This window comes from Pan paniscus, chromosome 20 (assembly GCF_029289425.2).
Source record: "Pan paniscus chromosome 20, NHGRI_mPanPan1-v2.0_pri, whole genome shotgun sequence".
Lineage (NCBI taxonomy): Eukaryota > Metazoa > Chordata > Mammalia > Primates > Hominidae > Pan > Pan paniscus.
The window spans coordinates 24914730-25022770 of record NC_073269.2 but is presented as its reverse complement, the minus strand read 5'-3'; the positions used below and the strand labels follow the sequence as shown (position 1 = coordinate 25022770).

Genomic DNA, 108041 nt, shown 5'->3' with positions numbered 1-108041 from the left:
AGTGGCTCACGCCTCTAATTCCAGCACTTTGGGAGGCCAAGGTGGGCAGATAACTTGAGTCAGGAGTTCAAGACCAGCCTGGCCAACGTGGTGAAACCCCATTTCTACTAAAAATACAAAAAATTAGCTGGGTGTGCTGGTGTGCACTTGTAGTCCCAGCTACTCCGGAGGCTGAGGCAAGAGAATCGCTTGAACCCAGGAAGCAGAGGTTGTGTAACAGCCCAAGGGGTTTACCTTGCCTTTTGTCTAGACAGAGCTGATTCATAAAGACAGGCCTTTTGCCTAGACAGAGCCCGTTCATCAAGACGGGAATTTGTGGAGGAAAAGTTAAATATTAATTTTGAAATAAATTGAACACGGACACAAACAATGGTCACCAAGTCTCAGAACCGGTTGTGTGACCCCCTTGAGGCATTCATTGAGGCACTCATGTAGTGTCATTTCAGAGAAATCTCTGTTTCAATCTATTCCTATATGTTAGTTATTGAAAAACAAGATAACGTTTTTGTGTTCCTTGAGCCCAGTCGCAAAGGGCCCTAGTGACTGGGCCTCATGCCAAAATTTCAGCTCCATCAGGTCATTTATGTTCTTCTCCAAACTGTTTATTCTAGTTAGCAGTTCCTCTAACCTTTTATCAAGGTTCTTAGCTTCTTCAAATTGGGTTCGAACATGTTTCTTTAGCTCAGCAGAGTTTGTTATTAACCGTCTTCTGAAGCCTACTTCTGTGAATTCATGCATCTCATCCTCTTATGTTCCTCTCCAAACTGGTTATTCTAGTTAGCAGTTCCTCTAACCTTTTATCGAGGTTCTTAGCTTCTTCAAATTGGGTTTGAACATGTTTCTTTAGCTCAGCAGAGTTTGTTATTAACCATCTTCTGAAGCCTACTTCTGTCAATTCATGCATCTCATCTTCTGTCCAGTTCTGCACCTTGCTGAAGAGACATTTTGATCATTTGGAAGAGAAGAGGCACTCTGGCCTTTCAGCTGTTTTTTGTTGATTCTTTCTCATCTTCATGAGTTTGTCTAGTTTCGATCTTTGAGGCTGCTGACACTTGGATTTTTTTTTTTTTAACAGTCTCTCTCTCTGTCACTCAGGCTGGAGTGCAGTGGCACAATCGCAGCTCACTGCAAATTCTGCCTCCCAGGTTCAAGTGATTCTCATGTCTCAGACTACCTAGTAGCTGGGACTACAGGCATGCACCACCACGCCTGGCTATTTTTTTGTATTTTTTAGTAGAGACAAGGTTTCACCATGTTGGCCAGGCTAGTCTCGAACTCCTGACCTCAAGTGCTCTGCCCACTGCCTCGGCCTCCCAAAGTATTGGGTTACAGGTGTGAGCCACCATGTGCGGCTTTGGATGAGGTTTTTGTGGGTACATTTTTTTCTTGTTGATGCATTGTTGCTTTCTGTTTGTTTTTCTTTCAATTGTCAGGTCCATCTTCTGTAGCGCTGCTGCAGTTTGCTAGGGGTTCACTTCAGGACCTATTCATCTGGTTCACCGCCGTGCCTGGAGATGTCACTCAAGGAAGTTGGAGAACAGCAAAGAAGAGTGCCCGCTCCTTCCTCTGGGATCTCTGACCTCAAGAGGCACAAACCTGATGCCAGTAGAATCGCTCCTCTATAGGGTGTCTGACAATCCCTGTTGAAGGGTCTCATCCAGTTGGGTGGCACAGGAAGCAGAACTCATTTAATGAAGCACTTTGACTGTCCTTTGGTGGAGGGGGGTGTTTCGCTGGGGGAAAATCCACTCATCTGGGCTGCTCAAATTCTTCAAAACTAGCAGGAGGAAAGGCTAAGTCTGCTGGTCCACAGAGACTGCAGCCACCCCTCCCCCTAGGGTTCTGCTCTGATCTTTGTTATTTCTTTTTTTCTACTGGATTTGGGTTTGGCTTGTTCTTGTTTCTCTAGTTCCTTGAGGTGTTATCTTAGATTGTCTACTTATGCCCTTTCAGACTTTTTAGTAGGCACTTGCTGCTATGAACTTTCCTTTTAGCACCACTTTTGCTGTATCCCAGACATTTTAATAGATTGTCATTATTATCGTTCAGCTCAAAGAATTTTTAAATTTCCATCTTGATTTCATACAACAATCATTCAGAAACAAGTTGATCCTAAATTTTATTTTTATTTAATTTCCATGTATTTATTTAATTTCCATGTATTTGCATGGTTTTGAGGGTTCATTTGGAGTTTTCACTTTTATTCCACTGTAGTCTGACATAGTTGATATAATAGTTGATATAGTAGTTGATATAGTTGATATAGTAGTTGATATAATTTTGATTGTCTTAAATTTATTGAGACTTGTTTTGTGGACCATCATATGTCTGTCTTAGGGAATGATTCATATGCTGATGAATGAAATGTATATTCTGCAGTTGTTGGGTAGAATGTTCTGTAAATATTTGTCAAGTCCATTTGTTCTACAGTATAGTTTAAGTCCATTGTTTTTGTTGTTGTTGTTGTTGTTGACTTTCTGTCTTGATGACTTGTCTAGTGCTGTCAGTAGAGTATTGAAGTTCCCCATTATTATTGTGTTGCCATTTATCTCATTTCTTAGGTCTAGTAGTAATTGTTTAATAAACTGGGAGCTCCAGTGTTAGGTGCATATATATTTAGAATTGTGATATTTTCCTGTTGGACTAGTCCTTTTATCATTATATAATGTCCCTCTTTGTCTTTTTGTATTTTTAACTGTTTTTGCTTTAATGTCTGTTTTGTCTGATGTAAGAATGGCTACTACTGCTTGCTTTTGGGGTACATTTGCATGACTATCTTTTCCCAGCCCTTTACCTTAACTTTATGTGAGTTTTTATGTGTTGGGTGAGTCTCTTAAAGACCGCAGGTATTTGGTTGGTAAACTCTTATCCATTCTACCATTCTGTATCTTTTAAGTGGAACATTTAGGCCACTAATCACTATCAATTATACCAGCACACATTATAATGCCAGTCATTGCAAGGCTTGAACAGGTAATCAATTCATCCGCATTCAAGTTTTCAGTTATAATAAAAATTTTGGCCTGTTGATCTTCCTGGTGATTAAATAGTCTGTCAAGAGAAAGCAGAGATGGATGAGCATCAACATGGAAAACAGCAATAATGGTAGTGTGCACCAGGATTCAGATATCTTCTCAGTATTTTTTTCCCCAAACGTCTTTATTCCCAATTAACCATTTGTTTTGTCACTATTGGAGCATCCAGGTAGTAAGACCATTTGCTACTGACCAAGAGTTGGTATACAAGTGACAAATCCCTCTGGCTTCCTCCTGAATAGCTTGGAGGTTGGCTACTAGTTCAGCTAACTGGCTGCTCCCACCCCTTCCTTCATCAGAAATGCTTACGTTTTTAACAGGATTATAAGCCATGCCCTTCCAGCATTGGGTCCCACTAATATGTTTGCTGGATTGATCAGTAAACCAAGCATGTTTCTGATCCTCTGGGCTTAGTTCTTTAAAGGAACTGCACCACTGAGCGGGGGGAGGGGTGGTTTCCTTCCCTATGTGCAGCACTTCCTCAGTGGTTTCCTGAGCTGGCAAGTTTTGTACATCCTCATGTAAAAATGATACCCCCTTTGGTTTTGGCTTAGCCTGGTCTTCTATGTTGTATTTCCATTTTATGATGTTACTTTCTTGGGCATGCCCTATTTGGTGAGTTTTGGGGGAACTCATGACTCAAGTCATAAAAGGAATTTCAGACCTTATAAAGACATCATGGTTGAAGCAGAGGTGTTCCATTTCCAGCAAAGCCCAATAGCAAGCTAACAATTGCTTCTTGAAAGGGGTATAAGCTTTGCTGGCCTCTGGCAATTTCTGGGTTCAAAACCCAAAGTGTGCCCTCTTCCCATCTTGTTTCTGCCTAAGGCTCCAATTAGCATGTTGATTTAGGACAGTTATTTGCAGTTCCACTGGCCCATCCCATATGGGCCATAGATCCAGGGCCAGTTGCACTGCTTGTTTAGCTTGTTCAAAAGCCATGTTCTCTTTCTCTCCCCAGTGAAAGTCATAGCATTTTCTAGTGACTGCATGTCGAGGTTGTAAAATGTTACCCAAGTGGTGAATATAATGTCTCCCGAATCCAAACAAGCCAATAAATTTCTAGTCCTCCTTTTTAGTGGTAAGGGTTGCAATTTTTAGTATTTTAGCCTTAGTCTTTGGTAAAATGGACTATTTCCCTGCATTTCATAGGATGCCAAGGAATTTTATAGTTTGTGCAGGATGCCAAGGAATTTTACAATTTGTCCTTGAATTTTACTAAGGTTAATTTCCCATCCTTGAGACAGGACCTGTGTTTTTACCTGCTCCAAGCCCTGACTGACTAGTTCTTCAATTTTACCCTGATGGGGCCATTGGGACAGCCACTTTTTTCATCAATAGGCTGATATCTTTGAGTCTGAACAGTTAAGACATAGGCCTGGCATTGGGCCAGGGTCAGTCTGGAAGTCGGATTGGCATTTTTCTTTTCCAGCTCTTATTTCTTTTGTAGCAACTATCCCCTATCCTGATACATCAACTTATAAAGAGTAAGCAAACACCATTCACTCGGGGAGATCCCTCAGCATCTCCTTTGCTGACTGGAATCCCCTGCTGCACTTCACATGTAGCAGGATGAGCTGCAGACAAAATCTCTCAGACACCGAGTTGTAGAAGGAAGGGCTTTATTCAGCTGGGAGCATTGGCCAGGTACTGTCTCAAAATCTGAGCTCCCCAAGTGCACAATTTCTGCCCTTTTAAGGGCTCACAACACTAAAGATTTCACATGAAAGGGTCGTGATTGATGTGAGCAAGCAAGGGGTACATGACAGGGGCTGCATGCACCAGTGGTCAGGGAGGAACAGAACAGCGCAGGGAGTTTCACCGTGTTCTTCTATACAATGTAAGGAATCTATGAATAACATCAGCTTCTAAATCATAAGTTGATTTTTAACTACTGGGTTTAGGCCAGGCGGGCCCAGGCCTGGTTTCGGGCCTGGCGCTGGGCTGCCTGTCTTTGGTTTTACTTCCTTGTTGTTTTTACTGAATATAAAACAATATAAAACAACATGAGAGGGTTTTTCTCTCCTCTCACATACACAGTCAATGGTTTAAATTGCATTAATTTAGATTCTCAATTCTTACAAAGGCCAGTTTCCCTGAACTATTCAATCACCAAAGAGGAGAACTGGGGGTGTTGGACGCAGAGAAAATGGGGGTCCTGACCAACTCAGTATACCACTGGAGGCTTTCATGCATGTCCGTGTGAAGAGACCACCAAACAGGCTTTGTGTGAGCAACATGGCTGTTTATTTCACCTGGGTGCAGGTGGGCTGAGTCCGAAAAGAGAGTCAGCGAAGGGAGATAAGGGTGGGGCCGTTTTATAGGATTTGGGTAGGTAAAGGAAAATTCCAGTCAAAGGGGGTTTGTTCTCTGGTGGGCAGGAGTGGGGGTCGCAAGGTGCTCAGTGGGGGTGCTTTTTGAGCCAGGATGAGCCAGGAAAAGGACTTTCACAAGGTAATGTCATCACTTAAAGCAAGGACCGGCCATTTACACTTTTTTGTGGTGGAATGTCATCAGTTAAGGTGGGGCAGGGCATATTCACTTCTTTTGTGATTTTTCAGTTACTTCAGGCCATCTGGGCATATACGTGCAAGTCACAGGGAATGCGATGGCTTGGCTTGGGCTCAGAGGCCTGACATTCCTGCCTTCTTATATTAATAAGAAAAATAAAACAAAATGGTGTTGAAGTGTTGGGGCGGTGAAAATTTTTGGGGGGTGATATGGAGAGAGAATAGAATGGGTGATGTTTCTCAGGGCTGCTTGAAGCAGGATTAGGGGCGGCGTGGGAACCTAGAGTGGGAGAGATTAAGCTGAAGGGAGGTCTTGTGGTAAGGGGTGATATTGTGGGGATGTTAGAAGAAACATTTGTCGTATAGAATGATTGGTGATGGCCTGGATATGGTTTTGGATGAATTGAGAAACTAAATGGAATAACAGAAGAAGAAAAACAGGTATAAAAGGTCTAAGAATTGGGATGACTCAGGATATCTGATTAGAGAGTGCCTAAGGAGATTCAGCATAGTCCTGCCAGCAAAGATTATTTATTTACTTCAAGAGTTAAGAGTGGCAGTCTGGGGATAGCACCAGGAGATATCAGCTGTGATGGCTTGGAAAAACAGTGTAAACCGGCAGTGTAAACAAGAGCAGGGCATGTATGAGTAGTTGCGAAAGGTGAATAGAAGTATGACTAGACAGAAGCTAGTAGGGATGACAAGTTTTTTGGGGGCACAGTCTAAGTTGGTCTGGTGTCTGGAATGAGACTGGGGCCTAATAAAAAGGAGCGTCTATACAGGAGCTTAAATGGGCTGTACCCTGTAGCATTCTGAGGACAGGCCTGAATTCTGAGAAGGGAAAGTGGTAAAAGTATTGTCCAGTCCTTTTTAAGTTGGTGGCTGAGCTTGGTGAGGTGTGTTTTTAAAAGACCTTTAGTCCATTCTACTTTTCTTGAAGATGGAGGACCATAAGGGATATAAAGGTTTCACTGAATACTAAGAGCCTGAAAAACTGCTTGGCTGATTTGACTAATAAAGGCTCATCTGTTATCAGCCTGTATAGAGGCGGGAAGGCTAAACTGAGGAATTACATCTAACAGAATGGAAGAAATGACTGTGGTAGCCTTCTCAGACCCTGTAGGAAAGGCCTGTACCTATCCAGTGAAAGTGTCTACCTAGACTGAGAGGTATTTTAGTTACCTGACTCAGGGCATGTTGAGTAAAGCTAATTTGCCAGTCCTGGGTGGGGCAAATCCTCGAGCTTGATGTGTAGGGAAGGGAGGGGGCCTGAATAATCCCTGAGGAGTAGTAGAATAGCAGATGGAACACTGAGAAGTTATTTCCTTGAGGATAGATTTCCACGATGGAAAGGAAATGAGAGGTTCTAAGAGGCAAGCTAGTGGCTTGTACTATAGCATCACCTGCCTTTGCTGGTGTGTGGCGATTAGGCCTGATGTAACCGCCATCAATAAATCAAGCGTGATCAGGGTGAGGAACAGGAAAGAAGGAAATTTGAGGAAATGTGAATGTCAGGTGGATCAGAGAGATACAGTCATGGGGGTCAGGTGTGGTATCAGGAATAATGTGGGAGGCTGGATTGAAGCCTGGGCCAGGAACAATGGTAATTGTGGGAGATGCAACAAAGAGTGAGTATAGCTGAAGGAGCCGGAAAGCAGAAAGTATATACATCAGGTATGAGGAAGAAAATAGATTTTGGAAGTTATGAGAACTGTAGAGAGAGAGTTGAGCACAGTTTGTGATTTTGAGGGCCTCTAAAAGTATTAAAGCAGCAGCAGCTGCTGCACACAGACATGAGGGCTAGGCTAAAACAGTAAGGTCAAGTTGTTTGGACAGAAAGGCTACAAGTTGTGGTCCTGGCTCTTGTGTAAGAATTCTGACCATGCTAACCATACCTAGGAAGGAAAGGAGTTGTTGTTTTGTAGAAGGTGCTTGGGTTTGAGAGATCAGTTGGACACGATTGGCAGGGAGAGCATGTGGGTTTTTATGAGAATTATGCCGAGATAGGTAACAGATGAGGAAGAAATTTGGGCTTGATTGAAGTAATGGGGGCTGTCTGTGAAGCTTTGCGGCAGTACAGCCTAGGTAATTTGCTGAGCTTGATGGGTGTCAGGGTCAGTCCAAGTGAAAGCGAAGAGAGGCTGGGATTAAGGGTGCAAAGGAATAGTAAAGAAAGCATGTTTGAGATCTAGAACAGAATAATGGGTTGTAGAGGCAGGTATTGAGGATAGGAGAGTATATGGGTTTGGCACCACGGGGTGGATAGGCAAAACAATTTGGTTGATAAGGCGCAGATCCTGAACTAAATTGTAAGTCTTGTCTGGTTTTAGGACAGGTAAAATGGAATTGTAAGAAGAGTTTATAGGCTTTAAAAGGCCATGCTGTAGCAGGCGAGTGATAACAGGCTTTAATCTTTTTAAAGCATGCTGCGGGATGGGATATTGGCATTGAGTGGGGTAAGGGTGATTAGGTTTTAATGAGATGGTAAGGGGTACATGATCGGTCACCAAGGAGGGAGTAGAGGTATCTTATATTTGTGGGTTAAGGTGGGGGGATACAAGAGGAGGACGCAAAGAAGGCTTTGGATTGGGAAGAAGGGCAGCAATGAGATATAACTGTAGTCCAGGAATAGTCAGGGAAGCAGATAATTTAGTTAACATGTCTCAGCCTAATAAGGGAACTGGGCAGGTGGGGATAACTAAAAAGGAGTACTTAAAAGAGTATTGTCTAAGTTGGCACCAGAGTTGGGGAGGTTTAAGAGGTTTAGAAGCCTGGCCATCAATACCCGCAACAGTTATGGAGGCAAGGGAAACAGGCCCTTGAAAAGAAGGTAATGTGGAGTGAGTAGCCTCCATATTGATTAAGAAGGGGATGGGTTTACCTTCCACTGTGAAAGTTACCGGAAGCTCAGCATCCGTGATGGTCTAGGGGGCTTCCGAGGCGTTCGGGCAGTGTCAGTCTTCAGCCGCTAAGCTGAGAAGATCTGGGAAGGAGTCAGTCAGAGAGTCTTGGGCCAGAGTTCCAGGGGCTCTGGGAGTGGCTGCCAGGTGAGTTGAACAGTCCGATTTTCAGTGGGGTCCCACACAGATGGGACGCAGCTTAGGAGGAATCCCGGGCAGCGGGCATTCCTTGGCCCAGTGGCCAGATTTCCGGCATGTGTAGCAAGCACCTGTGGGAGGAGGTTCTGGAGGAACGCCTGGCCGCTGAGGTTCAGGTGTTTGGAAGTTCTTGTGTGGTGGAGATGTGGCTGGGGTTTGTCTCACAGTGGAGGCAAGGAATTGCAATTTTTTTCTATTATTGTACACCTTCAAGGCGAGGTTAATTAAATCCTGTTGTGGGGTTTGAGGGCCGGAATTTAATTTTTGGAGTTTTATTTAATGTCGGGAGCAGATTGGGTAATAAAATGTATTTTGAGAATAAGATGGCCTTTTGACCTTTTAGGGTCTAGGGCTGTAAAGCGTCTCAGGGTTGCTGCCAAACAAGTCATGAACTGGGCTGGATTTTTATATTTGATGAAAAAGAGCCTAAACGCTGTCTGATTTGGGATAAAGAAAAAGGAGCATTAATCTTGACTATGCCTTTGGCTGCAGCCACCTTTTTAAGAGTAAATTGCTGGGCAGGTGGGGGACAGAATGAAACTGTAAGCCGGACCAGGTGTGAGGAGGGGATGTGGGGAAAAGCAAGAGAGATCAGATTGTCACTGTGTCTGTGTAGAAAGAAATAGACATGGGAGACTCCATTTTGTTATGTACTAAGAAAAATTCTTCTGCCTTGAGATTCTGTCACCTTACCCCCAACCCCGTGCTCTCTGAAACATGTGCTGTGTCAAACTCAGGGTTAAATGGATTAAGGGCGGTGCAAGATGTGCTTTGTTAAACAGATGCTTGAAGGCAGCATGCTCCTTAAGAGTTATCACCACTCCCTAATCTCAAGTACCCAGGGACACAAAAACTGCGGAAGGCCGCAGGGACCTCTGCCTAGGAAAGCCAGGTATTGTCCAAGGTTTCTCCCCATGTGATAGTCTGAAATATGGCCTAGTGGGAAGGGAAAGACCTGACCATCCCCCAGCCCGACACCCGTAAAGGGTCTGTGCTGAGGAGGATTAGTATAAGAGGAAGGAATGCCTCTTGCAGTTGAGACAAGAGGAAGGCATCTGTCTCCTGCCCGTCCCTGGGCAATGGAATGTCTCAGTATAAAACCCGATTGTACGTTCCATCTACTGAGATAGGGAAAAACCGCCTTAGGGCTGGAGGTGGGATGTGCAGGCAGCAATGCTGCTTTGTAAAGCATTGAGATGTTTATGTGTATGCATATCTCAAAGCACAGCACTTAATCCTTTACCTTGTCTATGATGCAAAGACCTTTGTTCACGTGTTTGTCTGCTGACCCTCTCCCCACAATTGTCTTGTGACCCTGACACATCCCCCTCTGGGAGAAACACCCACGAATGATCAATAAATACTAAGGGAACTCAGAGGCTGGCGGGATCCTCCATATGCTGAACACTGGTTCCCCGGGTCCCCTTATTTCTTTCTCTATACTTTGTCTCTGTGTCTTTTTCTTTCCTAAGTCTCTCATTCCACCTTATGAGAAACACCCACAGGTGTGGAGGGGCAACCCACCCCTACAGGGGAGGTGATAAAAAGATTATAGGGTGGAGGAGCGGAGGCTGAGGAAGAATTGGGACCTAGCTCGGCCTGGTGAGGAGCAGCCTGGGGAGGAAGAGAGAGGTCAGATGTGTCTGTAGGAAAGGAAGATTAGAAAGAATCAGTGATGCTTGGGGTTGGTACTGAGAGGATAGGTGGGAGAGAAAGAAGGAAGATTTGGGATGAGTTGCACTGGGCACAGAGACTAGGAAGGGATTGATGTGTAAAAGAATGCCTGGACATCAGGCACCTCAGACCATTTGCCTATTTTACGACAAGAATTATTTAGATTTTGCAGGATGAAAAAATTCAAAGTGCCATTTTCTGGCTATTGGGAACTACTGTCGAGTTTGTATTGGGGTCAAGTGGCATTGCAGAAGAAAAGGCATTTAGGTTTTAGGTCAGGTGTGAGTTGAAGAGGTTTTAAGTTTTTGAGAACACAGGCTAAGGGAGAACAAGGAGGAATGGAAGGTGGAAGCTTACCCATAGTGAAGGAGGCAAGCCCAGAGAAAAGAGTAGAGACACGGAGAAGGGGCGGAGGGTTCTTGCCCTCCAGAAAAGCAGAGAAGGGGTTGGAGCACAGAAATAAGGGATTGGGGCACAGAGATAAGAGGTCAGGGTGCGGAAATAAGGGATTGGGGCACAGAGATAAGAGGTTAGGGTATGGAAATAAGCGATTGGGGGGGTTCTTGCCCCCTAGGAAAGCAGGACTTGCCACTAAGGGTGAAGGAGAAGGGGTTGAGGGGTACTTGCCCCAGCCCCAGGAAAGCGGGACTTGCCGCTAAGGGTGAAGGAGAAAGGGTCGAGGGGTTCTTGCCCCTGCCCCATAAAAGCAGAGAAGGGGTAGAGACAAGGAGAGAAGGGGTTGAGGGGTACTTGTCCCTTCCTCAGAAAAGCGGGACTTGCCGCTAAGGGTGAAGGACCAAGGCAGGTGTCCCTGTGTGGTCTGACACCCTTGAAACGTGAGTGTATAATCAGAGAGGCGTCCCTGCAATGATTAAACACCAAGGGAAGGCTGCCTTCCCAGTCCGTGACCGGCGCCGGAGTTTGGGTCCACGGATAAAACGTGTCTCCTTTGTCTCTACCAGGAAATGAAAGGAATTGAAATTAAGAGAAGGGAGAGATTGAAGTGTGGCACCAAGATTGGAAGGAGAAAGAGGTTGAGGGATAGTGAGGGAGGTTGGAGAAGAGAGTAAAAAGAGGCCGCTTATCGGATTTGAAATTGGTGAGATGTTTCTTGGGCTGGTCGGTCTGAGGACCTGAGGTCACAGGTGGATCATTCTCACGGAGCAAAGAACAGGAGGACAGGGGATTGATCTCCCAAGGGAGGTCCCCCGATCCGAGTCATGGCACCAAATTTCATTTGGCTTGGGCTCAGAGGCCTGACAGAGGCTATATGGGAAAACTCTTCTCGTGAAAGCAGGATGTTGGAAAACTGACAAACTGCATCTGCTGCCAGAACGGGTGCTGAGGGCAGTTACACCCCAGGCGCAGTGTTCCTTGTGGTTATCTATAGGAACATCTGAAGCCTGTTGTACAAAGAAAGCAATTATATGTACCTGTGATAAATCAAGCAGCTGACCAACCATTACCTCTCCCTCCCTATTGAGTCTACCTAATAAATACTAAGGCCTGTAGAAACTCAGGGCTGCCTTCTGCTCACTAGAAGCAAGGACCCCTGATACCTTCTTTTTTTTTTTTTTTCTGAGACCGAATCTCGCTCTGTCACCCAGGCTGGAGTGCAGTGGCATGATCTCGGCTTACTGCAAGCTCTGCCTCCTGGGTTCATGCCATTCTCCTGCCTCAGCCCCACTCCCCCACCCCCCCAGGTAGCTGGGACTACAGGTGTCTGCCACCACACCTGGCTAAATTTTTTTGTATTTTTAGTAGAGACGGGGTTTCACCGTGTTAGCCAAGATGGTTTCGCTCTCCTGACCTCGCGATCCGCCCACCTCGGCCTCTCAAAGTGCTGGGATTACAGGCCTGAGCCACCGCGCCCTGCCTGACCCCTTCTTTTAAAACAAATCTTTTGTCTTTGTCTTCATTTCTGCATTCGTCCCCTTCGTTCAATCCTGTAGGAATTGACAGTGATATTGGGGAGTTCCCATCCCTGGATTTGGCATTTCCTCGAGTTTCCAGCCCTGTCCTTGTGGCCAAAAAGTGGCACAGTTTGGTTTTTGAATCCTGTTCGTGACGCCAAAAATATTCTGTGTGGGAAACATTCAAGGGGAGAAGAAAAGACACACACTCAATACCTTTAAGGGTAAATAAGCTTTGTGCCATGTAAATGGAAATGCAGATATAATTAGCAAATTATATAATAAGCAAATCAATGTAATAACCAGATTGATATAATAAGCATGTTGATATAATAAGCAAATTGCAATGGGAAGAGGAGAAAGGAAAAGAGATATATATATTTACACTCACCAGACTATGGAGGATTCACCACCAGACTGGGAAGCAACAGCTTGGGCTCCAGAGTCAGCTACTCATTCCTGCACAGATGAGGAGGGTCTAATGAAGTTTCAGCACAATCTGATACCCTAGCTCTTTTGTAACGAGTTGTTTGGCATAAGGCCCAGTCATGAGGGCCATTTGCAACTGGGGTCAAGGAACACAAAACTGTCAACTTGTTTTTGTGATTGTCTATTGTTTTTCAACAACTAATGTATAGAAATAGATTGAAATAGAGATTTCTCTGAAACAGCGCTGAATGAATGCCTCAAGGGCCTCATACAACCTGTTTGAGAACTTGGTGACTACTGAGTTTGTCCACGTTCAATTAAGTTCACATTTAATATTTAACTTTTCCTCCACAAATTACCCAGTCTTGATGAATCAGCTCTGTCTAGACATAGGGCAAGGTGAACCCCTTGGGCAGTTACACAACCTCCGCCTTCTGGGTTTAAGCAATTCTCCTGCCTCAGCCTCCGGACTAGCTGGGTCTACAGGTGTGCAGCACCACACCCAGCTAGTTATTTGTATTTTTAGTAGAAATGGGGTTTCACCATGTTGGCCAGGCTGGTCTTGAACTCCTGACCTCAAGTGATCCACCCACCTTGGCCTCTCAAAGTGTTGTGATTACAGGCACTTGCCAGTGAACCTGGCCCTAAATGACTTCTTTCTATCTCCTATAACAATTTGAAATTACTTGAAGTTTGTTTCAAATTGAAAAAATAAAAAGAATTTGGATAAAAGTAAAATGTAAACAGTTTTTAAAAATTACAAGAGATTACAAAATATATATGTAAAACTGGAGTGGTCAAAAATGACAAATTTGATCTATTTATAAGGTTTATTAAAATTAACTTTAGTATTGATAATACACTATTACCAAAGTAAAAGCTGATTTTCTCTTGAAAAAAAATTTTATGTATTATTAATATGACAGCAAAATACTTCTGTTCACCTTTTGAATATATTCAAAAAGAGAGAGAGTAAAAAAAAGATAGAATTTTCCCATGATCTGGGTTGGGCCTGGCTCAGCTCAGAGAGGAAGCCCTGCCTCAGCTCAGAGAGGAAGCCCTGCCTGAAAAGGCTGCAGCTTAGGCTGTGACTTTTTCTTCACTCAGTCCTGATCACATTTTCTGTTACTCAGGGCCTGAGGGGGCGGGGGCCTTAAGCATTATCCAATCAGAAACGCTGGGCTGAAAACCGCCCAATCAGGCACACAGCTGGAGTGAACAGGACGTCTTCAGTGTTTGGCTGCGGCCTTTGTCTCTAGCTGCAGCCTGAGCTCTGGGTCTCGTTTTCACTAGTCTGTGTCCTCTGCTCCTAGAGGCCCAACCTCTGTAGCCCCGTGACCTGCAGGTATTGGGAGATCCATAGCTAAGACACCAGGACCTCCTGGAAGCCTAGAAATAGTGAGAGTGCCGGTCCGACATCCCGAGTGAGCGGGAGGGGCTGGTTGGAACCCGTGAGAAGTGGCTGTGGCAGGACTCAGGCCTCCCCTCAGTCAGCTCCACAATCTGTGCCACAAGTTCTCCTTGCCCAGCTCGGCCTCAGTCCCCTTCAGCCCTAAGATGGCAGCTGCGCTGACAGGCGGTCCAGGGGTGTCCTGTCTCTTCCCTGCGTAGTGACTGTGCCCTGGCCTGAAACCCTCTCAGGGCAGCCCTGCACCCACAGCGCCGCGTCTCTCCTAGATTGTGTGGGGACCCCAGGAGGATCTTTGGGGGGAATCCTGACTCGGGGTGTAGGTTCATGAATGGGAAGAGCTTTGGTCCGTGGGGTTCACAGTTTCTGTTTTCTCTTATTGAAAATTTATGGGGACGGGTGGCCAGGTGTGGTGGCTCATGCCTGTAATCCTAGCACTTTGGGAGGCCGAGGCGGGTGGATCACGAAGTCAAGAGATCGAGACCATCCTGGCCAACATGGTGAAACCCTGTCTCTACTAAAACACAAAAATTAGCCAGACACAGCGGCGGGGGCCTGTAGTCCCAGCTACTTAGGAGGCTGAGGCAGGAGAATTCGCTTGAACCTGGGAGGCGGAAGTTGCAGTAAGACAAGATCGTGCTACTGCATTCCAGCCTGGCAACGGAGCAAGACTCTGTCTCAAAAAAAAAAGAAAGAAAGAAAAGAAAAAATTTATGGGGCCTGGCGCGGTGGCTCACGTCTGTAATCCCAGCACTTTGGGAGGCCGAGGCGGGTGGATCACTTGAGGTCAGGAGTTCAAGATAAGCCTGGCCAAAATGGGGAAACCCCATCTCTACTAAAAATACATAAATTGGCTGGGCGTGATGGTGAACGTCTGTAGTCCCAGCTACTCCAAAGGCAGAGGTGAGAATCGCTTGAACCCGGAAGGAGTAGGTTTCACTGAGCTGAGGTCGTGCCACTTCACTCCAGCCTGGGCGACAGAGCAAGACTCTGTCTACAAAAAGTAAATTATGGGAGTCACTGCAAAAAATCAAATAATTTAATCAAAGAGTGATTCAAGAATTGTAGAGCACCCAGTTGTAGTTTGTAGTTTGTGGTCCATGGGAGGGGCTTGAAGGAAAGACATTTGTAAAATCAGTGATGAAGAAAACCAAATTCAACAATTGGTTAGGTGTACTTATGTAACTTCTTAATTTGTATAATCAAGGTGGAAATTTCCTGGTTATGTAATCAGAGCTTATTTAGCAGTTTATAGTTGTTTAAGCCTGAAATTTGTTTCCCCAAATGTAGTAATTTATTAACAAATCCACTTGAGTTTACATTTTTTTACAAGTAGGAATCCGAGGACTAGAGCCTTCTCAGTCTAATTGCCTGTCGCTTAATTATTTTCACAACCCACAAGGGACTGATTTTCTCTGGCATTTTTCACATGTGTCCCCAGCAGGGCCTCCTGTACCCCATGTTCCTCAATCACTGTTTAAAGCATTGCATAGCACTATTGAAAAGATTTGTTTTCTGTTTTTAAATATTTCCCATGAGAAGAAAGCAAAGAATAATCCCCTGACACTGTATTGTAAAAAATATCTGTACCTTTTTTTCTTTTATTTTTCCAGAGAACTTGCCAGAATGTTTTTAGGTTAACATTACCCTCTGGAAACATTATAGGGTGATGTGACCTCTGCTAACCTTCAGTTTTATTCTGGGCCTGGGTTTTAGTACTTTCTGGAGATAAACCAAGATACCCACTATGGCTATGTCTGCTAAAATGTCTAATGGATGTTAGCTCTTGGGTCACTTTCTCCCTTAGGACTACCTGAAGTATAGAGTGTAGCCTCTCAAGGGAGCAGGTGGCAGCCTTGGGGCTGAAAGGCATCTCCTGATATACTTTTTTTTTTTTTTTGAAAAGCTAGCCCCTTGAGACATGAAGATTGTCTTCACCCAACCAAACTTCCATTTCTTGGAGACACATTGTTGGTGAGCCAATCAGATGCTGGTATTGAGGGGAAAACAAATAATTTCTGCCTCCTGGATGCTCTTGGGGGGAGTGAAAGAAAAATAGTAAAAAGTTTGTGAAAAAACCTTCAAAATACAAAAGAAAATGACCCCAGTGAGATGGGGTAAAAACTTACATAGTAAAATGCAGCTGGGGCAGTCACGGGGGCATAGCGCTGTGTCTCCTGGGAGGGTGGTTATTGAGCATGTGAACAGGATGGGGTGGGTGATTGGATATGTACCTTGAAAGATTTGTTCACTTATTTTGACCTCAGGTGTTTTTGTTGTTGTTGTTGATTCTGCCTTTTTTTTTTTTTTTTTTTAAGACAGTCTGACTCTGTTGCACAGATTGGAACGCAGTGACTTGATCTTGGCACACTGCAACCTCTGCCTTCTGGGTTCAAGTGATTCTCATGCCTCAGCCTCCCGAGTAGCTAGGACTACACGTGTGCACCACTGTATTTGGCTAGTTTTTGTATTTTTAGTAGAGATGGACCAGGCTGGTCCCAAACTTTTAGTCATTTTTTTTTTTTTTTTTTGAGATGGAGTTTTGCTCTTGTTGCCCAGGCTGGAGTGCGATGACGTGATCTCGGCTCACCGCAACCTCTGCCTCCCAGGTTCAGCCTCCCAGATTCTCCTGCCTCAGCCTTGGGCATGTGCCACCATGCCCAGCTAATTTTTATATTTTCAGTAGATATGGGGTTTCTCCATGTTGGTCAGGCTGGCCTCGAACTCCCAACCTCAGGTGATCTGCCCACCTAGGCCTCCCAAAGTGCTAGGATTACAGGCGTGAGCCACCGTGCCCCACTCAAACTTTTAATCTTAATTGATCTGCCTGCCTTGGCCTCCCAAAGTGCTGGCATTAAAGTGAGCCACAGCACCCACCTGAATCAGTTTTTTAACTGTAATTTGCATTTTATTAGTAGGGCTTGAAAGGTAAGAAAATATTTACAAAGAAAATAAAAGAGATGAGTTTCAAAAAATTAATATTTAATCATATATTCCATTTGTTAATAACTCTCATTTACATTTTTCTTTCCAAGAGTGAGTTTAGGAATTTTCTTGGGTGTGGTTTTTATGTCTTAGTGATTTCAAACAGAATTCTAAGCCTTAGCTTTATTTTTTTTTATTATTATTTTTTTTTTTTGAGACAGCGTCTGGCTCTGTCGCCCAGGCTGGAGTGCAGTGGCGCGATCTCGGCTCACTGCAAGCTCCGCCTCCTGGGTTCACGCCATTCTCCTGCCTCAGCCTCTCAAGTAGCTGGGACTACAGGAGCCCGCCACCGCTCCCGGCTAATTTTTTGTATTTTTAGTAGAGACGGGGTTTCACTGTGTTAGCCAGGATGGTCTCGATCTCCTGACCTCATGATCCACCCGCCTCGGCCTCCCAAAGTGCTGGGATTATAGGCGTGAGCCACCACGCCCGGCCTTAAGCCTTACCTTTATAATGCTAGCTACCAAGGGAAAAAATAGGGAAAATCTCTCTTCCATTTTGGCTCTAGACAATGAATATATTTTCATAGGAAAATGTGGTAGATAATTGATGAGTTACACAGATTCATCAAAACATCAGTTCCTCTTTTTGCAGGGTAAATTTGTGACAGTGAATATCTCCATTCTATATCCTGTTGTCTTGATTTCTGAGTTTAGTGCTAAATTGCATGTGATGAAATGTGGTAACTTCTAGAAGCATTCCCATATGACTAATTTTTTACTACATTATTTTTTAATATAAATAATAAAATAATACATATATTGTCTGAAAGAAGTAGATATATTTGTTTTTCTTATGGAGGCATAAAATGCAAGCACCTTAGCCAGGTGCAGTAGCTCACGCCTGTAATTTCAGCACATTGGGAGGCCAATGCGGGTTGATTCCTTGAGGTCAGGAGTTTGAGACCCGCCTGCCCAACATGGTGAAACCCTGTCTCTACTAAAAATACAAAAATTAGCTGGGTGTGGTGGAGCATGCCTGTAGTCCCACCTACTTGGGAGGGTGAGGCAGAAGAATAGCTTTTACCCAGGAGGTGGAGGTTGCAGTGAGCTGAGATCCAGCCATTGCATTCCAGTGTGGGTGACAGAGCGAGATTCCATCTCAAAAAAAAAAAAAAAAAAGTAAGCACCTTAAAATTTCCTTTTCTTACGTAAACGCTGTGAGTAATTTCACTGGATTTTTCAAACACTTAGTTTTGAAAACCAAGTGAATAACTCTGACATGGAAATTAAAGCTTGAACCTAGTGACTCCAAGCTAAGGCTAATGTTAAGCATGCAAGAGGAAGTTATTAAAGGCCCAGTTAGTTCTTTCTGAGGAGCCACCCCTGCAGATGTCTCAGCCTGCTCACCCCAGCCATAGAAGAAGCCTTTATCCTGAGAGAAGCTACAGAGCCCTGGAAAGCTGGGATCCCACAGGCAGATGCAGTTGAGGTTAAGATGAAAGGAAACTGGGGAGGTCTTGCTGATGATGAAGTTTTTATTGTTTTGAGGCAATTTCTAAACTTTGTAAAATAAAAACATTAGATTTATGTTTAAAAAAAAAATGAATTCCAGGCCCGGCGCGGTGGCTCACGCCTGTAATCCCCGCACTTTGGGAGGCCGAGGCGGGCGGATCAGGAGGTCAGCAGATCGAGACCATCCTGGCTAACACGGTGAAACCCCGTCTCTACTAAAGAAAATACAAAAATGTAGCCGGGCATGGTGGCGGGCGCCTGTAGTCCCAGCTACTCGGGAAGCTGAGGCAGGAGAATGGCATGAACCCGGGAGGCGGAGCTTGCAGTGAGCCAAGATCGCGCCACTGCACTCCAGCCTGGGCAACAGACAGGGACTCCGTCTCAAAAAAAAAAAAAAAAAAAAAAAAAAAAAAAAAAAAAATTGAATTCCAAAAAAGTATTGCAATAGGAGGAAATACCAACGAACTATAAAATCTTTATGGCTTGAAAAGATGTAGGCATAAAAGACCTTTCTTTCCCAGAAAGGAGCAAACAAGACTAGAAACGAGGTGGGAAGGGAATGGCAAATGGAGGGTGAAAAAGTCAGATTTTAGATCAGAGGATGTCTTACCCTGAAATCAGCATGTTCTTATGAGGGACGTAAAATGGGGTTGTATGTTGACTCAGACTGAGGGTAGCTCAAAGTTCAGGAGCTTGAGCGGGGAGACAAACTTAAGTAAAGTTTAATTTAAAAATATTTAATTTTAAGCCAGGCTGGTGGCTCATGCCTGTAATCTCAGCACTTTGAGAGGCCAAGGCAGGCAGATCATCTGACGTCAGAAGTTTGAGACCAGCCTGGTCAACATGGTGAAACCCTGTATCTATTAAAAATACAAAAATTACTGGGAGCCTGAGGCGGGAGGATCACCTGAGGTCGGGAGTCGAGACCAGCCTAACCAACATGGAGAAACCCCATCTATACTAAAAAAAAAAACCCAAAGAATTAGCCAGGCGTGGTGGTGCATGCCTGTAATCCCAGGTACTTGGGAGGCTGAGGCAGGAGTGAGGTGGAGGTTGCCGTGAGCTGAGATTGCACCATTGCACTCCAGCCTGGGCAACAAGAGCAAAACTCTGTCTCAGAAAAAGCCCAGAAAACAAAAAGCCGGGTGTGGTTTTGGGCTCCTGTAATCCTAGCTACTCGGGAGGCTGAGGCAGGAGAATTACTTGTACCTGGGAGGCGGAGGTTGCAGTAAGCCGCGATCACGCCACTGCACTCCAACCTGGGCGACAGAGTGAGACTCCATCATAAAAAAAAAAAAAAAAAAAAAAAAAAAAAAAAAAAAAAATCTTTTATTTCGACCACAGAAGACAAATTCAGCTGATTTTTTTTTAATAACAAAAAGGAGAAACGGCCGGGCGCGGTGGCTCACGCCTGTAATCCCAGCACTTTAGGAGGCCGAGGCGGGCGGATCACGAGGTCAGGAGATCGAGACCATCGTGGCTAACAGGGTGAAACCCCGTCTTCACTAAAAATACAAAAAAAACAAAGTTAGCTGGGTGTGGTGTTGGGCGCCTGTAGTCCCAGCTTCTCCGGAGGCTGAGGCAGCAGAACGGCGTGAACCTGGGAGGCAGCGCTTGCAGAAAACCGAGATCGCGCCTCTGCACGACTCCAGCCTCGGAGACAGAGCGAGACTCCATCTCAAAAAAAAAAAAAAAAAAGGAGAAAATGTGCAGAGTTTGTGTCAGCCTGTGTTTTAGGTAAGAAAAGAGAGCACCACTTAAGTCATAATGGGAAGGGTGTTTCCTTCCATAGACTGTTCCTGGAGCACACAAAGGATGGAGACTTTTTAAATTATTTATTTATTTATTTATTTTTTTGAGACAGAGTCTCGCTCTGTCGCCCAGGCTGGAGTGCAGTGGCACCATCTCGGCTCGCTGCAAGCTCCGCCTCCTGGGTTCACGCCATTCTCCTGCCTCAGCCTCCTGAGTAGCTGGGACTACAGGCGCCTGCCACCATGCCCCGCTAATTTTTTGTATTTTTAGTAGAGACAGGGTTTCACCGTGTTAGCCAGGATGGTCTCAATCTCCTGACCTTGTGATCCGCCCGCCTCGGCCCCCCAAAGTGCTGGGATTACAAGCGTGAGCCACCGCTCCCGGCCTAGGATGGATAATTTTATTAATCACAAATATTTTTTAGGATTATGTGTTTCATCTTTTTCCATCTCTTTTATTTGTTCTATGCATTTTTTCCATTTGACTTTTCCTGGCCTTCATCTTATATATTAAACCGGTAAAGATAACTACAGTTTCTTGCTGAGTTCTGTGAGTAGCTCTATGAAATTATTGAACTTCAGGGACGTTATGGGAGTCTCCCATTTTAAACAGTAGCTCAGACACATACATGGGCCCATGGGGTTTATGACTGGCATCTGCATTGAGGACAATATTGTGGGACCGAGCCCTGAATCAGGGTCTGTACTGACTGTGGGTGGTGTCAGAATTCAAATGTTAGACTGTAAGTTGGTGTTGGAGAATTGTTTGATGTTCAGCAAACGCTACAGATTTGGTGCCAGAAAAAAAGATATCATGGAGGCCTGGCCTGGAATAAAACTCTGGGTGTCTGGGAATGGGAGGCTCTGCTCTCCTGTACACAGGCTGTCACACTGCCCATTGTCCTGTGATTCCAGGTCTTCTCCCAGGGCAACTGTGGACTGAAAACTTAGCGGAAAGAAACTCCCATGACAGACGCCCTTTTCCCACAGGTGCCACCATAGTATTCCCACCCACTCACAAACACACACACTAGACATTGACATGTCCACACTCGACATTGACATGTCCACACTCCTCCCAGGACTCAGCACCACCCTCAGGAACTTCACCATGGCATTTTTGAACCCAGTGTTTCTTGAAACGGACCCACAGTATCTACAAGTCTCCTGGCATATCCCCACCCCCAGACACTGAATCTGCAGCAGCAACCTGTTTTCTCCACCATCCTAGGGTCTGGACCATTTGTTCATAATCTCATCTACCTGTATTCACACAGAAATAAATCAGAGTACAGCCCTACCTGGGCCATTATCTGTAGCAAAAATAAGTTCTTCCACCTACATTGCACTCTTTCCCACTCGGGGAGATTTTTTTTTCTTTTAGCTTTTATTTTTGGTTCGATGTACACATGTGGGTTTGTTATACAGCTGAAATTATGTCATGGGGATTTGGTGTGCAGATTATTTTGTCACTGAGGTACTACCCATAGCACCAAACAGGTATGTTTTCTGATCCTCTTACTCCTCCCACCCTCCACCCTCTACTAGGCCTCAGTGCCTGTTTTTCTCCTCTTTGTGTTCATGTGTTCTTATTATTTAGCTCTTACTTATAAATAATGACATGCATTTGATTTTCTGTTCCTGTATTATTTTCTTTTTTTGTTTTGTTTCTTTGTTTTTGAGATATTTTTGCTTGTTTGTTTTTGCTCTTGTTGCCCAAGCTGGAATGCAATGGTGTGTTCTCAGCTCACCTCTGCCTCCCAGGTTCAAGCTGTTCTCCTGCCTCAGCCTCCCGAGTAGCTGGGATTACAGGCACGCGTCTCCATGCTCTGCTAATTTTGTATTTTTAGTATAGATGGGGTTTCTCCATGTTGGTTAGGCTGGTCTCAAACTCCTGACTTCAGGTGATCCACTCACCTTGGTTTCCCAAAGTGTTGGGATTACACACGTGAGCCACTACACCCAGCCTCTGCATTTGTTTTGTAAGAATAATGGTCTCCAGCTTCATCAATGTTATTGCAAAGGACGTGGTTATTTGTTTTTAATGGCCACAGAGTAGTCCAGGATGCTTATGTACCATATTTTGTTTTTACTAAATCTTTTGTTTTTGGAGTCAGGGTCTCACTTATTGCCCAGGCTAGAGTGCTGTGGTGTGATATTGGCTTACCTTATCCTCAACTTCCCAGGCTCAAACAATTCTCTCCTACCTCATCCTCCCAAGTAGCTGGGACTACATGCGGGTGTTACCAAGCCTGGCCATTTTTTTTTTTTTTGTATCTTCTGTGGAGACAAAATTTTGCCATGTTGCCCAGAGTGGTCTCAAACTTCTAAGCTCAGGCAATCCACCTGCCTCAGCCTCCCAAAGGGCTGGAATTACAGGCATGAGCCACTGCATCTGACCATATCATATTTTCTTGATCCAGTCTGCCATTGATAGGCATTTACGGTCTGTCCGTGTCTTTGCTATTGTGAATAGTGCTGCAGTGAACATGCATGTGGATGTGTCTTTATAATATTTCATATTTCTTTGGGTATATACTCACTTATGAGGTTTCCCAGTCGAATGATAATTCTGTTTTTCGTTCTGTGAGGAATTGTCACACTGATTTTTACAGTTGTTGAAATAATTTACACTCCCACCAGAGGAGTATAAGCATTCCCTTTTCTCTGCAACTTTGTCAGCATCTGTTATCTTTTGACTTTTTAAAAATAGCCATTCTGACTGGTATGAGGTGGTATCTCATTGTGGTTTCTCTGCGTGTGTGTGTGTGTGTGTGTGTGTGTGTGTGTGTGTGTGTGTGTGTGTTTGAGACGGAGTCTTGCTCTGTTGCCCAGGCAGGAGTGCAGTGGTGTGATCTCAGCTCACTGCAACCTCTGCCTACCAGATTCAAGCAATTCTCCTGCCTCAGCCTCCTGAGTAGCTGGGACTACAGGTGCACACTGCCACACCTGGCTAATTTTTGTATTTTTAGTAGAGACGGGGTTTCACCATGTTAGCCAGGATGATCTTGATCTCCTGACCTTGTAATCTGCCTGCCTTGGCCTCCCAAAGTGCTGGGATTACAGGCGTGAGCCACCGCACCCAGCCTGTGGTTTCTCTTCTAATTTCTCTAATGATTAGCAATGAGCATTTTTTTTTCATATGCTTGTTAGCCCTATGTGTATCTTCTATTGAAAGGCATCTTTTCATGTTTTTTGCATACTTTTTAATGAGTGTGTTTTTTTCTTGTAAACTTGTTTAAGTTCCTAATAAATTCTGTATATTAGACCTTTTTCAGAGGCAAAATTTGCAAATATTTTCTCTTATTCTCTAGCTTGTCTGTTTACTCTGTTGATAGTTTCCTTTGCTGTGAAGAAGCTCATAAGTTCAAATACATCCCATTTGTCAATTTTTGCTTCTGTTGCAGTTGCTTTTGGTAGCTTCATCATGAAGTCTTTACCTGTTTCTGTGTCTAGAATGGTATTTCCTAGGTTATCTTGCAGGGTTTCTTATAATTTTAAGTTTTACATTTAAGTCCTTAATTTATCTTCAGTTGATTTTTTTATATGGTGTAATGAAGGGGTCCACTTCAGTCTTCTACATAGTGGTAGATAGTTATTCCAGCACCATTTATGAAAGAGAGAATTCTTCCCACATTCCTCTTGTCAGCTTTGTCAGAAATCTGATGGTTGTAGGTGAATGGCATTATTTCTGGGCTCTCTATTCTGTTTCATAGGTGTTGTACACTCATGGATTTTTTTATAACGTCTTTTTCTCTTCTGCTTTTTCCCCATTAACATTCTTTCAAGTGCATATAGTGTGCAAAATTCAGATGTCCAAGAGTTCAAAACTCTTTAAAAAGTTCCAAAAATTTTTTTACTATTCTCTTTTCTTAAGGGATTTAGATTATATGTAGATATTTTTCTCTGCTTTTTTGAAATATATGTAAATCATATTAAGAGCTAAATAAGGGCAGGGTGCGGTTTTGCATGCCTGTAATCCCAGCACTTTGGGAGGCCGAGGCAGGCAGATCACGAGGTCAGGAGATCAAGACCATCCTGGCTAACACGGTGAAACCCTGTCTCTACTAAAAATACAAAAAAATTAGCTGGGCGTGGTGGCAGTCGCCTGTAGTCCCAGCTACTTGGGAGGCTGAGACAGGAGAATGGCATGAAGCTGGGAGGCAGAGCTTTTGCAGTGAGCCGAGTTCGTGCCACTGCACTCCAGCCTGGGCGACAGAGCAAGACTCCATCTCAAAAAAAAAAAAAAAAAAAAAGAGCTAAATAAATCTCACTCCAGACTATCTTTATCTAGTACTTCAGATTTATTGCTTTGTTTTTGGTTCTGAAAAGTTTAGTTTTTTCATGTTTAGTCTTTTAAAGTAGACACAGGTTTGTTTAGATAAAACCTCATTTTAAGAGCACACAGAAGCTTAACACACAGATAAATTTAGCAATACAAAATAAAGACTAAAAGATACTAAATTTCTTTGATAGAAATCTGATGATCCAAGGTAATTATCCAGTATTTGCAGGCAGAAATACTTACACTGCAAAAGCAAGAACAGTTCAGTGCATAAACTGAACAGTGGAGTCTGTAGTTGTACCTTGCTTTCTATTTATTACTTCAGAACAATTAGCATAGTTATGTGTAGTGTTTGCAGAAAACCTGCATTCATAAAAATTAAACAATTTTTTTTTTTTTTTTTTGAGACAGAGTCTCACTCTCTTGCCCAGGCTGGGGTTCAGTGGCATGATCACGGCTCACTGCAACCATTTCCTCCCTTGTTCAAGCAATTCTCCTGCCTCAGCCTCCGAAGTAGCTGGGATTACAAGCGTGCACAACCACCCTGCGTAAGTTTTGTATTTTTAGTAAAGATGGGGTCAGGAACTCCTGACCTCAGGTGATCTACCCACCTCAGCCTCCCAATGTGCTGGGATTACAGGCATGAGCCATAAGCAGTATTTTCTACAATAGTATGAATATAAAGCCCCAATACTTACTTTGAATGAATCACCTAAATTATTTCAATATTGTTATTTATGCTTTTGAAATATAAAGTGTTTTAACTGAAGTATAGTTACAATTTTTAAAAATGCCACATACATTATGACTAGTTCATTAAAATTATTCATACTTACATATTTATATCTAATATAATATCCAAACAAAATTTATTGTTACGATAGATATCAGTCTGACATGCTTATTACTTTATTCAATAGGAATAATTAAAAGTAAACACAATTTTGGTATCTTTTATTTCTCTAAGTTGGAATGCTGCTATTACAGGAAAAATAAAGACAGGTGATGTGGCCACCCAAACACCATAATAGCTATTCAGTTAGCTATGTTGCAAGTTCTAATATATTCCACTATATGAACATAGTCAAATTATATTTCTTCATCAAAAAGTGTTGTTGGAAGTTGTCAGATGTATTTCAATATAGAACCCCCATTCAATGGCTAGGACATGAGAGAGCAGCAGAGATGGAAAAGAAACTTTTATAAAATTCTTCTGAAAATCTGCCACCTTTCTTCATAAAGCTCATGTTTCTCATGCTGAGAGTAACTGTGCACATTGGGTGTTTAGAGAGAAATTTCTTTTAGGGGAGTATTTTCTGGCTGACTTAGTCAATCTTATATGTATTCTGAGCTTTTTCTTAAGATCGTTTTAACTTCTGTCAAAATCATCTTGCCCAGATGGAGATCTGTTTTTCTCTCCAATGCTTTGTCTGTTTCAGAAGCCCTGTTAGTATTCCATGGTGTCTCAATGAGGTGGGCTGTCACAGAAAGAACTTTTGGAGCTATCTCTATTTGGACTCATGCTGGAAATTTAGCAGTATTATTTCCTTGTCACCATTATAAGTAGAACCTGAGACTGAAACACTGGTCTTATTTTGATTATTGTGAAGGTGTAATTCTACCCAGGAGGCCTGCAGGCTCTCCTCCTGCAGCTCAGGCTTCCCTCTCTGATGTGACACTAGAGTGCTGCTGTGGCAAATGGGGTTCATATAAAATGGGAGCTGTGCTCTGGGCTGTGCCTCAGTGGCATAGAGGTCAAGAGAAGACACTAGCAACCAGGAGAAAGCGAGCAGGAGTGCTGTAGCCCAGTGCCAGGGAGTACAGAGCCACAGCTCTAAAATGTAAATAGCCAAAAAGATAGAACACTATTCAACCATTTTTGTAGCAGAGTGAAAGCCTAGCTTCAGCAGACACCTGGCTTCAAGCTACTAAACTACCTCCTGTTATGAGGATGTGAAAAGTTTATCAGCATTGAATATAAGCAATCAGCATACACAGATGGCCTCTTCAATCTCCAGGTGAATTTAGGATGAACTATGTATGACATGGTGCTGGAAATTCTTCTACTTGTGAACTAATTATGGTAACCATCTTTCTGTCTTTGCAGTCTCTTAAGCAGATTGAGTATATGGACATCACATTCAAGTTTAATTGTGTAATAAAAGCATTTTCTTTCTGTTCTATTATTGTGGAGTTTCTCTGGGACTGGAGAAAAATTTTCTTTTAATTATTGTTTCCAAACACTGTCTAGAATTACCAGACATGATATAAACACATAAGGTGCCATCCAGAATTTACTCTAGAGGGGACTTTTTCTCTCAGGCTTCCAGTTAACAGACACTTGCACAGCACAGTGCATGCTGTCCCCTAAATATGCAGGCAGAATTGTGTCTCAACCTATTTGTTATCTGTAGTCCTCTACAGTCATTTCTAGAGAAGCTAGACCAAATTTCTACAAACTTCACGGGCAGCAATCAATCATTTTACCTTTTTCAATGACTCTTTTATCTTCAAACCTGAAAGCAATTCAGTGACTATGGAGCCCAGAAACCCAATCAGAGTAACGTGTGTGCATTGAGTAGACATAGAGACATGAGAATCTCCACTTTCCCCTTCCTCCTCTTGCCAAAATGCCCACAAATGTGCAGCTAACACCTGCTGCAACTCCAGCCATTCAGGCCCTAAATCTGTAGCTCCCAATTTTGAATCCAGGTCTTGAGATTTGGGAAATAAAAAACTTTTATCTGAAAAATGCAAGTCTTTCTGGTTATCAAACTCAGAGAGACATTAAAGTGAAAGTGCATTTGTCTTTCTCCCACTTTGAACTATTTATTCATTTCTTGAAAATGTTTGCTATTGCCACAAGTAGCTATAAATTAAAATAATAATGCCATATTGGACATTATATTTCATACCCTAAACCATAATGATATATATCTAATCAATAATCAAAGTTATTTCTTTAAATAAATAAAAATTTCTGACAGACAACTTTGTATCAGCCCACTCTCTGTCCCTCTCTTGTTGTCTTTACAAATCCTTTTGTAATTGCTGCTAATTGAAGTGTAGATTCCAGGTCGCTGTTTCATCTGTAAACTTTAAAGAGCCAGCAAATAATATAAAATTTTAGGATGGAGATGGGTTGTCCTTATTTGCGCCAGAAGTATTTGGTTGTGACAAAAGTGCTAAGGGTAAGGGACCCTGAGCTGTGCCTGCTTCTCTGACTAATGCTAATAATGAGCCCAGGGGGAGCAACATCAGCATTGACAGGGGACTTGTTTAAAACACCCATTCCTGGACCCTTTTCAAGCCTCCAGAATCACATTACATAAAGTGGAGCCAAAATTACCAAGTGACTTATAAGCTCATTAAAGCTTGAGAGGCAATGCTTAGCTTAGTGATTATCAGCCCAGGCTTCTCATTAGGATCACACGGCCAATTTGCAGAAATCTCTTATGCCCTCTCCACAGCTTGATTATTTTTCTGGGTGGAAGCATCCATGTTGTTTAATGAAGGGCCTCATATGGCTCTAACGTGAGACCAGAATCAAGTATGATTGCTTCAAAACACATTCATGAGAGTTAAGTTCCACCTTTGCACTAAAGGGTGGGTGGTCACAGGGCCTGTTCTGTTTGAATTTGGTAGGGACAGGTCAGTTTGGTGCATATTTCCATTACTGTAGGAGAAATTACTGGTGTCTGTGGTAGGGGAGGGCACCTGAGGCCAGCAAAAGACATACATTTTTATTTTCATGGAGCAGCTCACTGTTTCTGAGTCTCATTGTTTTAAAGGACAGAAATGGGTGGACTTTTTCTGTCTTTGTTTTTCTGCCAGTTGATGTCATGCTAGCAGGTAAACATGCGGCACTGACACTTTTAAAGGCATATTCTCAAGCTGGGGGTGTAATTCGTTCAGAGAATCTCAGAAAAAATTCCAGAGAAAAATAAGAAAGAAAAAAAAGGCTTTTCTTTAGGTAAACAGGTGTCAGATGAAGAACTGTGTCCACTCTGCCTCCTGGACTGCCATGAATTTACTACTCACAAACCTTTCCTTCTCTGCTTGTGTTTTTGCTCCCTAATGAGTTTGGTTTAACTACTTGTTAAAATTATGATAGTCAAGGGTCTCTGAAAAATGTTTCTTTCCTATATCCCAGAGCCTTCTCTACATTCTCAACGTGATAGCTTCTTATATGCCATGCAAAATTCCCAGCAAGAATTTATGACCCATAACATTAAAAATGTTCCCTTTGTGGCTGTTGAACATGGAAAGATGTGGATACTCAAGATTTCTATTGGGAAAAACTGTGGTCCTTAGTAAGGATGGTGGACATGTAATGTTTAGGCTCCATCTGTGTGTTCAATTAGCTCTATGCAGAACAGGATTAAGAAAATGTTTATTTAGGCTGGATGCAGTGGCTCACACCTGTAGTCCTAGCACTTTGGGAGGCTGAGGCAGGTGGATCACCTGAGGTCAGGAGTTCGAGACCAGCCGGACCAACATGGTGAAACCCCATCTCTACTAAAAATACAAAAAACAAAACAAAACAAAAACATAGCCTGGCATTGTGGCGCGTGACTGTAATCCCAGCTACTTGAGAGGCTGAGGCAGGAGAATCGCTTGAACCCGGGAGGTGGAGGTTGCAGTGAGCCGAGATTGCATCATTGCACTCCAGCCTGGGTGACAAGAGCGAAACTCTGTCTAAAAAAAAAAAAAAAAAAAATGCCTATTTAAATGGGATGGCATTTATTACCCAGAAAGTTCTGAAAAAAATTATTAGGAGATACCTGCTCTCTAGGGTGTTAAATGAAGCCTACTTAAAATTACTACTAAAAATTACAGAACATAGGAGTTATCTGTGTTTTGAAGTTTGCATAAATTCAGACTATAATTTACTTTTTGGGGAGGAATATTTCAAGAGTGATGCTGTGTTCTTCTGTGTGCATTAGCACATAATAAAAATTTGTCCTAGTGCAGTTAATAGTTAATGATTCAATTGGTGAAATAGCTCTCTGATTTTTCACTATAGAGTTAATTATTTTTCTCTGTATTATTAAGTATGTTTATGCTGCTGGCGTGCATAAACCATCACATTCAATCTGGCAGCTGCCCTTTTTTCTTATTTTTTTCTACATATTTCTCTTTGGAAAATGAAGACTCTTATCTTTGTTTACAGGCTAGAAAAAGTGGGAAAAACACCGACACTTCCACTTCCTGGATGTTTGACAACATATCCTTCTTGGGCCAAAAACATTGGCATTACTGATGAGCCTGTTAGAAATTCAAAAAATCGGCCGGGTGTGGTGGCCCACGCCTATATTCCCAGCACTTTGGGAGGCCGAGGTGGGCAGATCACCTGAGGTCAGGAGTTTGAGACCAGCCTGACAAACATGGAAAAACCCCATCTCTACTAAAAATACAAAAACAAACAAACAAACAAACAAACAAAAATTTGGCCAGGCATAGTGACACATTCCTGCAATCCCAGCTACTCAGGAGGTTGAGGCAAGACAATTGCTTGAATCTGGGAGGTGGAGGTTGCAGTTAACCAAGATTGCACCATTGCACTCCAGCCTGGGCAACAAGCATGAAACTCCATCTCAAAAAAACTAAAAATAAATAAATAAATCAGACTTTATTCCAGCTCTTCTGGGGAAAAATATAAAAAAAACCTGCATGAGAAGGTCTTCAGCTTATTGTACATATTAAAATTTGAGGTGCCTTCTAACTCAACTTGTCTTTTCCTTTTGAAAAATATTCACAACTCATTTCATATGATGTAAATATAGCACTCAAAAATGTACATGTTCATGCCTTTAATTTCATACTTTATTATCTACAAAAATATCACATATGAACTGATGTTGTGTATCTTATGCTGCTGTTTTTTCTCAGAGTTAGAGAATACATTATATTTCTGTGATGAAAATTATTTTATTGGATAATTTTAGTGAGTCTTATAAGTCAGAACCATTTGTCTTTACTCTTTCATTTCACCTTAAGTCAAATTAAAAATTCCACCTATGGCCACTTGGTAAAAATGTGTGTGTATGTGTGTGTGTTTTCCAGAGACCATTGCAATTTAAAGATGTGGCCATAGAATTCTCTCTGGAGGAGTGGCAGTGCCTGGACACTGCACAGCGGAATTTATATAGGGATGTGAAGTTTCAGAACTACAGAAACTTGGTCTTCCTTTGTGAGTATAACTTTAATACATAATTCATAATATACCCTAAAAGTTTTATTTCCCTTTTTTGTGGAATGTTTTTTAGTACTTTGTTCTTTGGATAATAGAGTTTCAGATGCCCTTTTTCCAGAAAATCTTCAGGATTCTTTCATTTAGAAGATAATTTCTTCGAGATGTTTCATCTTAATCCAAACTTTCCACATTCCTCAGTTGAGTGTATTCTCCACTCTAAATTAGTGGCAATTCCAAAATTTACTGGCATGAAGTATTGTTGCCCCCACCTGAAAATCTAATTGCCACCACCAATTTTTGATTCAGTAGTACCAGGTAGTAAAATTAAGAAACCTAAAAAGTGGAAGTATTTTCTAAATATTTAGAAAATTCTATTATGAATTAGTATTTTGGTATTAATTTACTAGACTATTTTATTACATCCTCTCTGCTTAGCACATTACTAGCTTCTAATTGAAGAATATGAGCAAGATTCATGGTATTTATTTTTAATAAACAGGTATTGTTGTCAAGGAAAAAAAACCTTTGACTATGAAGAGACATGAGATGATTGCCAAACCCCCAGATAGGTAGAGTGAAAATGAATACAACAGGCTGGGTTCAGTGGCTCACACTTGTAATCCCAGCAATTTGGGAGGCCTAGGCAGGTGAATTACAAGGTCAGTAGTTTGAAACCAGCCTAACCAACAAAGTGAAGCCACGTCTCTACTAAAAATACAATAATTAGCCAAGCATAGTGTCATGCACCTGTAACCTCAGCTACACAGGGGGCTGATGCAGGAGAATCGCTTGAACCCAGAAGGTAGAGGTTGCAGTGAGCCAAGATTATGCCACTGCACTCCATTTTGGGTGACAGAGTAAGACTCCATCTCAAAAAAAACAAAAAAAAAAAAAAAAAGAAGAAGAAAATGAATACAACAGACAACACAGATAATAAGTCCCAAGGTAAAAGAGAAAGTCAGTCCTTAAATGTGATTTGGGAAGCTGTGTTCCAAAGGAAATCATTCGTGGAAAGCTGCTTTTGTTTGTTTATTTTTTTGTTTTTAATTTGCTCTCACAAAGGGGCATCTTCTGTCTGATGCTTTTAAATAAGGATTCTACTTTTCTTTCACTGAGCTTCTTTCAGCTTCACAGGGAGAGCCAAATTCGTCTTCATGACATATAACAGACTGCATAGGCTGGGCGTGGTGGCTCACGCCTGTAATCCCAGCAATTTGGGAGGCCGAGGCAGGTGGATCACCTGAGGTCAGGAGTTTGAGACTAGCCTGGCCAATATGGTGAAACCTTGTTTCTACTAAAAATACAAAAATTAGCCAGGCATGGTGGTGGGTGCCTGTAATCCCAGCTACTAGGCAGGCTGAGGCATGAGAATCACTTGAACCCTGGAGGCAGATGTTGCAGTGAGCAGAGATTATGCCACTGCACTCCAGCCTGGGTGACAGAGTGAGACTCCGTCTCAAAAAAAAAAAAGAAAAAAAGAAAATTATGCATTAGATCTCTTTTTGCATCAAGTCTGAAATGTGTGAGAGTAGTAGTTTCTGTTGCATTTTTTTGATTCATTTCTCTGCACAGTACATTCTGTTTTTATTACTATATAGTCTTGAAATGTATAGTTTGAAATTTTAAGTATGATATCCTCCTGCTCTGTTCTTTTTCCTCATGATTGCTTTGGCTATTCAAAGTTTATTTTAGTTTCATGTAAATTTTAGAATTGTATTTTCCATTACTGTGAAAAAAAATCACTGCAATTTTGATAGGAAGTTTATTGAATCTATAGATTACTTTGGATAATGTGGTACTTTAATAATATTATGTCAATCCATAGACAAAGTATTTTAAAATTTATTTGTATCTTCTCTAATTTTTTTATTTTTTCTTTATTGTAAAGATTTTTTCCCTCCTTGGTTAATTTTTTCCTCAGAAATTTATGATTTAATGCTTTAGAAAATAAAATTTTTGCAGTGGCTCATGCCTGTAATCCTAACACTTTGGGAGGCTGAGGCAGGCAAATCATGAGGTCTGGAGATCGAGACCATCCTGGCTAACACAGTGAAATCCCGTCTCTACTAAAAATACAAACAATTAGCTGGGCATGGTGGCATGTGCCTGTAGTCCCAACTACTTGGGAGGATGAGGCAGGGGAATCACTTGAACCTGGAATGGCAAGACCTCTGCCAGACTGTACCTGGGAGGAATTTGGGATGGTTACAGAGTAAGTTCTGAATTCTTACTGGGACCAAGTTGGGTGAACCCGATCCTGGTCTGTAGCCAGGAAGAGGGGTCCTGTAGTTTCCCACATAAATGAGGACCTGCCTTCTGAATAGAACACTTCTCAATCTTAAGCTTTAACAGTGTTTCACAACTGCATCCCTGGATCTCAAATAACTCTTAGAGACATTATTTTGGAGATGGCGTCTTGCTACATAACCCAGGCTGGTCTCCATATCCTGGCCTGAAGCAGTTCCATAACCTTAATGTACCATGTAGCTGTCATTACAGGTGTGAGCCATAATGTCTCGTTCTCTAATAAAGGCATGTCAGGGAAGGCTGACATTGTTTTGCTGTAAGGGGAGATGAAAATGAGCACTTTTAGTCTTTTCATCTTACTGATGGTCACTCTCCCTATACATTTTTACTTTCTATTTTCTATATCAAATTTGTCTATAATTTTAGATTTATACAGTTAGGACAATATGCTAGAATTTGCATGGTATGCCTGAAATAAATTAGATAATTAGTAGGCACTCCATATTTACTAAAATAATTACTTATAAATTTAAATTTGCTGCAGGCAAAAAGGAATTATAGAATTTTCATCTACTTACTTCAGCCTATATCAAATAATACCATAGTTTTTTTCCTAATATTTGTTTTACATATCAGAGGTTCTAACCCTATTCTTAAAATAGTTATATATTTTCCATATTTAACAATGTAAGACTATTCTTTGCTTCTAAAGTTGGATTGCAGCAGTTTCATTTTGTGTAAGAATAGCATACATTTAAAACATAAAAAGTAACTCAAGTTTCTTTTAAAGGCTTACTTATGGAAAGTTTCTTATTAGAATCTTCTATTTATAAATATACTGCATATTCTCTGAAATTTTACTGCCACACAGTGCATGCCAATGATTCAAAAGATCTGCATTTGGTGAGTACACCGTAACAGTTACATATTACAGTTACCTAGACTATATATATATATATATATATATTTTTTTTTTTTTTTGACAGAGACATGATCTGTCACCCAGGCTGGAGTGCAGTGGTGTGATCTTGGCTTATTGCTGCCTCCATTTCCCAGGTTCAAGCAATTCTCATGCCTCAGCCTGCCAAGTAGCTAGGATTACAGTCATGTGCCACCATGCCCAGCTAATTTTTGTATTTTTACTAGAGAAGGGGTTTCACCACATTGGCCAGGCTGGTCTTGAACTCATGACCTGAGGTGATACACCTGCATTGGCCTCCCAAAGTGATGAGATTACAGACGTGAGACACCGTGCCCAAACTGACAAACTTTTTTAATGATACATCGATGTTGCATACCAGAGTTTATGAGTAAACATTTTTCTTTTTTTTTTTTTTTTCCTTTTTTATTGATCATTCTTGGGTGTTTCTCGCAGAGGGGGATTTGGCAGGGTCACAGGACAATAGTGGAGGGAAGGTCAGCAGATAAACAAGTGAACAAAGTTCTCTGGTTTTCCTAGGCAGAGGACCCTGCGGCCTTCCGCAGTGTTTGTGTCCCTGGGTACTTGAGATTAAGGAGTGGTGATGACTCTTAACGAACATGCTGCCTTCAAGCATCTGTTTAACAAAGCACATCTTGCACCGCCCTTAATCCATTCAACCCTGAGTGGATACAGCACATGTTTCAGAGAGCACAGGGTTGGGGGTAAGGTCACAGATCAACAGGATCCCAAGGCAGAAGAATTTTTCTTAATACAGAACAAAATGAAAAGTCTCCCATGTCTACCTCTTTCTACACAGACACAGCAACCATCCGATTTCTCAATCTTTTCCCCACCTTTCCCCCCTTTCTATTCCACAAAACCGCCATTGTCATCCTGGCCCGTTCTCAATGAGCTGTTGAGTACACCTCCCAGATGGGGTGGTGGCCGGGCAGAGGAGCTCCTCACTTCCCAGTAGGGGCGGCCGGGCAGAAGCGCCCCTCACCTCCCGGACGGGGCGGCTGGCCGGGCGGGGGGCTGACCCCCCCCACCTCCCTCCCGGACGGGGCGGCTGGCCGGGCAGAGGGGCTCCTCACTTCCCAGTAGGGGCGGCCGGGCAGAGGCGCCCCTCACCTCCCGGACAGGGTGGCTGGCCGGGCGGGGGGCTGATCCCCCCACCTCCCTCCCGGATGGGCAGCTGGCCGGGCGGGGGGCTGACCCCCCACCTCCCTCCCGGACGGGGCGGCTGGCCGGGCGGGGGGCTGACCCCCCCACCTCCCTCCCGGACGGGGCGGCTGGCCGGGCGGGGGGCTGACCCCCCCACCTCCCTCCCGGACGGGGCGGCTGGCCGGGCGGGGGGCTGACCCCCCCACCTCCCTCCCGGATGGGGCGGCTGGCCGGGCAGAGGGGCTCCTCACTTCCCGGAAGGGGCGGCCGGGCAGAGGCGCCCCTCACCTCCCGGATGGGGCGGCTGGCCCCCCCACCTCCCTCCCAGACAGAGCGGCTGGCCGGGCAGAGGGGCTCCTCACTTCCCGGTAGGGGCGGCCGGGCAGAGGCGCCCCCCCCCACCTCCTGGACAGGGCGGCTGGCCGGGCAGGGGGCTGATCCCCCCACCTCCCTCCCGGACGGGGCGGCTGGCCGGGCAGAGGGGCTCCTCACTTCCCAGTAGGGGCGGCCGGGCAGAGGCACCCCTCGCCTCCCGGACGGGGCGGCTGGCCAGGCAGGGGGCTGACCCCCCCACCTCCCTCCTGGACGAGGCGGCTGGCCGGGCAGAGGGGCTCCTCACTTCCCGGTAGGGGCGGCCGGGCAGAGGTGCCCCTCACCTCCCGGACGGGGCAGCTGGCCGGGCGGGGGGCTGACCCCCCCACCTCCCTCCCATACGAGGAGGGAGGACGCTCCTCACTTCTCAGACGGGGTGGCTGCCGGGCGGAGGGGCTCCTCACTTCTCAGACGGGGTGGCCAGGCAGAGACACTCCTCACATCCCGGACGGGGCGGCAGGGCAGAGGTGCTCCCCACATCTCAGACGATGGGCGGCCGGGCAGAGACGCTCCTCACTTCCCAGATGTGATGGCGGCCGGGAAGAGGCGCTCCTCACTTCCTAGATGGGATGGCGGCCGGGCAGAGACGCTCCTCACTTTCCAGACTGGGCAGCCAGGCAGAGGGGCTCCTCACATCCCAGACGATGGGCAGTCAGGCGGAGACGCTCCTCACTTCCCAGACGGGGTGGCTGCCAGGCAGAGGCTGCAATCTCGGCACTTAGGGAGGCCAAGGCAGGCGGCTGGGAGGTGGTTGTAGCGAGCCGAGATCACGCCACTGCACTCCAGCCTGGGCGCCATTGAGCACTGAGTTAACGAGACTCCGTCTGCAATCCCGGCACCTCGGGAGGCCGAGGCTGGCGGATCACTCGCGGTTAGGAGCTGGAGACCAGCCCAGCCGACACATCGAAACCCCGTCTCCACCAAAAAAATACAAAAACCAGTCAGGCGTGGCGGCGCACGCCTGCAATCGCAGGCACTCGGCAGGCTGAGGCAGGAGAATCGGGCAGGGAGGTTGCAGTGAGCTGAGATGGCAGCAGTACCGTCCAGCTTCGGCTTGGCATCAGAGGGAGACCGTGGAAAGAGGGGAGAGGGGAGAGGGGAGAGGGGAGAGGGGAGGGGGGAGGGGGGGAGGGGAGAGGGGAGAGGGGAGAGGCGATACACCTGCATTGGCCTCCCAAAGTGATGAGATTACAGACGTGAGACACCGTGCCCAAACTGACAAACTTTTTTAATGATACATCGATGTTGCATACCAGAGTTTATGAGTAAACGTTTTTCTTAATCACTGTCTTGCAGTTCCATGTGTGTTTTTTCAGTGTAGGTTTTTTCTTTTTTCTTTTTTTTCCCTTCAGGTTAGGTAAATTCAATCAGCTACTTAGCTCAGTGAAGACGTATTCAAACCAAGCCACACACCACATCACATTTTTTTTCCATAAATGTAAAAATGTAAAAATGTTTTTAATAACCTGGCACCTGGGTGTTTTTAATTCTGCTCTCAGTAAACCAGCCTAGTGAGGTTTTGTTCATGTATCTAGGAACCGCCAGAAATGCTTGACAACAGTTGGCTGAGACTTTCTCGCAAAGAAGATTTGACCTGGCAAATAAGAGCCATCTATGACACTTCAGTGAATGTTCACTATCACCCATTTGAAATGTGGCCAAATACCATGTACTATTAATATTTGCTTCCAGCATCACCTGTCTACTAAAAGGAGACCTAGACTTTTTTTTCATAACCATAAATACCCAACTTCTGCCACAAAAACAAAAAGATAAGAGTGTGATTTTACATCACACATTCTTGGAAAAAAAATAGAGTTCTTGTCTTGGTGGAAGTTCTAAAGAGCGGGTGAGAGACTAAATGACTACCAGGAGCTAGATAATTGCTGTTTTACTATCAAATGTTCATTTTCATTTCTACATTGTCTCAAGTTATGTTAATACAAAGTAATAACTTTTATCCAGGAAATTTCAAAAAAGCTTATTTTTTCATCAGCCATAATAGTAATCAAAGACAGAGAAATGAAGGCTTTTACATGTCATAATTTATATTTTAAAATTAAAATGCTTCTAGAAATAAAAAAGGAAAGGAAGAAAGAAATATACAAATAAATCAGCCTGGTCAACATGGTGAAAGCCTGCCTCTACTAAAAATACAAAAATTAGCCGGGTTTGGTGGTGCACACCTGTAATCTCAGCTACTTGGAATGCTGAGGCACTAGAATTGCTTGAACCTTGGAGGCGGAGGTTGCAGTGGGTCAAGATCATGGCACTGCCCTTCAGCTTGAGCGACAGAATGAGACTCCATCTGAAACAAAACAAAAACAAAACAAAATAGAAGGAAAGAAGCAGATTACTCACAATACCTAAGGTATGGAATCAACGTAGATGTCCATCAATAGGTAAATGGAAAAAGAAAATGTGGTGTATGTACACAATGCAATGCTATTCAGTCCTTAAAAATAAGTCTTGTTATTTGCAACAACATTCATGAACCTGAACGATATTATGCTAAGTAAAATAAGCCAGCACAGGAAAACACACACACAAAATTTTTTTGTTTTGTTTTTGAAATGGAGTTTTACCTAGGCTCCATCTCGGCTCACTGCAACATCTGCCTCCTGGTTTCAAGCGATTTTCCTGCCTCAGCCTCCCCCATACCTGGGATTACAGGCGCGCACCACCACTCCTGGCTAATTTTTATATTTTTAGTAGAGACAGTGTTTTGCCGTGTTGGCCAGGCTGGCCTCAAACTCCTAACCTCAAGTGGTCCACCCACCTCAGCCTCTGAAAGTGCTGATTACAGACCACCGTGCCCAGTCCACATAATCCTATTTCTATGTAAAGTGTAAAAACTCACCAGGTGCAGGGGCTCATGCACGTAATCCCAGCACTTTGGAAGGCCAAGGTGAACAAATCACGAGGTTAGGAGCTCGAGACCAGCCTCACCAACATGAGGAAAACGCACCACAACTAAAAATGCAAAAATTAGTCAGGCGTGGTGGCACACACCTGTAATCCCAGCTACTCAGAAGGCTGAGGCAGAATCGCTTGAACCCAGGAGGTGGAGGTAGCAGTTAGTCGAGATCATGCCGCTGCACTCTGGCCTGGTCAACAGAGCGAGACTGTCTCAAAAAAAAAAAAAAAATTTAAACGCATAGAAGCAGAGAGTAAAATGAGAAAAAAAAATCCCCTATGAGGTTTTTGTCTATTTAGGAGAGCTTCTTCATTATCTTTCAGAGATTATATTTTCTTCCATCTTCCGCATCCTCCTGTTCTTCAGCCAATAAATGAAAAAAGATACAGAGAAGACACATTTGCTTTTTATCCACTGCACTTCCACTCACTATTAGTCAATGTGGTTACAGCTGAGAATAGCAGTTTTCTGGCAGGGCAGCCACTTCTCAGCAATAAACTGCACACTGAAAAAAAAGGATAAATCCTTCATAAAAAGCTAATGAACTTTTTTTTTCCTGGAAACTTTAAAATCCCTCAAAAACTGTTTATTATACAGGTGAATTTTGATAGTCATGATGGGCTTATCGGTAGGATTTCTGGTAGCGAGCACGGGCACCAGGGCCTCCAAACTTTTTGGACTTGCAGCGACGGAGATCAGCTACCAGCAGGGTCCGGTCATACTGGATGAGGATGTCTTTGATCTCCTTCTTGGAAGCCTCATCCACATATTTCTGGTAATAGGCCACCAGGGCTTTGGAGATGGACTGACGGATAGCATAAATCTGGGCCACATGAGCACCACCCTTCACACGGACACGGATGTCCACACCAGCAAATCGCTCCTTGCCAAGAAGCAGAACTGGCTCCAGCAGCTCGTATTGCAGCATGCGCGGCTCAATCATCTCCAGGGGGGCTGCCCGTTCACCTCGATGAGACCATTGCCGCGTTTGCAGTGCGCCACAGCTGTGGCTGTATTCTTGCGTCCGAAGACTTGCACCGATTGCAGTGGGCCCTTGGACGGCATGGCTGCGAGCGTGGACTAGAGAACCTCACCGCGCGGCGCTGCAACTGTAAAGGCAAAAAGCTAATGAACTTTATGAAAAACAGGCATATGCATCACTAATGCTTGCGGTAAAATAAAGATTCATTTTGTTGATTGCTATTGAGCTCCGGTACTATTTAACCAAAAGCTAGCAAATATACAGCCGACAAAACATGTTATTTTAAATAAGAATACTGTGAATGGTTATTTTGTCAATATAATTAAGAATATGACATCACACTAATAGTCTCACTTATAGTTGTATAACATCAAATGCTATTTTTAATTAAAATTTTATTTCATATAAGTATTCAATTTATGTCACCCTCCTTTGCTATTTCAAAGCCTTCTCCACTTTGTATCAGTGGAAAACAGGCCAGCAGTTCCCAGGAAAGCACGTGGCGCTATTGCTACTTTAACAATTATCGTGAAGAGCATTTGTTTGGGTGCGACTCGTGTCAAACACTGTTCAAATATGTTTTATGGGATTTCATTAAGTGCCTAAATTATCTGGAATATTAACATTTTTCATGAACCTAAATTGAATAATCTTTTACTAAAAGCTTTTCTGAGGCAGAGAAAGATTTATAACATTTTATTATCATATGGAAGAAGTGTATTAACCATGTTTTCAGTAATCACTCTGAACACAGCATTCTCAGTTCCCAGTATGCATCCTGAGTCACTCAGGGGAAACTGGTTTCTCTGTGAAGAGGCAGAAGAAAATGCTGAGTGGAGGCACCACACTGCACAGCAATGCTTTCCACATGCACCTATGAGGGTCTTCATTTAATTGGGCTGTTATTTGTATGGCTAGATATTTACTGAATTTAGTTATACTAGTTTTTAGCAGCTAATGGCATCTGTTACCCATTAATTTTATACATTTGCTTTTTGAAAAACAAATCTTTTGTTAATTTACTCTAATTGAGACTACATTTACAATCTTCAATTTTTCAATGTTAAAGCAAATCAGAGAAGAGCAATGTGTGTATACAGTGTGCATTTTCCTGCCTATCAAAGTTTTCCCTTCATTGCATTGGAAACCCAAGGAAGCCACCTATAAAATACTCCCATTCAACACTTGGCCTGGATTTTAGATTTCAGAAGGTCGAAAACAATGACTGAGCAAAGCCAAAATCTTGTTTTTGTTTCTTGTTAGTCATCTGGCCATTTCCAAAAGCATGGCAATTACGCCAAGCCATTGAAAAGATGTGGTTTTGATTAATTTTATCCATTTCCAATGTTTTATCTATTTGTTACTTTTATCATGTTAAAAGAAACTACATAACCAATCATGCATTCAAGAAATCTTCATATTAAGGTGTTTACACTTTAATCTTGTATTACAGTATAGTAGAATCCTCTATAATTAGAAGTTAATTATTTATGAATTCATTGTTTTTAAGGTTTTTCAAATGTGAAAAACAATTAGGTATGATTTGAAATAAGTTCAATTCTAGGACATTACCCACTGGTCTTCATGGTATTTCTGTAATGGATAGTGTAAATGCAGACATGCTGATTGAATTAGAATGAGTTCAGCCTTGTTGGTAGACTATTGGTATCCCAGAGGCTGACCATTCGCTACAGCTTACTAAATACTGTTCCATAATGCCAGAGAGCACTTTTACCCAGGTTACCATTTTCCTCCCATTTATGTGGTTCTGTTGTGGTCTCCTGCTTCTCTTAAGCTATCCCAGGTGAGAGGTGATTATTTCTTGCATGAATGAGATTCCCTTTTTTTCCCTGTCATAGGATGCTTAGATTTTCCCTACTGGAAGCAACATGCAGAAGGGCAGGAATGATAACAATGTACAAATATGTTTTCTGCCATGTGGTCACCATAAGCAGCTTGCAACATGGCCCACCTAGAAGTCACTTACTTTCAGGCAAGCAGGGGTGTTTTTCTATGATGTGTCTTTCTCATAAAAACACCTCTGATTAAGTTTAGCACAGTCAGGATAATCTCCATTTTGATAAACACAAAGTCAACACATGAGTAACCTAATTTCTTGAGGGATTTCCCACCAGTTACACATTTTTTTACACTCAAGGAAAAAGTATTACACAGCAGGTGTGCAACAGACTGGGAATCCAGCGTATTATCTTAGAATGTTACCCACCCACTTGAATAAAATTTTAAAATAGTCTTTCTGCTGTTTTGTTATCTACGTAAACAAAGACATCATGTGCAAATAATAATTAACTACTTTCCAGTTTTATTCATTACAAATATTAGCTAACATCTTTTTTTCTGGCTTATTTTTTCCTTATGTACCAATTTATACATTCGCACACACATAGAACAACAAAAATACATCCAATTATATACTTTTGGTTACATTTTCATTAAAATAAGTGTTATAAATAATTTGTTTGTTTGAAGAGGGCTTTTATTGTTGTACTCAAGAGTGTTATTTATGGAGACAAAATTGCCTGTGCTTCAATAGGCAGATTCTGGAAAGAATTTGAAACATAAGCTATAAAATTTTACATTAATAAATTCAATACAAAGCAGAAAGTATAGATTTGCTTTCAACATTTTGAAGGTGTTTTCTGTTATTCACCAAATTAAAATAAGTTGTTTTGTTTCAATAATTGTGCTTTTCTTCTGAAAATATGTACCAACGCAAACTCACAAATACACTTACTCACTTTATATTTTTCTTACACCTAAGGTTTACCTTCAGAGTAATATGTGGATATTTCACTCTATGAAAATTAAAACTAAAACTCGTGTTTGCAGGCAGAGAGACCACAAGTTTATAGAAAACTATGTAACAAATATTTATTAATAATTTTTCAGGACTCAGAAATGTTGCCTAGGCTGGAATGCAGTGGTGCAATCTCGGATCACTGTAAACTCCACCTCCCTGGTTCAAGCTATTCTCCTGCTTCAGCCTCCACGCAGGTGCTCCTATGCCTGGCTAATTTTTATATTTTTAGTAGAGACAGGGTTTTCCCATGTTGGCCAGGCTGGTCTTGAAATCTTGACCTCAGGCAATCCAGCTGCCTCGGCCTCCCAAATGGTTGGGATTACAGGCATGAGCCACTTCATCTGGCCATATTCTTTTTATATTTCTGTATAATTTTTATTACGACCATAAAAATAACCCTGTAGTCAATTAAAATTTAATTGTACATTTTCAAATAACTAAAAGTGTATAATTACACTGTTTGTAATACAAAGGATAAATGCTGGACGTGATGGATACCTTATTTACCCTAATGTAATTACTACATATTGTAGTCCTGAATCACAGTATGCCATATAAAGCATAAACGTAAACACATACTATATACCCACAAATACTAAGAATAAATTTCTGTAAGAATAAAAATTTAACCTATGGGAAAAATATTCTTCAACTCAATTAATTTAAAGCCACTGGCAAAGTGATTACTAATGATGTTATTCCACTATATACCAAATAGTATACTGCTACCATCTTTTACCTATACCCTTGAGTAAGGTGGGATAGGTTAAAGTTAGTGGCATAATATGGCTTCATTAAATGCAAAATAGTCTTAATATGGTAAAAAATAAAATAAAACTAGGCCAATCTCAGCACTTTGGGAAGCCGGGGCAGGTGGATCACTTGAGCTCAAGACGTCGAGACTAGCCCGACTGATATGGTGAAACAATTAGCCGGGCATGGTGGCACACACCTGTAGTCCTTGCTAATTGGGAGACTGAGGCAGGAGAATCGCTTGAACTTGGGAGGTGAAGGTTGCAATGATCACACCGAGATTGCGCTGCTGCACTCCAGCCTGGGCGAGAAAGTGGACTCCATCTCAAAAAAAAAATAAATGGATACAACAAGATTAACTTCATACACATTCTAACAATTTTTTAATGTAGTGTATTTTATTACATAAAAGTAAAATTAGTAAAATAATACAGTAATTTAATATACCTTTAACTGTAATTCATAATTTCACTATAATGTAGAAAAGTATTACTCTGAACACTACCTTATACATTACTTAATATAGGTCAAATACGAACAGCCTCTCCACTTATATTTTCATCATCCATCTTACATTTTAATATCCTTTCTCTTTAATAGAAAAGGTTATAAGGAATGCCCAATAAAGAATCTGTAATATCTCTGATGCAGCATCAATTGATCACACGCTTTCACATGTGAATAGAAATAAAGTAACAGCATAAATCTGAAAGCTCTATTACCTTATTCACTTTTCAAAAATTTTTTCTCAAGAAAGCAAGTATACTTTCAATGTAATTACAATGCTTCAAAAAACCTTTTAAAGCTATATATAATTTATCTAACAATTTTTGTTGTGGATTCTTTTTTATACTCAACACTGATTTAGTGTAATGTCTGAAGTATCAGTGCCTTATTCTACTGTAAATTATCTGATATTTACATGGAATTCATTTTGAATTAAATATTTTTTATATTTACTGTTTCTGCAAACATATATTTTAGTATCAACTCTCTGGTGTTTCCTAAGCTGTAGTTTTTGAAAAAAAATTTGTTTCCAAATTCACTACATTTGCAGGATTCTTCTCTAACATAAATTCCCTGTTGTTGAACAAAGCTGGAGCAACTGCTTCAGGGTTTTCCTCTAGTACAAAATGTGTGCAATGAAATCTGTGATGCAAGTAAAGGTACTACAACCTCCTTTATATGTGTAATGGTTGTCTTCAGAATACTCTTCTTCACTTTAAAGGCTTCTATTTTCTGAAAGATTTCTTGAGCATAATTGCACTTTAAATGCTTTCATTAACTGTGAACCACCTTCTGTTGGGTAAGATGTGAGTAGGCATTAATGGGTTTTCCATATTTTTTATAATTGTACAATTTTTCTCAAGGATACTAGCTTTCCTGTGAAATAAGGTGTATGCACTGATTAAAAAGTTTTCCCACATTCTTCACACTTGTAGGAGTTTTGCCAGTATGAATTATCTTACCTACAATCAAGTCTTGCAATCATATAAAGGATTTGTCGAATTTTCTATTATTTCTAGGGTTTCACACTAGTATAATCATCTTTATGTACAGAAAAGTTGGAGGTGGTGGTAAAAGCACTGTCACATCTTTCAAGTTTATAAAGTTCCTCTTCAGCATGAATTATCACCATGTCTCTTAAGAACTGAGAACTTGTGGCTGGGCATGGATGCTCATGACTGTAATCCCAGCATTTTAGGAGGCCAAGGTGTGTGAATCACAGTTGGAGACCAGCCTGTTAAATATGGCAAAACCCTGTCTCTACCAAAAATACAAAAATTAGTTGGGCATGGTGGTGGAGGCTGAAGCAGGTGAATGGCTTGAACCAAGAGGAAGAGGTTGCAGTGAGCAGAGATTGTGCCATTGCACTCCAGCCTGGGTGAGAAGCATGAAACTCCTTCTTAAAAAGAAAAGAAAAGAACTGAGAATTTATTATAGGCTTTGCTGCATTTTTCACACTTGTAGAGTTTCTGTCCAGTATGAATTATGTGTAATAAGGGTTGAGAATTTCCTTAAAATGATTTGTCACATTCTTTATTTTTGTAGGAGTTATGTTTCATATAAATTCTCATATTTAGTAAGAGTTGAGGGGTGGTCAAAGGCTTTCCAACAGTCATTACATTTATAGGGTTTCTCTCCAGTATGAATTATCTTATGTTTATTAAGGGTTGAGGAATATTTCAAAGATTTGCCATGTTCTTCACTATGTAGGCTTTCTGTCCAATATGAATCCTCTTATGTGTATTAAGGTCTGAGGACAAGTTAAAAGCTTTGCCACATTCTTCACATTTGTAGGGTTTCTCTCCAGTATGACTTATCTTATGACTAGTAAGCTGTGAGGAGCGCTTAAAGGCTTTGCCACATTCTTCACATTTGTAGGGTTTTGCTCCAGTATGAATTATCTTATGTTTACTAAGGACTGAGGAGCGCTTGAAGGCTTTGCCACATTCTTCACATTTGTAGGGATTCTCTCCACTATGAATTATCTTATGTGTGCTAAGGGCTGAGGAGTACTTGAAGGCTTTGTCACATTCTTGACATTTGTAGAGTTTCTCTTCAGTATGACTTATCTTATGTGTAGTAAGATTTGAGGAGCGCTTGAAGGCTTTGCCACATTCTTCACATTTGTAGGGTTTCTCTCCACTATGAATTATCTTATGTGTGCTAAGGGCTGAAGAGCGTTTGAAGACTTTGTCACATTCTTGACATTTGTAGGGTTTCTCTTCAGTATGACTTATCTTATGTATAGTAAGTGTTGAGGAGCGCTTGAAGGCTTTGCCACATTCTTCACATTTGTAGGGTTTCTTTTCACTATGACTTACCTTATGTTTATAAAGGAGTGAGGATGAAATAAATGCTTTGCCACATTTATCACACTTGTAGGGTTTCTCTCCAGTATGAATTCTCTTATGTGTACGAAGGACTAAGGAGCGCCTGAAGGCTTTGCCACATTCTTCACATTTGTAGGGTTTCTCTCCAGTATGGATTCTCTTATGTGTACTAAGGATTGAGGAGAGCTTGAAGGCTTTGCCACATTCTTCACATTTGTAAGGTTTCTCTTCAGTATGACTTATCTTATGTACATAAAGGATCGAGGATGAAATAAATGCTCTGCCACATTTATCACACTTGTAGGGTTTCTCTCCAGTATGAATTCTCTTATGTGCAGTAAGGGTAGAGGAATACTTTAATTCTTTGCCACAATCTTCACATTTGTACCGTTTCTCTCCAGTATGAATTCTCTTATGTGCAGTAAGGGTAGAGGAATACTTTAATTCTTTGCCACAATCTTCACATTTGTACCGTCTCTCTCCAGTATGAATTCTCTTATGTGTAGCAAGGGTTGAGGACTGGTTGAAAGCTTTGCCACATTCTATACATTTGAAAGGTTTTTTTCCAGTATCTCTTATCTTATGTCTGTTTGAATTTGAAAATATATGAGAGACTTTCACATATGTATCACACTGAAATACTTTGCTCTGGGTAGTTGTCAAACATTGGTTAGGTCCATTATAACCTCTTCTGTGTGCTTTACCCTCATCCACACTTTCACAACCTTTTTTTAACTCTAAATTGCCATATTCATGTTTTTCATATCTTCTCACTATCACTTTTTGGAAGGAATCTTTTAGGCTCTGCTCTGGACAAAGGTCTTGGGCAAAATGAAAACACATAACTGAAAGAAACAATAAGAACACATTACTTCAATTGCTAGATTCTGATAAATACAGGTTACATTTACAAACAAAATTAACCTCATCTTGGGCAAAATGAAAACACATAACTGAAAGAAACAATAAGAACACATTACTTCAATTGCTAGATTCTGATAAATACAGGTTACATTTACAAACAAAATTAACCAGGCATGGTGGTGGGCAAATCCCAGCTACTTGGGAAGCTGAGGCACAGAATTGCTTGAGCCTTGGAGGCGGAGATTGCGGTGAGCCAAGATCACACCACTGCACTCCACCCTGGGCAGCAGAGCGAGACGAAGGAAGGAGGGAGGGAGGGAGGGAGGGAGGGAGGGAGGGAGGGAGGGAGGGAAGGAAGGAAGGAAGGAAGGAAGGAAGGAAGGAAGGAAGGAAGGAAGGAGAAAAGAAAAGAAAAGAAACAAAGAAAAAGAAATTTCCACCCAGGCTCATGCCTTTAATCCCAGCACTTTGGGAGACCAAGGCAGGTGGATCACCTGAAGTCAGGAGGTTGAGACCAGCCTGACCAACATCATGAAACCCTGTCTGTACTAAAAATACAAAATATTAGCCAGGCATGGTAACAGGTACCTGTAATCCTAGCTACTTGGGAGGCTTAGGCAGGAGAATTGCTTGAACTGTGGAGGTAGAGAATGTAGTGAGCCAAGATCATGCCAGTGCACTTCAGCATAGGGAACAGAATGACATTCTATCTCACATACACACACACACACACACACACAAATGTAAGTTGCCAACTCTTTTTTTTTTTTTTAAAAAGAAAGAAAAACATTGGCACATACATCTTTATTTCTGGCTTCTATGTGCTTCTTAGACACTGGTTAATGTCTCGCATGACATAAAACGCTTAAAGAAGTGGTGATATACATTGGAATGACAGTTTGAGTCTGCTGAGTCTAAAGATAAATGTTAGAGAAGCAGAGAAACTGCAGTACCCCAAACAGGGAATGGCTGCAGCAAGTGATTACTGATTATTAAAAAAAAATTAATAAGCCAATTTAACTAAACAATAAACACAAAATTTAGACAAGACACATCCTAAGAACATGTTTGAGAAATTCCCAGAATCTCTAGCCAAGACTATTGATTTCAGACTATGCCAGGACAAAGCTATATTATAAAAAGATTGTAACAGGTAGCTTTTTGTCAATGTCCAAATCTCAATCAAAGATTGCAATGTACACAAAATACTAGAGAAACATGGCCCGATGAAAAACATTTCAAAAGCAACTATAAAAAGCATATAAAGTAATTTTTAAAATTCCAAATAAATTGAACAGGCCAAGGTTGGTGGTCATTCCTGTAATTTCAACACAGAGACGTTAAGGTGGGAAAATCACATGAGGTCAGGAGTATGAGACCAGCCTAGAGAACATGGTGAAACCCTGTATCTACTAAAAACTCAAAAATTAACTGGGCATGGTGGCATAAGCCTGTAATCCAAGCTGCTTGGGAGGCTGACACACAAGAATTGCTTGAACCTGGGAGGGGATGGTTGCAGTGAGTGGAGATTGTACCACTGCACTGCAGCCTGGGCAACAGAGCAAGACTGTCTCAAAAATAAAATAAAATATGCTGGGCACAGTGGTTCACGCCTGTAATGCCAGCAATTTAGGAGCCTGAGGTGTGTGAATCATTTGAGGTCAGGAGTTCAAGGTCAGCATAGCCAACATGGTGAAACCCTGTCTGTACTAAAAATACAAAAACTTAGCCAGTCATAGTGGAAAGCACCTGTACCCAGCTACTCAGGAGACTGAAGCAGGAGAATCGCTTGAACCTAGGAGGCAGAGGTTGCAGTCAGCCGAGATTGCACCACTCCTTCCAGCCTGACAGAAGATGACTCCATCTCAGATAAAATAAATACAGAAATAAATAAAACATAATAATATACAGTAAGTGAAATGGAAACACAGACAACTACTGAAGATCAGGAAAATGAGGATAACAGCAAGAAATATTAAAATAGCAAAAAATAAAAATTTTGCATATAAAAATTACAAAAAGTAACTGAAAAATTTATCAAAAGAAAAAATGATGTAAACATGAAAAAGCTGAACAAACAAACTAGGATACACAAAGATATTTATAACAAACACATATATAAGTAAAATTTCAAAATTCACATGTAAGAGCATTTTCGGAGCAGCAGATGTAATGATGAAGAATTTTTGTATATAACTTAAGTTATTTTTTTACCACATTCAAATATACTGTTGGATCTTTTAGAGTTTTTATAGAATCCCCCATGGTACCACTAAGAAACAAAAGAAAATTTTTAAAAACCTGAAAGCATATTAATACCAAAAAAAAAAAGACAGAAAGGAAAATGAGAGACAAAGATACAAGAATCAAATAAAACAAAAAATAAAATAACATTAGTAAGCTTTTCTCTTTCAGAAAACTATTTAAAATTTTATATGTATAATTATCTTTCCAATCAAGAGACATTCAATAAAAAAGTTTATTAAAAATTTTGTGAAATCAAGACTGAACTTGCCTTTCTACAAGAGTCAGTTGAGATCTAATAACAAAAAAAGACTGAAAGTGGCAAGATGGAAGTAGAAATGTCATGTAAATATTAACCAAATGAGAGCAGAAGAGGTCACAATAGTATTACACAAGCTACATCTTAAGTCAAAAACTGTCATATTTTATAAAATGTAATTTAAGTCAAAACTTCAAAAAGATGTTAAACAATATGTAGATTCATTCGCTGGGGACCTATGACAAATTTGTTTATCCATGTGTGTATTTGTGTGCATGTGTGTCTCAAATTAGGGTTTCAAATATATAAAGCAAATCGTAAGAAAACGGAATAAACACATAGAGAGAAATATAATTATAATAGGCTATTTCAGTAACCCATTTTCTGTTATAATAATAAAACAAGACAGAATATTAGTAAGGGAACAGAGGACTAGAAGACAGTAAAAAACAATTATTTCTAATGAAGGCACAGAGAACACTCCTCAACAACATCAGGATACACAGCCTTCTCAATAGCTCATACAACTTTCTTCTTTATGGACCACCTGTTAGGCCAAAAACAAAGTCTTAACACATTTTTTAAAGCTGAAAATTAATAGATTACTTTCTATGACAAAAATGGAATTAGAGTATAAAATAATAATACAAATAATTAATAAATGTACAAATATATAGAAATGATACAACACATATTCTAACAATTATTAAGATAAATATTGATGACATTATGCAAAATGAGCCAGCCACAAACAGACAGATATTGTATAAGATATATAAAGCAGTTATGCTCTTTGAAACAGAAAACAATGTGGTGTTTGAAGAGTGCCACGAAATGGGAAGAATTGGTAGTTGTTTAATGTGTATAGAGATTTAGCTTTGCAAGATAAAAACATTCTAGTGATATGTTGCGTAACAATGTCAATATAATTAACATGAACAAACTGAATATTTAGAAATACATACTTCTCATTCTGTCTCCCAGGCTAAACTGCAGTGGCACAATATCGGTTCACTGCAACCTCCACTTCCCGGGTTTAACCAATTCCCCTGTCTCAGCCTCCTCAGTAGCTGGCATTACAGGTGCATGCCAACACACTTGGCTAATTTTTTGTATTATAGTAGAGACCATGTTTCCCCATGGTGGCCAGGATGGTCTCGATCTTCTGACCTTGTGATCTGCCCGCCTCAGCCTCTGAAAGTGATGGGATTACAGGCGTAAGCCACCCCGCCCGGCCTAGAAATATTTTATTATAAATTTTATTATTTTTTGACACATAACATATAAGTAAAAATAAACAATAATACCTAAAAAAGATAGAGTTAGTATTGTTTTGAAATTATCTTCAAATCCAAAAGTGTTTCTGACACACAAAAATAAGATAGATTCACAAGGAAACTGATGTTGAAATTAGGAGTGTTTTTGAGACCAGGTCTCACTCTGTCCCTCAGGCTGGAGTGCAGTGGCGCGATCTCCGCTCACTGCAAGCGCCGCCTCCTGGGTTCACTCCATTCTCCTGCCTCAGCCTCCCGAGTAGCTGGGACTATAAGTGCCCGCCAACACGCCCGGCGAATTTTTTGTATTTTTAGTACAGACGGGTTTCACCGTGTTAGCCAGGATGGTCTCAATTTCCTGACCTCATGATCCGCCCGTCTTGGCCTCCCAAAGTGCTGGGATTACAGTCGTGAGCCACCGCACACAGCAAGATTAGGAGAGTTTTTATGACTACTCACCTAGACAGGATTAAAAACACTGTTACAAGCTGCGTGTGGTGGCTTACGCCTGTATCCCACCACTTTGGGAGGCCAAGGTGGGCAGATCACCTGAGGTCAGGAGTTCAAGACCAGCCTGACCAACATAGTGAAACGCTGTCTCTACTAAAAGTATGAAATTAGGCGGGCGTTGTAGTGCACGAATGTAATCCCAGCTATTTGGAAGGCTGAGGCAGGAGAAGGGCTTGAACCCAGGAGGCAGAGGTTGTATAGTGAGCTGAGATCCTGCCATTGTACTCCAGCCTGGGTAACATGAGTGAAACTCCCTCTCAAAGGAGAAAAAAAAAGAAAAATAATAAAAAACCGTTACAACAAACCTACACAACAAACACACAAGTGACACAAAACTACAGGGATAATATTTATACAGGAAAAGAAACAGAAATAATTATATTGGTAATAGACATATGGCTTATTCATATTTAATTTTGCTCCACACTGTCTTAAGTGGTACAGAGTTAAATATTGTCATATACAATTATAAACTAAAAAATCAAACCACAATTAATTGGTGTGATGTGACATACCGAAAAATATATAACACAAAAATATTAAATTGCAAAAAAAGCAGTAAAACACAGAACACAAAACTTACTGGATACCATCAAGTGATCAATGTATTCATAAAAGAAATCTTAGAATATAGGGAAAAAGAAATACAGAAGTACTTGAAGATTAAAAAAAACAAAAAAGTTGAGAACTTCCCAAATTTTGATGTAACAAAAAAACATTTCTAACCAGCAATACTCGATTTTAAATTATTTTACTTCAAAAAGAAGATAAAGACTTTCCGAAATAAAAGTTAAGAGGGTTCATCAGCATTTGCGCAGTCCTACAAGATGTACTACAAGAGGTTGTGCGTGCTGGCTCATGCCTGTAATCCCAACACTTTGGGAGGCCGAGGTGGGTGGATTGCCTGAGATCAAGAGTCTGAGACCAGCCTAAACAACATGATGAAACCCCGTCTCTACTAAAAATGCAAAAATTACCCAGGTGTGGTGGCACACACCTGTAGTCCCAGCTACTCAGGATGCTGAGGCAAGAGAATTGCTTGAACCCAGGAGGCAGAGGCTGCAGTCTGCCAAAATCATGCCATGCCACTCCAGCCTGGGTGCCAAAGAAAGACTCCATCTCAAAAAAATAATAATAATAAAAAGGCCAGGTGCAATGGTGCCCACTGCCCTTCACTGCTCTTCATCCTGGGCAATAGAGTAAGACTCAGTCTCAAAAAAAAAAAAAAAAAAATCAAAATTATTATACATGAAACCTTTAAAGTTCTTTTTTATAGAATATAAAAAACAATATGTGAATCTGAATAAATCGACTGGGCACATCGGCTCATGCCTGTAATCCCAGCACTTTGGGAGGATGAGGCGGGTGAATCACAAGGTCAGAAGCTTGCGACCAGCCTGGCCAACATTGTGAAACACTCTCTCTACTAAAAATACACAAATTAGGCGGGCATGGTGGTGCATGCCTGTAATCCCAGCTACACAGGAGGCTGAGGAAGGAGAATCACTTGAACCTGGGAGGCAGATGTTGCAGTGAGCTGAGATCATGCCATTGTACTCCAGCCTGGGCAATAGAGTGAGACTCCATCTCAAAAAAAAAAACATCTGCATAAATCTGTTAATAAATACAGCATATAAAATAATTTTAATGTCAATTATAAGCTGAAAATATAGAGGCATAGTTTTTGTATTCAATTGAAGTTCTTATAAGATTAAAATATATTGTTTTAACTTTAAGATGTATGTAATCTCCACATTTCAAGATGATTACAAAGATAAAATTTATAGAAAGTATACAAAAGAAAATAAAAAATAAAGCATACCAGTACAAAATTAAATGAAAATTAAGAAAATAAAATAGGAAATGAGAAACATAACTATTAGAAACACATAACACAATAATTATATAACTGGTAATTTTTCTTTAAGCAATCATTTTAAATATAAATTAAACTACTTAATAAAATAAAATGTAATCTTGGTACTGTGGAAGGCTAAGATAGGTTGATCACTTGATCCCAGGAGTTCAAGGCCAGCCTGGGCAACATGGGAAAACTCTGTCTCTACAAAAAATACAGAAAAGCTAGCAGGGTTTGATGACACATACTTGTAACCCAGCTACTTGAAAGGCTGAAATGAGATCATCACCTGAGTTTGGGAGGTTTGGGTAGCACTGAGCTTTGCAAGTTAGCCTGGTTGACAGAGTGAGACCCTATCTCAAAAATAAAGGAGGCCAGGCACAGTGGCTCATGCCTGTAATCCCAGCACTTTGGGAGACTGAGGCAGGGAGATCTCAGTATTTAAATAAAATACTGAGAAATAAAATAACTAACAAATCCTTTCAAAAAAATATAGGAAAAAGACATCACATTGGTCATGGCACCATTTTCTTAGATAAGAAATTAAATGCATGAGCAATAAATGAAATAACAGAAAAGTTTAACTACACTAGACATCAAAATTTCTGCATATTAAAAAACAATTCAAGAGTAACAACGTCCTTTAGAAAATGGGTGAAAACATTTGCAAATTACATGTGAAAGAAGTTAATATTCAAAATATATAAACAACCCTTAAAACTAAACAATAAAGGTGAATAACTTAATTTAGAAATAAACAAGTTTTCATTAGAAAAGTACACAAAGAGAGAAGGACTGTGTGGTAGATAGAGCTCCCTCTCCCCTCTCCCCTCCCCCCTCCCCCCTCTCCCCTCTCCCCTCTCCCCTCTCCCCTCTCCCCTCTTTTCATGGTCTCCCTCTGATGCCGAGCCGAAGCTGGACGGTACTGCTGCCATCTCAGCTCACTGCAACCTCCCTGCCTGATTCTCCTGCCTCAGCCTGCCGAGTGCCTGCGATTGCAGGCGTGCGCCGCCACGCCTGACTGGTTTTCGTATTTTTTTGGTGGAGACGGGGTTTCGATGTGTCGGCTGGGCCCCATCCGGGAGGGAGGTGGGGGGGTCAGCCCCCCGCCAGGCCAGCCGCCCCGTCCGGGAGGGAGGTGGGGGGATCAGCCCCCCGCCTGGCCAGCCACCCCGTCCGGGAGGGAGGTGGGGGGATCAGCCCCCTGCCCGGCCAGCCGCCCTGTCCAGGAGGTGGGGGGGCGCCTCTGCCCGGGCGCCCCTACTGGGAAGTGAGGAGCCCCTCTGCAAAAACATGCCCTAGTGTCTGCCCTACGGAGCAAAGTCCTGAAGGATATTCAGTCTGTCCAAATATAAAATGAGAATTACAACAACCCAAGCCCCTGTAACAAGCCAACTAAAGGTGGACCCTAGTGCAGACCCAGTAGCCTTGTGACCAAGCTACAACCCCTCTTCACTACAAATTCAGAGGGTGTCTCATCACACTAAGGGCCCAACAAAAGAAGATCTTTACCTTCTAAAACCAATTTATGAAAACCTGGGCCGGGCGCAGTGGCTCACGCCTGTAATCCTAGCACTTTGGGAGGCTGAGGCAGGTGGATCACGAGGTCAGGAGATCGAGACCATCCCGGCTAACACGGTGAAACCCCGTGTCTACTAAACATACAAAAAATTAGCTGGGCGTGGTGGTGGGTGCCTGTAGTCCCAGCTACTCAGGAGGCTGAGGCAGGAGAATGGCGTGAACCTGGGAGGCAGAGCTTGCAGTGAGTGAAATCGCACCACTGCACTCCAGCCTGGGTGACAGAGCAAGACTCCGTCTCAAAAAAAAAAAAAAAGAAAACCTGAAGAGGTATTTGCTTCATCAAATTCAGACAGCAATGCAAAACTATATTGTGCTCATTGTCAATGCTTCTATTTTAATGTAGCACTGGAAATATGTGGCAGAAGAATTAGTGAAATAAATAAAAAATCCATTGAAATTGAAGAAAAGTAAAAAGTTGCTGTTTCTAGATCATACAATCTTATATTTAAAAACCATAAACAGAGTAAAAACCTGTCTCAAATAATAAATACACTCAGTAAATTAGCAAAACATAAAATTAACATACAAGTATATGTACAGTTTTATATACTTAAACTCTTATAAAATAAAAAGAAAAAATCTTATTTACTATAGCATTGAATAAATTTCTGAGAAAAAAAATTAACCATGGAGGTAAAAACTCTTTACCAAAAAAAAAAAAAAAAAAAAAAAAATCAATGAAAAAATTAGAGAAGTTCCAAATAAATTTTAAAATATTTTATGTCTATAGATTGAAAGAATAAATATTATTCAAGTGCCATATTATCCAAAGTGATCTATAGATTCAATAAACTTCCTAGCAAAATTGCAGTGGTATCTTTTTCACAGAAATGGAAAATACAATTCTAAAATTTACATGAAACTAAAATAAACTTTGAATAGCCAAAGCAATCTTGACAAAAAGAACAGAGCAGAAGTATATCATACTTATACTTTCAAATGATATTTTAAGACTATATAGTAATAAAAACAGAATGGACCATGCAGAAAAATGAACAAAGAAATGAAACTGATACTACTGCCCTCACACATTTCAGGCCTGATGCAAAAAGACTCTAAAAACAGTTTAGTTTCTGAAAGTCATGCAGATATTTCTGTGTCCCCAAGATGATGTAAAAGCAGCCAGATTGTGCAGTCTCTTATATGCCATGAAGAGGACTCTGGCTCTCACTGTGAAGTTGAAGGAAGTTCACCGAAAGAAAAGTAGAATCCTTAGAAAATTTAAAAGCATAAGACAGAAGATGTCCCTTTGTGAAAGCAAAATTAAAAACAAAACAAAAAACAGAATCCCAGGAACTATTCTCTTTGGAACACAGCTTCCTAAATCACATTTTAAGGACCGGCTTTCTCTTTGACCTTGGGACCTCTTATCTGTGCTGTCTGTTGTATTCATTTTCACTCACACCTACCTGGGGGTTTGGCAATCATCTCATGTCTCTTCACAGTGAAAGGTTTTTTTCCTTGCTCCAGACAGGTGATCAGGTCTGGCTTAGTGACAACAATACCTGTTTTATTAAAAATAAATAACATGAATCTTCCTCATATTCTCCAATTACAAGCTAGTACTGTGCTCAGCAGAGAAGATGTGATAAAATAGTCTAGTAAATTCCAAAATAGAGTTATAAAAAAAAATTTCAAAAGATTTAGAAAATACTTTCAAATCGTAGGTTTCTTTTGTGTGTGTGTGGTTTTTTGTTTTGTTTTGTTTGTTTTTTGTTTTTTGAGACAGAGTTTCTCTCGTTACCGAGGCTGGTGTGCAATGGTGCAATCTCAGCTCAGTGAAATATCTGCCTTTCGGGTTCAACAAATTCTCCTGCCTCAGCCTTCAGAGTAGCTGGGATTACAGGCATGTGCCACCATACCAAGCTAATTTCATGTTTTTAGTAGAGACAGAGTTTCTTTATGTTGGTTAGGCTAGTCTCAAACTGCTGACCTCAGGCGACCTGCCCACCTCAGCCTCCCAAAGTGCTGGGATTACAGGTGTGAGCCACTGCGCCTGGTCCTAATTTGTAGGTTTTTAAATTTTATTACCTGGTGCTACTGAATCAAAAGTTGGTGGTGGCAATTAGATTTTCAGGTGGAGATAACAATATTTTATGCCACTAAATTTCTGGAATTACCACTAATTTAGAGTGAAGAGTATAGCTCAACTCAGGAAAGTGGAAAGTTTAAATTAAGATGAAACATCTTGAAGAAATTCACTTCTAAAAGAAATTCTGAAGATTTTCAGGAAAAGGGGGATCTAAAACTCTCTTATGCAAAGAATAAATTACTAAAAATCATTTCACAAAAAAACATAAAAACAACCTTTAGGGTATATTATGAATTATGTATTCCATTATCCTCACCAAGGAAGACCAGGTTTCTGTAGTTCTCTAACATCACATCCCTATATAAATTCCACTGTGCAGTGTCCAGGCAATGCCACTCCTCCAGAGAGAATTCTATGGCCACATCTCTAAATTGCAATGGTCCCTGAAAAACACACATATACACACATATTTTTACCAAGTGGTCATGGGCAAAGTTTGTAATTTGAGTTAAGGTGAAATTGGAGAGTAAAGAGAATTGGTTCTGACTTACAGGACTCACTAAATTATCCAATAAAACAATTTTCAACACAAAAATATTTTCTAATATATTGCCTAACTGAGAAAAAAGAGCAGAATAGGATCCACAACATCAGTTCATATATGATATTTTTCTAGATAATAAATTATAAAATTAAGGGCATGAACATGTACATTTTTGAGTGCTATATTTAGCTCATACGGAATGAGTTGTGAATATTTTTCAGACAGAAAAGACACGGTGACTTAGAAGGCACCTCTCAAATTTTATTATGTACAATAAGCTGAAGACCTTGTTATGCAGGTTCTTTTTTTTTTTTTTTCCAGAAGATCTGAAATAAAGTCTGATTTTTTGAATTTCTAACAAGCTCACGAATAATGTCAATGTTTTTGGCCCAAGAAGGATATTTTGTCAAACATCCACTAAGTGGAAGAACCTTTGTTTTTCCCAGTTTTTCTGGCCTGTAAACAAAGAGCCTTCATTTTCCAAAGAAAAATATGTAGAAAAAATAAGAAAAAAGGACAGCTGCCCGATTAAATGTGCTGGTTTATACATATCAGCTGCACAAAGATACTTAAAATAATTAACTCTATAGTGAAAGAAATCTGTTACAGAGCTATTTCACCAAGTGAATCATTCACCATTAAGTGCACTAGGACAAATTTTATGATGTGCTAATGCACACAGAAGAATACAGCATCACTGTTGAAATATTCCTGTTGGGAAAAAAGTTGAGGGTTGGGAAGAAAGCTGAGGCAGGGCTTGCATGACTGACTTAATGTCCTCTGGAATGTGTCTAGACTTGCTGGTTCCTTGCTTCTAGCCCTCCTAGGCTCCTATTCCCATTATCTCAAGTAGCAGAACAGGTTCCTTATAAATGCTAAACCTTCACAGCTGTAGATCATGTGCCTGTCCTTTCGACCTCCACATTCTCACCATCTGTTTCTCTGTTGGATTACCAATAAACAGCGTGGGCTCCCAGAGCTCTGGGCCTTCACAGCCTGGAGGATCGCAATGGCCCCCTGGTGTCCCACCTTTCTCTCTCAAACTGTCTTTTTCTCAAAGGACTCAAAGGATTGAGTCCATCAGACTTTGTCACCCCCACGACCTGGTGTTTGGTCTGGCCACCCCAACATATTCCTCCCAAAAAAAGTAAGTAAAATATGAATTTAACCATAAAGGAACATGTTTTATACAAACTTCAAAGTACAGGTAACTCCTATGTTCTGTAATTTTTAGTAGGAATTTTAAGTAGGCGTCATTTAGCACCCTAGAGAGCAGGTATCTCCTAATATTTTTTTCAGAACTTTCTGGGTAATAAATCCCATTCCATTTAAATAAGCATTTTCTTAATCCTGTTCTGCATAGAGCTAATGGAACACAGATGGAGCCTCAACATGACATATTCTCCATCTTTACTAAGGACCACAGTTTTCCCCAGTAGAAATCTTGAGTATCCATATCTTTTCATGTTCAACAGCTACAAAGGAAACATTTTTAAGATTGCATGTTGGAAACAATTGCTCAGAGTCTCAGGGAAAATGAGCACTCAAAAAGAGAACATCTCAGCAAGGCAAATATACTTCTACAGAAGGGTGTGTCTCACAGATGGAGCAATGGCAAGAGCACACTTGGGCAAGGGAGGGGAAGGGGGCCTTATCGCTAACACCACTAGTCCCTATTGCTGTGTCTTTCTGCTATTGGCTAGGGTTGGACCACAGTCTAAGCTAATTCTGATTGGCTATTTTAAAGAGAGCAATGATAAGAGCCAGAGTGGTGGGATGAATAGTCAGCAGGAAGGATGGGTATAAGTCAGGTGAGTAGGAGTGACTCAGGACAGAGCAGGTGACTAGGGATGACTAACGACCCTAAATACGTGAGTTAGAAGGGATTGTTTACTGAAACTAGGAGCAAGGAGACATTAAGATCAAGGAAGTTGAACTTTAAAATAGAGAACAAAGAACAGGAAAGATGAACATACTGACATTTTGGTTCTTTGAAGAGAACCTCAGTACTCATTGTACTTAACAATTTCCCCTCTTCAATTTTAAAGGAAGTTAACAAGCTGAAACCTTTGAGGACAAATTTACTGTATCCCACATTGTGGATCATAAATTCTTGCTGAGAATTCTGCATGGCATATAAGAAGCTCATGGCATATAAGAGGCTCAGGGATATAGGAAAGAAATATTTTTCAGAGACCCTTGACTATCATAAGAATTTTAAGAAGTAGTTCAACCAAACTCATTAGGGAGGATAAACACAAGTACAGATGTAAAGTTTTCTGAGTGCTAAATGCATGGCAGTCCAGGAGAAGAGTGGACACAGCTCTGCATCTGAGACATGTTTACCTGAAGAAAAGCCATTGTTTTTTCTTTCTCCTCCTTCTCTGGAATTCCTTGTCAAATGACATTCTCTGGAGAAATTACGCCGGCATCTGGAGAATATGCCTTTAAAGGTGTCAGTGCCACATGTCTACCTCCTAGCATGACAACAAATGGCAGAAAAACAAAGACAGAAAAAGTCCACCCATTTATGTCCTTTAAAATAGAAGAGATTCAAAAACAATTAGAGATTCAAAAACAATGAGCTGCTCCATGAAGATAAAAATAAAAGTTTCTCCTTTCCCATCCTCAAGTGCCCTTTTCTAGCACAGACACCAGCAATTTAGTTAAGGGGTGGGTCTTTGTTCTTAGAGCTCCCAAGATGGTGGCAGGCCACTCCCAAGATGGTGGCAGCTGCTCACAAAATGGCTGCAAGCCCTTTGTTCTCTGACCTGGGGTTCTTGGCCTCAAGGATTCCAAGGAATTGAACCTTGGGCCATGCGGTGAGTCTTATAGCTCTATTAGAAGCCGTGGGTCACGGAAGAGAACCGTGGAACCCAGCGACTAGTGTTCAGCGCAGTTAGGATGAACCCGAGCACTTAGCCATGCAGGAACAATGGCGAGCCTTTAGCCTAATCAGGAGTGGCAAAGGAGTGCAGGGGACACCCTGCTGGATCCGGAGGGGGAGGGGTGGAAGTATTCAGCGGGCCTGGGATGGCAGCAAACAGCAGTGGCCGACGGGCAAGTGAAAGCTCAGCTGGAGCCGTAACAAACAGACCAGAAGAGTGTACAGTTGCAAGATTTAATAGAGTGAAAACAGAACTCCCATACAATGGGAGGGGATCCAAAGGGGGTTGTGCACTCCCGACTCAAATGCCTGGGGTTTATATCCCAATCATTGTCCCTCCCCCTCTGCTCTCAGGTGATACGTGATTTGATTATTTCTTTACCTCTTGTTTTTAGTCTAATTGGTATTTTAGTGAGCTCTCTTTACTACCTGATTTGTCAGATGTGAGCTGAGTTACAAGTCCCATGTTTAAAGGCAGGTGCAGTCACCTTCCCCAGCTAGGCTTAGGAATTCTTAGTAGGCATAGGAAATCCAGCTAGTCCTGTCTCTCAGTCATCCCCCTCTCAAGAGGAAAACCCAAATGCTGTTGGGGAGGTTGGCCAATGACTGCTCTTAACTGCTTCCTGCTGAATTGGGGTGTAGTACGGGTCATGCAGTTGAGATTTCCTGGGGAGGGGTGCCTTCAATGTCATCAACATTGGAGCATGGGCTAGCAGGCCAGTCCAGGGGTCCATGGTAGATCTTAGTCATGGACTGCATCTGAGGCTCCAGTTGAAGAACATTTTTAGTTTTACAGCTTTGATTCTGGAAGAGACAAACTTAACAAGGAGGTTAATGATACAGGGATTGAAATGTATGGCCTGCAGTGCAGTGGATTTTTTTTTGGCACACTTTACAGGCCCTGACTATCTGCTTGATAGTTTTGAAAAGGCTTGGTCCAGTAAATAATGATTTGGCTATCTGATGGGTGCTATCAATGCCTAAGTGAAAGGTTTGGTGATGGGTTTTAAGTAATTTCCATTGGTTAGCTGCAGGCAAAAGTATTTTTCCTTCTTTGGTGGCTAGCCATCCTGAGGGGAGGAAACTATGTCCTCCTGAGGTTCCCCATTCTATCTCTTCTGCTGAGTACTGGGGCTTGGTTTCCTGGAGGGGATTACCCCATACTAGGGGTCTTTCTATAAGCATTTCTAATAGAGGGTCCCGCCTTGCAGCTCTTTTGGCTTCAGTATCCGCTTGGCGGTTCACTTCTATTTCCTTTTCATTTCCTTTCTGATGACCCCAGCAGTATAAGACTGCCACCTCTTTAGGTTTCTGTACAGCCAATAATACTCTCCTAATGGCTTCCTGATGTTTGATAGGTGTTCCCTTGGAAGTTAGGAATTCCCCTTCTCTCTATATTGCTGCATGGGCATGGAGGACTAGGTAAGCATACTTAGAGTCTGTATATATATTTACCCTTTTTCCTTCTTCTAATTCTAGTGTACAATGGCCCCTGCTTTTGCTAGGACGTCTCTCCCTAACAAAGGATTTGGGCTTTCAGGCATAATTAGAAAAGCATGTGAAGACAGCAAAGTTCTCCAGTCACTATTTAGTGGCTGGGAGAAGTATCTAGTGACTGCCTGTCGTAGGACGCCTCAGATAGTGACAGATCTGGAGGACAGTTGTCCAAGACAAAAGAGTAAGGCTAAGAAGGCCACACCAGTGTCCAGCAGGTTTCCTAACAGGGGATTTAAATCTTCATTACCATACAAAAGTCTGACCTGACCTAGGAGGAACTCCCTTCAGGACAGGATGATAGACCGTTCCTCCCATGTGATTGAGGGAAAAAACCACAATGGGTATTCAGTAATTGATAGGGAGACTCTTCTGGAAGCAGAGTTAGGAGAATTGCCTCATAATTGGTCTGCTCAAACGTGTGCAGTGGCAGGCATCTGTAATCCCAGCTACTCAGGATGCTGAAGGAAGAGAATCGCTTGAACCCTGTTGGCAGAGGTTTCAGTGAGCTGAAATCATGCCACTGAATTCCAGTCTGGGTGACACAGTGAGACACCATCTCAAAAAAAAAAAAAGCATAATAACATTTCTTCTGTTCATAAATAGCCCTTCAGGTGTAGACATCAGAAGTCACAACGACATAAAGAAAGTGGCCTAAATAAAGCCCAAGATTTTGGACACGTGTATTTGTTGGAACAACCATATGATGCATAATTCAATTATTTATCCAGTTGCTAGTCTAGACTAAAAGTTTCTGAATTGTTGGAACCATGACTGCTTCATGTATTTTTTTAATGGCCATATGAAATGGAAGCAACTAGCTTATCTATTTGGGTCTCCAGATCTCCGTGTTTATCATCCAAGTACCAGGAAACTGGAGAAACTCTCATCTGGGTACCAAAGACACCTCTTGTATGACAGGAGGAACAAACACAGGATGACTCGTTTCTCTTACACTGAGACAGAAGAAAAAACCATTCTTGTCAGCCTGACACAATTCTGCTCTGACATCCTCCAATGCCTCAAAGACATCTAGGTGATTGTGACCGAATTCTCAGTGACCCTGGGCTGATGGCCCAATGATAAGCCAGGCTGGAGGAACTGAGGCTGATTCTGAATAGAAAATGGAACTGCCTTGGTGGAGCTCCAGAACCTGGATCTCCTGTCCTGATTTGCTAGCTCTTGGATAAGAGAAAGAACAAAAATACTCTACTCCAGTATCACATTTTACAGGTAAATATAGTTGTGGTCATGGCTCTGGATATTTTGTGGCCTTGATCTCTCACTCCTAAGATGCTTATTTACACTTACAGATTCTGCCATCAGATGCTAGTTCCTCCTGGAGCCTCTCACATCACTGTAGCAGGTCAATGAACAAGATGTGAAAATCTCAAAATGCCACACTCCCAAATGGGGGTTGTAAGCTGTCTTTGCTGACATCTCACAATACAGAAAATGCCTTTTGTTAGTTTTCTGTACATTCTTTATCCAAACTCCCACCCTTTTTTGTAAATTCCTGGCAGAGGACAGACCTTATCTGCAGATTCTAGGTAGGATCCACCTGGCTTTGCATCCTTTGGTGAAGAGATCCCCTAATAGAGGCTGTTCTAGCACATTCTAAATGATAAGTCTACATGAAAAAAACAAAAAGCTGACACAACATGAATATAAGTAGACAGCTTATTTGGGTCAAGTTTATGGATTATAACCTGGGAGCAAATATTCAAGTTGCCTGAAATCTACACTTTGATTAGCAGCAGTTACAAGAAGATTTGTAAAGACAATAAGAGAAACACAGAGTGGGCTAACACAAAGTTGTTTATCAGAAATTTATATTTGTTTACAGAAATAACATTGATTATTGATTAGATATATATTGTTATGGTTTAGGGTATGGGATATAGTGTCCAATGTGGCATTAGTTTAATTTATAGCTACTTGTGGCAATTGTGAACAGTTTCAACAGATACATACATTTGAATACATAGTTCAAAGGGAGAAAAAGTACTTGCACTTTTCAGATAAAGTTTTTTATTTCCCAAATCTCAAGACCTGGATTCAAAATATGGAGCTGCAGATTTAGGGCAAGAATGGATGGAGTGGCAGCATGTTTATAGCACATTTGTGAGCATTTTAGCAGAGTAGAAAGAAGAAAGTGGAGAATCTCTTATCTACATGTCTACTCAATGCACACGTTACTCTAATTGGGTTTGTGGGCCCCATGGTCTCTGAATCCGTTTCAGGTCTGAAAATACAAGAGTCACTGAAAGAGGTAAAATAACTGATTGCTGCCCTGTGAAATTTATAGAAATCTGATCTAGCCTCTCTAGAAATGACTGTAGATGACTATAGATAATAAATAGGCTGAGACACAATTCTGCCTGCATCTTTAGGAGACAGCGTGCACTTTGCTGCACAAGTGTCAGTCGACTGGAAGCCTGAGAGGAAAAGTACCCTCTAGAGTAAATTCTCATTGGCACCTTATGTGTTTATATCATGTCTGGTAATTCTAGACAGTATTTGGAAACAATAATTAAAAGAAAAAATGTCTCCAGCCCCAGAGAAATGCCACAATAATAGTACAGAAAGAAAAGTGTTTTATTACACAATTAAGTGTGACATGCATCATAGTCAATCTGCTTAAGTGACTGCAAAGATAGAAAGATGGTCACCATAATTAGTCCACAAGTAGAAGAATTTCCAGCACCACGTCATATATAGTTCATCCTAAATTCACCTGGAGACTGAAGAGGCCATGTGTGTATGCTAATTGCTCATATTCAATGACAAATAAACATTTCCCATCTTCATAACCGGAGGTGGTTTAGCTGCTTGAAGCCAAGTGCCTGCTGAAGGTAGGGTTTCACTCTGCTACAAAAAAGGTTAAATAGGGTTCTATCATTTTGGCTACTTAGAGCAGTGGCTCTGTACACTCTGGCAGTGGGCTACAGCACTCCTGCTTGCTTTCTCCTGGTTGCTAGTGTCAGGCCTCTGAGCCCAAGCCAAGCCATCGCATCCCCTGTGACCTGCAGGTATATGCCCAGATGGTCTAAAGTAACTGAAGAATCACAAAAGAAGTGAATATGCCCTGCCCCCACCTTAACTGATGACATTCCACCACAAGAGTGTAAATGGCCGGTCCTTGCCTTAACTGATGACATTACCTTGTGAAAGTCCTTTTCCTGGCTCATCCTGGCTCAAAAAGCACCCCCACTGAGCACCTTGCGACCCCCACTCCTGCCCACCAGAGAACAAACCCCCTTTGACTGTAATTTTCCTTTACCTATCCAAATCCTATAAAATGGCCCCACCCTTATCTCCCTTCGCTGACTCTCTTTTCGGAATCAGCCCACCTGCACTCGGGTGATTAAAAGCTTTATTGCTCACACAAAGCCTGTTTGGTGGTCTCTTCACACGGACGTGCATGAAATTTGGTGCCATGATTCAGATCGGGGGACCTCCCTTGGGAGATCCATCCCCTGTCCTCTGTTCTTTGCTCGTGAGAAAGATCCACCTACGACCTCAGGTCCTCAGACCGACCAGCCCAAGAAACATCTCACCAATTTCAAATCCGGTAAGCGGCCTCTTTTTACTCTCTTCTCCAACCTCCCTCACTATCCCTCAACCTCTTTCTCCTTCCAATCTTGGTGCCACACTTCAATCTCTCCCTTCTCTTAATTTCAATTCCTTTTATTTCCTGGTAGAGACAAAGGAGACACATTTTATCCATGGACCCAAAACTCCGGCGCCGGTCACGGACTGGGAAGGCAGCCTTCCCTTGGTGTTTAATCATTGCAGGGACGCCTCTCTGATTATACACTCACATTTCAAGGGTGTCAGACCACACAGGGACACCTGCCTTGGTCCTTCACCCTTAGCGGCAAGTCCCACTTTTCTGGGGAAGGGACAAGTACCCCTCAACCCCTTCTCTCCTTGTCTCTACCCCTTCTCTGCTTTTCCGGGGACAGGGCAAGTACCCCAACCCCTTCTCTCCTTGTCTCTACCCCTTCTCTGCTTTTCTGGGAGAGGGGCAAGTACCCCTCAACCCCTTCTCCTTCACCCTTAGTGGCAAGTCCCACTTTTCTAGGGGGCAAGAACCCCCAATCCCTTATTTCTGTGCCCCAATCTCTTATCTCTTATCTCTGTGCCCCAATCCCTTATTTCTGCACCCCAACCTCTTATCTCTGTGCCCCAATCCCTTATTTCTGCAGCCCAACCTCTTATCTCTGCGCCCCAATCCCTTATTTCCATGCCCTGACCCCCCTTCCTGCTTTTCTGGAGGGTAAGAACCCCCGAACCCCTTCCCTCCGTGTCTCTATGCTCTCTTTTCTCTGGGTTTGCCTCCTTTACTATGGGCAACCTTCCACCCTCCATTCCTCCTTCTCCTTTAGCCTGTGTCCTCAAGAACTTAAAACCTCTTCAACTCACACCTGACCTAAAACCTAAATGCCTTATTTTCTTCTGCAACACCGCTTGGCCCCAATACAACTCGACAATGGCTCTAAATGGCCAGAAAACGGCACTTTCGATTTCTTCATCCTACAAGACCTAAATAATTTTTGTCGAAAAATGGGCAAATGGTCTGAGGTGCTTTACGTCCAGGCATTTTTCACACTTCCTTCCCTCCCTAGCCTCTGTTCCCAATGCGATTCCTCCCAGATCCTCCTTCTTTCCCTCCCGCCTGTCCCCTCAGTCCCACCCCCAAGCATCGCTGAGTCTTTCCAGTCTTCCTTTTCTACAGACCCATCTGACCTTTCCCCTCCTCCCCAGGCTGCTCATTGCCAGGCCGAGCTAAGTCCCAATTCTTCCTCAGCCTCCGCTCCTCCACCCTATAATCCTTCTATCACCTCCCCTCCTCACACCCGGTCCGGCTTACAGTTTAGTTCCGAGACTAGCTCTTCCCCACCTGCCCAACAATTTCCTCTTAGAGAGGTGGCTGGAGCTGAAGGCATAGTCAGGGTACATGTACCTTTTTCTCTTTCTCTCAGATCAGTCAATGTTTAGGCTCTTTCTCATCAGACCCCACTAAATATATACAGGAATTCCAATGTCTAACTGTGTCCTACAACTTAACCTGGAGTGACTTAAATGTCATCCTGACTTCTACCCTCTTCCCTGATGAATGGGAAAGAGTTTTTTCTCTAGCCCAATCCCATGCTGATAACCACCGGCTTCACGAGCCAGACCTCCAGGAAGGCATTAGAGCAGTTCCCCGAGAGGATCCCCAATGGAACTATCAGGCAAATTCCCCAGGTATAGCTAGGCGAGATTACATGGTTTCCTGCCTAGTTGAAGGGCTTAAAAAAGCAGCTTACAAAGCTGTTAATTATGACAAACTTAAAGAAACTACCCAAGGTAAAGATGAAAACCCAGCCCAGTTCATGGCCTGCTTAGCAGCAACCCTTAGACGCTATACCGCCCTAGACCTAGAGGGGCCAGAAGGCTGCCTTATTCTTAATATGCATTTTATCACCCAATCCACTCCTGACATTACAAAAAAACTTCAAAAATTAGAATCTGGCCCTCAAACCCCACAACAGGAATTAATCAACCTCACCTTCAAGGTGTACAATAATAGGGAGGAAGCAGCCAGACGGCAATGCATTTCTGAGTTACAATTACTTGCCCCTACTGTGAGACAAAACCCAGCCACACCTCCTACATACGAGAACTTCAAAATGCCTAAGCCACAGTAGTCAAGCATTCCTACAAGACTTCCTCCATCAGGATCTTGCTTCAAGTGCCAGAAATCTGGCCACTGGGCCAAGGAATGCCCGCAGCCTGGGATTCCTCCCAAGCCATGTCCCATCTGTGCAGGGACTCACTGGAAATCAGACTGCCCAGCTCACCCGGCAGCCACTCCTAGAACCCCTAAAGCTCTAGCCCAAGGCTCTCTGACTGACTCCTTCCCAGATCTGCTTGGCTTAGCAACTGAAGATTGACATTGCCCGATCGCCTCGGAAGCCCCCTGGACCATCATGGACGCCGAGCTTTGGGTAACTCTCACAGTGGAGGGTAAGTCCATCCCCTGTTTAATCGATATGGGGGCTACCCACTCCACATTGCCTTCTTTTCAAGGGCCTGTTTTCCTTGCCCCCATAACTGTTGTGGGTATTGACGGCCAAGCTTCAAAACCCCTGAAAACTCCCCAACTCTGGTGCCAACTTGGACAACACTCTTTTATGCACTCTTTTTTAGTTATCCCCACCTGCCCAGTTCCCTTATTAGGCCAAGATATTTTAACCAAATTATCTGCTTCCCTGACTATTCCTGGACTACAGCCACATCTCATTGCCGCCCTTCTCCCCAACCCAAAGCCTCCTTCGCGTCTTCCTCTCATATCCCCCCCACCTTAACCCACAAGTATGGGACATCTCTACTCCTTCCCTGGCAACCGATCACATGCCCATTACCATCCCATTAAAACCTAATCACCCTTACCCTGCTCAACACCAATATTCCATCCCACAGCATGCTTTAAAAGGATTAAAGCCTGTTATCACTCACCTGCTACAGCATGGGCTTCTAAAACCTATAAACTCTCCTTACAATTCCCCCATTTTACCTGTCTAAAAACCGGATAAGTCTTACAGATTAGTTCAGGATCTGAGTCTTATCAACCAAATTGTTTTGCCTATCCACCCTGTGGTGCCCAACCCGTACACTCTTTTGTCCTCAATACCTTCCTCCACAACTCACTATTCCATGCTTGATCTTAAAGATGCTTTTCTCACTATTCCCCTGCACCCCTCGTCCCAGCCTCTCTTTGCTTTCACCTGGACTGACCCTGACACCCATCAATCCCAGCAGCTTACCTGGGCTGTGCTGCCGCAGGGTTTCAGGGACAGCCCTCATTACTTCAGCCAAGCTCTTTCTCATGATCTACTTTCCTTCCACCCCTCCGCTTCTCACCTTATTCAATATATTGATGACCTTCTTCTTTGTAGCCCCTCCTTTGAATCTTCTCAACAAGACACACTTCTGCTCCTTCAGTGTTTATTCTCCAAAGGACATCGGGTATCCCCCTCCAAAGCTCAAATTTCTTCTCCATCCGTTACCTACCTCGGCATAATTCTTCATAAGAACACACATGCTCCCCCTGCCGATCGTATCCGACTAATCTCTCAAACCCCAACCCCTTCTACAAAACAACTCCTTTCCTTCCTCGGCATGGTTGGATACTTTCACCTTTGGATACCTGGTTTTGCCAACCTAACAAAACAATTATATAAACTCACAAAAGGAAACCTAGCTGACCCCATAGATCCTAAATCCTTTCCCCACTCCTCTTTCCATTCCTTGAAGACAGCTTTAGAGACTGCCCCTATTCTAGCTCTCCCTGACTCATCCCAACCCTTTTCATTACACATAGCCGAAGTGCAGGGCTGTGCAGTCTGAATTCTTACACAAGGACCAGGATCGCATCCTGTAGCCTTTTTGTCCAAACAACTTGACCTTACTGTTTTAGGCTGGCCATCATGTCTCCGTGCAGCCGCTGCTGCTGCCCTAATACTTGTAGAGGCCCTCAAAATCACAAACTATGCTCAACTCACTCTCTACAGCTCTCATAATTTCCAAAATCTATTTTCTTCCTCACACCTGACACATATACTTTCTGCTCCCCGGCTCCTTCTGCTATACTCACCCTTTGTTGAGTCTCCCACAATTACCATTGTTCCTGGCCTGGACTTAAATGCGGCCTCCCACATTATTCCGGATACCACACCTGACCCTCATGACTGCATCTCTCTGATCCACCTGACATTCACATTTCCCCAAATTTCCTTCTTCCCTGTTTCTCACCCTGATCACACTTGGTTTATTGATGGCAGTTCCACCAGGCCTAATCACCACTCACCAGCAAAGGCAGGCTATGCTATAGTATCTTCCACATCTATCATTGAGGCTACCGCTCTGCCTCCCTCCACTACCTCTCAGCAAGCCGAACTAGTTACCTTAACTCAAGCCCTCACTCTTGCAAAAGGACTACGCATCAATATCTATACTGATTCTAAATATGCCTTTCATATTCTGCAGCACCATGCAGTCATATGGGCTGAAAGAGGTTTCCTCACTACAAAAGGGTCCTCCATCATTAATGCCTCTTTAATAAAAACTCTGCTCAAAGCCGCTTTATTTCCAAAAGAAGCTGGGGTCATTCACTGCAAGGGGCATCAAAAGGCATCAGATCCCATTGCTCTAGGCAATGCTTATGCTGATAAGGTGGCTAGACAAGCAGCTAGCTCTCCAACTTCTGTCCCTCACAGCCAGTTTTTCTCCTTCGCTTCAGTCACTCCCACCTACTCCTCCACAGAAACTTCCACCTATCAATCTCTTCCCACACAAGGCAAATGGTTCTTAGCCCAAGGAAAATATCTTCTTCCAGCCTCACAGCCCCATTCTATTCTGTCATCATTTCATAACCTCTTCCATGTAGGTTACAAGCCACTAGCCCGTCTCTTAGAACCTCTCATTTCCTTTCCATCATGGAAATCTATCCTGAAGGAGATCACTTCTCAGTGTTCCATCTGCTATTCTACTACCCCTCAGGGATTGTTCAGGCCTCCTCCCTTCCCTACACATCAAACTCGGGGATTTGCCCCTGCCCAGGACTGGCAAATTGACTTTACTCACATGCCTCGAGTCAGAAAACTAAAATATCTTAGTCTGGGTAGACACTTTCACTGGATGGGTAGAGGCCTTCCCCACAGGGTCTGAGAAGGCCACCGCGGTCATTTCTTCCCTTCTGTCAGACATAATTCCTCGGTTTGGCCTTCCCACCTCTATACAGTCTGATAATGGACCAGCCTTTACTAGCCAAATCACCCAAGCAGTTTCTCAGGCTCTTGGTATTCAGTGGAACCTTCATACCCCTTACCGTCCTCAATCTTCAGGAAAGGTAGAACAGACTAATGGTCTTTTAAAGCCACACCTCACCAAGCTCAGCCTCCAACTTAAAAAGGATTGGACAGTACTTTTACCTCTTGCTCTTCTCAGAATCAGAGCCTGTCCTCGAGATGCTACAGGGTACAGTCCATTTGAACTTTTATATGGACGCACTTTCTTGCTTGGCCCTAGCCTCATCCCAGACACCAGCCCTCTAGGCGACTATCTTCCAGTACTCCAGCAGGCTAGACAGGAAATTCGCCAGGCTGCTAATCTTCTCTTACCTACTCCAGATCGCCAGCCATATGAAGACAACCTAGCTGGATGATCAGTTCTTGTTAAGAATCTGACCCCTCAAACTCTACAACCTCGATGGACGGGACCCTACTTAGTCATCTATAGTCCCCGACTGCCGTCCGCCTGCAGGATCCTCCCCACTGGGTTCACCATTCCAGAATAAAGCTGTGTCCATCGGACAGCCAGCCTAATCCCTCCTCTTCCTCCTAGAAGTCACAAGTACTCTCCCCCACTTAAGTACTCTCCCCCACTTCCCTTAAACTCACTCGTATTTCTGAAGAACAGTAATAACCCTTATGAGCCTAATACATCCCTTCATTCTATTAGGTCTGTTCATCCTTACCCTACTTTTTGCAACAGGGCTTTACGAAGTCACCCCCACCACTTAGGCCAAGCCCCAAAAACTAGTCATCCCTACTATCTTCTGTCCGGTCATACTCCTATTCTCCATTCTCAACTACTTATAAATGCCCTACTCTTGTTTACACTGCCAGTTTACACTGTTTCTTCAAGCCATCACAGCTGATATCTCTTGGTGCTATCCCCAAACCGCCACTCTTAACTCCCTCTTAGAGTGGATAGATGATCTTTGCTGGCAGGGCACCCTCCAATACTTCCAACCCTGATGAAGTTCTATTCTTTACTTTTATACTCACTCTTATTCTCATTCCCATTCTTATGTCACCCTCTACCTCTCCCCAGCTATCTCCACCACAGTATCAACCTTACCCATTCTCTCCTAGCCGCTTCTAATCCGTCCTTGGCGAACAACTGCTGGCTTTGCATTTCCCTTTCTTCCAGTGCCTACACAGCTGTCCCCACCTTACAGACAGACTGAGCAACATCCCCTGTCTCCCTACACCTCCGAACTTCCTTTAACAGCCCTCAACTTTACCCTCCTGAAGAACTCATTTACTTTCTGGACAGGTCCAGCAAGACTTCCTCAGACATTTGACATCAGCAAGTTGCCGCCCTTCTTCGCACTTATTTAAAAAACCTTTCTCCTTATATTAACTCTACTTCCCCCCATTTGGACCTCTCACAACACAAATTACTATTCCAGTGGCCACTCCTTTATGTATCTCTCCGCAAAGACCCACTGGAATTCCCCTAGGTAATCTTTCACCTTCTCGATGTTCCTTTACTCTTCATCTCCGAAGCCCAACTACACACATCACTGAAACAACTGGAGCCTTCCAGCTGCATATTACAGACAAGCCCTCTATCAATACAGCCAAACTTAAAAAAATTTGCAGCAATTATTGCTTAGGAAGACACTTGCCCTGTATTTCACTCCATCCTTGGCTACCTTCCCCTTGCTCGTCAGACTCTCCTCCCAGGCCCTCTTCTCGTTTACTTATACCCAGCCCCGAAAATAACAGTGAAAGGTTGCTCATAGATACTCAATGTTTTCTCATACACCATGAAAATCGAAACTCCCCCTCTACGCAGTTACCCCATCAGTCCCCATTACAACCTCTGACAGCTGCCGCCCTAGCTGGATCCCTAGGAGTCTGGGTACAAGACACCCCTTTCAGCACTCCTTCTCATCTTTTTACTTTACATCTCCAGTTTTGCCTCACACAAGGTCTCTTCTTCCTCTGTGGATCCTCTACCTACATGTGTCTACCTGCTAATTGGACAGGCACATGTACACTAGTCTTCCTTACCCCCAAAATTCAATTTGCAAATAGGACCGAAGAGCTCCCTGTTCCCCTCATGACACCAACATGACAAAAAAGAGTTATTCCACTAATTCCCTTGATGGTCCGTTTAGGACTTTCTGCCTCCACTATTGCTCTTGGTACTGGAATAGCAGGCATTTCAACCTCTGTCACGACCTTCTGTAGCCTGTGTAATGACTTCTCTGCTAGCATCACAGACATGTCACAAACTTTATCAGTCCTCCAGGCCCAAGTTGACTCTTTAGCTGCAGTTGTCCTCCAGAACCGCCAAGGCCTTGACTTACTCACTGCTGAAAAAGGAGGACTCTGCATATTCTTAAATGAAGAGTGTTGTTTTTACCTAAATCAATCTGGCCTGGTGTATGACAACATAAAAAAACTCAAGGATAGAGCCCAAAAACTTGCCAACCAAGCAAGTAATTACGCTGAACCCCCTTGGGCACTCTCTAATTGGATGTCTTGGGTCCTCCCAATTCTTAGTCCTTTAATACCCATTTTTCTCCTTCTTTTATTTGAACCTTGTATCTTCTGTTTAGTTTCTCAATTGATCCAAAACCGTATCCAGGCCATCACCAATCTTTCTATACGACAAATGTTTCTTCTAACATCCCCACAATATCACCCCTTACCACAAGACCTCCCTTCAGCTTAATCTCTCCCACTCTAGGTTCCCACACTGCCCCAATCCCGCTTGAAGCAGCCCTGAGAAACATCGCCCATTCTCTCTCCATACCACCCCCCAAAAATTTTTGCCGCCCCAACACTTCAACACTATTTTGTTTTATTTTTCTTATTAATATAAGAAGGCAGGAATGTCAGGCCTCTGAGCCCAAGCCAAGCCATCGCATCCCCTGTGACCTGCACGTATATGCCCAGATGGCCTGAAGTAACTGAAGAATCACAAAAGAAGTGAATATGCCCTGCCCCACCTTAACTGATGACATTCCACCACAAAGGAAGTGTAAATGGCCGGTCCTTGCCTTAACTGTTGACATTACTTTGTGAAAGTCCTTTTCCTGGCTCATCCTGGCTCAAAAAGCACCCCCACTGAGCACCTTGCGACCCCCATTCCTGCCCGCCAGAGAACAAACCCCCTTTGACTTTAATTTCCTTTACCTACCGAAATCCTATAAAACAGCCCCACACTTATCTCCCTTTGCTGACTCTCTTTTCGGACTCAGCCCACCTGCACCCAGGTGATCAAAAGCTTTATTGCTCACACAAAGCCTGTTTGGTGGTCTCTTCACATGGACGCGCATGAAAGCTAGTGTCCTCTATTTACCTCTACCATCTGCCACTGAGGCACAGCCCAGAGCACAGCTCACCTTTTGTGTGAACCCAATTTGCCACAGCAGCACTCCAGTGTCACATCAGAGAGTGAAGCCTGAGCTGCAGGAGGAGAGCCTGCAGGCCTCCTGGGTAAAATTTCACCTTCACAGTAATGGAAATGGGAGCAGTGTTTCAACTCCTTTCTACTTATAATGGTGACAAGGAAAAAATACTGCTGACTTTCCAGCATAAGTCCAGATAGAGATGACTCCAAAAGCTCTCACTGTGACAGCCCAGCTTATTCAGAAACCATGTGATACAAATAGATCTTCTGAAACAGACACCCAAAGCATTGGAGAGAAAAACATTATCTCCATCTGAGCAAGATTATTTTGAGAAAAAAGTTAAAATAATCTAAGAAAAAGCTCAGATTAGATATAAGATTGATCATGTCAGTCAGAAAATATTCCCCTAAAAGAAATCTCTCTCTAAACACCCAAAGTGCACAGCTACTCTCAGCATGAGAAATGAGCATTATGAAGGAGGCAGATCTTAAGAATAATTTTATAAAGTTTCTTTTCAGTCTCTGCTGTTCCCTCATCTCCTAGCCATTGAATGGAGGTTCTATATTGAAATACAACTGACAACTTCCAACAACACTTTTTGATGAAGAAATAGAATCTGACTGTGTTCATATAGTGGAACATATTAGAACTTGCAACATAGCAAACTGAAGAACCATTATAGTTTTTGGGTGGCCACATCACCTGTCTTTATTTGTCCTGTAATAGCAGCATACCAATTTAGTGAAATAAAAGATATTAAAATTGTGTTTACTCATAATAATCCCTATTGAATAAAGTAATAAACATGTCACACTAATATCTACTTAATGTAACAATTTGGTATAAATTTTATTTGGATATTAGACATAAGTAAGTATAAATCATTTTAATGAACTAGTCATAATGTATATAGTATGTATATAGTATGTGTATAGTTTAAAATTATAGTTTTAAAAATTAAAACTATACTTCAGTTAAAACATTTTATATTTCAGAAGTGTAAATAATGATATTAAAATAACCATTTAAGTGATTAATTCAAAGTAAGTAATGCAGCTTTGTACTCATACTATTGTAGAAAATACTGTTTATGGCTCACCCCTGTAATCCCAGCACTTTAGGAGGCTGAGGCGGGTGGATCACCTGAGGTCAAGGGTTCAAGATTAAGCTGGTGAACATGATAACACACCATCCCTACTATAAATACAATAATTTAGACAGGCATGGTTGGGCACACCTGTAATCCCAGCTATTCGGGAGGCTGAGGCAGGAGAATCACTTCAACCCGGGAGGCAGCGGTTGCAGTGAGCTGAGATTACGCCACTGAACTCCAGCCTGGGCAAGAGTGAGACTCTGTCTCAAAAAAAAAAGAAAATACTGTTTAATTTATATGAATGCAGGTAGTCTGCAAACATTACACATAACTATACTAATTGTTATGAAGTAATAGAAAGCAAGGTACAACTACAGACTGCACTGTTCAGTTTATGCACTGAACTGTTCTTGCTTTTGCAGTACAAGTGCTTCAGCCTGCAAATATTGGATAATTACCTTGGATCATCAGGTTTCTGACAAAGAAATTTAGTATCTTTTAGTCTTTATCATTCTGTATTGCTAAATTTAATTCTCTTTGTGCTAAGCTTCTGTATGCTATTAAAATGAGCTTTTATCTAAACAAATCTGTCTAAAGGACTAAAAATGAAAAAAAATAAACATTTTGGAAGCAAAAACAAAGTAATAAATCTGAAGTACTAGACAAAGATAATCTGGAGTCAGAAAAAATGACAAAGGTTTATTTAGCTGTTAATAAAACAAAGAAAAATATCTACATATAATCTAAATTCCTTACAAAAAGAGGGAATAGCAAAAACATTTTTGGAAGTTTTTAAAGAGTTTTGAACTCTTGGACATCTGAAATTTGTACAATGTATGCACTTGAAAGAAGGTTTATGAGGGAAAAACCAGAAGAGAGAAAGATATTATATGAAACTTATTAATGCATAAGACCAATGCAACTGGCCGGGCGCGGTGGCTCACGCCTGTAATCCCAGCACTTTGGGAGGCCGAGGCGGGCGGATCACGAGGTCAGGAGATCGAGACCATCCTGGCTAACCCGGTGAAACCCCATCTCTACTAAAAATACAAAAAAATTAGCCGGGAGCGGTGGCAGGCAACTGTAGTCCCAGCTATTCGGGAGGCTGAGGCAGGAGAATGGCGTGAACCCGGGAGGCGGAGCTTGCAGTGAGCCGAGATCGGGCCACTGCACTCCAGTCTGGGCCACAGAGCGAGACTCCGTCTAAAAAAAAAAAAGAAGAAAAAAAAAAAGACCAATGCAACAGAACAGAGAGGCCAGAAATAATGCCACCCTCCTACCGCCATCAGATTTCTGACAAAGCTGTCAAGAGGAATGTGGGAAGAATTGTTTCATAAATGGTGCTGGAATAAATACCTAACACTATGTAGAAGACAGAAACTGGACCCTTTCATTTCATTTTGATTTACAAAAATCAACTGAAGATAAATTAAAAAATTAAATGAAAAACTTAAAATTATAAGAAACCCAGCCTTGATAACCTAGGAAATACCATTCTAGACATAGAAACTGGGAAAGACTTCATGAGGAAGCTACCAAAAGCTACTGCAACAAAAGCAAAAATTGACCAATGGGACCCATTTGAACTTAAGAGCTTCCTAACAGAAAGGAAACTATCAACAGAGTAAACAGACAACCTACAAGCTTACAAGAAAAAACCAAACAACCTCATTAAAAATTAGGCAAAATATATGAACAGATGCTTTTCAAAAAAAGACATATATGAGGCTAACTAGCATATGAAAAAAAGTGGTCATCGCTAATCATTAGAGAAATTAAAAGAAAAATCACAATGAGACACCACCTCACACCAGTCAGAATGGCTATTTTTAAAAAGTCAAAAAATAACAGATGCTGGCAAGGTTGCAGAGAAAAGGGAATGCTCATACTCTTCTGGTGGGAGTGTAAATTAGTTAAAAAACTGTAAAAAGCAGTGTGGCGATTCCTCACAGAACTAAAAACAGAATCATCATTTGACCCAGGAGCCCCACAACTGGGTATATATAGCCAAAGAAATATAAATTATTATATCATAAAGACATACCCACATGCATGTTCATTGCAGCACTATTCACAATAGCAAAGACATGGACAGGCTGTAAATGCCTATCAATGGTAGACTGGATAAAGAAAATATGGTATGGTCAGCCTGGCGCAGTGGCTCATGCCTGTAATCCCAGCACTTTGGGAGGCTGACCCGGGCGGATCACCAGAGGTCAGGAGTTCGAGACCAGCCTGACCAATATGGTGAAACCCCGTCTCTACTAAAAATACAAAAAAAATTAGCCATGCGTGGTGGCCAGCACCTGTAGTCCCAGCTATACAGAAGGCTGAGGCAGGAGAATTGCTTGAACCTGGGAGGTGGAGTTTGCAGTGAGCCAAGATCGCACCACTGCACTCCAGCCTGGGAGACTCCGTCTCAAAAAAAGAAAAGAAAAAGAAAATATGGTATGGTCAAATGTGGTGGCTCATGCCCGTCCTCCCAGCATTTTGGGAGGCCAAGGCAGTTGGATTGCCTGAGTTTAGAAGTTTGGGACCAGCCTAAGCAACATGGCAAAATCCTGTCTCCACAAAAAATACAAAAAGAAAAATTGGCCAGGGGTGGTAACGCAAATGTGTAGTCCCAGCTACTTGTGAGGATGAGGTAGGAGAGAATTGCTTGAGCCTGAAAGGTTCAGGCTAATGTATGTCAGTATCATGCCACGGCACTCTAGCCTGAACAATAAGTAAGACCCTGTCTCCAAAAATAAAAGATTTAGTAAAAACAAAATATGATACATAAACATCATGAATACTCTGTGGCCATTAAAAGAAATGATTATGTCCTTTGCAATAACATCGATGATGCTGGAGATCATTATTCTTAGAAAACTAATGCACAGCCTGGGCGTGGTGGCTCAGGCCTGTAATCCCAGCACTTTGGGAGGCTGAAGTGGGATAATCACCTGAGGTCGGGAGCTTAAGACCATCCTGACCAACATGGAGAAACCCCGTTGCTACTAAAAATACAAAATTAGCCAAACGTGGTGGTGCACGCCTATAATACTAGCTACTTGGGAGGCTGAGGCAGGAGAATCGCTAGAACCCAGGAGTCAAAGGTTGCAATGAGCCGAGATCGCAACATTACACTGCAGCCTGGGCAACAAGAGCAAAACTTCAACTCAAAAAACAAAACAAAAAACAAAAAAAAAAGAAAACTAATGCTAAAGGGGTGGCCTGCCCCTCCACACCTGTGGGTATTTCTCGTCGGGTGGGACTAGAGACTGAGAAAAGAAAGAGACACAGAAACAAAGTATAGAGAAAGAAAAGTGGGCCCAGGGGACAAGAGCTCAGCAGACGGAGGACCCGCGCCGGCACCAGTCTCTGAGTTCCCTAGGTATTTACTGATCATTATCACTACCATCTCAGAGAGGGAGATGTGGCAGGACAGTGGGGTAATAGTGGGGGGAGGGTCAGCAGGAAAACGTGAACAAATGTCTCAGTGTCATAAACAAGGTTAGAAAATGTGCTGTGCTTTGATGTGCACATACATAAACATATCTGGTGCATTAAAGAGCAGTATTGCCACCAGCACGTCTCACCTCCAGCATTAAGGGGGTTTTCTCCTATCTCAGTAGATGGAATATACAATCAGGTTTTACACTGAGACATTCCATTGCCCAGGGAGGAGCAGGAGACAGATGCCTTCCTCTTATCTCAACTGCAAAGAGGCCTTCCTCTTTTACTAATCCTCTCAGCACAGACCCTTTACAGGTGTCGGGCTGGGGGATGGTCAGGTCTTTCCCTTGCCATGAGGTCATATTTCAGACTATCACATGGGGAAAAACCTTGGACAATACCTGGCTTTCCTAGGCAGAGGTCCCTGCAGCCTTCTGCAGTGTTTTGTGTCCCTGGGCACTTGAGATTAGGGAGTGGTGATGACTTTTAACAAGCATGCTGCCTTCAAGCATTTGTTTAACAAAGCACATCCTGCATAGCCCTAAATCCATTAAACCTTGAGTGGACACAGCACATGTTCCTGCAAGCACAGGGTAGCAGGTAGGGTTACAGATTAACAGTATCTCAAGGCAGAAGAATTTTTCTTAGTACAGAACAAAATGGAGTCTCTTATGTCTACTTCTTTCTACATAGACACAGTAACAGTCTTATCGCTCTTTTCCCCACAAATGCAGAAACAGAAAACCAAATGCATGTTATTATTTATAAGTAAGAGCTAAATAATAAGAACACATGAACACAACAGGAGAATAACAGACACTGAGACCTAGTAGAGGCTGGAGAGTGGGAGGACCATGAGGATCAGAAAACAGACATGTTTGGTGCTATACGTAGTATCTCAGTGATAAAATCTGCACACCAAACCCCCATGACATAATTTTAGCTGTATAACAAACCCATATGTGTACCCTAAACCAAAAATAAAAGCTACAAGAAAAAAAAACAGGCCAGGCGCGGTGGCTCACGCCTGTAATCTCAGCACTTTAGGAGGCCGAGGCGGGCGGATCACGAGGTCAGGAGATCGAGACCCTCCTGGCTAACATGGTGAAACCCCGTCTCTACTAAAAATACAAAAAATTAGCCGGGGGTAGTGGCACGTGCCTGTAGTCCCAGCTACTCAGCAGGCTGAGGCAGGAGAATAGTGTGAACCTGGGAGGCAGACCTTGCAGTGAGCCGAGATCTCGCCACTGCACTCCAGCCTGGATGACAGAGCGAGACGCCATCTCAAAAAAAAAAAAAAAAAGAAAGAAAGAAAGAAAGAAAAAAAACAAATCCCTGTGTGGGAAAGACTGCAATGTAGATGAATGGACTGATTTTCGCTACAGATAGTGGCCCAGGTGGGGCCACACTCTGATTTATTTCTGTGTGCATGCAGGCAGATGAGATTATAAACAGGAGGTCCAGACCTTTAGGTTGATGGAGAAAATAGGTTGCTGCTGCAGATTCAGTGTCTGGGGGTGGGGATATGCCAGGAGACTTGTAGACACTTGTGGGTTCTTGGCAAGAAACACTAGGATCAAAAATGCTGGCTGGGTGCGATGGCTTATGCCTGTAATCACGGCACTTTGGGAGGGCAAGGTGGGTGGATCATGAGGTCAGGATTTTGAGACCAGCGTGGCCAACATGGTGAAACCAAGTCTCTACTAAAAATACAAAAATTAGCTGGGTGTGGTGGCACTCACTTGTAATCCCAGCCACTTGGGAGGCTGAGGCAGAAGAATAGTTGGAACCTGGGAGGCAGAGGTTGAAGTGAGCCGAGATGGCACCACTGCACTCCAGCCTGGGCAAAAGAGCAAGACTCTGTCTCAGAAAAAGAAAAAAAAAATGGCATAATGAAGTTCCTGAAGGTGGTGCCTAGTCCTGGGAGGAGTATGGGCATGTCTATGTCTAGTGTGTGTGTTTGTGAGTAGGTGGGAATCCTATTGTGGCACTTGCAAGAAAAGGGGGGTGTCTGTCATGAGAGCTCTTTTCCTCTATGTTTTCAGTCCTCTGTCACCCTGGGAGAAGATCTGGAATCACAGGACAATGGGCAGTGTGACAGCCTGTGTACAGGAGAGCCTCCTATTCCCAAACACCCAGAGTTTTATTCCAGGCCAGGCCTCCGTGATATCTTTTGCTGGCACCAAATCTGCAGAGTTTGCTGAACGTCAAACAACTCTCCAACGACAACTCATTATCTAACATTTGAAATCTGACACCACCCAGAGTCAGCACAGAGCCCGTTTCAGTGCTCAGTCCCACAACATTGTCCTCACTGCAGATGCCAGTCACAAACCCCATGGCCCATCTATGCTTCTCACCTATTGTTTGAAAATTGGGGACACCCAAATAATTTGCTAGAGCTACTCACAGAACTCAGGAAAAACACTGTAGTGATGTTTACCGGTTTAATGTATAAGATGTGGCCCAGGAAAAGCCAAATGGAAGAAATGCATAGATCAAAGAAAAGAGAACTCTTTCCAGCCAGCGCTGAGAGATGGGCATCTCTTGGGACAACTGGCACAAGCGCTGCAAGTCCAGGGGCAAGAGAAAGCCCTACCACAAGAAGCAGAAGGATGAGTTGGGGCGCCCGGCTGCCAACACCAAGATTGGCCCCCGCCGCATCCACACAGTCCGTTTGTGGGGAGGTAAGAAGAAATACGGTGCCCTGAGGCTGGACGGGGGAATTTCTCCTGTGGCTCAGAGTGTTGTACTGGTAAAACAAGGATCGTCCATGTTGTCTACAATACATCTAATAACGAGCTAGTCCGTACCAAGACCCTGGTGAAGAATTGCATCGTGCTCTCATCAACAGCACACCGTCAGGACGGTGGTACTAGTCCCATTATGTGCTGCCCCTGGGCAGCAATTCTTGCTGACCTGCAATTCTTGCAGCCTCAACATGGAGAAACTCTGTCTCTACTAAAAATACAAAATTAGCCAGGTGTGGTGGTGCATGCCTGTAATCCCAGCTACTCGGGAGGCTGAGGCAGGAGAATCGCTTGAACCCGGGAGGCGGAGGTTGCAGTGAGCCGAGATTGTGCCATTGCACTCCAGCCTGGGCAATAAGAGAGAAACTTCATCTCAAAAAAAAAAAAAAAGAGGAAATACGATGAAAGGAAAAAGAATGCCAAAATCAGCAGTCTCCCGAAGGAGCAGTTCCAGCAGGGCAGCTTCTTGCTTACATCGCTTCAGGGCCGGGACAGGGTGGCCGAGCAGATGAGATTACAGGCGTGAGCCACCGCGCCTGGAGCCACCGCGCCTGGCCTAAAACAAAATATTTCTCAATGAAACTTTACTTAAGTTTATATGCCTCCCTCAAGCTCCTGAACTTTGAGCTACCCTCAGTCTGAGTCAACATACAACCACATTCTACATCCCTCCTAAGAACATGCTGATTTCAGGGTAAGACATTCTCTGATATAAAATCTGACTTTTGCACCCTCCATTTGCCATTCCCCTCCCACCTCCTTTCTAAACTTCTTTGCTCCTCCCTAGGGAAGAAAGCACTTTTCTGCCTACGTTTTTGCAAGCCATAAAGACGTTATACTTTGTTGGTACTTCCTCCTGTTGCAATACGTTTTTGGAATTCATTTTTTTTCCATAAATCTAACGTTTTTATTTTACAAAGTCGAACAAGTGCCTCAGAACAATAACATCATTATCAGTAAGACCCATCCAGTTTCCTTTCATCTTAATCTTAACTGCATCTGCCTGGCCAAGCTCCGTCTCAAAAAAAAAAAAAAAACCCTCCTTTTGCAGGCTTAATATTAGCCTTAGCTCGGAATCACTAGGTTCAAGCTTTAATTTCCATGCCAGAGTTATTCACTGGGTTTTTGAAACTAAGTGTTGGAAAACACAGTGAAGTTACTAAAACACAGTGTTTACATAAAGGAATGAAATTTTAAGATGCTTACTTTTTTTTTTTTTTTTTTTTGAGGACTCTCCCTCTGTCGCGCATGCTGGAGCGCGATGGAGGGATCTCAGCTCACTGCAACCTCTGCCTCCCGAGTTCAAACAATTCTCGGGCCTCAGCCTCCCAAGTTGCTGGGATTACAGGCGCTTGGCACCACTCCAGGCTAATTTTTGTATTTTTAGTAGAGAGGAGGTTTCACCACGTTGGATAGGCTGGTCTAGAAATTTGACCACGTGATCCGCCCGCCTCGGCCTCCCAAAGTGCTGAAATTACAGGCAGGAGCCACCGCGCCTGGCCGGGAAGGGGTTATTAGCCCTAATGCAGTTCTGTTTTTGTGTTTTCCCCCCCATTGGCTGGGGTCAGACCGCACAGTCTAAGCTGATCCCGGTTGGCTTACACTCAAACTTTTTCCAAATCGGGTAATGCGCGATTTGTGAGAAAAGGAGAAGGGAGAAGAAGGGGTAGGGGTGATTTACAACTTTTCCAACTTATGACCAGGAAGTTGCGTCTTTGAAGAAGAACTAAGTTGTACTAACAACCCTTTACCTCAAGTGATCCGCTCGCCTCGACCTCCCAAAATGCTGGGATTACAGGCATGAACCACAGCGACCGGCCCCATAAATTTTTAATAGGAGAAAAGAGAAACTGTCAGCCCCACGGACCAAAGCTCTTCCCATTCATGAACCTGCACCCCGAGTCAGGATTCTCCCCTGAGGACCCTCCGGTGGTCCCTGCACAATCTGGGAGAGACGCAGCGCTGTGGGTGCAGAGCTGCCCAGAGAGGGCTCCAGGCCAGGGCAGGGAAGAGACAGGACGCCGCGGGGCCCGGCTGTCGGCGCTGTTGCCATCTTATGGCTGAAGGGGACTGAGGCCGAACTGGGCAAGGAGAAGTCGGTCGCAGATTGTGGAGCTGACTGCGGGGAGGCCTAAGTCCCGCCACAGCCACTTCCCATCGGTTCCAACCAGTCCCTCCCCTCTCTCGGAATGCTGGAAAGGCACTCTCACCATTTCTAGGCTTCTGGGGGTCCCTCAACTGTGGATCTCCCAATACCTGCAGGTCACAGGGCCACAGAGGCTGGAGAAGAAGACACGGAGCAGCTAAGACCAGATTTGGAGCACCAGCTGCAGCAAGAGACAAATGGCCGCGCCAAACCCGAAAGCCTTCCTCTTCGCTCCAGCTGCCTGCATGATTGGACGGTTTCCAGCCCAGCGTCCCTGATTGGATAATGCTTAAGGCCCCGCCTCCTCAGTCCCTGAGTGACAGAAGATGTGATCACATGCTGGGCTGAGTGAAGAAAGAGTCACAGCCTCAGCTGCAGCCTTTTCAGGCACGGCTTCCTCCCTGAGCTGAGCCAGGCCCACCAGAGAGCATGGGAAAATTCTTTTTTACTCTTTCTCTTTTTGAATGTATTCAAAAGGTGAACAGAAGTATTTGGCTGTCATATTAATAATACAAAAAATTTTTGTTCAAGAGAAAACTTTTCCTTTGGTAATAGTGTATTATCAATACGAAAGCTAATTTTAATAAAACCTTGTAAGTAAATCAAATTTGTCATTTTTGACCTCTCGAGACTTACATATACATCATATATATTTTGTAATCTAATGTAATTTTTTTAACTTTTTATATTTTATTTTTATCTACATTCTTTTTATTTTTTCAATTTGAAACAACTTTCAAGTAATTTCAAACTGTTATAGGAGACAGAAAGAAATCATTTAGGGCCAGGCACGGTGGCTCACGCCTGAAATTCCAGCACTTTGGGAAGCCAAGGAGGGCGAATCACTTGAGGTCAGGAGTTCAAGACCACCCTGGCCAACACGGTGAAACCCCATTTCTACCAAAACTACAAAACCTTACCTGGGCGTGCTGGTGCACACCAGTAGTCCCAGCTACACCGAAGGCTGAGGCAGGAGAATCGCTTGAACCTAGGAGGTGGAGGTTGTGTAACCGCCCAAGGAGTTTACCTTGCCCTTTGCCCAGACAAAACCAATTCATCAAGACAGGGGAATTTGTGGAGGAAAAGTTAAATATTTAATTTGAACTCAATTGAACGTGGACACAAACAATGGTCACCAAGTCCTGGAAGAGGTTGTGTGAGCCCCTTGAGGCGTTCATCCAGTGCTATTTTAGAGAAATCTCTATGTCGATCTATTCAATCTATTCCTATACATTCGTTATTGAAACACAATAGACAAGGCCGGGCGCGGTGGCTCACGCCTGTAATCTCAGCCCTTTGGGAGGCCAAGGCGCGCGGATCACGAGGTCAAGAGATCAAGACCATGCTGGCTAACACGCTGAAACCCCGTGTCTACTAAAAATACAAAAAATTAGCCGGGCGTGGTTGCGGGCGCCTGTAGTCCCAGCTAGTCGGGAAGCTGAGGCAGGAGAATGGTGTGAACCTGGGAGGCGGAACTTGGAGTGAGCCGAGATCGCGCCACTACACTCCAACCTGGGCGACAGAGCGAGACTCCGTCTCAAAAAAAAAAAAAAGAAAGAAAGAAAAAGAAAAACAATAGACAATCACAAAAACAAGTTGACCTTTCTGTGTTCCTTGAGACCAGTCATGAAGGGCCCTGGTGACTAGGCCTCATGCCGAACAACTCGTTACAAAAAGAGCTAGGTTCCCAGACCGCGCTGAAGCGTCATTATACCTCTCCTGGTCTGTGCACCAATGGGTGGCCAACTCTGGAGCCCATCCTGTTGCTTTCCGGTCTGGTGGTGAATCCTCCATAGTCTGGTGTGGAGTCAAAGTTAAATATTAAATTTCTGCTAATTGAACGTGGACACAAACAATGGTCACCAAGTCCGGGAACAGTTTGTGTGAGCCCCTGGAGGCATTCATCCAGCGCTGTTTCAGAGAAATCTGTATTTCAATCTATTCCTATACATTCGTTATTGAAAAACAGACAATCCCAAAAACAAGTGACCTTTTTGTGTTTCTTCAGCCCAGTCGCGAAGGGTCCTCATGACTAAGCCTCGTGCCAAACAACTCATTACAAAAGAGCTAGGGTCCCAGACTGCGCCAAAGCTTCATGAGAGCTCTCCTCACCTGTGCACAATTGTTAGCTTGCTATTGGACTTTACTGGAAACAAAACACCTCTGCTTTAACCGTGATGTCTTTATGAGGCCTAAATTTCCTATTATGATTTAGGTCACGAGTTCCCTCAAAATCCACAGGAGGCCGAGATGTGCGGATCACGAGGTCAGAAGTTTGAGACCAGGCTAGCCAACATGATGAAACCCCATCTCTACTAAAATTACAAAAACTAGCCAGGTGTGGTGGCATGCATCTATAATCCCAGCTACGCAGGGGGCTGAGGCAGGAGAATCACTGGAATCCCAGGAGGCAGAGGTTGCAATGAGCTGAGGTCTCACCACTGCACTCCAGCCTATGTGACAGACTGAGACTCCATCTCAAAAACAAACAACCGAAAAACATAACCATTTCTGATGAAGAAAGGGGTGGGAGCAGCCAGTTAACTGAACTAGTAGGCATCCTCTGAGCTCTTCAAAAGGAGGGAAGAAGGATTTGTCACTTGTATACCAACTCTTGCTCAGTAGCAAATGGTCTTACTACCTGGATGCCCCAATGACAACAAAACAAATGGTTAATTGGGAATAAAGAGGTATGGGGAAAACAATACTGGGAAGATACATGAATTCTAGTGCACACTACCATTATCATTGTTTTCCTGTATTAATTAATTTATTTTTTTTGACACGGAGTCTAGCTCTGTCACCAGGCATGAGTGCAGTGGCTCAGTCTCAGCTCACTGCAACCTCTGCCTCCCAGGTTCAAGTGATTCTCCTGCCTCAGCCTCCCGAGTAGCTGGGATTACAGGCATGCACCGCCACACCCAGCTAATTTTTGTACTTCTCTAGTAGAGGCGGGGTTTCACTGTGTTCACCAGGGTGGTCTCAATCTCCTGACCTCGTGAACAACCCACCTCAGCCTCCCAAATTGGTAGAAGTACAGGCTTGAGCCACCACTCCCTGATCTGTTTTCCATGATGATGCTCATGCATCTCTGCTTTTCTTGACAGACTATTTAATCAGCAGGAAGATCGACATGCCAAAATTTCCACCGTAAATGCAAATTTGAATGTGGATGAATGGATTACAATGTGTTCAAGCCTTGCAATGAGAGGCATTATAGTGTTTGGTGGTATAATTGATGGTGATTACTGGGGAGAGTTAAAGGTTGTTTTATACAATACCACTCCAGATTATTTGCTATAAAGCCACAAACGTGGGTTGCTCAATTATTAGTGGTACCTTGTCAACAATTAACCCCTGAGGAAATCTCTGTCCCAACAGAGGCTACATACAGAACTCGGGGATTCAGATCCACTGGTTCATGTAGCTTAAATCCTGGAGCCAATATATGGGTACAGCATCCATCAGTTCCCACCCCTAAGTCTGGTGACCTTGTAGCTGTGAAAACAGAAAATGAAGGCATAGTACAATTTCCTAAAGATGAAAAACAATATGATGTTCCTATCCTTTTTTGTTATTACAGGGAATAATCTATCTACTAATGGTCAGCATGTATGTCTTTGTGTCTGAGGCCAAGAATAAATTCATGAACTGGTTAGCCACCGCTGCAATAGAAGCCAATCACAGACAATGTTTTCTATACGTCGAGTTGCCAAAGGCCACCAGGAATGGGCTACCTTGGAGAATCGTCCTGACAACATTTCTGAATGGCTATGTAGTTACCAACGGGGTCACAACAACACTTGTAGTCCAACCTGTACTTCCTTTGACCACACTAAGCAATCTATCTTTGCCCAAGTCAGACAAAAGGTGAACTCCACATTCTCCTTTCATCAAAAGCCTTGGTATCCTGCCCAATATTCCTGGAATGGTAGATTTTGGAAACCAGCTGTGCTGGTGCCTGGATTCCCTATAGCCCCCGCTTGGTCTGGAGGCCTTAAAAGGTTCCTCTAATATTACTCTGGGGTTTCTCCAGACAATTGTCAACACATACTCCAAATCAACATTGCCCCCAGTGAACCACAATCTCTTTCCTACTTTAATAATACATGAGTACACTGTGATTACAGTAGCTCCATTGCTGTCCCCTGGGGGAGCCCTCTGGGTATGCAGATCCTATGAGTGGTGATACCTGTCCCCACATTGGACAGGGAGATCAACTTGGGGATAGCCATTAATTCCATTCACCAACCGGGTTAATATTCCTCTCCCAAGTAATTTAGATACTTACAAACATCACTGGTTATGAATGTGCCAGCCTCCCTGGGCTCCCTGGTGGCAGTACCCTATCACAGTATTCTCCCCTGCCACTGGTACAATCCTGCTTCAGCAACAAATTAAAATATTAAGGTTATATGTAGAAAAAGCTCTTAATGATGTTAGCACTAGACTTATGTTGTTACCAGATAAATTTGCTCAGCTGAGTACAGTTGTGTTGCAAAATCAAATGGCATTAGACATGCTTACTGCAGCCCAAGGAGGGGTTTGTGCCATATTGCATGCTAAATGTGGTGTGTATATCCCTGGCAATTCTCACAATATGACTCTCCTTGGAAAGCCATGCTGGGTGTGGTTTTTATTAATTGTGCTTTTAATTCTCCTGTGCTTACCCTGTATCTGTAATCTATATCGACTATGCCTTCCCTATGTATCTGTAAGGGTATTTTCCTACAATTGAGTATCCAATTGAGGCCAAAGGTGGAGAAAAAGTTAAATTTGAATTGAATTGAATGCGGACACAAACGATGGTCACCAAGCCTGAGAACAGGTTCTGCGAGCCCCTTGATGCATTCATCTAGAGTTGTTTCAGAGAAATCTCGATTTCAATCTATTCCTTTATGTTAGTTATTGAAAAACAATAGCCAATTGCAAAAACAAGTTAACTTTTTGTGTTCCTTAAGCCCAGTCTCAAGGGCCCTCCACTGTGCCTCATGCCAAACAACTTATTACAAAATGACCTAGAGCCCCAGAACGCACTAAAGCTTCAAGAGACCTCTCCTTGTCCTTGCATGGATGGGTGGCTGACTCTGGAGCCCAGGTTGTTGCATTCTGGTGTGGCGATGAATCCTCCATAGTCTGATGAGTGTATATATATGTATATATATTTATGTGTGTATGTATATATATATTTATATGTGTGTATATATATATATTTGTGTGTGTGTGTGTGTATATATATATATATATCTTTTTCCTTCTCCCCTTTCCATTGCAATTTTCTTATATCAATTTACTTGGCCGGGCGCGGTGGCTCACGCTTGTAATCCCAGCACTTTGGGAGGCCAAGGCGGGCGGATCAGGAGGTCAGGAGATCGAGACCACGGTGAAACTCCGTCTCTACTAAAAATACAAAAAATTAGCCAGGCGTGGTGGCGGGCGCCTATAGTACCAGCTACTCGGAGAGGCTGAGGCAGGAGAATGGCGTGAACCCGGGAGGTGGAGCTTGCAGTGAGCCGAGATCGCGCCACTGCACTCCAGCCTGGTGACAGAGCGAGACTCCGTCTCAAAAAAAAAAAAAGAAAAAAAAAATTTACTTGTATCTGCATTGCCATTTATGTGGGATAAAGCTTGTTTACCCTTAAAGGTATTGTGTAGGTGTCTTTTCTTCTACCCTCATGTGTTTCCCTCACAGAACACCATATTTGTCAGAGGCTTTCTTTGTTCCTTTTTATTCTTTCTTCTTTAATCTTGTCTGCATGCCTTATTTTGACAAGGTGGTCTTCAAATACTGATATTCTTTCTTCTGCTTGGTCAGTTCAGCTACTGATACTTTTGTATGCTTCATGAAGTTCTCGTGCTGTGTTTTTCAGCTCCATCAGATCATTTATGTTCCTCTCCAAACTCGTTATTATAGTCAGCAGTTCCTCTAACCTTTTTTTTTTTTTTTTTTTGAGACGGAGTATTCGCTCTTTCGCCCAGTCTGGAGTGCAGTGGCATGATCTCAGCTCACTGCAAGCTCCGCCTCCCGGGTTCACGCCATTCTCCTGCCTCAGCCTCCCGAGTAGCTGGGACTACAGGCGCCCGCCACCATGCCTGGCTAATTTTTGTATTTTTTAGTAGAGACGGGGTTTCACCTTGTTAGCCAGGATGGTCTCGATCTCCTGACCTCGTGATCCGCCCGCCTCGGCCTCCCAGAGCGCTGGGATTACAGGTGTGAGCCACCGCGCCCGGCTCCTCTAACCTTTCATCAAGGGTTCTTAGCTTCTTTAAATTGGGTTAGAACATGTTCCTTTAGCTCAGCAGAGTTTTTTTATTACCCATCTTCTGAAGCCTACTTCTGTCAATTCCTGCATCTCATCCTCTGTCCAGTTCTGTACCCTTGCTGAAGAAACATTTTGATCATTTGGAGAAGAGGCACTCTAGCCTCTCAATGTTTTTTTGTTGATTCTTTCTCATCTTCATGAGTTTGTCTAGTTTTGATCTTTGAGGCTGCTGACCCTTGGATTTTTTTGTTTTGTTTTGTTTTGTTTTGTTTTGTTTTGTTTTGTTTTGTTTAAGACAGAGTCTTGCTCTGTTACCCAGGCTGGAGTGCAGTGGCAGGATCTCGGCTCCCTGCAACTTCCGCCTCCAAGGTTCAAGTGATTCTCATGTCTCAGACTCCCAAGTAGCTGGGACAACAGGCGTGCACCACCACGCCTTGCTAATTTTTGTATTTTTTTTAGTAGAGACCAGGTTTCACCACGTTGGCCAGGCTGGTCTCAAACTCTTGACCTCAAGTGCTCTGCCTGCCTCAACCTCCCAAAGTATTTGGATTACGGTGTGAGCCACCATGTGCAGCCTTGGGTGGGATTTTTCTGGGTATATTTTTTTCTTGTTGATGCTGTTGTTGCTGCTTTCTGTTTGTTTGTTTTTCATTCAGTGGTCAGGTCCCTCTTCTGTAGGGTTGCTGCACCTTGCTAGGGGTTCACCTCAGGCCCTATTCATCTGGTTCACTCCAGTGCCTGGAGAGGTCACTCAAGGAGGCTGCAGAACAGTAAAGAAGAGTGCCTGCACCTTCCTCTGGGATCTCTGACCTCAAGAGACACCAATCTGAAGCCAGTAGGATCACTCCTGTATAGGGTGCCTGACAACCGCTGTTGAGGAGGCTCATCCAGTGCATGGGGAGAAGAACCCTTTTAATGAAGCACTTTGACTGTCATTTGGTGGAGGGGGAGTGTTTTGCTGGGGGCAAATACACTCATCTGAGCTGCTGGAAATGCTCAGAACTAGCAGGAGGAAAGGCTAAGTCTGCTGGTCCACAGAGACTGCAGCCACCCCTCCCCCTAGGGTTCTGCTCTGATATTTGTTATTTCTTTTCTTATGCTGGGTTTGGGTTTGGCTTGTTCTTGTTTCTCTAGTTCCTTGAAGTGTTATTTTAGATTGTCTACTTATGCTCTTTCAGACTTTTTGATGTAGGCACTTGATGCTATGAACTTTCCTTTTAGCGCCACTTTGGGTGTATCCCAGACATTTTGATAGATTGTGTCATTATTATCATTCAGCTCAAATAATTTTTAAATTTCCATCTTGATTTCATACAAAAAAATTCAGAAACAGGTTGATCCTAAATTTTATTTTTCATTTAATTTCCGTGTATTTGCATGGTTGTGAGGGTGCATTTGAAGTTGATTTTCACTTTTATTCCACTGTTGTCTGAGAGAGTAGTTGATATAATTTTGATTGTCTTAAATGTATTGAGACTTGTTTTGTGGCCTATCATATGTCTATCTTGGAGAATGTTTCATGTTCTGAGGAATAAAATGTATATTCTGTAGTTGTTGGGTAGAATGTTCTGTAAATATTTTTCAAGTCCATTTGTTCTAGGCTATAGCTTAAGTCTATTGTCTTTTTGTTGTTGTTGTTGACTTTCTGTCTTGATGACTTGTCTAGTGCTGTCAGTAGAGTATTGAATTTCCCCATTATTATTGTATTGCCATTGATCTCATTTCTTAGGTCTACTAGTAATTGTTTAATAAATTGGGAGCTCCAGTGTTAGGTCCACATATATTTAGAATTGTGATATTTTCCTGTCCCTTTATCATTATATAATGTCCCTCTTTGTCTCTCTTTTAACTGTTTTTGTTTCAATATCTGTTTTGTCTGATGTAGGAATGGCGACTACTGCTTGCTCTTAAGGTACATTTGCATGATTATCTTTTTCCAACCCTTTGCCTTAAGTTTATGTGAGTCTTTATGTGTTGTCGGTGAGTCTCTTGATGATAGCAGATATTTGGTTGGTAAATTCTTATCCATTCTACCATTCTGTATCTTTTAAGTGGCACATTTAGGCCACTAATCGCTATAAATTATACCACCATCCATTATAATTCCTGTCATTGCAAGGCTTGAAACACGTTGTAATCCATTCATCTGCATTCAAGTTTGCAGTTATAATAAAAATTTTGGCCTGTTGATTTTCCTGGTGATTAAATAGTCTGTCAAGAGAAAGCAGAGATGCATGGGCATCAACATGGAAGACAGCAATAATGGTAGTGTGTGCCAGGATTCAGACATCTTCCCAGTATTGTTTTCCCCAAACCTCTTTATTCCCAATTAACAATTTGTTTCATTACCATTGGAGCATCCAGGTAGTAAGACCATTTGCTACTGATAAAGTGTTGGAATACAAGTTGTCAGGCCTCTGAGCCCAAGCTAAGCCATCATATCCCCTGTGACCTGTACACATCCAGATGGCCTGTTCCTGCCTTAACTGATGACATTCCACCACAAAAGAAGTGAAAATGGCCCGTTCGTGCCTTAACTGATGACATTGTCTTGTGAAATTCCTTCTCCTGGCTCACCCTGGCTCAAAAGCTCCCCTACTGAGCACCTTGTGACCCCCACTCTGCCCACCAGAGAACAACCCCCCTTTGACTGTAATTTATCTACCCAAATCCTATAAAATGGCCCCACCCTTATCTCCCTTCGCTGACTCTCTTTTTGGACTCAGCCCGCCTGTACCCAGGTGATTAAAAGCTTTTATTGCTCACACAAAGACTGTTTGGTGGTCTCTTCACACGGACGCACATGAAACAAGTGACAAATCCCTTTGGCTTCCTCCTGTATAGCTCAGAGGATGGCTACTAGTTCAGCTAACTTGCTGCTCCCACCCCTTCTTTCATCAGAAGTGCTTACCTTTTTAACAGGGTTATAAGCCACAGCCTTCCAGCATCGGGTCCCACCAATGTATATGGTGGATCCATCATAAACCAAGCATGTTTCTGATCCTCTAGGCTTAGTTCTTTTGTTGTACCTGAGCGAGTTAGAAATCGCCACACTTTGAGACAAATTCAAGAGTCCTTTATTAGCCGGCGACCGAGAGATGGCTGACGCACGAAATTCTCTCAGCCCCGAAGAAGGGGCTAGATTTTCTTTTATACTTGGGTTTACAGAGGGGAGGGGGAATTCTAGCTGCAGCAATCTTACAGAAGAAAAACAGACAAAAAAGTTAAAAAGATAAATGGTTACAGGAACGCAAACAGTTCCAGGTGCAGGGGCTTTTATTTCATCACAAAGTGATAGGTGCGGGGGCTCTGCGTGTTATCTACCGGACAAAATGCGGGCGCTTTATGGCACCATCTCCGAGCAAATTCCAGCGGAATTCGCTTGCCTCAGCACCTTATCAGTTAATTGCACTCTTTGATATATTGAGAGTCAGCTTGCACAAGTTAAGTCCTTGAGGAAAGGGGGTGGGTAAGGAGCACTTGATGTCTTGTAAATGAAGGAGCCAAATGGAGTTCTTCCGGTTCTGTCAGCTAAGGGAGAGTCTATTCACGTTAAAAACAAGGTTAGGTATCTAAGGGAAAGTCTATTCGTGTTAATACAAGATTGGGCTTTACACTTTAAAGGAGTTGCCCCATTGGGTGGGGGAGGTTTCCTTCCCTACCTGCAGGACTTCCTTGGTGATTTTCCGAGCTGGCAAGTTTTGCACATCCTCATGTAAAAATGATACCCTTTGGCTTTGGCTTAGCATGCTCTTGTACATACCATTTCCATTCTATGATGCTATTTTCTTGGGCACGTCTTATCTGGTGAGTTTTGGGGGAACCCATGACTCAAGTCATAGTAGGAATTTCAGGCCTCATAAAGACATCATGGTTGAAGCAGAGGTGTTTCGTTTCCAGCAAAACCCAATAGCAAGCTAACAATTGCTTCTCGAAATGGGTATAAGCTTTGTCATCCTCTGGCAGTTTCTGGTTCCAAAACCTGAAAGGTACCCTCTTCCCATCTTGCTTCTGCCTAAGGCTCCAATTAGCATGTTGATTTAGGACAGTTACTTGCAGTTCTACTGGCCCATCCCATACAGGTCATAGACCCAGGGCCAGTTGACCCACTTGTTTAGCTTGTTCAGAAGCCATGCTCTCTTTCTCTCCCCAAAGAAAGTCATAGCGTTTTCTAGTGGCTGCATGCAGAGGTTGTAAAATGTTACCCAAGTGGGGAATATCATGTCTCCAGAGTCCAAACAAGCCAATACATTTCTGAGCCTCCTTTTTAGTGGTAGGGGTTGCAAATTCTAGTATTTTAGCCTTGGCCTTTGGTAAAATGGACTACTTCCCTGCATTCCATAGAATGCCGAGGAATTTTACAGTTTGTGCTTGTCCTTGAATTTTACTAAGGTTAATTTCCCATCCTTGAGATAAGAGCTGGGTTTTTACCTGCTCCAGGCCCCAGCTGATTAATTCTTCAATTTTACCCTGATAAGACCATTGGGACAGCTGCTTTTTTCATCAATAGGCTGATATCTTTGAGCCTGATCAGTCGAGACATAGGCCTGGCTTTGGGCCAGGGTCAGTCTGGAAGTTGGATTAGCATTTTTTTTTTTCCAGCTTACCTTTTCTCTTGTAGCAACCAGCCCCTATCTTGATACATTAACTTATAACCAGTAAGCAAACACCATCCACTCCGGGAGATCCCTCAGCATCTCCTTTGCTCACTGGAATCCCCTGCAGCACTTCAAGCACAGTCAAAGGTTTAAATTGCACTAATTTAGATTCCCAATTCCCACAAAGACCAGTTCCCCTGAATCATTCAGTCCCCAAAGGTGAAAACTGGGAGAGTTCCCATTCCTGGATATGGGAATTTCTCGAGTTTCCAGCTCTGTCATTGTGGCCAAAAAGTGGCAGTTTGGTTTTCAAATCCTGTTTGTGATGCCAAAAATATTCTGTGTGGGAAACGCGCAAGGGGAGAAGAAAAGACACACACACAATACCTTTAAAGGTCAACAAGCTTTATCCTACATAAATGGAAATGCAGATATAATAAGCAAATGAGATAAGCAAATCAATGAAATAAGCAGATTGATACAATAAGCAAATTGCAATGGAAAGAGGAGAAGGGAAAAGAGATATATATATTATGCTCGCCAGACTATGGAGGATTCACCACCAGAGTGGGAAGCAACAGTCTGGGCTCCAGAATCAGACACTGTACTCACCAGACTGTTGAGGATTCACACCAAACAGAGAAGCAACAGCCTGGGCTTCAGAGTCAGACACTCATCTATGCACAGATGAGGAGAGGTCTCATGAAGCTTGGGCACACTCTGGGACCCTAGCTCTTTGGTAATGAGTTGTTTGGCATAAGGCCCAGTCAAGAGAGTCGTTCATGATTGGGCCCAAGCAACACAAAAAAGTCAACTTGCTTTTGCAATTCTCTATTGTTTTTCAACAACTAATACATAGGAATAGATTGAAATAGAGATATCTCCAAAACAGTGTTGGATGAATGCATCAAGGGGCTCACACAACCTGTTCCAGGACTTGGTGACCATTGATTGTGTCCATTTTCAATTGAGTTCAAATTTAATATTTAACTTTTCCTCCACAAATTTTCCTGTCTTGATGAATTGGCTCTGTCTAGGCAAAGGGCAAGGTGAACCCCTTGGGCAGTTACACTACTCTGCCTTCTGGGTTCAAGTGATTCTCCTGCCTCAGCCTCCATAGTAGCTGGGACTACAGGTATGCACCACCACACCCAGCTAATTTTTTTGTATTTTTAGTAGAAATGGGGTTTCACCATGTTGGCCAGGCTGGTCTTGAACTCCTGACCTCAAGTGATCTGCCCACCTCGGCCTCCTAAAATGTTGGGATTACAGGCGTGAGCCAGCACTCCCTAAATTTTGTGTGTGTGTGTGTGTGTGTGTGTGTGTGTGTCTGTGTGTGTGTGTGTTTAGCAGAGACAGGATTTCACCATGTTGTCCAGGTTGGTGGTGAACTCCTGACCTCAAGTGATCCACCTGCCTCGGCCTCCCAAAAATGATTTCTTTCTATCTCCTATAACAGTTTGAAATTACTTAAAGGGTGTTTCACATTGAAAAAATAAAAAGAATGGCTCTCCCTCTCCCTCTCCCCACGGTCTCCCTCTCCCTCTCTTTCCACAGTCTCCCTCTGATGCCGAGCAGAAGCTGGACTGTACTGCTGCCATCTCGGCTCACTGCAACCTCCCTGCCTGATTCTCCTGCCTCAACCTGCCGAGTGCCTGCGATTGCAGGCGTGCGCCGCCACGCCTGACTGGTTTTCGTATTTTTTTTTGGAGACGGGGTTTCGCTGTGTTGGCCAGGCTGGTCTCCAGCTCCTAACCGCGAGTGATCCGCCAGCCTCGGCCTCCTGAGGTGCCGGGATTGCAGACGGAGTCTCGTTCACTCAGTGCTCAATGGTGCCCAGGCTGGAGTGCCAGTGGCGTGATCTCAGCTGGCTACAACCTCCACCTCCCAGCCGCCTGCCTTGGCCTCCCAAAGTGCCGAGATTGCAGCCTCTGCCCGGCCGCCACCCCGTCTGGGAAGTGAGGAGCATCTCTGCCTGGCCGCCCATCGTCTGGGATGTGAGGAGCCCCTCTGCCTGGCTGCCCAGTCTGGAAAGTGAGGAGCATCTCTGCCCGGCCGTCACCCCATCTAGGAAGTGAGGACCATCTCTGCCCGGCTGCCCATCATCTGAGATGTGGGGAGCGCCTCTGCCCGGCCGCCCCATCTGAGAAGTGAGGAGCCCCTCCGCCCGGCAGCCACCCCTTCTGGGAAGTGAGGAGCGTCTCTGCCGGGCAGCCACCCTGTCCGGGAGGGAGGTGGGGGTCAGCCCGTGCCAGGCCAGCCGCCCCGTCTGGGAGGGAGGTGGGGGTCAGCCCCCACCAGGCCAGCCGCCCCGTCCGGGAGGGAGGTGGGGGGCAGCCCCCGCCCAGCCAGCCGCCCCGTCCGGGAGGTGAGGGGCACCTCTGCCCAGCCGCCCCTACTGGGAAGTGAGGAGCCCCTCTGCCCGGCCACCACCCCGTCTGGGAGGTGTACCCAATAGCTCATTGAGAACGGGCCATGATCACAAGGGCGGTTTTGTGGAATAGAAAAGGGGGAAAGGTGGGGAAAAGATTGAGAAATCGGATGGTGGCTGTGTCTGTGTAGAAAGAAGTAGACATGGGAGACTTTTCATCTTGTTCTGTACTAAGAAAAATTCTTCTGCCTTGGGATCCTGTTGATCTATGACCTTACCCTCAACCCTGTGCTCTCTGAAACATGTGCTGTGTCCACTCAGGGTTGAATGGATTAAGGGCGGTGCAAGATGTGTTTTGTTAAACAGATGCTTGAAGGCAACATGCTCGTTAAGAGTCATCACCACTCCCTAATCTCAAGTACCCAGGGACACAAACACTGCGGAAGGCCGCAGGTCCTCTGCCTAGGAAAACCAGAGACCTTTGTTCACTTGTTTATCTGCTGACCCTCCCTCCACTATTGTCCTATGACCCTGCCAAATCCCCGTCTGCGAGAAACACCCAAGAATGATCAATTAAAAAAAAAAAAAAAGAAAGAAAGAAAGCATTACAAATATAGTTTAAAAAAAAGAATGTGGATAAAAATGAAATACAGACAAAAAATTACAAGAGATTACAAAATATATATGTAGATCTGGAGTGGTCAAAATTGACAAATTTTATTTATTTATAAAGTGTTATTAAAATTAGCTTTAGTATTGATAATGCACTATTACCAAAGTAAACGTTGTTGAATACATTCAAAAAGACAGAGGGTAAAAAAGAGATAGAACCCCTATTCAATGGCTAGGAGATGAGAAAGCAGCAGAGATGGAAAAGAAACTTTATAAAATTCTTCTGAAATTCTGCCACCTTTCTTCATATTGCTCATGTTTCTCATGCTGAGAGTAGCTGTGCAGTTTGGGTGTTTAGACAGAAATTTCTTTTAAGGGAATATTTTCTGACTGACTTGATCAATCTCATATCTAATCTGAGCTTTTTCTTAAAATCTTTTTAACTTTCTTCTCTCAAAATAATCTCGCTCAGATGGAGATCTGTTTTTCTCTCCAATGCTTTGTCTGTTTCAGAAGCCCTGTTAGTATTAGTATCCCATGGTGTCTGAATGGGGTGGGCTGTCACAGTGAGAACTTTTGAAGCCATCTCTATCTGGACTCATGCTGGAAATCCAGCAGTATTTTTTGCATGTCACCATTATAAGTAGAAACTGAGGCTGAAACACTACTCCCATTTCCATTATTGTGAAGGTGTAATTCTACCCATGAGGCCTGCAGGCTCTCCTCCTGCAGCTCAGGCCTCACTCGCTCATGTGACACTGGAGTGCTGCTGTGGCAAATGGGGTTCACATAAAATGTGAGCTGTGCTGTTGGCTGTGCCTCAGTGGCAGATGGTAGAGGTGAATGGAGGACACTAGCAACCAGGAGAAAGCAAGCAGGAGTGCTGTAGCCCAGTGCCAATGAGTACAGAGCCACTGCTCTAAAATGTAAATAGCCAAAAATATAGAACCCTACTGAAACTTTTTTGTAGCAGAGTGAAAGCCTACCTTCAGCAGGCACTTGGCTTCAAGCTGCAAAACTACCTCCTGTTATGAAGATGTGAAAAATTTATTTGTCATTGAATGTAAGTAATTAGCATACACAGGTGGCCTTTTCATTCTCCAGGTGAATTTAGGATTAACCATGTATGACATGGTGCTGGAAATTCTTCTACTTGTGGACCAATTATGGTGACCATCCTTCTGTCTTTGTGAACTGTTAAGCAGATTGACTATGATGCATGTCACATTCAAGTTTAATTGTGTAATAAAACCGTTTTCTTTCTATTATTGTGGAGTTTCTCTGGGGCTGGATAAAATTTTTCTTTTTTGCTGTTTTCTTTTTTTTCTTGAGAAGGTCTCACTCTGTCACCCAGGTTAGAGTGCAGTGGTACAGGAGTGAGCCACCATGCCCAGCCCAATTTTTCTTTTAAGGATTGTTTGCAAACATTGTCTAGAATTACCAGACATGATATAAACACATAAGGTGTCAACCAGAATTTACTCTAGAGGAGAGTTTCCCTCTCAGGCTTCCAGTCATCTCATAGTTGTGTAGCACAGTGCATGCCATCCCCTAAATATGCAGGCAGAATTGTGTCTCTGCTGATTTGGTATCTATAGTCCTCTACAGTCACTTCTAGAGAGGCTAGACCACATTTCTCCAAGTTTCAGAGAGTAGCAATCAATTATTTTACCTCTTTCACTGACTCTTGTGTCTTTAGACCTGAAACTGATTCAGATACTATAAAGCCCAGAAACTTAATCAGAATAACATGTGTGCATTGAGTAGACATGTAGACATGAGAATCTCCACTTTCCCCTTCCTCCTCATGCTAAAATCCCAACAAACGTGCAGGTAACACCTGCTGCAACTTCAGCAATTCAGGCTCTAAATCTGTAGCTCCAAATTTTGAATTGAGGTCTTGAGATTTGGGAAATAAAAAACTTTTGTCTGAAAAATGGAAGTCTTTTTGTTATCAAGTTCAGACAGACATTAAAATAGAAGTACAGTTATGTCTTTCTCCCCTTTTGAACTATGTATTCATCTCTTGAAACTGTTCACTATTGGCATGAGTAGTGTAAATTAAACTAATAATGCCACATTGGACACTATATCCCATACTGTAAACCATAAGGATATATATATATGATATATATCTAATCAATAATCAATGTTATTTCTGTAAATAAATAAAAAAAATTTCTTTTTTTTTTTGAGATGGAATCTCACTCTGTCACCCAGGCTGGAGTGCAGTGGTGCAATCTCGGCTCACTGCAACCTCTGCCTCCCGGGTTCAAGTGACTCTCCTGCCTCAGCCTCCCAAGTAGTTGAGACTACAGGCACGCACCACCATGCCTGGCTAATTTTTCTATTTTTAGTAGAGATGGGGTTTCACCATATTGGCCAGGCTTGTCTCAAACCCCTGACCTCAGGTGATCCACCCACCTCGGCCTCCCAAAGTGCCGGAATTACACGCATAAACCACCGTGCCCAGGCTCTGCATTAGTTTTCTAAGAATAATGATCTCCAGCTTTATCGATGTTATTGCATCAATGAAGATGGGAAAAGTTTATTTGTCATTGAATATAAGCAATTAGCATACACAAATGGCCTCATCATTCTCCAGGTGAATTTAGCATGAACTATGTATGACATGGTGCTGTAAATTCTTCTACTTGTGGACTAATTATGGTGACCATCTTTATGTTTTTGCGATCTGTTAAGCAGACTGATGATGATGCATGTCACATTCAAGTTTAATTGTGTAATAAAACCATTTTCTTTCTGTTCTATTATTGTGGAGTTTCTCTGGGGATGGAGAATATTTTTCTTTTAATTAATGTTTCCAGACACCATCTAGAATTACCAGACATGATGTACACACAGAAGGTGCCAACCAGAATGTACTCTAAAAGGGACTTTCTCTCTGAGGATTCTAGTCAACTGACAGTTGTGTAGCACAGTGCATGCTGTTCCCTAAATATGCAGACAGAATTGTGTCTCTGCCTAGTTGGTACTTACAGTCCTCTACAGTCACTTCTAGAGAGGCTAAATCACATTTCTACGAACTTCAAACTCAGAGAGAGTTAAAATGAAAGTGTAGTTATGTATTTCTCTCCCCTTTGAACTATATATTCATCTCTTGAAACTGTTCACTATTGGCACAGGTAGGTAAAAATTAAACTAATAATGCCACATTGGACACTATATCCCATACCCTAAACCATAATGATATATATCTAATTAATAATCAATGTTATTTCTGTAAATAAATAACAATTTCTGACAATCAACTTTGTATCAGCCCACTCTCTGTTCCTCTCTTGTTGTCTTTACAAATCTTCCTGTAACTGCTGCTGATCACAGTAGAGGTTTCAGACAACTTGAATCTTTGCTCCCAGGTTGTAATCCATAAACTTGACCCAAATAAACTGTGTACTTTTCATGCACGTCCATGTGAAGAGACCACCAAACAGGTTTTGTGTGAGCAATAACAGCTTTTAATCACCTGGGTGCAGGCGGGCTGAGTCCGAAAAGAGAGTCAGCGAAGGGAGATAGGGGTGGGGCTGTTTTATAAGATTTCGGTAGGTGGAGGAAAATTACAGTCAAAGGGGGTTTTTTTCTCTGGCGGGCAGGAGTGGAGGTCACAAGGTGCTCAGTGGCGGAGCTTTTTGAGCCAGGATGAGCCAGGAAAAGGACTTTCACAAGGTAATGTCATCACTTAAGGCAAGGACTGGCCATTTTCACTTCTTTTGTGGTGGAATGTCATCAGTTAAGGTGGGGCAGGGCATTTTCACTTCTTTTGTGATTCAGTTACTTCAGGCCATCTGGGCATATACGTGCAAGTCACAGGGGATGCGATGGCTTGGCTTGGGCTCAGAGGCCTGACAGTACTTACATTCATCTTGTGTCAGCTTTTTTTTTTCATGTAGACTTATCATTTAGAATGTGCTAGAGCAGCCTCTATGAGGGGATCTCTTCTTTGACTGTACTCCACTTGCTGTAACACCAAAGGATGCAGAGCCAGGTGGATCCTACCTAGAATCTGCAGATAAGGTCTGGGCTCTGCTTCGGATTTACAAATAAGGGCCGGAGTTTGGATAAAGAATGTACAGAAAACTAACAAAAGGCATTTTCTGCATTGTGAGATATCAACATACACATTTTACAGCCCCCATTCGGGAGTGTGGCTCTTTGAGATTTTTCATATCTTGTTCATTGACCTGCTAGTTATGTGAGAGGACCCAGGAGGAAATAGAATCTGATGGCAGAATCTGTAACTATAAATAAGCATCTTAGGAGTGAGATCAAGGCCACAAAATATCCAGAGCCATGACCACAACTATATTTGCCTGTAAAATGTGATTTTTGTATTTTACCTGAAAAATTAGTATTTTTGTTCTTTCTTTTATCCAAGAGCTAGCAAATAAGGACAAATGATCCAGGTTCTGGAGTTCCACCAAGGGCAGTTCCATTTTCTATTTAGAATCAGCCTGAGTCTCTCCAGAGTGGCTTATCATTGGACTATCAGCCCAGGGTCACTGGGAATTCCCTCAAAATCACCTAGGTGTCTTTGAGGCATTTGAGGATGTACAACGCAGAATTGTGTCAGGCTGACAAGAGTGGTTAATTCTGCTTCTGTCTCAGTGTATGAGAAATGAGTCATCTGTGTTTGTTCATCCCCTCATACAAGAGGTGTCTTTGGTTGGTACCCAGATGAGAGTTTCTCCAGTTTCCTGGTACTTGGATAATAAACAAGGAGGAGATCTGGAGACCGAAATAGATAAACTAGTTGCTTCAATTTCATATGGCCATTAAAAAAAAATACATGAAGCAGTCATAGTTTCTACAATCCAGAAACTTTTAGTCTACACTAGCAACTGGATAAATAATTGAATTACGCATCATATGGTTGGTACAATAAATAGATCTGTCCAACACCTTGGGCTTTATTTAGGCCACTTTCTTTATATTGTTGTGACTTCTGATTCTACATCTGAAGGCACATTTAGGAACAGAAGAATTGTTATTATAATTTCTTTTTTTTTTTTTAAACGGAGTCTCTGTCACCCAGGCTGGAGTGCAGTGGTGTGATCTGGGCTCACTGAAACCTCTGCTGCCCTGGTTCAAGCGATTCTCCTGCTTCAGCTTCCTGAGTAGCTGGGATTACAGGTGAGGTGCCTGCCACTGTGCCCAGCTAATTTTTGTATTTTTAGTAGAGATGGTGTTTCACCAAGTTGATCAGGCTTGTCTCAAACTACTGAACTCGTGATCTGCTGGCCTTGGCCTCCCAAAGTGCTGGGAATACATGTGTAAGCCACCATACCTGGCCGTAAAATTTGTATTTCTTTTACCTTGCTAAGTGTACATATTTATTTTCTAATAAAATTTCCCTTAAAATGCCAGGTATGGTGGCTTATGCCTGGAATCCCAACAGTTTGGTGGGGGGCCTGGACAGGTGGATCATGAGGTCAGGAGCTTGAGACCAGACTAGCCAATATGGTGAAATGCCACCTCTACTAATAATACAAAAATTAGCCAGGTGTGGTGGCACCCCAGCCTGGGCAACTAGAGCAAAACACCATCTCAAAATTAATTAATTAATTAATTAATTAAAAAATCAGACTTTATTAAAGATCTTCTGGAAAAAAGAAACCTGCAAAACAAGGTCTTCAACTTACTGTACATATTAAAATTTGAGAGGTGCCTTCTAACACAACATGTCTTTTCCATCTGAAAAATATTTACAACTCATTCCATATGAAGAAAATATAGCACTGAAAAATATACACGTTCGTGAGGCTGGGTGTGGTGGCTCATGCCTGTAATCCCAGCACTTTGGGAGGCTGAGGCAGGTGGATCATTCCTGAGACCAGCTCGGTCAGGGAGACCCTAACCCAGCGGTGCTAAAGGAATTAAAGACACACACACAGAAATATAGAGGTATAGAGTGGGAAATCAGGGTTCTAATAGCCTTCAGAGCTGAGAGCCTGGAGCAGAGGTTTATCCACATATTTATTAACAGCAAGCCAGTGATAAGCATTGTTTCTATAGATTATAGATTAACTAAAAGTATTCCTTATGGGAAATAAAGGGATGGGCTGAAGTAAAGGAATGAGTCTGGCTAGTTATCTGCAGCAGGAGCATGTCCTTAAGGCAGAGATCACTCATGTTATTGTTTGTGGTTTAAGAATGCCTTTACACGGTTTTCTGCCCTGGGTGGACCAGGTGTTCCTTGCCCTCGTTCCGGTAAACCCACAACCTTCTAGCGTGGGCGTCATGGCAATCACAAACATGTCACAGTGCTGCAGAGATTTTGTTTATGGCCAGTTTATGGCCAGATTTTGGGGATCCTGTTCCCAACAGATCATGATGTCAGGAGTTCAAGACCAGCCTGGCTAACATAGTGAAACCCCGTCTCTACTATAAATACAAAAATTAGCCAGTCGTGGTGGCAGATGCCTGTAATCCTAGCTACTAGGTAGGCTGAGGCAGAAGAATCTCTTGCACCTGGGGGAGGTGGAGGTTGCAGTGAGCCGAGATTGAGCCAGTGCACTCCAGCCTGAGCAACAGAGTGAGACCCCATCCCCCTCCAAAAAAGAAAATATATATATATACACATGTTCTGTTCATGCCCTTAATTTTACACTTATTATCTAGAAAAATATCATTATAAGAACTGATGTTGTGGATCTTATGCTGCTCTTTTTTCTCAGTTAGAGAATACATTAGAGAATATTTCTGTGTTGAAAATTATTTTATTGGATAATTTTAGTCAGTCCCATAAGTCAGAGCCAGTTCTCTTTACTTTGTCATTACACCTTAAGTCAAACTAAAAATTCCGCCCATGGCCACATGGTAAAAATGTGTGTGTGTGTGTGTGTGTGTGTGTGTGTATGTTTCAGGGACCATTGCAATTTAGGGATGTGGCCATAGAATTCTCTCTGGAGGAGTGGCATTGCCTGGACACTGCACAGCAGAATTTATATAGGGATGTGATGTTAGAGAGCTACAGAAACCTGATTCCTTGGTGAGGATAACTTGAGTACATAATTCATAATATACCCTAAAGGTTTTATTTCTCTTTTTTGTAGAATGTGTTTTGGTCATTTATTCTTTGCATAAAAGAGTTTCAGATCCCCTTTTCCCAGAAAATCTTCAGAATTTGTTCATTTAGATAAGAATTTCAAGATGTTTCATCGTAATCCTAACTTTCCACATTCCTCAGTTGAGCTGTATTCTTCACTGTAAATTAGTGGCAATTCCAGAAATTTAGTGGCATAAAATATTGTTGCCGCACCTGAAAATCTAATTGCCACCACCAATTTTTGATTCAGTAGTACCAGATAGTAAAATTAAGAAACCTACAAATTGAAAGTATTTTCTAAATATTTAGAAATTTCTGTTATAACTTAGTATTTTTGTATTAATTTACTAGACTATTTTATCACATCCTCTCTGCTGAGCACATTACTAGCTTGTAATTAGAGAATGCGAGCAAGATTTATGTTTCTATTTTTAATAAAACAGGTATTGTTGTCTCTAAGCAAGACCTGATCACCTGTCTGGAGCAAGGAAAAAAAAACCTTTGACTATGAAGAGACATGAGATGATTGCCAAACACCCAGGTAGGTGTGAGTGAAAATGAATACAACAGATGACACAGATAAGAGGTCCCAAGATCAAAGAGAAAGCCAGTCTGAAATGTGATTTGGAAAGCTGTGTTCCAAAGAAAATAGTTCCTGGGATGCTGATATATATACATATATATATATAAAAATATTTTACTCTCACAAATGGGTGTCTTCTGTCTTATGCTTTTAAATTCTCTAAGGATTCTACATTTTGTTTGGTGAGCTTCCTTCAAGTTCACAGTGAGAGCCAAAGTCATCTTCATGGGGTATAAGAGACTGCACAATCTGACTGCTTTTCCATTATTTTGGAGACACACAAATATCTGCATAATTTTGAGAAACTGAAACTATGTTTTAAGTTATCTTTTTGCATCAGGTCTGAAATGTGCGAGAGTAGTAGTTTCTGTTGCATTTTTTTGTTCATTTTTCTGCATAGTCCATTCTGTTTTTATTACTATATAGCCTTGAAATATAGTTTGAAATTATAAGTATGATATCCTGCTTTTTTCTTTTTCCTCATGACTGCTTTGGCTATTCAAAGTTTATTTTACTTTCATGTGAATTTTAGAATTGTAATTTCCATTACTGTGAAAAAAACTACCACAGCAATTTTGATAGAAAATATATTGAATCTGTAGATTACTTTGGATAATATGACACTGCAATAATATTTATTCTTTCAAGCCATAGACAAAATATTTTAAAATTGATTTGGATCTTCTCTAATTTTTTCATTTTTTTATTGTAAAGATTTTTTACCTCCTTGGTTAATTTTTTCCTCAGAAATTTATTAATTAATGCTATAGTAAATAAGATTTTTTTCTTCCTTTATTTTATCAGAGAGTTTAAGTGGATGAAACCATACATATATTTGTATGTTAATTTTACCCTGTGCTAATTTACTGAGTGTATTTTTTAGCTTAGATAGGTTTCAATGTACTGTTTATGTTTTTTTAAATATAAGATTGTATGATCCACAAACAGCAGCTTTTTTCTTATTTTTCAATTTCAATGGTTTCTTTTATTTCTTTGACTAATTCTTCTGCCACATACTTCCAGTGCTACATTAAAATAGAAGCATCAACAACAATGGACACAATATAGTTTTGTATTGGTGTCTGAATTTGATGGAGTAAACACTTCTTCATATTTTCATAAACTGATTTTAGATTGTAAAGATTTCCTTTTATTGGGCCCTTAGGATGATGAGATGCCCTCTGAATTTGTAGTGAAGAAGGGTTGTAGCTTGGTCAGAAGGCTGCTGGGTTTGCAGCAGGGTCCACCTTTAGTTGGCTTAGTAAGGGACTTGGGTAGTTGTAATTCCCATTTTATTTTTGGGCAGACAGAATATCCTTCAGGACTTTGCTCCATAGGGCAGACATTGGGGCAGGTTTTTGCAGTTGGTTCTGCATATAGTGGGCCTTACATCAGGATGTGGATGAATGTGGCTTTCACTGAGTACCAGAGAGCATTTCCTCAGGTAACTGTGTGCATTTCTATATAGGCAGAACTGGCCATAAACTGTGGCTCAGGTGACTGAAACTAAGTCATTGAGCAGCTTCAGAAACCAGAGTAAAGGCCAATGTCTGCAGGTCTGCCTACGTGACTGTAAATGGGCGCCTTCCTCCAGGTCTCTGGAATGCAGGACCTCTCCCAGAGTGTGGCTGGGAGGAGTTTGGGATAGTTGCAGAGTAAGTTCACAATTCTCAGTGGGACCAAGTTGGGTGAACTCTATCCTGGTCTGTAGCCAAGGTTGGGGACCTTGCACTTTCCCACGTGAATGAGGGCCTGCCTTCTGAAGAGAACACTTCTCAATCTTAAGCTTTAACAGCATTTCACAACTCCCTCCATGGATCTCAAATCTCTCTTACAGGCGCTTATTTTGGAGATGAAGTCTTGCTACATAACCCAGGTTGGTCTCGAAATCCTGGCCTGAAGCAGTTCTCCAACCTTAGTATACCATGTAGCTGTCATTAGAGGTGTGAGCCATAATGCCTGGTTTTCTCATAAAGGCATTTTTGTCAGGGATGGCTGGCATTTTTTTGCTGTAAGGGGATATGAATATAGGGGACTTTTAATCTTTTCATTTTACTGATGTCACTCTCCCTATACATTTTTACTTTCCGTTATCTATTTCAAATTTGTCTGTAATTTTAGATTCAGATATTTAAGACAATATGCTAGAATTTGCATGGTATGCCAGAAGTAAATGAGATAATTAGTAGGCACTCCATATTTACTAAAATAGTTACTTATAAATTTAAGTTTGCTGCAGGCAATAAGGAATTATAAGATTTTTATCTACTTTCTTCAGCCTATAACTAAATAATAACATAGTTTATTTCCTAATATATGTTTTACACATCAGAGGGTCTAACCCTATTCTGCAAAATATATATCTATATATATATATTTTTTTTTTTTTTTTCTATGTTTAACAATGTAGGTCGGGCGCGGTGGCTCATGCCTATAATCCCAGCACTTTGGGAGGCCGAGGTGGGTGGATCACAAGGTCAGGGGTTTGAGACCAGCCTGACCAACATGGTGAAACCCTGTCTCTACTAAAAATACAAAAAAATTAGCTGGGCGTGGTGGCAGACGCCTGTAATCCCAGCTACTCAAAAGGGTGAGGCACAAGAATCGTTTGAACCCGGGAGGCGGAGGTTGCAGTGAGCCGAGATCGCGCCACTGCACTCCAGCCTGGGCAACAGAGCAAGACTCTGTCTCAAAAAAATAATAATAATAAGTAAGGCTATTCTTTGCTTCTAAAGTTAGATTTCAGCAGTTTCATCTTGTGTAAGAATAATGTATATTTAAAACATAAAAAGTAACTCGTTTTTTAAATGCTTTTTTATTAAAAGTTTCTCATTAGAATCTTCTATTTATAACTATACTGCATATTCTCTCAAATTTTATTGCCACACAGTGCATGTCAATGATTCAAAATACCTGCATTTAATAAGTACACAGTAACAGCTAAATACTGCAGTTACTGAGACAAATATTTTTTAATTATTTTTTTGAGATGGAGTGACACCCTGTCACCCAGGCTGGAGTGCAGTAGTGCAATCTTGGCTCACCGCAACCTCCACCTCCTGGATTCAAGCAGTTCTTATGTCTCAGCCTCCCAAGCAGCTGGAATTACAGGCATACGTCATCACGCCCAGCTAGTTTTTATATTTTTATATGAGATAGGGTTTCACCACATTGGCCAGGCTGTTCTTAAACTCCTGACCATAGGTGATCCACCCGCCTCGGCCTCCCATAGTGCTGAGATTACAGGTGTGAGCCACTGCACCCAGGCTGACAAGTTTTTTTTAATGATACATCAATGTTGCATACCAGGTTTTATGAGAGTAAACATTTCTCTTATTATTGTTTTGAAGTTTCATATTAGTGTGTTTTTTCAGTGTAGGTTTTTTTTTTTTTTGGAGATGGAATCTCACTCTGTCACCCAAGCTGGAGTGCAGTGGTGCAATCTCAGCTCACTGCAACCTCTGCCTCCCGGGTTCAAGCAATTCTTCTGCCACAGCCTCCCAAGTCCCTGGGACTATAGGCACGTGCCACAATGCCTGGCTGATTTTTGTGTTTTTAGTCGAGATGGGGGTTTCACCATATTGGCCAGGCTGGTCTCGAACTCCTGACCTCGTGATCT

General features: G+C 42.5%; 1 protein-coding gene, 1 long non-coding RNA gene and 3 pseudogenes across 2 annotated transcripts; 2 read left to right on the top strand and 3 right to left on the bottom strand.

Annotated features, from left to right (window-relative positions):
- The first annotated feature begins 24675 nt into the window (after positions 1-24675).
- LOC134729613 (uncharacterized) lies at positions 24676-38805 on the top strand. The gene is made up of 3 exons (XR_010110864.1): positions 24676-25090; positions 30609-30735; positions 38684-38805. It is a non-coding gene; the product is annotated as an uncharacterized LOC134729613 (long non-coding RNA).
- Positions 38806-38931: 126 nt separating this feature from the next.
- LOC103785961 (small ribosomal subunit protein uS9-like) lies at positions 38932-39440 on the bottom strand (annotated as a pseudogene).
- A 4985-nt stretch (positions 39441-44425) lies between these two features.
- LOC100983421 (zinc finger protein 90) lies at positions 44426-83165 on the bottom strand. The gene is given in 6 exon segments (XM_063600056.1): positions 44426-45129; positions 45132-46598; positions 55753-55848; positions 56692-56818; positions 59266-59364; positions 82994-83165. Coding segments are annotated over 5 exon segments (1863 nt in total). The 5' UTR covers positions 59281-59364; positions 82994-83165; the 3' UTR covers positions 44426-44971.
- Positions 83166-95204: 12039 nt separating this feature from the next.
- Positions 95205-99720, bottom strand: LOC129394648 (BCL2/adenovirus E1B 19 kDa protein-interacting protein 3-like; annotated as a pseudogene).
- Positions 99721-103648: 3928 nt separating this feature from the next.
- On the top strand, positions 103649-105596 carry LOC112437910 (zinc finger protein 506-like; annotated as a pseudogene).
- The last annotated feature ends 2445 nt before the right edge of the window (positions 105597-108041 follow it).